At 45.8% G+C, this 116,159-nt stretch overlaps 1 protein-coding gene and 1 long non-coding RNA gene across 5 annotated transcripts; one reads left to right on the top strand and one right to left on the bottom strand.

Moving 5' to 3' along the window:
* Positions 1-34,960: 34,960 nt before the first annotated feature.
* LOC309400206 lies at positions 34,961-101,014 on the top strand. Its single transcript, XR_014176629.1, has 4 exons — positions 34,961-35,165; positions 47,907-47,996; positions 70,580-70,700; positions 100,719-101,014. It is a non-coding gene; the product is annotated as an uncharacterized lncRNA (long non-coding RNA).
* RASGRP2 (RAS guanyl releasing protein 2) lies at positions 48,004-109,105 on the bottom strand. Of its 4 annotated transcripts, none has more exons than XM_081968533.1 (17): positions 109,002-109,105; positions 86,024-86,167; positions 85,650-85,752; positions 83,243-83,305; positions 81,689-81,820; positions 79,614-79,764; positions 77,420-77,593; positions 73,661-73,777; positions 71,565-71,846; positions 70,508-70,585; positions 68,998-69,120; positions 68,032-68,147; positions 61,526-61,667; positions 58,875-58,911; positions 57,244-57,402; positions 49,886-49,986; positions 48,004-48,264 (listed from the first exon to the last, which is right to left on the bottom strand). In XM_081968533.1, the coding sequence occupies exons 2-16, from the start codon at positions 86,094-86,096 to the stop codon at positions 49,928-49,930; spliced, it is 1,809 nt and encodes a 602-aa protein (XP_081824659.1). In that variant the 5' UTR covers positions 86,097-86,167; positions 109,002-109,105; the 3' UTR covers positions 48,004-48,264; positions 49,886-49,927. The 4 variants fall into 4 exon arrangements, with proteins under 4 accessions (XP_081824659.1, XP_081824660.1, XP_081824658.1 ...); XM_081968534.1 differs by lacking the exon at positions 109,002-109,105 and adding an exon at positions 107,863-108,096; XM_081968532.1 differs by lacking the exon at positions 109,002-109,105 and adding an exon at positions 102,659-102,964.
* Between the last annotated feature and the right edge of the window lie 7,054 nt (positions 109,106-116,159).

The following is a 116,159-nucleotide window of genomic DNA, read 5'->3' as shown; positions in this document are numbered from 1 at the left end:
AAATTGTAGCGTGTGCACGTTTGAAGGGGAAAAGATAAGAAAACACAATGGGATCCCTAAGAGGCTTTGGGACTTTTTATAAAACCGAAGATGATAACACATCCTCCAGCAAAACTGGTTCAGATGAAATGCTTTGTAAATTATACAGTAGCAAATACAAGTCTGTGTGCACTATTATCCACACATCAAAAAAACGGGAAAAAAGGGAAGAAAAAGAAACTCCTTTTAGGATCCTTTTCCCCTGTGTTATTAGCCTACCTGCAAGTGGGATTAGGGGTCATTCTGGAACTGTGCCAAGCAGGGCTGGGCTAGATGACCTTGGAGACCCGATAACCCAATTCCATGGTCCTAAAGAGGTAGTCCTTGACTTACGACCACAATTGAGCCCATCATTTCCTGCTGCTAAAGCAAGGCTGAGTTTTGCCCCATTTTACCACCTTTTTTATGACACCGCAAAGTTGTTAAGTGAATCACACGGTCGTTAATTGAACCTGGCTTCCCCCATTGGCTTGGCTCGTCGGAAGCCAGCTGAGGAAAGTCGCAAATGGTGATCACCATGGGGATGCTGCAACGGTCGTAAGTGTGAAAAATGGTCATAAGTCGCTTTTTTCAGTGCCGTTGTAACTCCGAACAGTCACTGGTCGTAGGTTGAAGGCTACCTGTACAAGATCCTAAAGGTGTTTCTTTCTTGCTTTCTGACTTCTGGTTATTGCAACCTTCCTAAATACAGGTAGTCCTCGACGTACGGCGACAACTGAGCCCCAAATTTCTGTTGCTAAGTGAGACAGTTGTTAAGTACGTTTTTTCCCCCTTTTACGACTCTTCTTGCCACAGGGAATCACTCTAGTGATTGAGTCAGTAACACGGTTGTTAAGTGAATCTGGCTTCCCCATGGACATGGCTTGTCAGAAGGTCGCAAAAGGGGATTACGGGACCCCCAGGGCACTGCGACCATCATAAATACGAGTCAGTTGCCAAGCGTCTGAATTTTGACCAAGTGACCATGGAGATGCTGCAACAGTCGCAAGTGTGAAAAATGGTCGTGAGTCCCTTTTCTCTTTGTGCCATTCTAATTTCAAATAGTTATTAAATGAATGTTGTAAATCTCGGACCACCTGTACCCAGTTGCTGCTATCAATTTTAAAGGACCTCAATCCAAATAAAACTCATCCCTAAATTACAAGGTGCAGGAGCCGAAAACTCAGGTTAGTCAATAACCACATCAAGAATTACAGTCTGAGAAATGATATCCTTGTTCCCACAACCCATGCGGAGAGGGCTGCAGCCTCATGCTGAACCACAAACTTCACCACCTCATTGTGCATTTCATGAGAATCCACTCACAATTTTGCCTCTGATGTTCTCCCTTCTGCATAGCAAGTTCCTTGATGTTAATTATCATTAATTAATTAACCTCCCCTTTTAAAGAATGCTAATCACCTTCCTTTAGCACCATTTTGAGAGGCCTGCTAGTCAAAATGCACAAGAGAGTGCTCAGTCTCTACTGCGGTGTTTCTCAACCTTCATAACGTTAGGAGTTGTGGATGTCAACTCCCAGAATCCCCCAGCCAGCATGCTTTAAGATGGGTGGACTTCAACTCCCAGAATCCCCCAGCCAGCATGCTTTAAGATGGGTGGACTTCAACTCCCAGAATCCCCCAGCCAGCTTGCTTTAAGACAAGTGGACTTCAACTCCCAGAATCCCCCAGCCGACATTATTTAAGATAGGTGGACTTCAACTCCCAGAATCCCCCAGCCAGCTTGCTTTAAGATAGGTGGACTTCAACTCCCAGAATCCCCCAGCCGACATTATTTAAGATAGGTGGACTTCAACTCCCAGAATCCCCCAGCCGGCATTCTTTAAGATGGGTGGACTTCAACTCCCAGAATTCCCCAGCCAGCATGCTTTAAGAGGGGTGGACTTCCATTCCCAGAATCCCCCAGCCAGTTTGTTTTAAGATGGGTGTACTTCAACTCCCAGAATTCCTCAGCCTGCATGCTTTAAGATGGGTTGCTGGCTGGGGAATTCTGGGAGTTGAAGTCCACCCATCTTCAAAGTCGCGAAGGCTGAGAAATGTTACTCTTCTGCCTTTTTGGCTCAAACCTGGACCCGCCTGGAAATCTTTTAACTCCAAGTTCCAATGTTGTCAGCAATCCTTGCTGGGGAACATAGGTCCTGTAATGCGAGCAACCCTCTGGGAAGCTCCAAGTTGGCAAGGCCAGGCGAGCTGCGGCTTCATTTTCCTCCTTTTATAGGACTACTGAGGCTGACGGTTATTTTGTTCTGAACAAAATTGTTCTCCAATTAAAGGTCATAATGAGTAGGGTTGCTTGTTTGGGTCTGGCGAAATTAAAATCTGTAGTAACTGACTAAGTGTGGAAGAATAATTCTGGACATTTGTCACTTTTAACTAGGCTTCTCAGCCTCCCGAGGAGGTTTTCCTCCTCCCGATCTCGCCCCAAAGGACAGTCAGACAAGAGGAGCGAGCATCTTGTGAGAATCTCACCCCGAAGGTCGGAGCCGATCCTTTACAGCAGGGTCTCCAAACTTGACACATTTAAGACTTATGGACTTCAACTCCCAGAATCCCCCAGCCAGCTGGGGATTCTGGGCGTTGAAATCAAAAAAAGCCTTTAAAGTTTCTTGTTGGGGCGCAATGACTCTAAACTGATGGTGTATTTGATACCACCAGCAGCCCTCGGTCTGCTCATCTCCTGCATCAGGATAGAAATGGGAGATTGGGAGTTCCAGTCCCATCTTACGTACAAAGCCAGCTGGGTGACCTTGGGCCAGTCAACCCCTCTCAGCCCTAGGAAGGAGGCAATGGCAAACCACTTTTGAAGTCTTGCCAAGAAAATTTCAGGGACTTGTCCAACATCTACCAGGAGTCGATACTAACACAAAGGCACAAACAACAACATTATGGTCCAACTTGTAGATAATAGTTAAAGAGAAGATGAATTAGTTCTTCTCTGGGTTTGCATGATTGCCACAAGTTGGGAGACCCTCCCCACTAGAGAATCTGCAATTCTGATTTTGGGGGTGCTGCTGAGCCCCCAAGAATGGCGCTGCTGGTGAGTACAGATAGTCCTCAACTTACAAACCACAACTGTGATCAGAATTTCCATGGCCAAGCAAAGCGGTTTTAAGTGGGCTCCATTTTTACAAACTTTAATGCCACGGTTTTAACAGATAGCAGCAGTTGTTAAGTGAATCAGAGGTCGTTATGAGAATCCAGTTGTTCCCCCCCCCCACTCCCCATTGAATTTGCTTGTCAGGAGCCGCAAAGGCGATCACACATGATGCTGCAACTGTCATAAATACCTGCCAATCATCTGAATTTTGATCACACGACTGTGAGGATGCTACGTCCGCCGGTCTTTCCCCCCCCCCCCGGTTTGTAACTTCAAACGGTCGCTAAACGAACAGCTGTAATTCGAGGACTACCTGTTGCAGAGCAACAAATTGGCCGTGATGTTGGCTTTCTCGAAGATGAACAATGGAAATTTTGGGGACACCCTCAAAAAAAATAAAGGCCTTACACACTTAATAACTTAATCCTCTGCTCTTTTTGTGGGAAAGTTGGAGGGAGGGAGGGAGGGAGGGAGGTTTTGCATCATCCAACTGACCAGATCTGCATCTTGCTGCCTTTCCCTATAATATTATTTATCTTGCAATATTTGCAGGCTGCCTGGGGAATTCTGGGAGTTGAAGTCCACTTATCCTAAAATTGCTGAGGTTGGAAAGGCTGCATTAAAGACTCAGCAATTTCTTTTGTCCAACCAGTTAAGAATATCTAAAGCAGGGATTCTGACCTTGACAATTTTAAATACTTGTGGACTTCAACTCCCTGGCTGGCTGGGGAATTCTGGGAGTTGAAGGGGTTGAGATGGGCAACCACTGTGCTATAAGGATGGATTCCTTTACTGAGAACAGGGTTGGACTAAATAGATGATCTCCCAAATTTTTCTAACCCTGCCGATTTCATTTTCTTTAAGCATTATCAAAAACCCCAATTTATACCATGTTTCCCCGAAAACAAGACTGGGTCTTATATTAATTTTTGCTCCAAAAGATGCATTGGGGCTTACTTTTTGGTTAGATCTTATTTTGGGGGAAACACAGTACTAAATGCATCCATCTGGCGGACAAGCTTAACTGGGTCTTATTTGGGGGGTAGGGCTTATATTACAAGCATCCTGAAAAATCATGCTAGGACCTATTTTCCAGTTGGGTCTTATTTTTGGGGAAACAGGGTAGGAATTTTTGGAAAATTTAGTTTTTCTGAGATAAATCCTAAAATATCTGCACAGCAAACAGCTTTCTTCTTTTAGACATCGGATCTACTCCCTTCGAAATCCAGCGCTTACAATGTAGAATCACAGGGGGGGGGGGCTGGAGATCATCTAGTCCACGTGCATGGATTCCAACACCTAGAATTCTCAACAATGGTCATGCAGGCTGGGGGATTCGGGGAGTCCACGGATCTTAAATTTGCCAAGGTTGAGAAGCGCACACTCACCGAACCAGTTGTTAAACCTGGTTGCATCCCACCACTGGCATATCTCCTGACAACAGTCGCTATTTTCTATCAATAAACGATTAATTGTTAACATGACATTTGATGACCTACCAGCCGCTGGTGTCCTGCCAGCAGCTTCCCAAAAGATGGGTTATGCAAGTGGTCTTAACAAATGGTTTTTTATCCTAATGGTTTTATAACTCTGTTATTTCCTAACACTTACACAACTCTTTGTGAATGTTCTCACCAGAGTATTTAAGGTTATACAGGGGATAAATATGGCGTCACTATTGCTCTTTTCTTTACAGGAATAATTCTTATTTCTCTCCCTTCCTTCTTTATTTTCTTCCCTCCCTCCCTCTTTCCTTCCTTCCTCCCTTCTGCCAGTGTTTCTCAACAGTGACAATTTAGGATGTGCGGACTTCAACTCCCAGAATTCTCCAACCAGCCATGCTGGCTGGGGAATTCTGGGATTTGAAGTCCACACATTTTAAAGGTTCGAATCCCTAGCGCCGCGTAAGAGAGTGAGCTCCCGTTCCTTGTCCCAGCTTCTGCCAACCTAGTAGTTCGAAAGCACATAAAAAATGCCAGTAGAAAAATAGGGACTACCTTTGGTGGGAAGGGAACAGCATTCCATGCGCCTTCAGCGTTGAGTCATGCCAGCCACATGACCATGGAGACATCTCCGGACAGCGCTGGCTCTTTGCCTTTGAAATGGGGATGAGCACCGCCCTCTAGAGTCGGGAATGACTAGCACATATGTGCGAGGGGAACCTTTACCTTTACCTTAAGATTGAGAAATACTGTTCTAAGCACTCTAAGTAGCAAACCTAGTTTCTCCCCATGCCAATTCCTATTTTCCTTCTCAAAACAGATTGGATTGAAAGCCACACAGCAAACTTCATTACCTAACTCAAACCCCCAAATTTCTTACATCTGTCTCAATAACCAGAGATGACTACCCCATCCTGATTCTAAATTAATGACCCCTCTGCAAATGGAGAGGGGTAGAATTAGCAATAGGAACCCAACTCCTGTCGCAGTTCTGTCCTTAAACCAGGATGGTCACCTACCCCTAAGCCATTCCCACAGATTGGCTGTGTTCTCACAACCTGTTTACGTTGAATCTTGAATTAAGCCGTTTTCTGGGTTTGCACAATACCGGGGCTGCGTTCACACAACTTGTTACACAAGGGGGGAGGGGGGAGAATTCGGGTTTAAACAGAACCCAACTCAAGCCGTTGTGTGAATGCAGCCATTCGATTCTTCCTTGAGCTGGGGGCCTGGAAGGGCTGAGAATAGCTTGAAACACAGCCCTGGGTGAGATGACTCTGGGCCAGTCCCTCTCGCCGCGACCAAACTATCTGGCAGGGTTGATGTCTGCAGGATCAGATGGGAGGCAACCGACAATGCCTGCCACCTTGCCCTCCTGGGGGAGAGGTGAGATATAACTCTCTAACGCATAAACAATGTTTAAAAGCATGACTTGAGCATGGAGAAGGCTTCTCCTCTGGCTTCACCCGCACACGTCTCACCGCAATCAGAGGCAGCAGCCCCTGTGGTGAAGCAAAGCAAGGCCCCGGGAGTGGGGGGGGGGGGGGCACAAAACCCATCTCTGGAAATAGGAACACCGTTATGCTTAATCCAGGAGCCAAAATCTGGCCTGGAAACCAGTTTCACTGGAACCAAAATACCACAGCTGCAGCAGTTGTGCTGAAAGGAAAGCTTTCCTTTCCCTTCCTTCCCTCCCTCCCTCCTTTCCTTTCTCTCCCTTCTTCCTTTCCTTTCCTTTCTTCCTTCCCTCCCTCTTCCTTTCCTTCCTTCCCTCCCTTCCTCCTTTCCTTTCCCTCCATTCTTCCTTTTCCTTCACTCCCTCCCTCCCTCCCTTCCTCCTTTCCTTTCCCTTCCCTTCCATTCTCTCTCTTTCCCTTCCCTTCCTTTCATTCTCCTTCCCTTCCTTCTCTTTCTTTTCTTTCCTTCTCCTTCCCTTCCCTCCAAAGCATTATTTGTCACACTCCCTTCTTTTTCCTTCCCTGCCTGCTTCCTAGGGCCATTGCAACCCTGAGTTCTTTCTCTAGGCCAACCGAGATCCCTTCGGCTTGCTAAAATTAATTAGCGCAAATGAATCGGACGGCTTTCCCCTTCGGAGAGGCAGCGGTTTGTTGTCATGTTTTTGTGTTGTTGGGGTTTTTTTTTCGCAGAGAGAAAGAGAGAGAGAGAGAGAGAGAGTCACCCAGAGGTTTTATTTGCAAGCAGGGAGAGCAACAAATGAGGATTTTTGTAATTTCCTGTCTTTATTTTTGGGCTGCTTCCCTCGCCCTCTCTCTCTCTCTCTCCTTGCAGGAAAAGGCCCTTGTTTTTATTTTACATATATATTATTTTGTTCAAGACAAGGTTAAAGTACCAAATCTAAAAGAAGGCAGAAAAGAAAAAAATATGGGGGGGGGACCAAAGATACGAAACAAAACATGAAAAAGGTGCATCAAAACCCCTTACCATCACCACATATGCACATATGCACATATTATTATCCCCTCTAGTTGAATACTGATTCATACATTACTACATTAGTTTTCACCCCTTGCAAAACAGGCCTTCTTTTAACTACTAAATCCATCTGCGAAATTATTGACCTGTCTCTTATATGTTATATTAGTAACAAAGTAGTTAACAGGAATAATAATAATAATAATAATAATAATAATAATAATAATAATAATAATAATAATAATAATAAAAAGGAAAGGGCCCTTGTGATCCACACTGGTAAAACAATGCTGGCTGGCTTTTATTTATAAATATTATACATGAGTAGAAAAAGCCATCCCTTGGGGGGGCGGTGTTTAAGGGGGAAAAAATTAAATACTGATATTATACGGCCATCAGTGCAATGGGGAAAAGCGTGGACAGGAAGGGGAGACTAAAATGTCAGGCTGGAGTAACCCACCCACCCCCCAAATTAATAATATAAATGCCTGCAAAGACACCAGGCAGGAGAACTATACTACCCGACCATATTTTCTTCCGGGGACACAGCACAAGGCTGGATCGCAACCCAGGTTCCCCACCGCCTACCCAATTCTTGCCAGTTTTTTTTTTCTTTGCAAACGACCCCCTCCTCCCTCTCCAAACCCCTCTTTTTAAAGACCGACTATGACTTCACGCCGCATGATACGGAAGACCCTTTGCAGAGATCTGCTGTTAGGTTGAGGATCCAGAGGGGGGAGGCAGCTTTTCCTTGGAAATACACCACCAACCCCTTCCCAAATTAAAACCCACACCCATTCGCCTCCTCCCATTCCCCCAAAACCACATAGGTTGCCAAGCCACAAAAAAAAAGAGGAGGGGGGGAGGAGGGAAGGCGGCGGAAAAAAGGCAAAATGAAAAAAACAACAACCCCCAATTCCAGACAGCAGAGACCTTAACTCTCCTTATTAAGGCAAATAGGGGAGGGAGCGCGGAGACCCTTCCGAGCACACACATCGGAGTATCTGGTTTTATTTAAAAAAAAAACGCCAGCCCCAAGGCTTTTTCTCCTGTAAGCACGGACATCCTAAGGGGGAAAATCCCTGCTTCCCCCCCCCTCTACAACAATTTGCTATTTAAAAAAAAGGGGGGGGGACGCACGCAGGCATCGCATCCCTCTGGCTTCAAAGGGGGCAAGGAGGGGAGGCTTCAAAATCCTCCCCACCCACCCACCGATCTTCGTACTTCCTAACAAACCCCCGATCTGTCAAGGCTGGGGAATCGTAGCTGGGCAGGAGTAAATAAGTGGAAATTGGCTTGCGGTGCTGCCCTCCCAAGAACAGACTGGCTTTCCTCCCCCCCCTCTCCCCTCCCCATCTTTGGATGTGGAGTTTGGGAGGCGGAGGAGGAAGAGGAGGAGGGGGCGGCTGCAGAAAATGGGGAATTCTTCTGGCATTTTATTATTTCTGTTATTTTCGAAAAATCGGGCGATTAAGAAGCCAGCCTGTTCTTGGGGAAAAGAGGGGGAGGGGGTCGCCGAGAAAAACACGACCATTGCAAGGATGCTGAGATCGAAACGTGCGGGAGGAGAGCCGCCCGCGCCCGCTCACACACCTTCCAAGGTGAGGTTATCTCTCGCGCGTGGAAATGGCGCGGAGGGGTGGATGGGGATGAAGGATGGATGGAGAAGGAAAGGGGAAAGGCTCCTCCGCCTCCCTCCTCCCTCCCCAAATTACCCTCCGCCTAGGACCCTCCAACGCCCCCACCCTTTCCTTAGCGCACCCCCCCATCCGCCTTTCCAAAAAAGGAGGCGCGCAAGTCGAGACCCCCTTCACCCCCACCTTTCCTTCCCCAGAGGGAACCGCAGCGCCCCCTCCCCAAGCTTGGCCCTGCCGACCTCCCGAAGAGAGGGGGGGCTCTGCTCAAGCCCACCACCCACCCAAGTCCTCCCCGAGATGCCCGGGGACGCAGCGGAACCCCACCCACCCACCCGCCCGCCACCGCTCGGCGCGCAAGGGCGCAGCAGCCGCCGCCGGGTACCTGCGCGGAGCCAAATGGGCGGCGGGTGGGAGCTGCGCTGGGCGAGGATGCTCCGGCGCGGGGATTTGGGGAGAGGGGCGGCCGTCGTCTCCCCTTTCGGTGGTCGCCCTCCTCCTCCTCCTCCTCCTCCTGCTGGTGGTCGCGGTCGCCCGGGATGCTTGGGAAGCGAGGAGGAGGAGGCGATCGCGGCTCCCGCTGCAAACCGGGGCGGCCAGCGGACTCCTCCTCTGCCTGTGCCGCCGCCGCCGATGCCAAAGCGTCGCCCCGCCCCGGCTCGCCCCTCCTCTCGCTTCCTCGCCCCGGCTGTCCTCCAGCGGGCGCAGAAGACTTCGGCCGGGCGGCGGGCGGCGGGCGGGATTCCCTCCCCCGCTCTTCTCCCCAATCCGCCGCTTGCAAATAGCCCCCGGGCGCGCGCTGGGATGCGCGCGCCCCCTGCCGTCTCCCCCACCTGCTGCCCCCGCCCCTCCGGACTCCGCCTATCTCCCCCCCACCTCCGGAGAAGTAGCAGTTTGGGAAGGGGGGGGGGAGAAGCCGCCCAGCCCGGGGGTCTCCGGCCAGCGCGGATAGGCACAGCTTTTCACCTTCCAGGTGTGCTTTCCTTGCACACACACACACCCCAACGACGGCTGGTCCTCGACTTGCGACCGCACACATAATACTTTTATTTTCCCCACAACAACCCTGTGAGGTACAATGGGCCGAGAGAGAGAGAGAGAGAGAGAAAGAGAGAGAGAGAGAGAGAGAGAGAGAGAGAGAGAGAGAGAGAGAGAGAGAGAGAGAGAGAGAGAGAGAGAGAGAGAGAGAGGTGGGGGGACTGGCTCAAAGTCATCCATGAAGAGATGGCTTCATCTCTTAAGGGAGAACTGGAACTCGGTTTTCTAGCCCAACACCTTCCCTATTGCATAAAATATTAATGCAAATCCAGATTTGATCAGCACATTATTAAAAAAAAACACATGTGGAGACTCTGGAAAGAGTGCAGAGAAGAGCAACAAAGAGGATTAGGGGACTGGAGACTTAAACATATGAAGAACGGTTGCAGGAATTGGGTATGTTTAATTTAATGAAAAGAAGGACTAGGGGGGACATGATAGCAGTCTTCCAATATCTCAGGGGCTGCCCCAAAGAAGAGGCAGTCAAGCTATTTTCCAAAGCACCTGAGAGCAGGACAAGAAGCAATGGGTGGAAACTAATCAAGGAGAGAAGCCACGAACAGCAAGAACAATCCAGCAGAACAACTTCCCTCCAGTAGTTGTGGGAGGTCCATCACTGGAGGCTTTTAAAAAGAGACTGGGCAGCCATTTGTCTGGAATGGTAGAGGGCCTCCTGCTTGAGCACAGGTTGGACTAGAAGACCTCTAGGGCCCTTTCCAACTCTGTCATTTTGTTATCCTGAGATCCCGGCTGAACACCAGGATAGACGTCTTGACCGGACAAATTATCAGCCTGTGGGAGAGACTGCCACTGGAACTAATACGCTCTTGGTTTTAGAAGTCTTGGGTTGGAGGGAGGCTCTTCGGGATCCTTCCCGGAGCAAACAATTGGACTAGATGACCTTTAAGTCCCCCTCCACCCTAGTTTTGTATGATGATCTCAGGCCTGAAGGAGAGGAGATCCAGAAACTTCAGATGCTTGAACTACAACTCCCAGCAACCTTGCCCTGATGAGAAAAGGAGGAGGATGCTGGGTGCTGTAGTACTACAGTTAATGGGCTATTATTGGGATGAGTTTGGCTTTCACTCAAAATGTTAGACTGGGCCAGGGGTCGGCAACCTTAAACTCTCAAAAGAGCCACAAAGGTCCTAACCGGAAGCCCCCCGTTCAGTTCTGGAGCCGACTGGAATTCCAGTTCTCCTCCGAGCGCAACGTCCTTTTCCCTCTACCTGTGCTGACCGAAAACCCTATCAATGGTGGAGCTGCAGCAGAGGGGTGAAATAGCCACATGCGGCTTCAGAGCGACAGGTTGCCGACCCCTCCACTGGGCTAAACCGAGCCTTGTGCCAGCTTACAAACCAAGACGATTGCCAGAGTACAGCTTTCTCGTTTTTTTTCATGGTGGGAGGTGAACCAAACAAGCTATCCCGGTGCATGGGATGTGAGCACAACCATAGAATCGGATACAGGTAGTCCTCGGCTTATGACAGTTCGTTTAGTGACCGTTCAAAGTTACAACGGCACTGGAAAAAGTGGCTCACTTTTTTTCAGACTTACAACCTTTACAGCATCCCCATGGTGATGTGATCAGAATTCAGATCCTTGGCTACTGGCTCGTATTTATGACGGTTGCAGTGTTCTGGGGGACAGGTATTCCCCCTTTGGCGACCTCCTGACGAGCAAAGTCAATGGGAAAGCCAGATTCACTCAACAACCATCGTTACTGACCTAAATTCAGTGATTCACTTAACAGCTGTGACAAGAAAGGTCGCAAAATGGGGCAAAACTCACTTATCCAATGTCTCACTTGACAGTTGTGGTCCTAAATTGAGGACTACTGGTATAAACCCAGTCTAACCTGGTTTATGAAGCTGGGCCAATGGGGTTACTACTACTACTTCCTCAGCTCAGGAGTGGGGTTGCAAAGCTTTTGTTCAACCTAGAAAACGGGGCATTCTGGGAGTCCCCCAAATAAACATGCAAATTTGCCCCAATAACTTGCCCTAACTTGCTCTCTTTCACCATTTCCGATCTCACATATAGTCTCACATATTCCTCACTTAGATACAGATTAACAGAGTTGGAAGGGACCTTGTAGGTCATCTAGTCCAACCCCCAGCCCAAGCAGGAGACCCTCCACCATTTCTGACAGAGGGCAGAACAGTCTCTTCTTGAAGGCCTCCAGGGATGAAGCTCCCACAACTTCTGAAGGCAACTTCTGTTCCATGGGTTGATTGTTCTCCCTGTCAGGAAATTTCTCCTTGTTTCCAGATTGAATCTCTCCTCGGTCAGTTTCCATCCGTTATTCCTTGGTTGACCTTTGGAAAATAGCTTGACCCTGTAGGAAGTTAGCACCCACCCCTCTCTTAGGAAAATGAGATATTTTAGGAAATGTTAAAAGAGCAGAATATTTCACCTAAACGGGAAGCAGAAACTCAGTCTCCTCCCCCCACACCTTTGTCAACGGCCATTAAGGCCTGACCCAGTCTATTCTACATAACAAAGATCTACCTCCTTCAGGCAGAGCCATAATAGGAACCCCAAAGCCCTTTCATTACATCATCACCCAGCAAGAATCAACCAAGCTTGGGACTCAGGACAGCCTACAGAGTTGGTCCTGCGTGGCCCCATGGCAGTCTGACAACCAATCAGAATACAAGCTCAAATTCAAAACCCCAGAGAGGGCATAAAAGCAGGGACTTTCAGCATCTCTGCCCCTTTTCCCCCCAGGACCTTAAAACCATGGGATCCTGTCCGCCATTAAAACCATCTTTCCAATCAGCCTCCATGTTTCCAGTGTCTTTTTCCCCCACTTGAAACTGAATCCAGTTGGACATTTCTTCCAACAACCCCTTCCTCTCTTTGGCAGCCCCTCAAATATTGGAAGATGCTCTCATGTCTCCTATCTGGCTGCTTTAAGAGGGACTCAGAACCGGATTGGCAAAGAGAGAGGGTGGCTAACTTGCCCCCTCCTTCCAGTTCTTGAAGCCCATCCAATTTTCCTCCAAGGACACCTCCGCCACCCCCATAGGCCAAGCCTCCCCACTGTCAGCTGCCTGCCTGGATAACCAGCCCAGCTCCATTCTTCCCACCAACTGGAGCGCTAATGCAGTATTGATCCGCGGTGGCTCAGCCAAAGGCTGACAGTTGCACGAGATGAAATGAGAGGGAGAAACCAGCGAGGAGAGGGGGCTGGGGGAAAGGGAAATGGGGACTAGCAACTTGGCCCAAAAGAGAAAGTTTTGTTTTCAGTTCATGTCGGAACAATTACAACCTTTTCATTTAGTGACTGTTTTGAAGTTGCAGCATCACTGGAAAAATGTGATTTACGATCGTTTTTCACACTTACTGCTGCTGTGAACAAAATTTGGATGCTTGGCAACTGGCTCGTATTTATGATGGTTTCAGGGTCTCCCCGAGTCGTGTGGTCACATTTTGAGACCTTCTGATCAGCAAAGTCAGTGGGGGAAGCCAGATTCACTTAACAACTTTGTTACTAGCTTAACAACTGCAGCGATTCACTTAACAACGGTGGCAAAAAAGGTCATAAAATGGGGCAAAACTCATAACAACTGTCTCACTTAGCAACAAAACCTTTGGGCTGAATTGTGGTCTTAAGTCAAGGAAAACCTGTACTAACTTAACAGCCGCAGCGATTCACTTAACAACGGTGGCAAGAAAGGTCGCAAAGTGGGGCAAAACTCACTTAACAACTGTCTCGTGAGATGAGAAATTTTGGGCTGAACTGGGTGTCGTAACTCGAGGACAGCCTGTGCTGAGATTCTGATCCTCAGCTTTGTTATGCTGGTAAGGAAACTTGAGATGATTCAAGATGATTGCGAATCTGTTATGTTTGCCAAGGATGTTTTGATCCGTGGCCAAATTGCTCGGTTGGTCTGGGCTAAGAAAGAAAGCGAAATACCAAAGGGGGGGAACCTGTGATTGGGTCGGCTACCCTGGGAAAGACGCAAACGGCTTGAAATGTCAACCTGGGCATTCACACGACACGCTTAACCAAGTAAGACCACTCTGGATCTTATTGGAGGCAATATCTTAGGTGGCAACGACAGCGTGGCTTTTAACCTCGGCGAGCTTTTCACGCAGATGCTTAATGGGATCCGTGAACTGAGCTACTGGCTTAGTTTCGTTTAGCATCTTCTGCCAATCCAGAAAATTACAGATCTACAACCGTTCGTTTAGTGACCAAAGTTACAGCGGAGAAAAGTGACTGCGGCAACGGTGGCAAACAAGGACTTAATTAATTAACAGAGTCCGAAGGCAACTTCCATGGGTTGATTCCATGGGTTGATTGTTCTCACTGTCAGGAAATTCCTCCTTATTTCCAAGTTGAATCTCTTCTTAGAATAGAATAAGAGTTGGAAGGGACCTTGTAGGTCATCTAGTCCAACCCCCCTGCTCAAGCAGGAGACCCTAAGCCTTTTCTGACAGATGGCAATCCAGTCTCTTCTTGAAAGCCTCCAGGGATGAAGCTCCCACAACTTCCGAAGGCAACTTCTGTTCCATGGGTTGATTGTTCTCACTGTCAGGAAATTCCTCCTTATTTCCAGGTTGAATCTCTCCTTAGAATAGAATAAGAGTTGGAAGGGACCTTGTAGGTCATCTAGTCCAACCTCCTGCCCAAGCAGGAGACCCTACACCATTTCTGACAGATGGCAGTCCAGTCTCTTCTTGGAAGCCTCCAGGGATGAAGCTCCCACAACTTCCTAAGGCAACTTCTGTTCCATGAGTTGATTGTTCTCACTGTCAGGAAATTCCTCCTTATTTCCAGGTTGAATCTCTCCTTAGAATAGAATAAGAGTTGGAAGGGACCTTGTAGGTCATCTAGTCCAACCTCCTGCCCAAGCAGGAGACCCTACACCATTTCTGACAGATGGCAGTCCAGTCTCTTCTTGGAAGCCTCCAGGGATGAAGCTCCTACAACTTCTGAAGGCAACTTCTGTTCCATGGGTTGATTGTTCTCACTGTCAGGAAATTCCTTCTTATTGCCAGGTTGAATCTCTCCTTAGAATAGAATAAGAGTTGGAAGGGGCCTTGTAGGTCATCTAGTCCAACCCCCCTGCTCAAGCAGGAGACCCTACGGCTTTTCTGACAGAGGGCAGTCCAGTCTCTTCTTGAAAGTCTCCAGGAATGAAGCTCCCACAACTTTTGAAGGCAACTTCTGCTCCATGGGTTGATGGTTCTCCCTGTCAGGAAATTTCTCCTTATTCCCAGATTGAATCTCTCCTTGATCAGTTTCCATCCATTATTCCTTGTCTGGCCTTCAAAGGTGCTTTAGAAAATAGGTTGTTCCCCTCCTCTCTGTAGCAGTCCCTCAAATATTGGAAGACTACTATCATATCTCTCTTGGTCCTTCACTAGACTAGCTATGCCCAGTTCAGATTAACAGATTAACACAGTTGGAAGGGACTCTTCTAAAAAGCCTCCAGGAATGAAGCTCCTACAACTTCTGAAGGCAACTTCTGTTCCATGGGTTGATTTTTCTCACTATCAGAAAATTTCTCCTTATTTCCAGGTTGAATCTCTATTTAAAATTGGGCAGAACTTGCTTAAGATCTGCCTTGCTTAGCAACAGAAATTCTGGTCCCTATTTTGGTTGTTAAATCGAGGTCCTGCAGGTACTAACTAGATTTGGAGAAATTCTTCCCGTTTTTCTTGGGAACAGGTGGGTTAACCCATCCGCAATAAAGCAGCATTTCACGGCTACCTAAAGATCGAGTGTGCGTTGCCTGTTTGGGGTTCACCGCGATGCGCCAACCCATCCAGTTGTGGTTGATTCATGGATAAGGCCCCTTACACTTATTATTATGTCAGTTACGTATCTCTGCTTCCATTGTTTGCAAGCTGCATATTTCAATTGCTGCTTTGTTTGAAATTACGGGGGGGAAATTCACAGTCGCCAAGCAATGTGGGGAAAAATTCTGATGAGAACAATAAACATGTTTTAAAAAGAGAAGGAGCAAAATAAGCCTCCCCTCCCTCTCCTCTCTGTAGCTAAGCTTCCAAACTTTGCAGGGTTTCCCCCCATCTTGGTAACTTCAAGATGGAGGAATCATGAGAGTTAAGTTCTGCTCCACGTTGCCTCTTCATCTTGTCCCTGTGTCTTCTGCAGCACGTGGCTTGGCTCACTTCTTTAAGTGAACTGTTCTGACCGAAGCATGAGAGCGTGAAGCAAACTCCTTGTCCCGACGGAAATCCCTTTTATTAATTTGCTGTGAATTCTGCTCCTTCACATCCAGCAAAGTCTTTCAAGGGAGGATTTACGGTCACAGACCTTCTCTGGCTTGGAGAGCTGCCAGGCCCATCTCTGCAGAACTCTCTGAGACTCACGAACCAATTAAGCGAACTAATTGTTTCCTGCAAACTCCACTCCCCTTTCGCTCCTCTTTTATTTCTTCTGGGAGGGGCCCTTCATCGTCCACCTGTGGCCTTACTCCCAAGTCAACCCCCGTTCTTTCGCTGTTCCCTTCTCCTGACAGCTCTGCGCATGCACACACTGGGAACAGGCTCCAGCTGTTCTTCTGCCTCACTAATGTCTGATTCTGAAGGCAGCTGATAACTGTCAGACGGCTCTGGTCCCTTCTCTGCCTTCGACACAGAGCCTGCCTTCCCCAGACTCCAGGACTGGCCCATATTCCTCCCCAACCTCCTCAATGTCCGAATCTGCTGCGGACCACAACAGTAATTCAAAGACTACCTGTATTTAAATATTACTCGGCAAAGCAGGAAACCACAGATTTTTCCACACCTTTGTTCCCAGTGGGGAACGAAGTATTAAAACGTTGTCTCTTTTTATCCTCAAATTCCCCAATTTATTAGAAACAGAGATTGTCTTTTCTTCATTCCCCCCCCCCCCCCCACAGATGAGAATAATTTAAACACAATTCTGCACTGAGCAGCGGGTTTTTTTTTTCTTTGCAGTTCCTGGCTTACCTTCACGCATGGTGCTTAACTCAGATCGAGAAATATTACTTTCCAAAGTCCCCATAATATACACGACACCGTTCCTTCACCGTAGCCCCGATTAAAAAGGAGCCAGCTTGTGAAAAGGCAGTTTATGTTTCTAACTGGGTTCGGCGGGTTGTGGGAATGCATCTTCAAGGGATGGCATGGCAAAACCAGATTGGGATAGGGAATGGAGGTGGTGATGGACCAGGTGGGGAGTGGACCCAGGTTCTAGTCCCCCTTTAGTCACAACTGATTGGCTAAATTTGGGGCAGTCCCTCCCTTTAGCCCAAGAGCCAATCAGGTGTAGCGTGGAAGACATGGGGGAAGGAGAGACCCAGGTTCTAATCCCACCTCATCTATACAAGCTGCTGAGGACTTTGGACCAGCACAACCTACCTTACAGGACTGTTGTAGACCAAAAATATGTGCGCTGCCTTGCTCTCCTGAAGGAGCCTTCAACTCCTAGAATTCACATGTCTTAAAGCATGCTGGCTGGGGAATTCTGGGAGTTGAATCCACCTACTGTATCTTAAAGCACGCTGGCTGGGGAATTCTGGGAGTTCAAGCCCACCTATCTTAAAAGATGCTGGCTCAGGGTTTCTGGGAGTTGAAGTCCACCCATCTTAAAGCACGCTGGCTGGGGAATTCTGGGAGTTCAAGCCCACCTATCTTAAAAGATGCTGGCTCAGGGTTTCTGGGAGTTGAAGTCCACCCATCTTAAAGCACGCTGGCTGGGGAATTCTGGGAGTTCAAGCCCACCTATCTTAAAAGATGCTGGCTCAGGGTTTCTGGGAGTTGAAGTCCACCCATCTTAAAGCATGCTGGCTGGGGGATTCTGGGAGTTGAAGCCCACACATTTTAAAGTAGCCATGTTTGGAGACTCTTGATTTAATAAATCAAGAGGGAAATCCTGCACAATCTTCTCTCCTGCCCTTGGCATGCTTCCCACCTCTTCAAAGCTGTCTTTCTATCCAGAAACTTCTTCTCAGCAGCTGTTTCTGAAAAGGAGATCCTGGCATGGAGAGAAAGGAGGGGGAGAACGGAAAAATAACTCTCCAGCAGACTACATGAAAAATAGGAAACCTGAAGAAGTCCTTTTACCATGAAAGGAAATTCAGCAAAGGGACGTCAACGCTCATTTTAGCCTCGCAGATCCGTCTCACTGAAGTGAAGCCAGTTTTGAGGTTTGCCAATACAGGTGTAGCCCTCAATTGGGACCAGAACTTCCATCACTAAGTAAGGCAGTGAGACACACCTGATTTTATGACCCCTTTTCCTGTGGTCCTTAAGTGAATTACCACCAGTGTTTGACAAATTACATGGGGGGTTAAGAAGCTAATCCAGCTTCTTCCATTTGACTTGTCAAAAGCCAGCTGGGAAGGTCAAACATAGCAATCACATGACCCCAGGACGCTGCAAATGTCGTAAATATATGCCATTGCCAAGCTTCTGAATTTTGATCCCATGATTGCAGGAATGTTGTGACAGTTGTAAATGTGAGGACTAACTCTAAGTCACTTTTTTCAGTATCGTCGTAACTTTGAATGGTTGCTAAACAAATGGTCATGTCGAGGACTATCTGTACCCCAGCAGCTTCTATGGCTGAAGTTCCAGTTTTAAGATGTTCAGACTTCAACTCCCAGAATTCCCCAGCCAGCACGCTTGAAGATGAGTGGACTTCAACTCTTCCATTCACCGATGTTTGATTCTTGAGACTGACAAGATACGCCTCTAAAGGTTTTTTGGGGCACTGTTTTCAGAAGTGGTTTGCCATTGCTTCCTTCCTAGGGCTGAGAGATACTGACCGGCCCAAGGTCACCCAAATGGTTTTGGTCCCCAGCTGGAACGACAACTCACCATTTGCCAATTTCTAGCCTGATGCCTTAACTCCCTGTTTCTCAATCTTGACCACTTGAAGACATGTATGCACTTCAACTCCCAGAATTCCCTAGGGGTGACATGATAGCAGTGTTCCAATATCTCAAGGGCTGCCACAAAGAAGAGGGAGTCAAGCAAAGCACACCTGAGGGTAGAACAAGAAGCAATGGATGGAAACTAATCAAGGAGAGAAGCAACTTAGAACTAAGGAGAAATTTACTGACCGTTTGGACAATTAATCAATGGAACAACTTGCCTCCTGAAGTTGTGAATGCCCCAACACTGGATGTTTTTAAGAAGATGTTGGATATCCATTTGTCTGAAGTGGTGTAGGGTTTCCCGACTGAGCAGGGGGTTGGACTAGAAGACCTCCAAGGTCCCTTCCAACTCTGTTATTCTACATTCTAAATATGGGTAGGCTTGGCAAGTTCTCACCAACTCCATTCCACCAGCACTGGGCGATGGTGGTGAGGGGAGAGAGAGATCTTCCTTGATCACCAACTATAAAACCCATTCTTCCCACTTCCCCGAGGCCATCTTTAACACTTAAAATGAAAAGCAATTGCTGCTCTGAATGGTCTCGCTCGTTTTTCGGTGCCTGTCAGCTGCCTTCCCTGCCTAAGATAACCCAGCTCAATAAAAAGGGAAGCGGCACATGTGATTTATCCCGTAATCCAATCTTAGCCATTTGCAGAAATGAGATTTGTAATCTAGCCTCTGCTAAAATGATTAAAGATCAAACGCTTGTCAACAGGAAAAAATGCAAAACGGCCCCGAGGCCTGGAACGGGGGCTTCTGTGAAGGGCTTCAGACAGCTTTTCTTAATGCCAGCCCCTTTCGGACAGGATTCGGTGTTGGCAGTGGATTCTGGGTGTTGTGGTCCCCAACAATATGAGCATCGCATTGGGAAGAAATTCATGATGGACCATCTACATCAGGGGTGGGGGACTGTGGCCCCTTTACGACTTGTGGACTTCAACTCGTCCACGGGTCGTAAAGGGGCCAGAGTTTAGATTCTAACTCTAGATTAACAGATTTGGAAGGGACCTTGTAGGTCATTTAGTCCAACCTCCCAGTTAAAGCAGGACAAATTTCTGCCAGAGGGCAGTTCAGTCTCTTCTTGAAAGCTTCCAGGGATGAAGCTCCCACAACTTCTGAAGGCAACTCCTGTTCCATGGGTTGATTGTTCTCACTGTCAGAAAAGTCCTCCTTATTTCCAGGCTGAATCTCTCCCTGTTCAGTTTCCATCCATTCTTCCTTGTGTGGCCTTTGGGTGCTTTGGAGAATAGCTTGACCCCCTTCCTCCTCTCTGGGGAAGCCCCTCAAATATTGGAAGATGCTCTCCTGTCTCCCCTGGTCCTTCTCTTCCCTAGACTAGCCAGGCCCAGTTTCTGCAACCATTCATTGTATGTTTTAGTCTCCATTCCCCTCCTCATCCTGGTTGCTCTTCTCTGCACTCTTTCTAGAGTCTCCACATCTTTTTTTTATAGTGTGGTGACCAAAACTGGATGTAGCTGGGGTCTTAACAAGGCATTATAAAGTTCACTTTAACAGATTAACAGAGTTGGAAGGGATCTTGTAGGTCATCTAGTCCAACTCCCTGCCCATGCCCTACACCATTTCTGACAGAGCGAAGTCCTGTCTCTCCTTGAAAGCCTCCAGGGATGAAGCTCCCACAACTTCTGAAGGTAATTTCTGTTCCATGGGTTGATGTTCTTGCTGTCAGAAAAGTCCTCCTTATTTCCAGGCTGAATCTCTCCCTGTTCAGTTTCCATCCATTCTTCCTTGTGTGGCCTTTGGGTGCTTTGGAGAATAGCTTGACCCCCTTCCTCCTCTCTGGGGCAGCCCCTCAAATATGGAAGACTACTATTGTGTCTCCCCTGGCACTTGAGTTCCCCACAACTAAGTCCAAAATTTATATTGCTAACTGAGATATTTGTTAAGTGAGTTGCAGCGTCTACCTCTGGAACGAGGTGTGCCCCCTCCCCGCTGCCCTTCTGCTGAGACGTGAGAGCTTCATGCCAGATTTTGGAAAAGAGTTTGAATTTGTGCAACCGTTCTTCATATGTTTCAGCCTCCAGTCCCCTAATCACCCTTGTTGCTCTTCTCTGCACACTTTCCAGAGTCTCAACAGAGGAAAATGTTTAATCCAGTAGCCACCTTAATTAAATGTGTTGTGTGAAGCTGTCGTAATTTAGGGTTAGGATTCATTTTAATCCAGATTTGAAGCCAGTCGTAAACATTTTTAAAAGCAGTCCCAGTTTAATCCTTCTCCTCATTCATTAAAATAATAATAATAAAGCTCTTTTTAAAAGCTGCTCCGGATTTTTAGTGTACTGTTTTTATTCTTTTATTTTGAGGGCTTTTTTCCCTATTCTTTGTTCTGTTTAGGGCTTGTTGTTTTGGTGGTTCATTAACTGTTTTCAATATTTCATTCCTGGCTTCACTGTTTACCTTTTTGTATTTTTGTAATCTGTTTATATTTTTTCTGTCACCTTACTGTAAAAAGTGATAAAATGGATTTTTGAAAAAAAAAAAACCATTTTAGCATACTGGTAAACACAATCAAATCCTTTATTTCTTTGTCTCAGTGAAATAGATTTTCTGACTCTTCTGTACACTTGCGTGGGTAGGGGAAGATGGTAATTGTAGTCTAACCAACTGGAAAAGTATCAGTTGGCTGAAAGCTGGAGAATTACGTTTCTCTTTCAGATTTAAATTAACGGATACAATTACACCAAAATTGGGACAAGAATTTGTGTTGCTAAGTAAGGCAATTGTTAAATGAGATGCAGCTAATTTTGCGATCCTTTTTTTTTTTTTGCCACTGTTGTTAAGCGAATAGGTACAGTTGTTAAGAGAATCATGTGGTTGTTAAGGGAATCCAGACGGGAGGTTGAACAACTGGCCTTGTGGTGCAACAGGAAACAATGTGGAATTGAACGCACTCAAAACCGTAGAAATGGTGGTAGACTTTAGAATAAAACCTCCTATACTACCACCTCTTACAATACTAGACAATACAGTATCAACAGTAGAGACCTTCGATTTTTAGGTTCTATCATATCTCAAGACCTAAAATGGAAACCTAAAACATCAAAAACGTCATCAAAAAAAGCACAACAAAGAATGTTCTTTCTGTGCCAACTCAGGAAGCTCAAACTGCCCAAAGAGCTGCTGATTCAGTTCTACAGAGGAAGGATTGAGTCTGTCATTTGCACCTCCATAACTGTCTGGTTTGGCTCTGCAACCCAACAAGAGAGACGGAGACTTCAGAGGAGAATCAGAAGGGCAGAAAAAACCATGGCTACCAACCTGCCTCCCATTGAGGACCTGCACACTGCAGGAGTCAAAATGAGGGCTGGGAAAATATCTACAGACCCCTCGCATCCTGGACATCAATTGTTTCAACTCCTACCCTCAAAACGAGACTATAGGGCACTGCACACCACAACAACTAGACACAAGGACACCTTTTTCCCACATGCCATCATTTTGCTAAACAAATAAAATCCTAAACACTGCCAAACTATTTACTAAGTCTGCATTACTTTTTTTTCAGTGCTGTTGTAACTTTGAATGCTCATTAACTGAATGGTTGCAAGTTTTCTGCCTGCAACTGACATACAGGGGACAAATTGTTTCCCTTGAAAAATATTCCTGGTGTATGTGTGCCTGTGTGTCCGAGCCAGAGGGCTACAGAGTACAGACCTTCCAAGAGATGAGATTGTGCAAGGAAACGTACATCCTACATCAGTTGAGCAGTCCATGCATCGGATAGAATGGATGTCTTTTAATAAAACACATTAGTCAGAAAAAATGCTACCGGATTCCTGATTTCGGGCAAAGAAGGGTGGGGCTACTAATAGAGGAGAGAAGCACCCTTAAACTAAGGATAAACTTCCGAACAATGAGAACAATTAATCAGCGGAACAGCTTGCCACCAGAAATTGTGGGTGTTCCATCACTGGAGGTGGCAAACGGAGCCATATTTGCTGGCACGGCAGCCCACAGCTCAGGCGCGCATGAGTGCGCCAGCCAGCTGATTTTCAGTTTTCCAGAGGGCCGGGGGAGGCAGTTTTCGCCAGGCTCCATGTGTGTGTGTGTGTGTGTGTGTTGCATGTTGCTGGGTTTGCGCACGCATGTGCAGGTGGGAAGGGCGTGTGCACTCGCAAGCACAATTTTGGCACACCTTTAGAAAAAGGTTAGCCATCAGTGGTATATAGGGTCTCTTGCTTGAGTAGGAGGTTGGACTAGAAGACCTTCAAGGTCCCTTCCAACTCTGTTATTCTGTATTTTACCTCCTCTGACCCACAGCCTAACCCCTGGCTGACTCCCTGGTCACTGCTAACCTCATTCCTCTCCAACAACAAACCAGATCTCTCCAACATTTTTCTTCTCTGGAAAAAAAAACCCCTGCAAATTGGCTGACTGAAAGGGGGGAGTGTAAGTGTGGAAATGAAGATTAACACACACTTCCTGCTGACGCCTTCTTGAAGGAAAAAGAGCAACCAAGGAAACGCCAGCTTGGTTTCTATTGGAGCCAAGCCCACCCTCTCATCCTGCGAGCAAATATTCCCCTTCCGCCTCAGCCCGCTTGTCCCCTTGCTTGAAATTGAGATGGGGGTTCAAGTCCCATCTCTCCACCCCATCCCACTCCTCCGGCACATGAATCGGCAGTCACAAATGCCAAGACATAAACAACAACCGTGAAAAAAATAAGCGGCAGATTCCTATAGCCCAATTATCCGAGTGCATTTGCTCATCAAAATTCAGAATGTTTCTCTGCACAAGCCCTGGCCCTGGCTTCGGGAGACTGCTTGATGGCAGAAGGCTGCCTTCCCCCACATTTCTGTCTAAGCTCCCCCAAAGGCCACGTGTAAATATAGCAGCTCCAGAAAAGAAGGCGCTCCCATTCACAAGATCGTCTTTTGTCGGGCAGATGGCGGGGAACAGATGGGGAGGGCGTCACGGGTTGGGAAATGCCTGCCTCCCCCACTTCTGCTGCTAGAGCTGGTGCTTCCCACATTGATAAACATTTCTGGGCACCGTCTCGCGTCGATGAGTCAGAAGAGGGCCCTGGAGGTCATCTAACCCCACCCGGCGCTCTGAGCAGGACGCGATTGGCCAGAAGCAGGTCTTGCTTCCTGCGTCAACCCTGCCAAAAAAAGAGCTTGCCTTTCCCTCCACCAGGTCACTTTTTCGAGTGCCACTGTAATTTTGAACGGTGGCCGAACAAATAATTATAAGTCAACGACTACTTGGCTTATTTTTGCTAAAGAATGGGATTCTACCTGATCTCCAACATCTTGGTTAGCCATCATCAACAAATTGGAAGGGATCTCTAGTTCAGCCCCTTGCTTAAGCAGGAGACCTGACATCATTCAGACAAATGTTCTTCAATCTCTTCTTAGAAACCTCCGGTGTAGTCACAACCTCTGGAGGCAAGCTGTTCCACTGGTTAAGTTGTCCTCACTGTTAGGAAGTTTCTCTTCAATTTCAGGTTGCTTCTCTCCTTGATTAGTTTCCATCTGTTGTTTCTTGTCCGGCCTTTAGGTGCTTTGGAGAATAATTTGACCCCCTCTTCTTTGTGGCAGCCCCTCAAATTAATGACAAGAAGGACCAGGGGAGACATGAGAGCATTGTTCCAATATCTCAGGGGTTACAAAGAAAAGGGAGTCAAGCTATACCCCAAAGCACCCGAGGGCAGGACAAGAAGCAATGGGTGGAAACTAATCAAGGAGAAAAGCAACTTAGAACTGAGGAGAAATTTCCTGACAGTTAGAACAATTAATCAGTGGAACAGAAGTTGCCTCCAGAAGTTGTGAATGCCCCAACACTGGAAGTCTTTAAGAAGATGTTGGATAGCCAACATTGTATTGTATTGTATTGTATTGTATTGTATTGTATTGCATTGCACTGTATGGTAAATATTGGAAGACTGCTATCATGTCGCCCCTAATTCTTCTTTTCAGTAGACTTGTTAGTGGCGAAGTCGTGTCTGACCCATCGTGACCCCATGGAGAACGTTCCTCCGGGCCTTCCTGTCCTCTACCATCCTCTGGAGTCCATTGAAGCTCAGGCCGACTGCTTCGGTGACTCCATCCAGCCACCTCCTTCTCTGCCGTCCCCTTCTTCTTCTTTTGCCCTCCATCCTTCCCAGCATGAGGCTCTTCTCCAGGGAGTCCTTCTTCCTTCTCATCAGGTGGCCAAAGTCTTTGAGTTTCCTCTTCAGGATCTGGCCTTCTAAAGAGCAGCCAGGGTGGATCTCCTCTAGGACTGACCGGTTGGATGGCCTTGCAGTCCAAGGGACTCAATGCAGGAGTCTTCTCCAGCCCCAGAGTTCAAATGACTAGACTAGAAATTTCCCAATTCCTGCAACTGTTGATATATATTTAGCCTTCATCATCTTTGTGTGCTCTTCCCTGCACTCTTTCCAAAGTCTCAACATCTTTTTTATAGTGCGGTGACCAAAACTGGATGCAGGATTCTAAGTGTTTTAAGGCCCCATTTAAGCTTTATTTAAGTTTTATGTTTAGCATAGAACCAGATTCCCAGCCTAAAAGCAGAGAGGGAATTTTCCCACCAGATCTGAGTTCCGTTTTGATTGATGATCTCAAGCACCGGTGCCTCCCTTTACTTCCACCAGAAAAATTGCCTCCGCTCTTAAGGACGCCTCGTCCTGTGGCTTTTTTATCTCCTTCTCCCTGAAATCTGCTCTTTTCTAAGCCAACATGTTAAACTTTGCTTCTCTGCAAGGGGGCTGAAGCTCCTGGGTACAATTAGGAGTGGACGATATCTCTGTTCGTTTGGGCAATTTATATCCCATTTTTTTTTGCAACCCCCCCAAAAAAAGTCCCTCTTAGCAACATAAGAAGTGAAAGACAAACCGAAAGCAACGTGTAAAAGCACATAAATTAACCTGGGGAACAAAACGAGCAAAAGAAACAGTGCAATTCCAATGTACTCCTTATCTTACAACTACTCATTTAATGATGGTGTGAAGTTATAACAGGACTGGAAAAAAATGACTTATGGCTGTTTTTCACACTTAAGGACCGTTGCAGCATCTTCATGGTTATGTGATCAAAATTCAAGTGCTTGGCAACTGGCATGTACTTATGACGGCTGCAGTGTGCTGAGCTCATGTGATCTCCTTTTGCGACCTTCTGACAAGCAAAGCCCATGGGGAAGCCAGATTCACTTTACAACTTAACTTTACTAACTTAACAGCTGCAGTGATTCAGTTAACAACTGTGGCGTGAAAGGTTGTAAAATGGGGAAGAACTTACTTAACAACCGTCTTGCTTAGCAGTGGAAATGTGTTGATGTCATTCCCTTTGTTGATTGTGATTCACTTAAGGACTGTGGCAAGAAAGGTTGTAAAATGGGGCAAAACTCACTTAACAACTATCTTGCTCAGCCACGAAAACTTTGGGCTTTGTCGTAAGTCGAGGACTATCTGTAAATGCATCACGCAATGGGAGCCACAGAAGTAACCTTAAAATAAGTGTAGGAAACAGACCTCACAGGAGCACAATAAATAAATGAATGTCTCAGCTATGTAGAAGTTGGCTGGCTTTGGGTTCAATTTGTGCAAATCTATTTCAGTGGTCTTCTAGCGACGTTTCTCAACCTTGAGAATTTTAAGGAGTGTGGACTTCAACTCCCAGAATTCCTCAGGCAACGGGTCTGACAAGCTGCCTGTCTCTTCCTGAAACCATTAAGCATCACAGCCAGGATAGTTCCTAACGTTAATATATCCGACAGGTGGTCCGCATTTAGCAACCACAATTGGAACCAGTAACATTCATTAAGCGAAGCACTCGCTATGCTTATGGTTTGACTTCTGCTTTCCTTTGCTTTACAGACCTGCAAAGATCCCACAATGTGAGGATTGGTTGAAAAGTTAGTTTTTCATCATCATAACTTCCAATTGTTACTCAGTGAAAACTACCTGTATAAATCTCTTCTTCTTCTTCTTCTTCCTCTTCTTCCTCTTCTTCTTCTTCTTCTTCCTCTTCTTCTTCTTCTTCTTCTTCTTCTTCTTCTTCTTCTTCTTCTTCTTCTTCTTCTTCTTCTTCTTCTTCTTTTCCTTCTCCTTCATCATCATCATCTTAGCCATTGTCTATCCAATGTAGAACAAAGGCCTCTTGCCCATAAAATCCATTTTATGACCCACATAATCCCTTAATTCTGGGTGGAGTCCGGGCGACTGAATGGAGCTCAGTATTTACTGGCTGGATGCCCTTCCTGATGCCTACACGGAGTTCACAGCAGATATTTTTCCTTTGCACCCTGAGAGAGAAACATCTGCCAATAAGAGTGAACTCTCAACTCTCTTCCTGTTGAGAGTTCAATCCTAGATGTTTGGCAGATGTACTGGCAGGTGGGAGGCAAGCGTCTTCACCACTAGGCCAACATGCTGCTCAAACACTGCCTGTATATATTCACCTAAGGTGTAAGGTCCATGGATTCAAATCCCAGGTAAAGCTAGTGAAAACAATCAATCAGTGGAACAGTTTGCCTTCAGAAGTTGTGGTGGGTACTCCATCACTGGAAGCTTTAAAGAAGAGAATTGGCAGCCATTTATATGTGTGTGCACATGCGAAATGCTCCCATTTCGGCACTCAGTGCCACCACCGCACGCATGTGCTCCAAGTGCTGAAAAAGTTCACCATCACTGCTATAGGATCTCCTGCTTGAGCAGGGGGGCTGGACTAGAAGACCTCCAAAATCCCTTCCAACTCTGTTGTCCTTTTCCAGAATATCTCTTGCTGGTTGCAGCCAGCTGATTCTCTTACTGTTCTCCGGAAGGTGGTTGATCATTTAAGAGCCGGGATAACAAGGCTGTCAAAGTATTTTTCACCCTCTAACACGATGTTCCCTGTTAGATACTTGTTCTAACTACAGTGGTTTCCACCAAGGACCTCAGTTCCAGCGGGAACAAGGGTTTAATCCTATTGGTCGAAGGGTCTGACAGCTCCCTATAAAAGGGCTGCTGTCAGACTCAACCTTCGCTGGATTGTTCTCACTTGCTATATAAAGAGCTGTTGTTACCATTAAGCCTGTGTTACCCAATCTAACATTCCCCAATTTGCTTGGACTTCAAACCCTATTATTATAATAATGTTATTATTGGGTTTTTTTACAAGCCACTCAGAGCCTTTTTGGAGTCAGGCATCCTCAAAATGGAATAAATAAGCAAAATATTGTTGCTAAAGAAAAGTCTCTTATTGCAAGCTGCCTAAAGTTACAAAGGGCGAGACAGGCAGCTAAGTAAATTGGATAAATAAATAAAACCACACAGTCACATCCACCAAATCACCAGGAGCAGATTTTTGAGGCAAGGATAGCTTTCAGAAAATGACAGAAGTATCTGACAATCCTTGGAAGAAGGCCCATGTTAACATATGCCGTGATTGTGTAAAAAGCAACTCAAAAGCACTAGAAAGAAACGGTACCTTAAAATATTCAGAAAATCCTAAAAATAAAATCAGAACGGAAAAACCACACATGTTTTTTGTTAAGTTTATCCCTGGAAAACATACACAAAAATATCACCATTTACTAAGAGAGGCGCTGATAGTAGGAAAACAAAAATGTGGCATGACGTTGGAGAAATGAACCATTTAATTTTTATTGAATTTATAGACCGCCCCCTCTCCCCAAAGGAACCAGTGGATGAAATCACATTGTAAGGCTGAAATTAGCGAATTTTCAGCCATGGCAAAATTTATAATATCCAAAAGAGAAATCTAACCCAACTGAAGCAAAAATGGATCCTTTCTAAGACGGCAAGTCCTCAACCCGCAACCACAATTGAGCCCAAAATTTCGATTGCTAAGCCAAGAAAATTGGTTGTAAATCGAAAAATACCTGCGAGTTTGGTCCCATTTTATGACCTTCCTTGCCACAGTTATTACGTGAATCACAGCCGTTGTTAAGCTACTAACAAATTGTTCAGCAAATCTGGCTTCCCCATTGACTTTGTTTGTCAGCTTACGGGGGTCACATGACCCCAGGACACTGCAGCCGTCATAAGTATGAATTTTGACCACGTGACCATGCTGATGCTGCAATGATCCTAAGACAGGGGTGTCCAAACTTGGGAACTTTAAGACTTATGGACTTCAACTCCCAGAATTCCCCAGGGAGTTGAAGTCCACAAGTCTTAAAGTTCCCAAGTTTGGACACCCCTGTCCTAAGAGTTGAAAAATGGGGGGGGGGGGGAAACAGTTCAGCTTAAGTGACCATTCGAAATTGCAACGGCACTGAAAAAAATGATCATTTTTCACACAACCGTTATAGTGTCATCACCATGTGACTTTACATTGGGATGCTTGGCACCTGATTCATCTTTATGACAGTCGCAATGTCCCGGAGGTCACACGATCCCCTTTTTGCGACCTTCTCTCAAGCCAAGTCAATGGGGAAGCCAGATTCCCTTAACCACCGTGTGACTTAACAACTGCATTAATTCACTTAACAAATATGGCAAGAAAAGTCGTAAAATGGGGGGAAACTCACTTAAGAAATTTCTCACTTAACAACATAAACTTTGGGCTCAATTGTAGGTCGTAGGTTGAAGACTACTTGTCCCAATACATGAAATTGGAACAGATGGAAACTAATCAAGGAGAGAATCCAATCTAGAATTAAGAAATTTCTTGGCAGTGAGAACAATTAACCAGTGACTCCAGAAGTTGTGAATGTGCCATCAGGGGAAGATTTTAAGAACAGGTTAGACAAACATCTGAAATAATATAGGGTTTTCTGCCCGAGCAGGGGGTTAGACTAGAAGACCTCCAAGGTCCCTTCCAACTCAGATTAACAGAGTTGGAAGGGACCTTGCAGGTCATCTAGTCCAACCCCCTGCCCAAGCAGGAGTCCCTACATCTGCCTCTACCTAGAAACTCTATTATTCTGAGTTTCTCCCCACTCCTGACTGATTAGAATAACCATGGGGCACAGCTATGCCTGGACTTCTGGTTTGAGTGGGTTGAAGCTCAATCAGTGCTGCTTATCAGCCCCCAGGATCCTGAGCTGGGGGGTCGCCAGGGAAGATTCACTGGAATCGCAAACGACATTTTGTGCCCTTGACTGGCAAAAGTAATTAAGATCAAGCACAATTTTGCCAGTCAAAAGGAGGAGCCTCAGTGCCTGTAAGTCAGTGATGCACAGCAGAAGTACACTGAAGGGGGGGGGGAGGAACTGAATATCAGGGGGGAGGGTGTTTCTGATTCAGGCCAAGGGATGGTTGGGTGAGTGGGCAGATTTTACTCTGCAAAGGCCTTTGTATTTAGCATAACTATGTATTTAGTTAACTATGGTTTTTTTTTTCTGAGCAAGCTAGTATCGTGCCAAAGATGGGCTTTTAAAACATCTTGCAAGATGATGAAACTATTGGGGAGGGGGATTCCCAGAGCAAAAAATATGGGGGTCTTGCATTTTATTCAGCGGCACAGCAGCCATGCGAGTGAGTGTGCGAGTTAAGAATCTCTTCTCCAATATTCTGTACCGTTCCTGGCTTCCCACACTTCCAATTAATGAGGAGGAAATATTTCCCAAAGGATTTGCTCCAGCGTGGAAAGCGTTTGTAGCTGGCAAAGTTTGATAGACAGATGTGACATTAAAAAAAAAAACACCACCAATGCTGGGTTCTTAATCATCTCAGGTTAAAAACACCAAGGCGAGAAATTCAAGAAAAAAATTTCAAGCATCTTCAGAATATGGTAGAAAAACAGATGCCACTTTTATGGGTGAATGCACCTTTTGGGGATAGGTCCACAACCATACAAGTTTGGGGAGAGTGCTCCACTGATTAATTGTCCTCATTGTCAGGAAGTTTCTCCTTAATTTCAGGTTTCTTCTCTCCTTGATTATGTTCTGACTTTGGCTTCCCCAAAAAGCAGGAGGCAGAGTCCTGGTCCCGACAAAACCCCTTTTATTAAACGAATGTGAATTCCTCTCGTTCACATTCAGCCAAGGCCTGGCAAACAGTCTTTCAAAGGAGTATTTATGACCACAGACTTTATCTATCTTGGAAAGCGGCCATGTCAATATTTCCCAAATGCAAGGAAAGACTCTGGGCACAGAGTCTCTGAGATTCAGGGACAGATCTTCACACTCCTGAAACGAACGAACGGTTTCCTGCAAAAGCCCCCTCCCCTTTCACTCCTCTTTTATTCCCTCTGGGAGGGGCCACTCACCGTCCACCTGTGACTTTACTCCCAAGTCGACCCTGATTTATTAGCTGTTCTTTTTGTCTAGCAACTCTGCGCATGCGCACACTGGGAACAGGCTCCAGCTATTCCTCTGCCTCAGTGCTATCTAGCTCCGTAGCAGTGGTGGGTTCCGGATCCCGTTGCAACTGGTACGCTGCGATGGGGCCGGGCGTCTACCATGTGCACTCCGCTGTGCAGAGCATTATGCAGGTGTCGTACACTCTGTGAGCATGCGCAAATGGCCTGGTTGGGTCAAATACAGGTAAGGACGGCGGGCAGGTGGGCGGGCCCTCTGGAGCACCGTACCGGAACAGTACCTGGTGCTCCCAGCAGGCACCGGTATGCCCATACCGGGGTGTGCCGGCCGTAACCCACCACTGCTCCATAGGCATCTGATCACTGCCAGACGGTCTCGGCCCTGCCTGTGCCTCCAACGCAGAGCCCTCGTCTGAGCCTTTCCCAGCCTCCAGGACTGGCCCATGCTCCTCCCCAACCTCCTCCCTGTCTGACTCTGCTGCCGTCTCCACTGGCGGGCCACAACAGATTAGTTTCCATTTTTTGTTCCTTATCCTGCCTTCTGGTGCTTTGGGGAATAATTTGACCCCTTCTTCTTTGTGGCAGCCCCTCAAATATTGGAAGACTGCTATTGCATCACCCCTAGTCCTTCTTTTCTTATTCTTTTCCCACAGTTTTTTCTAAATCACGCCAGGCTGAAGAGGCACAGCCTGCTCTACTTCCAGGGAGCAAAGTCAAATTTTTGAGTGATGCCAATTCTTGCCCACAAATGACTCTCAGATGGTTTGAAATCCAGGGAGAGAATTTCTGTTTTGGGCAAGAGACAAGCTGCCACTGCTCATCTTTCATGCCGGATGCAAGTTAAACAGCGCCCCCACATTAAAATGGCAAGTTGGGGAATAGCAGCAAGCAGATAGTTTAGTAAACAGTGAAAGGACTACAGGTAGTTCTTGACTTAGCACCGCAACTGGGATCAGATTTTCTGTTGCTAAGCAAGGCGGTTATTAAGCGAGTCGTGCCCAATTTTATCACCTCTTTTGTCACGATTAAGCGACCCTCTGCAGCTCTTAAGTGAATCACATAGCCGTTAAGCAAATCCAGCTTCTCCCATTGACTGCTGGTCAGAAGTTGACGGGGAAGATCGCAAATGGTGATCACATGACCCCGGGCTGCTGCAATGGTCATAAATTCATGCTTGTTGCCAAGCAACGACATTGTGATCATGTGACCATGGGGATGCGGAAATGGTTGCGTGAGAACTGGTTGTAAATCACTTTCTTTCAGTGCCGTTGTGACTTCGAATGGCCACTAAATGGTTGTAAGTTGAGGACTGCTTTTAAAGGCAGTGTAAAGAGTTGGGAGGGAACTTGGAGGTCTTCTAGTCCAAACAGGAGACCCCATACCATTCTGAACAAACGGCTGTCCAGTCTCTTCTTAAAGGTCTCCAGTGATGGAGCACCTATAACCTCTGGTGGCAAGCAGTTCCATTGATTAATTGTCCTCACTGTCAGGAAATTTCTCCTTATTTCTAGGTTGGTTCACTCCTTGATTAGTTTCCACCCATTGCTTGCAAAACACCTGCTCTGAGGTGCTTTGGGAAATAATTTGACCCCCTCTTCTTTGGGGCAGCCCCTTAAATATTGGAAGACTGCTATCATGTCACCCCTTGTCCTTCTTTTCCCTAGATTAGACATCCCCAATTCCTACAACCGTTCTTCATACGTTTTAGCCTCCCGCCCCCTAATTCTCTTTCTTGCTCTTCTCTGCACTCTGCAGAGATGAGGAGGAAGCGAGGACAATTAGCAAGGACAGAAATGATTGAACATGGTAAACACGAAGCAGCTTAAACACATTTCCTTCTTCTTACCGCAACCAAGAGATTTTCCAGTTTCTCTTCTTTCTCTTTTCTTACCTGCTAGAGAATGCGGCAGAACAGCAACCCCAGAGGGAATGGTGCAATAGCTGTGGATGGCTTGGAGAGGCCCTGCGAATTTCATAAGCCAACTTCCTGGACTTGCGATGAAGGAACGAGGAGGCCAAAGCAGGCAAGGGTCAAGCGATGGATCGGCTCCCAACCACCTGGAGCCTTGAGTGAGCCAAAATCATTTATCATTTTAAAAGTCATTGAATTGCTTTGCCCGGAAGCTGAGAAAAGGTCCTGCAAGGAGATCAGAAGGAAGGACAAAAAGAAAGCACTTATTTTTTTTTTGCTAGTTTAAAAATTAGAAAATTGTATACACCACCCAGGGCCCCAATTCAGACCCCCTACAACACTGAGAATTCCAGTAGTGAATCTACTGTAGGTCTGTTTCCTGTCCTGTCCTACCTTGAAGGGTTGGCATCTCTTCATTGCATCACCTTCTCTCTGGTGTTTTAAGAAGATGTTGGATAACCATCTGTCTGAAGGAGCGTAAGCAGGGGGTTGGACTAGAAGACCTCCAAGGTCCCTTCCAACTCTGTTGTTCTATTCTATTCGGTTTTCCAGCCTCCTTGGCTTCCTATTGTGAAATTCCAGGAGAGAAATAAGGAGGTAGTCCTTAAGGGCCATTAAGAAGGCCAAGCTACTCCACTTTACATAATAAAGAGTTCTCCTCTTCAACTCTTCAAGTGGTGGGATAAGGCAGGATAATATAAGCCTTTATTCAACTGACCACATGGCATCTGAACTCAATCAAACCTGGATTCAAAACAGCCTAGCAAGCCCCTGCATGGGCCCATGTGAGTCTGACAACCAATCAGAATACATTTCTTACACAGGAACAGGAAACAGAGAGGTGGGACTGAACGGGTTATAAAAAGCCTAGCAAGCCCCTTCATTGGCCCTTCTCCTCCCTTCTCTTCTTCTCCACCAACATTGAAGCATGTGATCACCTTTCTGTTCAGGGCTCAAGCCATGTGGTCCTGTCCACCATTAAAACCATCTTTCCAAGCAGCCTCCATGTCTCCAGTGTCTTTTTCCCCACTTGGAGCCGAACCCAGAAGGACATTTCTTCCAACAGTCTGGAGGAGCGTAGGGTTTCCTGCCTAAGCAGGGGGTTGGTCTAGAAGACCTCCAAGGTCCCTTCCAACTCTGTTGTTCTATTCTATTTGGTTTTCCAGCCTCCTTGGCTTCCTATCGTGAAATTCCAGGAGAGAAATAAGGAGGTAGTCCTTAAGGTACAAATGGACCTCAACAACCGTGCATAATGACCATTTAAAGTTACAACGGCACTGAAAAAGTGGACTTAGGACCATTTTTCACACTTATGACCAAAAAGTACAGCTTTGGAATAGAGTTGGAAGGGACTTGGAGGTCTTCTAGTCCAACCCCCTACAGCTAGTCCTCAACTTGCAACCATTTAGGGACCATTTAAAGTTACAACGGCACTGGGAAAAATGAATTGTGGCTGATTTTCATGCATATAACCACATTGCAGCATTCCCCACGCTCACATGATCAAAATTCAGACGCTTGGCCACCGACTCACATTTATGACCGTCGCAGTCATGTCATCCCCTTTTGGCGACCTCCTGACAAGCAAAGTTAATGGGGAAGCCCTATTCACTTAGCCACCGCTGTGACCAACTTAACAATTGCAGCAATTCATTTAACAACGATGGCCAGAAAGGTCATAAAATGGAGCAAGGCTCACGACAACGCTTAGCAACAGAAATTTTGGACTGCGTTGAGGAGTACCTGTAACATGTTTTTCTATTGCTTTATCCCTTTTAACACTGCAATTATAAAATTACAATGTAATTTTACATTTTAAAATTACAAATTTAACCTTGCAAGCGGCCTAGAGTCACCTCGCGTTGAAATGGGGGGTGGGGCTCGAAAAAACCCTACATAAATAAAACAAATAGCTCCTATAAAGGCAGTCCTTGACATACAACCATTCTGAATTGTGGTCATAAGTGGAGGACTAGCTGTACTAATTACCTTAGCCAATGTCTCGCTTAGCAACGGAAACGCTGGGCTCCATTGTGGCCGTAAATCAAGGCCCACCTGTGTTTAATTGAACACCTGGAGCAGCGAAGGGTTGGGCAATGAGTAAGAACCCACCGCTGTAGCTAATTGGTGGAGGAGGGCTGTCCATCAGACAATCGGAACTGTGATTGGTTGCTGTGAGTGAAAAAGGGGCGTTTCCTTTTTTCCCGCCTTTTTCCTCCCGTTTGCACCTTTTGTGCTCTGTAATTTACCTCAGGAAATTCCCCCTGGGTGGATTTACCTTCTCCTGTTGGGCCCTGAACTCTCTAGTTTTGATCTAAAATATATTGATTTGTATAAAACTACAAGTTCGTCTCAGCGCCTCGTGACTCCATTTGGACTACCGGCTGCTCAATTCCCTGACAGTCCTCGACTTACAGGCCACCATTGAGCCACAGTTTCCTTGGCTAAGCGAGACCATGGTTAGGTGAGTTTTGGGGCCTTTATTATCATGGTTATTAATTATGGGAATCACTGCAGTTCTTACGCTGATGATACAGTTGTTGAGTGAATCTGGGCCCGTTTTCGTGAAAAATGGGCTGTTTTTTGCTCGTTTCCCCCCCCCCCAATACTCTGCAAGCCCCCCCAAGGCTATTCGTGCTTTAAAAAAAAAGGCACGAATTGTGAAAAACAGGCCGTTTTGGGGAGTTTTGCAGAGTGCAAAAACTTTTTTCCCCCCTTTTGGAAAGCTCTTTAACTGATTATTTATTTATTATTTTATTTATTTAATTTGACTTCTGAGTCGCCCCCTCTCCCCCCAGGGACTCGGGGCGACGTACAATAACATCAATCACAACAATATAATATGGAGGAGGTAGAAAATAAATAAATAAATTACACTACTTTGAAACAATTAAAATCCCAATGACAGTTAAAATTAAAATTAAAATTAACAATTAAAAATGCCCAAGAGGTGGAGAAGCTCTAAATTTAAGCCAGGCCGGCTAGTCGGAACAGGTGGAACAGGTGTTGATGAGAATTAGATGGATCACCTGCTGGGCCTGCAGAAACAAAGTCTCAGGTGCTGCAGATTGTCAGCGATTTCCTTCTCCAGCACATGGATTAATACACCTGGAAACATCTACCTATTCTCTCTCTCCCTCCCTGCCTATCTTCTGTATTTCTCTTTCTCTCTCTTTCTCTCTCACTGTCTCTATCCCTCTATCTACCTACCTATCTACTTTCTCTCTCTCCCTATCTATCTACTCCATTTCTCTCTCTCTCTCTTTCTATTTCTCTCTCTCTCCCTCTACCTACCTACCTACACACTCACTCTCTCCCCCTACCTACCTACTGTATTTCTCTTTCTATTTCTCTCTCTCTCTCCCTTTATCTACCTATCTAACTACTCTCTCTCTCTCCCTACCTACCTACTGTATTTCTCTCTCTCTCTCTCTATCCCTTTATCTACCTACCTACCTATTCTCTCTCTCTCCCTACCTATCTCCTGCATTTCTCTCTCTCTATTTCTCTCTCGCTCTATCCCTCTACCTACCTACGTACCTACACACTCTCTCCCCCTACCTACCTACTGTATTTCCCTTTCTCTCTATTTCTCTCTCTCCCTTTATCTACCTATCTAACTACTCTCTCTCTCTCTCCCTCCCTACTGTATTTCTCTCTATATATATTTCTCTCTCTCTCTCCCTTTACCTACCTACCAACTACCTACTCTCTCTCCCCCTACCTATCTACTGTATTTCTCTTTCTATCTCTCTCTATTTCTCTCTCTCTCTCTCTCTTTATCTACCTATCTAACTACTCTCTCTCTCTCCCTCCCTACTGTATTTCTCTCTCTTTCTCTTGCTCTCTCTATCCCTTTATCTACATACCTACCTACCTACTCTTTCTCTCCCTACCTATCTACTGTATTTCTCTCTCTCTCTATCCCTCTACCTACCTACCTATCTAACTACTCTCTCTCTCCCTACCTACCTACTGTATTTCTCTCTCTCTCTATTTCTCTCTCTCTCCCTTTATCTACCTATCTAACTACTCTCTCTCTCTCCTTACTCACCTACTGTATTTCTCTTTCTCTCTCTCTATTTCTCTCTCTCTCCCTTTATCTACCTATCTAACTACTCTCTCTCCCTCCCTACTGTATTTCTCTCTCTCCCTCTCTCTCCCTCTATCTATCTACCTACTTTTTTAAACAAAAATGCCTCTTCAAAACATTGGTGCGTCTTATACTCCAAAAAATACAGTAGATACTAGAATAGAATAAATACTGCTAGTACTTCCTTTTAAAAGGCCAGGGAGGCTACAAAAACAACAGAAAAGTCTTAGACTTCAAACAACTTTTATTGTCACTTTGTACGCTAATCGGCATATATTAAAATGAAACTTTGTTGCATACAGCTCTCAAAGTGTCACTACCTCCAATATACACTACATAAACATGACTAAATAAATAAATAAATACAAAATTATGCATCATCATCTTTTAATACCCCCATAATCCCTTGTGGTGTGGAGTCTGGGCAACTGAATGGTGCTTAATGTGTGTTTAATGACCGGATGCCCTTCCTGTTGCCAATGTGGAGTTTTGTTCAGCAGATATATTCACATTGTGTGCATGCAGAGAGAGAAATATCTGCCTCTACCTAGGATCGAACTCACAGCCTTCTGATTGTGAGGTGAGAGCGCCACCTCTAGGCCATTGCACCGCTCCTATATACCCACATATATTATATGACACGGAGGAACAACAGTCTGGTTCAGATGTATACATGTACATGGCGAGAGAAACAAATCTTGCGGGTTTATCGGACAGAAAAATATTTGCACAACTCTGTTGTGAGGGAGAGAGAGAGAATGAGAGAGAGAGAGAGAGAGAGAGAGAGAGAAAGAGAGAGAGAGAAAGAATGAAAGAGAGAGAATGAGAAAGGAAAAGAGAGAGAGAGAGACACACACAGAGACAGAAAGAGAGAGAGACAGACAGAGAGAGAGAGAGATGTAGATGTAGATGTAGATGCTTTGTTTCTTCTACCTCCCTCTATTTCCATTCAATCCCAAAGGGAGACGATGCCGGAGAGAAAATCCTCCCAGGAATAATATCCTGGGAAACCTGGCCAGCCAGGAAAACTTCAGTGTTATAAAAAGAAAAAAAGAAATCAATCTTTTTCAGTGTTTATTGACGTGTGTGTGTGTTTTGATCAAACCAAACACAACCCGTAAGATCTTTCTTGTGGACCGTTCTGATTTCCTCCCCTCTTTCTTCTTAACCTAACAAGGATAGTGACTAAGCAAACATTATGCAGCTCCTGGTTGCAAAACAGACCTCTGGTTCCCTCTTCCTTCAAGAGCTGTTTGCATAAAGCTGGTTTGATCCCTTGACTCTAACAAATAAAAAAAGCTTATTTGAGGTGGGGAATGAGGCACGGCGATAAGCAAGCCATCAATATTCATTGGACTAAAAAGTTACGAGAGGAAAATACGGGAAATTGGGCCTCCGCTTTGATGTTCCAGGTGAACGGCTGAGAGTGTGCCCCCTTCCCAACTGGACTGGAGACCCCCAAACAAACACACACACACGTGTTGCTAAATGAGCAATCCTGGCAGGGTAATATATCGTATCCATTATGACAGTGTTTCTCAACATTGACAGCTTTAAAATAGGTGGATTCAACTCCCAGAATTCCCCAGCCAGCATGCTTTAAGAGGTGTGGATTCAACTCAAGAATTCCCCTGCCTAGCAGGCTTTAAAATAGGTGGACTTCCACTCCCAAAATTCCCCAGCCATCTTCATCCTTTGCACAGTTCTGTTCTTTACAGAAACACCTAGCATGTTACAATGACAATTGGGATTATGTAGAATAGACTGGCTCAGGCCTTAATTGATAAAGGTGGGAGGGCTATTAAATGTGAGTCTCTTTCCTACCTAAAACATGTTTCTCCCTTTCTCATCCAGGGAAGTATAATATTCTGCCTTTTTAATATTTCCTATGATGTTTCATTTTTCTAGTATAGGGGTAGGTGCTAAGTTCCTTCACTATAGAGATACATTTTGCCATAGAATATCTTTTCCACTGCTAAATTCTACTCTGTGGTATATCCCTTGAGTTGACTCCTTGTTCCTTCACTGATGAGGATTGATCCTGAAAGACAAAGTTATTCACCACTTTGAGATCTTCACTGCCAATTCTGGCTTTTCTCTCTTTTGCCCTTAGTTTGCTCTTCTTTAAATTTAATATTAGTCCTATTTTTTTTCCCACTGGGCTCCTTTTATTACTATGGCTTGGAGGTCCTTTGCATTTTTGGCTATCGGGGTAGTGTTATCAGCATCTTGCAGGTTATTGATGTCCTTTCCTCCAGTCCTAAAACCCTGCTTATCTCCTTCCCATCCTGCTTCTTTTAATATCTATTCAGCATAAAGGTTGAATAAATAAGGGGAGGAAATACATCCCTGTCACACTCCTTTGCCAACTTGGAGCCTCTGTGTTTCACAGAGGCTCTGGTTTTCCTGCCTATTTATAAGTTTCTCATGAAGACAATAAGACTTCATTCATTTATTCATTTGTTTGTTAGTTTGTTTATTGGCTCATTCATTCCTTCAATTTCTATAGCTATGTTCAGAGATTCTCATTTTTCTGAGCACACGCCAGAGTTGGATGTGATTGACCCAATCAAAGGCCTTTCTATAAAGTAGTCCTCTAGTTATAACCTTTTGTTTTGTGGCAGTCCAAAGTTACAACAGCACAGAAAAAAAGTGACTTATGATCGTTTTTCACACTTCATGGCCATTGCAGGCATCCCCTTGGTCAGGTGATCAATTCAGGCACTTGGGAATTGCTGAGCTCATAGATCTTTCGAAGGATTTTTCTTGTTTTTCCATGTCTGTTTCCATCCTCCGGGCCTTTACAGGTGTTGGTGTAGTACTGCTTCTTGGCTCTTGACGTTACTCCCCAAACTGCTGGCATCTTTCCTCTTTGCATTGGGTAGACTGGGCCAAAGCTACACTGGCCAGCCCCTTATATTTTCCAGGATGGCCCTGTGGACTCGATCCGACCACATTACGGGCCACATCCAGCCCGTGGGCCTTGAGTTTGACACCCCTGGTATAGGGTTTCCTGCCTGAGAAGGGGGTTGGACTAGAAAACCTCCAAAGCCCCTTCCAACTCTGTTATTTGATTATTCTCTGATCCAGATTCAGCACCTGGCCAGCTCTTTGATCCTATAATTGAACTTCCCCACCTCCTCTGAACAATAATAGACTCAATTTAATTTCTAGGTACTCCATCCGGCGACGTCTATGTATACCACTGTCCTTTTAGTTGTTTGAAGACAGTGTCCGCTATGAATAAATTATTGGGGTGGCAGAAAGAAGTCATCCTCCTGCTTCATTTCAGTTTCTGAATCCATACGATCCAATTACACTTCCCTTCTTCATATTTTCAACGTTGGCATTTCGGCTTCAAATCACAAGCGCCACGTCTTGCTTGCACGTTCTGTCAGTTTTAAGATTTAAGTTCATCGTAAAACTCATGGACTGCCTCTTTCCTTGCTTCAGTGGTTGAAGCGTACATTTGGGCGATTGTCGTATTAAAGAGGGGTCCATGAAGTTTAATTGATATTATTTGGTCATTGATTGCACTGTAGCCAAGCGCTATATCCTTGCTGTATCCTTTGTAATGTGAGTGTTGTGCAGCCTGTGGAGCTAGCAGCAGAGTCCGACAGCGAGGAGATTGGGGAGTAACATGGGCTAGATCTGGAAGGGGCCTTGGAGGTCTTCTAGTCCAACCACCTGCTCAGGCAGGGAACCCTATACCAATTCAATACCACTTCACATCCGGTTCTGTGTCTCTTGCAACCAGAACCAGCTGTTCCCTCAGCCTGCTGGACACACATTCCCCTTCCTGTAATGCAACTTGAACCGTTCTGCCCATGCCTTGTATCTGAGATACAGGAAGTCCTCGACTTATGACCATTCATTTAATGACCATTTCAAGCTTCTGCCAACCTAGCAGTTTGAAAGCACGTAAAAATGCAAGTAGAAAAATAGCAACCACCATTGAGTCATGCTGGCCACATGACCACGGAGACGTCTTTGAACAGCGCTGGCTCTTCGGCTTTGAAACGGAGATGAGCAGTGCCCCCTAGAGTCAGGAACGACTAGCACAGATGTGCATGGGGAACCTTTACCTTAGGCATAACTAGGCTCACAAGCTGCAAATGGGCACCTAAAGGATATGAAATTGCAGGGCACGCAAAGTGTCTTTTTTTTTTAAAGAAAAAAACCCACATATCCCTTTTTAAAAAAGGCATTCAAAGGGCATTTAAATATTTAGCCTTTAATGGTTGCAATTATTGTTCTCAAAATAATAAAAGGCTGTTGAGAGAAAGCAAAGGGGTGGAGGATAGTTTAATGGGTGTTTTATGCCCTTTTATTAAAAATGCAACCAAGCTGAAATTACACTGAGATTATTCAAACTTATAAAATGCACGAGTGGAGTTTTATGCATTAGTTATCAATGAGTAATTATTTGCCCACAAATAAATTATTCTATATAACTGTGGCCTTTTTCTCTTCGATTCCTGGAGGTTTTTTTTTTTCCTTCTGCATTTGTGCCATAAAATTTGAAGCTGCAAGGGAGTGAAAAAAGGACTCGAAGCCTCCCTTAGGCTGAAATATTCATGCAAGATACAGAAAATGGAACGAGCAAATTGCTCGTTTATCATGTGATGGAAACCCAGTTTATGTCTCGTTGGCTCAGTTCACGTGACATGTTAAGCTAAGCCTAAACCTGATCCCTGCATGAGCAAGACTCACACATTAAACCAGAAGTTGACTCATTTGTGGTCTGTTTGTTTTCTGAGCACAGCCACATTTAATTAGATTTTGGGTTTAGTCAAGTGTGCAATCCAGGCAATTAAAATAATCTAATAAACCACGATTGGTTGAATTATGAATTTCAGGAGGGCTTTCAAGATGATTGATGATTGATTCTATGATCTTGGATCACCCAGTGAGGGATTTATGGCTTTTTATTGATTATAGGTAGTCCTCAACTTAGAACCAAAATATGTGAGCCCAAAATTTCTGTTGCTAAAGTGAGACATTTATCTGAATTTTGTCCCATTTCTTGTTATTAACATGATTGTTCAGCGAATCTGGCTTCCCCATTGATTTTGCCTGTCAGAAGGTCGCAAAAGAGAAAATCACGTGACCCCAGGACACGTCAACCATCATAAATATGAGTTAGTTGAATTTTCAGCACGTGACCTTGAGGTTGCTGCAGTGGTCGCAAGTGTGAAAAATGGTCATAAGTCGCTTTTTTCAGAGCTGTTGTAACTTCAAACGGTCACTAAATGAATTGCTGCAGGTCGAGGACTAGCTGTGTATTTTTACTATCCAGATTTATGTTTAACTCTTAGTGGAAGGAAGAACTGTTGGTCAAAAAGAGTTAAACTGCACCTTGCAGGGTTTTTGTTTTTTGTTTTGTTTTTTTGCTCGTGGCTGGGGGTGCTGGGATTTGTAGTCCCGCAATCCAGAGGCGTCAGGTTAGAGACCAAAGAGGAACCCACCAAACTAAACCAGTTTTTAAAACAGGTAGTCCTTGACTTATACCCGTTCACTTAATGATGGCTCAAATTAACAACGGCCTCTGAAAGAGTCAATTACGACCTAAATTCAAACTTACGACCGCCATCATCCTATTCCTGCAGTGAGGCGATCACAATTTGGGCACTTGGCAACTGCAGTTGTTATGTGAATCACAGGGTCATTAAACAAATCCAGCTTCCCTCATTGACTTTGCTTGTTGGAAGCCGGTGAGTTAAGGTTGCAAAGGGCAAATCAGATGATCCAGTACGCTGCAACCATTGTAGATAAACCCTGCTTGCCAAAGCACCTAAATTTTGACCCACTGGCTAGTGGATGCTATGATAGCCGTAAGTGTGAATCACTTTTCTCAATGCTGTTGTGAATTTTAACGGCCACTGAACAAAATGGTTAAAAATCTGGTCTCGAGTGAACGTAGAATAACAGAGCTGGAAGGGACCTTGGAGGTCTTATGGTCAAACTCCATGCTTGAGTAGGAGACCCTAGACCAGTCATGGCAAATCTTTTTGGCACCAAATTGGAATGCACATGCATGTGCGCTGGAAAGCCAAAGACCAGCTGGTTGGTGCACATGTGCGTGCCTGACAGCTGGACTTCCGGTTTCCAGTACGCGCCGGCCATCTGGTCTTCGTGCATGCCAGAGGACCGGAAACCCAAAAGCCTGTAGGCTGGCGCGCGCTGTTTTGGGGGCATTTGGGGCTGTTTTCAGGCTGTATTTTGGGCTGTTTTCCGGTACTCTAGCACCCACAAAGACCAGCTGTCCGGCACACATGTGCAGGCCGGAAACCAGAAGAACAGCTGGCGAGGGTGTGCGTGCCCACAGAGAGAGCTCTGTGTGCCACCTCTGGTGATTCACCATCACGGCCCTAGACCATTCCAGACAAATGTCTATCCAGTCTCTTCTTAAAAGCCTCCAGTGATGAAGCACCCACAACTTCTGGAGGCAAGTTGTTCCACTGATTAATTGTTCTCCCTGTCAGGAAATTTCTCCTTAATTCCAGGTTGCTTCTCTCCTTGATTACCTTCCATCCGTTGCTTCTTGTCCTGCCTTCGGGTGCTTTGGAGAATAAGTTGACCCCCCCCCCTTCTTTTTTGTGGCAGTCCCTCAAATGCTGGAAGACTGCTGTCATTTCCCCCCAAGTCCTTCCTTTCGTTACACTAGACATACCCAATTCCAGCAACAGTTCTTGATATGTTTTAGCCTCCAGCCCCCTTATCCTCTTTTTTGCCCTTCTCTGCACTCTTTCCAAAGTCTCAACATTTTTGGTGTATTGTGGTGACTAAAATTGGACGCAATAATCCAAGTGTGTGGTCTTATTAAGGCTTTGCAAAGCAGTAGTAATACTTCACGTGGTCTTGATTCTCTTTTAATGCAGCCTAGAATTGAGAGTGGATCTCACTGGATTGCCTCTGGGGCTTTGGGCCAGAAGGTTAGGGCCAGGGATCATCTTGGGGGAGGTGGATTTGCCCAGAGACTTCTGCCTCCCAAGCATCAACGACACCCTTAGAAAAAAACATGTCTTATTTCATCTTTCCCTCATCCAGTTAACTTGTAAAGACGGCAACCACAGAGCTCCAGCTGACAGTTGCCTTCCTCTTATCACCGGAGCCATTCAGCAGCCCTAATCAATATTTTTCATAATTCTCTTTCCTGAGCTTTTTATTTTTAAATAGAGCTTTGCCTTCTTGTCTTCTTTCATATTTTCATTAAACGTCTTTAAAGAAGGTAGATAACTGTTAAAGAAGAAACAAAAATTAAAAGCCCGAGAATAGACAAGGGGTTTTGAAAGGTCACACGGATTAGAACTGTCCAGGGTAACCTTAGTTAATTATGATGAACTGAATACATTATCTTAAAAAGGCTGAAAATTGGTTTTAAGCTCTACAGAGAATATTAATCACAAGACCCAAAGTCAATACAGCCGCAAGTTATTATAAAAGGGAGTAAATTCAGTGCATATTACCAAAAGCCTATTCGGATTGAGATAACCTCTAAAATTGAAATATAGCATCTAAAGGTAAAGGTTCCCCTTGCACATATGTGCTAGCCATTCCCGACTCTAGGGGGCAGTGACCATCTCTGTTTCAAAGCCGAAGAGCCAGCGCTGTCCTAAGATGTCTCTGTGATCATATGGTCGGCATGATTCAATGTCTTTCAAAGGAGGATTTACAGTCACAGACCTTATCTGGCTTGGAGAGCTGCCAGGCTGATATCTGCAAAACTTGGCCAGGAGTCTCAGAGAGTCACAAACCAATTAAGAGAACTAATTGTCTCCTGCAAACTCCACTCCCCTTTCGCTCCTCTTTTATTTCCTCTGGGAGGCGCCATTCACTGTCCACCTGTGGCTTTACTCCCAAGTCGACCCCTGTTCTTTAGCTGTTCCCTTCGTCTGGCAGCTCTGCACATGCGCACACTGGGAACAGGCTCCATCTGTTCTTCTGCCTCACTGATGTCTGACTCTGAAGGCAGCTGATAACTGTCGGAGGGCCCTGGCCCTCTCTCTGCCTCTGACACAGAGGCCTCATCAGAGCCTTCCCCAGACTCCAGGACTGGCCCATGTTCCTCCCCAACCTCCTCACTGTCTGAATTTGCTGCCAGCTCCGTTGGCCACTGGCGGGCCACAAGCCATCCTTCTCTTTTCAAAGCAACCCAGGAACGCTGAGGTTGCCGGGATGTTTGTGCGTCTTCTGAGCATAAACAAAGAACTTTGCTGCGGCAAGATTGAAGAAGGCGCAAAAGGGAGAAATGCGGTCTGAGGAGCGTTGCCAGGAGCAGAGGACGGTGTGACATCAGTATTGACATGAGGAATAGCGATTAGGAAGCATATCTGTCAACTTGCAGAAGGAAAATCAATGCCAGCTTAATTTTCAATTCCATCCTCCCATTTCGGCCACCTTGGCTAAACCTGAGCAAAATTACAGGATGAGGGAAGAATCTACAGGAAGTTCTCGACTTACAACCGTTCGTTTACTGACCGCTCCAATTTACGACCCACACCGGAAAAAAAAGTAACTCATGGCCGTTTTTCACACTTATGATTGTTGTAACCTCCACGTGGTCACATGATCAAAATTCAGACCATATTTATGACGGTTGCCGTGTCCCGGGGTCACGTGATCGCTTTTTGTAAACTTCTGACGAACAAACTCAACAGGGTAGCCAGATTCATTGAACAACCATGTTACTAACTTAACATCTGTGGTGATTCACTTAACAACGCATCAGCTCAAAAGCCCGACTGGGCGTATTATCCAGGGAGGTCTTATTTTCGGGAAAACAGGGTGCCTGTACTGCTCTTTTTGTACGTTCTCCAACTTGGCTGAGGATTCCGTGAATAAATGTGTCACCACAATGGTCCCAATCAGGATAAGATTATTATTATTCACAAGTTAAGCTTGATTGGAGTTAACCTGGGTTATTTTTCTTCCGGGCATAGCATGACATGTAAAAAAAAAAACAGCAATCAGAGTCCAAGACAAACCTTTCCTTAAAGTTCCAATTTAATAAGTCAGGCATGTTGGTACATCTGTGGAATCCTAGGTAACTTCCAGAATTGGGATTCCACAGATGTACCAACATGTCTGACTTATTAAATTGGAACTTTAAGGAAAGGTTTTTGACGGCAGTTCAAGAATACACGGGTTAGTTCAGGAACTGGGTTGAAAGTCTTGTGTGAAGGTGACTTTCGGATTTGAGTGACATACTAGGGCAGCGTTTCTCAAACCTACCAACTTTAAAAGAGGTGGGTTCAGGGATGGGATTGAAGCCTCCGGGAGGGCGGAAAGTGGCCTCCCCCGGGCTCTGGAGACTGGAAATGGGCCTGTTCCTGGACTTACGGAACTTCCGGGAGGCCCGTTTTTCGCCCTGCACTTACCTGGCATCCATAACAGGTCGTGTGGAGACTCCTGGGAAGGAAGTGGCAGGATGGTTGGGGCCAGTCAATCGGGTGGGTTCCGGCAGTCACTACTGCCGGTTTGCTTGTGGGCGTACCCTGCACGCTTGATGCGCGCTGCGCACACATGGGCAATAGAATAATTGTTCTGCGCATGCGCGGAAGCAAAAAAAAAAGCCTATGGCACCACCCGGAGAACCAGTTCAGGGGCGTAGCAGGCCTGGGTCGCTGCCGATTCCAGCGACCCAGGCCACCAAACCACCCCTGGTTTAGCCAAACCAGCCTGAACCGGTAGGAATCTACCACTGCAGCCAGTCCTTGCAACTACCGGTTCGGCAAACCAGATGTAAAATTAGTATCCAGTTCGCCCGAACCGGTCAAAACCGGCTGAATCCCACCCCTGGGTGGCCTTCAACTCCCAGAATTCCCCATCCAGACAGCAATTCTGGGAGATAAAGTTCACCCCCCTCTTAAAGTTGCCAAGGTTGAGAAACCCTGTTCAAAATCAGGCCATTCCAGGTTTGTGGGCTTCAACTCCCAGAAATCTCCACTTTGGGAATGCTGGCTGCAGAATTCTGGGAGTTGGAGTCCATCCCTCTTAAAAATGGCTAAGGTTGAGAAATGCCCGTGTTAACCCGTGTCATCTTGCTCCAGGAACTAACTAATGTAGGGAGCCTGTGATTCCCAAATTCCTTGACCCAGTTACAGGTTTTGTGTGCTCTGGAGACTGAACTCGGCTAGTGACTGGCTGAGTTTATAGTGGGAGTCAGGTAATTCCTAAATTAATTTTCCATATTCATTACAGGATGGGGAATGGGGGGGGGGGTTAAATTGTGACCCTGTGTTGGCAGAATCACTGGTCAAGACTTGTCTAGGTTAGCATAATGCAATTCTCTGACCTCAAGAACAATGGACATTTTAAAAACACCATGGAACACCTCGGGGAGAGGGGGCGGTTTATAAATCTAATAAATGAAAATGAAATGAAATGAAAAATAGAATTTTCTGACATATTTTTCAGCAGTCAAGGGTCAGAGACCTCCAGCCTCATGACTAGATAGGGGCAATCCCTTTCCTAATTCAACCCTTCTTTTGCAAAATATGTTTCATGTAGTGCTTTCTGCACTGAGAGGGGTTTGGAATAGATGATCTCTGTTGTCCTGTAGGAAGTTACCCCTCTCCTAGGAAAATGAGATATTTTAGGAAATATTAAAAGGGCAGAATATTTCCCCCTAAAAGGGAGGCAATAATGCAGCCCCCCCCCCCTTTGTCAATGGGCCATTAAGGCCTGGGCCAGTCTATTCTACATAACGAAGATCTACCTCCTTCAGGCAGAGCCATAATAGGAATTGCCCAAGGCCCTTTCATTACATCATCACCCTGCAAGAGTCAACCAAGCTTGGGACTCAAGATAGCCTACAGAGTTGCCCTGCATGGCCCCATGGGAGTCTGACAACCAATCAGAATACAAGCTCAAATTCAAAAGCCCAGAGAGGGCATAAAATGAGGGCACTCTCAACATCTCTGCCCCTTTTCCCCCAGGACCTCAAACCATGTGGTCCTGTCCACCATTAAAACCATCTTTCCGAGCAGCCACCATGTTTCCAGTGTCTTTTTCCCCACTGGGAAGTGAACCCAGAAGGACATTTCTCCCAACAGTCCTTTCCTACTGTATGAATCTATGACGCCTAACGCATTCTTATTTTCTTTTCAGGAGCGAAAACTTCCTTTTGCCAAAAAAAACCTACTAAAATGGGGGAACACAAAGCAGAAAAAAAAACCCAAATTTAAAAAGGAACCTGAGGTATGTAGCAGGTGTCAAATTTATTCTAATTATTATTACATCTTTAAATCCAGTTCTTGGTACAAATATACACACGGTTCTAAAAGGCCTTGGGGTGGGGCAGAAACCTCTCCTGATTTCCCTTGCCAAAGTGCTTTCAAAATGGAGAGGCCCCATCCCCGAAGGACACGCCCCACTTAATTTGGGGGGCGGGGAGGGGGGAACGACGCAGAAGAGCCGAAGATTCACTGGCAGACCGGCTGTGGTCACTGAGAAGGACGAGGTGTTTCTGTGAAAGACAAACCACAAGAAGTTAAGTTGAAGATATGAAATTCAGGATCTCCAATTACAGGTAGTCCTTGACTTACGACAACAGTTGGGACCGCAATGTTGGTTCCTAAGCGACACAGTCTTTAAGTCATGCCTAATTTTACAACCTTTTTGCCATCATTGTGGAAGGAATTCAGCTTCCCCCATTGACTTCCTTGTTGGAACCTGCTGTTCTGACCTAGGCTTCCCAAGAGCATGAAGCCGACTCCTTGTCCCAATAAAACCCCATTTATTTATGTTAAAGGGAATTTCTCTCCAGCAAAGTCCTGGCCAAGAGTCTTTCATGAGATTTCACTTTATCAGGCTTGGAGAGCTGCCAGGCCGATATCTTCTAAACTCCACGCTGTAGCAGCAAATACTTAGCAAGAAGTCAGGAACAGATCTTCACCGTAATGAATTGAACTAATTGTCTCCTGCAAACTCCCCTCCCCTTTCTCTCCTTGAGGTTGACACTTTTATTCCCTCTGGGAGGGGCCATTCACTGTCCCCCTGTGGCCTCACTCCCAAGTCGACCCCTGTTCTTTAGCTGTTCCCTTCATCTGGCAGCTCTGCGCATGCACACACTGGGAACAGGCTCCAGCTGTTCTTCTGCCTCACTGATGTCTGACTCCGAAGGCAGCTGATAACTGTCAGGCGGCCCTGGCCCCATCTCTGCCCTCTGACACAGAGCCCTCCTCAGAGCCTTCCCCAGACTCCAGGACTGGCCTAGGTTCCTCCACAACCTCCTCAATGTCCGAATCTGCTGCCAGCTCCACTGGCCACTGGTGGGCCACAACACCTGCCTGGGAATTTTGCAAATGGCAATCATGTGATCCCGGGACCTAACAACACGTTGTAAATACATCCCAGTTGCCAAATCACTCAAAATTTGATCCTGTGACCATGAGGAGGCCGGACTTCCTTACAGACCACATATTTCACTTAACAACCTGGCGATACGCTCGACAATTGCAACAAAAAGGCCGTAAAGTCTCTGAACCACATTGCTTAGTGACAAACATTGCAGGCTCAGTCGTGGTCATAAGTTGAGGATCATCTGCAGTAGCAGTAATAATTATAATAATAGGATGTAAGGGGTTTGGGAAATAGCCTTGAAGGACAGGAAGAAAAGCTGTAATAGTCAGAGAAGGGGCTTGAGCCAGGCCAGCAAAATACACATAGTCCTCAATTTATAACCATTCATGTAATGACCGTTCAAAGTTACAAGAAAAAAGCAACTTATGTTCATTGTTTTCATTTACAACCAATGCAGCATCTCCATGGTCACATGATCAAAACTCAGATGCTTGGCAACTGACTCATATTTACGACGGTCGCAGTGTCCGAGGGTCACACGATCCCCTTTTGCGACCTTCTGAGAAGCCAGATTCACTTAACAACCCAGTTACTAACTTAACAACGGCAGCGATTCCCTTAGGAACTATGGCAAGGAAGGTGGTGAAATGGGGGGGGGGGGGAAACCTCACTCAACAACTGTCTTGCTTAGCAACGGGGATATTGGGCTCAATTGCGACCTGTAAGTTGAGAAAATATCTTGGGCAGGAGAGGGAAGAAACCCAGGAATTGTTTGCGACTCTAACCTCATGCTTGGATTCCAGGCCATCTGCCGAGCCGGTGCAGTCTCATAGCTTCTCATCAAAAACCCCATCTTCCACAGCCTGTACGTCTTCCTCCTGGATTTCTGAAATAAAAACAGATCTGGGGTAAGTCGAATGCAAACGGAAAGAGATTTTTGTTTCCCTTCCTTCCCCCCCTCAAACACAGCATTCACATGGCACATTTCACCTGGTTTTTAGTTGTAACCCATTTTCTGGCCTCAAATGAAGCCAGAAATGGGCCATGCTGCAGAACAAAAGGACCCAACAGAGATGATACCACCTGAGACTTCTCAGGAAACAACAACTGAGTGGAAAACTGCTGGTAACCTTCTACCGCTGCACCATAGAGAGTATTTTAACTTACTGCCCCTGTGTCTGGATTGCACAGTGGCAGATAGGACAGCACTCCAGAGGGTCAATGCCACTGCCCAGAGGGTCATGGGTTGCCCTCTCCCCTCTTTGGAAGAGCTTTATAGCTCCCGCTGCCTTAAGAAAGTTCAAAACATCTTTAAAGATCCATCTCATCCTGGGCACTCTTTTTTTTTTTTGAACTATTACCATCTGGCAGACGGTACAGGAGAATAAACACAAGGACAAATAGGCCCCAAAACAGCTTTTATCCCAGGGCAATAACTATATTGAATGTTAATGGTATAAAGGTAAAGGTGTCCCTCGCACATATGTGATAGTTGTTCCCGACTCTAGGGGGCAGTGCTCATCTCCGTTTCAAAGCTTAAGAGCCAGTGCTGTCCAAAGAGGTCTCCGTGGTCATGTGGCCGGCATGACTAAGGACACGGAGCGCTGTTCCCTTCCCACCAAAGGTGGTCCCTAGTTTTCTACTTGCAGTTTTTACATGCTTTCAAACTGCTAGGTTGGCAGAAGCTGGGACAAGTAACAGGAGCTCACTCCGTTATGCAGCCCTAGGGATTCGAACTGCTGAACTGCCGACCTTTTGATCGAAAGGCTCAGCGTCTTAGCCACTAATTAATGCAATATCGGGTTTTCAATTTCAATTATATAGCATGTGAAGGATGTGTGTTTGTGTTTTTATTTTGATAGTTATAATGTATACTGAAGAGGGTGTTTAATGTCATCGTACTCTGTGCAATGACAATAAACTAAACTAAACTAAACAATGAACCAAGGTTAACTCTAGCCAGGATGGCCTGCTATGCAAAATGCCTCCACTAACTTTTACTTGGTTGACTGTGTTGAGAGAACATTCTGGCTTGTTCAGTAGAAGAGGTGAGCATAGCCTGGCATGGGGATTGGCACCACAATCCACCTGTGCGAATTCTCCACAATTCTTTTCTCTTACCTGCAAAGAGAACCAACCTCACTGGACCAAATGATGGGAGGGCAGGTTTTCTCAAACCTTGGCAACGTTAAGATGGGTGGACTTCAACTCCCAGAATTCCCCAGAGGGCATGGGAGGTGAAGTCCAGATATCTGGCTGGGGAATTCTGGGAGTCGAAGTCCAGGTAGTCCTCAATTTATGACCACAATTCCACTCAATTGTGTTACTAAGTGAGACAGTTAAGTGAGGTTTGCCCCATTTTACAATCTCTCTTGCCACACTGCAGTTGATAAATGAGTCACAGGGTTGTAAAGTGAACCTTGCTTCCCCGTTGACTTTGTTCGTCAGAAGGTCGCAAAATGGGATCACGTGACCCCGGGACACTGCAGCCGTCATAAACATGAGTCAGTTGCCAAATGTCTCAATTTTGATCTCGTGTGTCCATGAGGGATGGTGCAAGAGTCGGAAGTGTGAAAAAGGATCATAAGTCACTTTTTCCAGGGCTGTTGTAAATTTTGAATGGCCACTAAAGAAACCGTTGTAAGTTGAGGATTATGTGCATGCCTGCTGCGGAATTCTGGGAGTTGAAGTCCACACAACTCAAAAGTTGCCAAGGTTGAGAAACACTTGTGTAGAGGAATACTGCTGGAGAGTTTCTCTGCCCCACCTTTCTCTGAACAGCAGAGGGCGCTGTTTTACTACAATTCAAACATCAAAGACTATCGCTAGGAAATCCTGCTTCTTGACTACTTGTGCTGGCACAAGTAATCGTGGTTAGTTTTATCTGGGTTAGTGACACAATGGCTTGGTGCCTTGCAGGGGCCCACCCTGTTTGGCTATGTATTGATTTGATTTTTCTGGCTGCCCATTTGTCAAGCAATAGCAATCTCAATAGACCTAATTTATTTGTTTCACTTTATTTAGTTTGTCAAACATATACAAGATAGCATCTGAAAGTATAAACATGGACATAGTATAAACAAAGGAAATGAGTACAAGTAAATGGGGACAGTAGGACAGGGACGGTAGGCACGCTGGTGTGCTTTATGGACCTCTTAGGAATGGGGTGAGGTCCACGGTGGACAGTTTGAGGTTGAAGCTGTGAGGTTTGAGGATGTAACAACGGAGTTGGGTAGAGCATTCCAGGCGTTGACCACTCTGTTGCTGAAGTCGTATTTTCTGCAATCGAGTTTGGAGCGGTTTACCTTGAGTTTGTATTGATTGTTTGACCGTGTATTATTGAGGTTGAAGCTGAAGTAGTCGTTGACAGGTAGGACGTTGTAGCAGACAATTTTGTATATTGTGCTTAGGTCCGACCGTAGGCGGCGTAGTTCCAGATTGTCCAAGCCCAAAATTTTGAGCCTGGTGGCGTAAGGGATTCTGTTGTGAACGGAGGACTCTTCTCGTGAAATACCTCTGGACTCTCTCAATTGTATTAATGTCCGAAAGACAGTGTGGATTCCAGGCAGACGAGCTGTATTTGAGGATTGGTCTGGCAAAGGTTTTGTATGCCCTAGTTAGCAATGCAATGTCACTGGAGAAGAAGCTTCGCAATAAACAACTTCATAAACAACTTCAGCATCACAGAGACATTTTAGATCAGGGGTGTCAAACCCAAGGCCCGGGGGCCGAGTCCAGCCTGCAGGGTGCTTAGACCTGACCCACGGGGCTGCCCTGGAAACAGCAAATGACCCACCTGTGGTGCTTATGCCAGCGAAAATGGAGCTTGAGAGGGCCACACACGCTCTCCCCCACAAGCTCTGTTTTCACTGGCAGAGGGTTGCAGGAGGCCGTCGTAACCGAAAACGGAACTCGGGAGCCTGTTTTCGCTAGCAGAGCGCTTGGGCCTCCACGGGTTGGCCACACCCAGCCTGGCCCCAGAGGGTCAACCCAACCCTGATGCGAAATCGAGTTTGACATTTAAGTCTTTTTTTTTTCTGGGTTTGTGGCTTTTATCCAACCCCCAATTTGCAGCCAGAAAAATAGATGTAAATGGGAACTAAGGTTGATCGCATCGGTACTAACCAATCTTCTTTTAGTCTTAAAGAGTTGTATTAGTGTAAATGAATATATTCTTTTATTCTGCTCTTTGGCTCTAATCAAATTGTTAAAGCCGATTGTAACGTTGTATTGTTCAACGGCCAGAATAAATAGTTTGATTTTACTTGATTCAATTATCTAGATCTTGAACGAATCCATTTGTCTATGTTTGCTCAATAAGCCAAAACACACATTCACCGGGCCTAGATGAGTTTTCACAACTTCCTAAAACAATGAGCGAACGGCTTAGCTCACTACCGCATGAACTGTGTGTTGTGTGAAGCAGTGATATAGGTAGTCCTCGACCTATGACCACAACTGAGTCCCAAACTTCTGCTGCTAAGCGAGACATTTGTTAATTGAACTTTGTCCCATTTTGCAGCCTATCTTGCCACCGTTGTTAAATGAATCACAGCTTAGGGACACGGTTGTTAAGTGAATCCGGCTTCCCCATTTACTTTGCTTGTCAGAAGGTCACAGAAGGGGATCACATGACCCCAGGACACTGTCATAAATGTTGAGTCAGTTGCCAGGTGCCCAAACTTTAATCATGTGACAATGCTCACAAGTCGCTTTTTTACAGTGTCCTTGTAACTTTGAACGGTCACAAAATGAACTGTTGTAAGTCGAGGACTACCTGTATTTTGTGGCCACAGTGAGGAACGCAAGGGTTCTCATTATAAATCGAAGGGTATTTTTTTCCCCCCCCCCGGTGACAATTTCTATGCAGTGAACACATCACTTTGTCTTGTTGATGTTAGTTGCGAAGTCGTGTCCGACCCACCGCGACCCCATGGACAATGTTCCTCCAGGTCTTCCTGTCCTCTCCCGTCCTCTGGAGTCCATTGAATCTTTTGCCCTCCATCGTTCCCAGCATGAGGCTCTTCTCCAGGGAGTCCTTCTTCCTTCTCATCAGGTGGCCAAAGTCTTTGAGTTTCCTCTTCAGGATCTGGCCTTCTAAAGAGCAGCCAGGGTGGGTCTCCTCTAGGACTGACCGGTTGGATGGCCTTGCAGTCCAAGGGACTCAATGCAGGAGTCTCCTCCAGCACCTGAGTTCAAAGGCCTCCATTCTTTGGCGCTCAACCTTCCTTGTGGTCCAACCTTCACAGCCATCCATTGCAACTGGGAAAACCATTGCCTTGGCTAGACACACTTTTGATTGGCAGGATGATGTCTCTGCTTTTTAGGATGCTTGATTCGCCATTGCTTTCATCCCCAGGAGCAAGCCTCTTTTAATTTCTAGGCTGCAGTCCCCATCTGCGGTGATCTTGGAGCCTAGGAAAATAAAATCTCTCACTCCCTCCATTTCTTCCCCATCTATTTGCCAGGAATTGAGAGGGCCGGATGCCATGGTCTTAGTTTTCTTAATGTTGCGTTTCAAGCCAACTTTTGCACTCTCTCTCTCTCCACCCGCATCAACTGGCTCTTTAGTTCCGTCTACAGCAGTGTTTCTCAACCTCAGGAATTTTTAAAAGGTACGGACTGGCTGGGGAATTCTGGGAGTTGACCTCCCCGCCTCTTAAAAGTTCCTGAGGTTGAAAAACACTGGTCTGAAGGAAGCAGCTGCCAGGAAACCTGCTGGTACGTTATCAAGGAAGGAAGTTAATTTGACTCACAGGGTGAGGCCACGACAATGCAGTGATGTTGAAAACCACTTGTGGTCTCCTTTTGACCAAAGGACAAGTGTTAAAAATTAAAAAGAAGGCTGCTGCAGGATAGAAACTGGAAAAGGCAGAATCGCCAAAGGCCAACAGACAAGTCCAACGTTACAAAGAAGGAGATGGTCATCAGTGGCGAAAAATATAAAATAATTCAAGGAGGCTGCGAATTAAAGGCAGGCAGCCATTTTATTCAGCCCGGGGAAAAGAGAGCGATTTTGCAAAGAGGAAAGAGCAATTTTCTCTCGAGTTGCCCCAATTCAATTTGGTTCGTTCCTTATTAAGGTCACCGGCCTCTTCGCTCCGGGTGGAATTTTATCTGCTCAGCTCTAGTATGACAAACAATAAAATGCCACGCATGCGAAATTCCCAATTTTTGGCTTCTGATGCTGCTTGTCCCTCCTGGCTGCTGGATCATACAACTCTCGGTCACAGAAAAAAAATTGAAAATGCTGCACAAGTTGCAGAACTGGGTGAAAAGGAAGACGGGGAAGGGGTTTCATTTTAATTCTGCGCAAAGCTTGGTGCCCTGAAACCCCCACCAATTATTTTGTTGCCCTGGTTTGGTTTGGTTTGAGGTTGAACATGTTGTGTGAATCCAGAACACGGATTTAAACAACAGACTAACTCAGTGTTCCGACCTATGCCTCCCAAGATCATGAAGCCGACTTCTCGTCCCGATAAAACCTCTTTTATTTAGGTTAAGGGGAATTCCTCTCCAGCAAAGTTCCAGCCAACAGTCTTTCGAGAGATTTCACAACTACAGACCTTTATCAGGCTTGGAGAGCTGCCAGGCCGATATCTTCTAAATTCCATGCTGTAGCAGCAATTACTTGGCAAGAAGTCAGGAACAGATCTTTACTCTAATGAATTGAACTAATTGTCTCCTATAACCTTCCCTCCCCTTTCTCTCCTCTTTTATTTCCTCTGGGAGGGGCCATTCATCATCCACCTCTGGCTTTACTCCCAAGTCGACCCCTGTTCCTTAGCTGTTCCCTTTGTCTGGCAGCTCTGCGCATGCACACACTAGGAACAGGCTCCAGCTGTTCTTCTGCCTCACTGATGTCTGACTCTGAAGGCAGCTGATAACTGTCAGACGGCCCTGGCCCCCTCTCTGCCTCCGACACAGAGCCCTCATCAGAGCCTTCCTCAGACTCCAGGACTGGCCCATGTTCCTCCCCAACCCTCCTCACTGTCTGAAACTGCCAGCAACTCCGCTAGCGAACCACAACAGACTAACTCAGGAAGGAAGGATGATTAAGCTTAGTACATTGTGTAAATATTTGATGGAAACCTATCAAGGAGAGGTCTAATCTGGAATTGAGGAGACGTTTTCTGACAGTGAGAACAATTAACCAGTGGAACAGCTTCCCTCCAGAGGTCTTGAGTGTTCCATCACTGGAGGTTTTTAAGAGATTGGACAGACTTTTGTCCGGAATTGTAAAGGGTCTCCTGCTTTGGTAGACGGTTGGACTAGAAGACCTCCAAGGTCTCTTCAAACTCTGTTATTCTGTTCTGTTCTGCTCTTCTTATCACTTACCACTTTGTTTCCTACACATACCGCTGTTGGACAAAAGATAAAATGAAGGGGGCAATTGTGAAATCTTGGCTGAAACTGAGATCCCCTCCCCTCCCTGGTTTCCCCAAATCTTGTTCTGACCGAGGCTTCCCAAGAGCATGAAGCAAACTCCTGGTCCCAACAAAAAAAAACCTTTTATTAATTGACTGTGAATTCTGCTCATTCACATCCAGCAAAGTCTTTCAAGGGGGGATTTACAGTCACAGACCTTCTCTGGCTTGGAGAGCTGCCAGGCCCATCTTTGCAGAACTTGGCCAGGAGTCTCGGAGAGTCACGAACCAATGAAGCGAACTAATGGTCTCCTGCAAACTCCACTCCCCTTTCGCTCCTCTTTTATTTCCTCTGGGAGGGGCCATTCATCGTCCACCTGTGGCCTTCCTCCCAAGTCAACCCCTGTTCTTTAGCTGTTCCCTTCGTCTGGCAACTCTGTGCACGCGCACACTAGGAACGGGCTCCAGCTGTTCTTCTGCCTCACTGATGTCTGATTCCAAAGGCAGCTGATAACTGTTAGATGGCCCTGGCCCCCTCTCTGGCTAAATGTGATCCACTGGAGGAAAATGGCAACCACTCCATGTCTTTGCCATGAAAACCCCATGGACATTACCTTCTCCTCCTCCTCCTCAAATCCCACTCCCTTGTAGCACTGATGTTGTTACATAGTTGGGTCACGAAACCTCTGCAAGGAAACAGCCAAGCTCAGAGACCAGCAAGGACCCCACATTTCAACCCTGAGTGATAAATATTCTCTACTATCCGCCAATCATACCTGTATGTCGCAGGGAAGTCCGGCCAGGACGAGGCAGCGAGAAACTAAAAGACCGGGCTGGTAAGGATACTGATCCATCAAGGCTGACGCTCTTGGCTCGTCTGCGGCATTCAACCGAAAGCAGATCCCGGCAATGCTTGTGGCAGTTCACCCCGCAGGCTGGGTAGAAGGAGAGAAAGGAGTTGAACAGAACCAGCATCAAACCTACAGCCCAACAGTTTCAGCCGTGGGGAACTCCAGATGGATAGACCTTCACTCCCAGAATTCTTGGCAATGGGCATGGTCCCTGGGGGGATTCTGGGAACTGTGTGCACAAGTCGCCCTCGACTTACAACCACAACTGGGCCCGAAATTTCTGCTGTTAAACGAGGTGGTTGCTACTTGTTAACTGTTGTGGCCCCATTTTACGGCCTTCCTTTGCCCCCGTTGCTAAGAAGTGAATCACTGCAGTTCTTAACGTTAGCAGCGCGTTTAAGTTAAGTGAGTCTGGCTTCTCCATTGATTGGGCTTGTCAGAAGGTCGCCAAAGATGATCGCATGATTCAGGGACAATGCATTTTTTAGTTTTGATCGCAGGGCCACGGGGATGCTGCAACAGTCACAAGTGTGAAAAAGAGCCATGTCACTTTTTTCCAGCGCCATTGTATTTTAAAGATCAACAGAGTCGGAAGGGACCTTGTAGCTCATCTAGTCCAACCCTCCGACCAAGCAGGAGATCCTCCACCATTTCTGACAGATGGCAATCCAGTCTCTTCTTGAAAGCCTCCAGGGATGAAGCTCCCACAACTTCCGAAGGCGACTTTTGTTCCATGGGTTGATTGTTCTCCCTGTCAGGAAATTCCTCCTTATTGCCAGGTTGAATCTCTCCTTGGCCAGTTTCCATCCATTATTCCAGTGGTGGGTTTCTACTGGTTCGGACCGGTTCAGCCAAACCAGGAGTAGTTTGGTGGCCTGGCAGCGACCCAGGCCTGCCATGCCCTCGAACCGGTTCTCCTACGGGGCCGCCATCTTGATTTTCGGTTGTGCGCATGCGCAGAACAATTCTAATTGCACAAATTTATTTGTTTTAAAACCTTTTGTGCATGCGCAGACCTAATTTATAGGTATTTTTACAGTAATGCCAGGAGCAACCAACCCCTGTATTCTTCCTTGTCAGATGCTTTGGAGAATAGCTTGGCCCCCTAACTCCTCTCTGTGGCAGCCCCCCAAATATTGACCAGTGCTATCATGCCTCCCCTGGTCCTTCTCTTCATTAGACCAGCCATGCCCAGTTCCTGTAACCGTTGTAATTTTGAACAGTCAGTAACTGTTATAAGTCTAGGACTACCTGCATAGCGTAAAATTGCTTCAAATTGCGAGACAGTTGGCTTCTAAATTTAATACATAAAAATGAATACATTTCAAACTCCCAGAACCCTTAGCAAAGCGATGTTAACTAGCTAGGAATTTTTGAAATTCGCACATCATCCAGAGCAGGACTTCAACTCTCAGAGTTCCTCAGTCACCAACGCTGGCTGAGGAACTCAAGAGTTGAAGTCCACAAGTCTTAAAAGTTGCCCAGGTTGGAGACCCCTCATCCAGAGAGTTGCTGCTAAAATGATAGGGAGACTAGTGAAAATTTCTTCAAATTACCTCGACATTTTAGTCCTTGCTTGTAGAGGCCAATGATCTGGAAAGAGAAAGAGAGAGAGGTTAATTGTGGATGCAACGAATTGTGGACTTTTGATTTGTTTATTTATTTTAATGGTGCAAAAGCTTGGCTTCAAATACAGAAAAATCAGTCTTCCTTAATAGTTGCATTTTGAGTCAGTCCCTTATCCATTCCCTTAATGCAGAGTTTCTCACCTGTGGCAACTTTAAGATGTGTGGACTTCAACTCCCAGAATCCCCCCCCCCCAGTTGAAATCCCAACATCTTAAAGTTGCCAAGGTTGAGAAACAACGCTCTTATCCTTTTTTTTTTTAATTGTTCAAATTTTTATTGGTTTTAAAAGTTTTACAAGGAAAAGTGATTATAGGGTTATAAAACATTTTGACAGCTACATCGTGCGGGGGGGGGGGGAGAAGCCCCCCCCAGGTCTTACAACTTTTACCAACGAAAATAGAAAAATATCAACATTTACATAAGTATTAGCAGTTTTGAGTTTAACACAAAATCATCAGTATGTTTCAATCATTTTGTTTTGTATCACTTCCATAAAGGTACATTGTAACAACAATTGCCATAATGTTTCAAGTCACTTTTGTGATCTGAGTCTTCTAATTGTTGCGTCCTCCCCCCCCTCCGTCCACTGGCTGCAGCCCCTCCCTCCTTTGTTTCTTGTGTAGCATCCCCCATTTCACCTAAGAGAGCACTGTGTTTTTTAGTGAAAGCCTCCGCTTCCACTACTGTGTTGATTCTAATTCTACTGCCCTCCCAGAAAATCAACATGCCTTCTGGAAAAGCCAGCTGAACCAAACCCCATTATTGTATAATTTTTTTTGCTAAGAAGGAATATTTCCTTCTGTTATCTCTTACTTTCTTTGGGAAACACTCTTATCCTTTAATACTACTGAAGTTAAGTTAAACTTCCCTTGGTGACTGATTAAAATTCTGCTATCTGTGGTGGTTGAGTGGCTAAGATGCTGAGCTTGTTGACCAGAAAAGTCGGCAGTTCAGCGGTTCAAATCCCTAGCGCTGCGTAATGGAGTGAGCTCCTGCTACTTGTCCCAGCTTCTGCCAACCTAGTAGTTCGAAAGCACATAAAAATGCAAGTAGGCACCACCTTTGGTGGGAAGGTAACAGTGTTCGGTGCGCCTTTGGTGGTTTGGTCATGCCAGCCACATGACCATGGAGACGTCTTCGGACAGCGCTGGCTCTTCGGCTTTGAAACAGAGATGACCACCGCCCCCTAGAGTTGGGAACGACTAGCACATATGTGCAAGGAGAACCTTTACATTTTCTGTGATTTTGGCTGAAGCAAATCTATTGGGGAAGATCTTTGATCCACTTCACTTTGCTAGACAGATTGTCCTCCACCCTGAATTAATGAGGATTTGGTTTTCCTTTGCCAAGTTTCTCTGCGTTGGGCCTTGGTACAATTTTGATTTGAATTTAAGCAGAGGATTTGGGATTTAGAAAACTAATAATTGCTTCAGGGTTTTCTTGTAATTTTAAAAATTATTTCATTACATTGTTGGTCTTTTACTTGTTATTGGTCTTTTAAACCATTAATAAACGTGGATTGATTAGTTGATCGTAAACAGAGTTAGCTGTCCTGGCTAGAGGCAGCTGGCCAGTTATAAACATAGCTGTTAATCTTATATGTTAAAGAATTAAATCAAGGAGTTTAATGATAAAGGTAAAATCTACCATGAGATGAGTTAACTCACAGTAGCTAATGGAAATGTCTGTACAGCATACGTTTCTTGGTAGCCATCACAAAATCACTGAGTTGGAAGAAACCTCAAAGATGAACTAGTCCGGTGTTTTTCAGACTTGACCACTTTAACAAGGATGGACTTCAACTCCCAGAATTCCCCAGCGAGCTTGCTTGAAGTTGGGTGGACTTCAACTCCCAGAATTCCCTTATTAGCATGCTTTAAGATGGGCAGACTTCAACTCCCAGAATTCCTTCACTAGCATGCTTGAATATGTGTGAACTTTAACTCCCAGAATTCCCCAGACAGCATGCTTCAAGATGTGTGGATTAAAGGTAAAGGTTCCCCTCGCACTTATGTGATAGTCTCGTTCCTGACTCTAGGGGGCGGTGCTCATCTCCGTTTCAAAGCCGAAGAGCCGGCGCTGTCCGAAGACGTCTCCATGGTCATGTGGATGGCATGACTCTACGCGGAAGGCGGATGGAATGCTGTTCCCTTCCCACCAAAGGTGGTCCCTATTTTTCTATTTGCTTTTTTTATGTGCTTTCGAACTGCTAGGTAGAAGCTGGAAAAAGTAATGGGAGCTCACTCCATTACGCGGCACTAGGGATTTGAACCGCCGAACTGCCGACCTTTTGATCAACAAGCTCGGTGTCTTAGCCCCTGAGCCCCTTGTGGGACGTCCCATGTGGATGACAGCTCCCAAAAAGCTGGCTGGGTGAATTCTGGGAGTTGACATCCACCCATCTTAGAGCTGCCAAATTTAAAGCAATAAGATGAAATGCTGCCTGGAGAATTCTGGGTGTCAAAGTCCACCGGTCTTAACAGCAGCCAAGTGAATAGAAAGCCTAATGGTTCTTCCTTGCTCCAATCTATGCCAGTCCCAGGCACTGTTGCGATCACAAGTGTAGGAAATCAGCTCACCAGGCCCTTGCAGTGACGGCAGGCAACCGGGCGCAGGAAGGTGGTCTCGTTGAAGTTGTGGACGAAGCCCATCTTCCCGTTCAGCTCCAAGCTGGACTTCATGAAGTAGGACACCATCTCTTCTCGACTGATGCAACCGTCTCTGTTGGTCAAGGAAGGCCATTAACAGACGGGTCGGTCATTTGGAAAAACCACACCTCCCAAAGGGTCCCAAACAGGAGCCTTTAGGTGTGTTGGACTACAACTCCCAATGTGCTATAGGCCAGTGTCTCTGGAGGAAACCCTGTTGTCCAGGATATGACCACCGTTGAGGCACAGCCATTCCAATCCTAAGACTTAGAATAGAATAGAATAGAATAGAATAGAATAGAATAGAATAAGACAGAATAGAAAAGAACAGAATATAGAATCAAATAGAATAGAATAGAATAGAGAATAGAATAGAAAAGAACAGAACAGAATATAGAATCAAATAGAATAGAATATAGAATAGAATAGAATAGCAGGAATGAAGGAGTAGAATAGAATAGAATTAGTAGAATAGAATAGAATAGAATTCTTTATTGGCCAAGTGCGATTGGACACACAAGGTGCATAAGCTCTCAGTGTACTTAAGGAGAATAAAAATACATTCATCAAGAATAAAAAGATACAACACTTTGTGATAGTCATAGGTTACTAATAAGTTTTCAAATCGTATTAGGAAACAATTAAAAACAATATAAATTGAAAGATACAAGCAACATGGTTTCTCATTTTCAGTGAGAAAATGTTGGTGGTCTGCAGAAAAATGCTTTGCATTTTTTATATTCCACTCAATCAGGGGTCCTCAAACTACGGCCCCTGGGATGGATACGTGCAATGAATGCTTGTGTTGCTGCAGAGAGTCTCCCCCTTTGGGGTCTTTTTGTGCGGGTCGGAGGGGGGCAGAAATTCCAACTTGTCTGAAATGATATAGGGCAGTGTTGGTGAACCTTTTCAGCACCAAATGCCAAAACAAGAGTCCGGGCGCGGGGGAGCATCGGAAACCAAAGAGCAGCTCCCCAGTGTGCACCAAGACCAGCTGGCCGACGCACATGTGCACGCTGGAGTCCAGAAGAGCAGCGGGCAATGGCTGGCATGCCTGGATAGATGGCTCTGTGTGCCACTTCCAGCACGCATGTCATAGGTTTGCCATCACGGGTATGGGATCTCCTGCTCAAACGGGGGGTTGGACTAGATGATCTCCAAGGTTACTCTTAGTCTGTGTCCTATGCTAGCTACAATGCAGAGACATCCAACTTCTGGACCATCATATCTCTGTCCAGCCATGCCTCTTTCCTGCCACCGATCTCTTTATCCTATCATTGCAACATCCTGTTCCCATACAACAGACACAACAAACTTCCCCTGCGCCCTTCTCCTGCTATCCTTCCTCGGGATCCTGTGTGAGGTTTTGTTTTCGCTCTTTTCCTGTTTTTTTATCTTTTTGGGTAGCTTTCAGGCAGTCCTCTCTTTTTTTAAGCATTTCTTTCTTGGAGAAACCGCAGGGCAAACAAAGGCATGCCTGCCGACAAATATTTTTAGATGAAAACAAGGTCAGGCAGAGGAAATTTAAAAAAATATAATTAAAAAAAACCACCCTTGGCACCCTTCTCTTTTTGACTGTTGAAGAATCCTACAGAGCTCTAAAGTCTGCACAACTTTTGGAAAACCAGTGCACATTTTAAGTCCTGAGATGGAGGCTTTTCTGACAGGAGCCTGCAGCCCACTGGATTTTGCATTAAAGGGAAAAAAAGAACATTTTTCTCCATACATTTGCTTTAAGATAATTTTAAGCTTGGAAGAAATTATGATGGGGTGAGAGCGGGCACTGTTTCAAGCAAACGTATGGGAAAGAAATTTACTTGTTTTTTTACATGCAAAATCCAGTGGGGTTCTGGCCCCTTTTATAAACACCCCCGTGTCAGGACTAAAATGTGCGCTGCAGAACAGAAAACTGTCATCGCCTTCTTTTGGATAACAGAGTCTCCACGTTCAGCAGCAGTCTATCTTAGGAATATCCTATAACAGGGATGGCAAACCTTTTCGACACCGAATTGCATGGAAACATAGCGTGCGTGCACACTCATCAGGGCCGCGCTCTGGAAAAGCCGAAGTTCCGGCACGCATGCACACCCGTCCATCAGCTGGCCAGCACGCATGCGCACACCGGTTTTCACCACTGCCGCGCGCGCAAAGGACCGCTGATCATCGCACATGTGAAAAACCCAGAAGACAAACAGGCAAGGCTGCGTGTGCTGGCCGATGTGGCTTTGTGTGCTACTTTGGGCACGCATCACGGTCCTTTAATAAATATCAGGGCATAATATTTTCCCTTTTTACAAGGTACCAGTTGAGAAAACCAGTCCAGTAACCATACAGGTAGCGCACAGATGTTGTCAAAAGCCCCACTTATTCCCCCCCCCCCTTTTTTTTTTTCTCACACCCTTCAGAGCTAGTGTGGGGAGCGGGGTGGAGAGGGAACATTCCTCCTGGAAACCCACAAAGACCAACCGAGAGAATGACAGGGCGCCGTAGCCCAGCCGGAGCTGAAGAGTACCAAATAAGGAGCGATGCTTCTGTCTGAGAAGCAAAACTCGCTTTGCTTCTTCCCGGTCTCCCAGTTGAGATCCGAATTCAAAGGCCGAGGCGGCTGAGTGCCTGGGTTCGCTCCCAAGAGATGGAGAGCATTGCCAGAACGTATTTTGGCTCTGGCATCCAAGCCTTTTAAACGGGACACAACCTTCATCCTTGCCCTTTTTCTCCCTCCCCCCTCCTTCCTTAGACACGCAGCAAATCCCTGGGTCCTGTCGTTGGCCCACGCAGAAGGAGAAATAGATGCAGATAAAAAGAACTTTAAAATGCTCCTAAGTTTCATGTCAAAGGTGGCAATGCAATGAATCAAATTAAGGGCCTTTAAAAACACACTTAAATTCGCCCTTTCAAACTAGGAGCATCTTAGAACGTCTTAAATGCAGCCTTTTTGGGAATCAATACAATACAATACAATAGTAGAGTTGGAAGGGACCTTGGAGGTCTTCTAGTCCAACCCCCTGCCTAGGCAGGAAACCCTATACCGTTTCAGACAAATGGATATCCAACATCATCTTAAAGACTTCCAGTGTTGGGGCATTCACAACTTCTGGAGGCAACTTCTGTTCCACTGATTAATTGTTCTCACTGTCAGAAACTTTCTCCTTAGTTCTAAGTTGCTTCTCTCCTTGATTAGTTTCCACCCATTGCTTCTTGTTCTGCCCTCAGGTGCCTTGGAGAATAGTTTGACCTCTCTCTTCTTTGGAGGAACCCCTGAGATATTGGAACAATGCTATCATGTCTCCCCTAGTCCTTCTTTCTCTTAAGCTAAACATACCCAGTTCCGTTCTTCATATATTTTAGTCTCCAGTCCACTAATCATCTTTGTTGCTCTTCTCTGCACTCTTGAAGCATTTGAAGCATCAAACCTGAAGCATTTTAAAACTCCTAAATTCAAGTTTTTTTATTTGAATAAAAAACTTGGGGGAAAACCCTCTTAAATTCACTTTTTTTTAAAGTCAAACTAGCAGCATTTTAAAACACAGGTACTCCTCGACTTACAACAGTTCATTTGGTGACCGTTCAAAGTTACAACGGCACTGAAAAAAAAGTGACTTCTGTTTTTCACAGTCACAAACTTTTTTGCAGCATCCCGATGATCCTGTAGATCGAAATTCATATGCTTGGCAAATAAATATGTGACTGTTGCAGCGTCCTGGGGTCACGTAATCCCCTTTTGCGACCTTCTGACAAGCAAATCATTCGGGAAGCCAGATTCACTTAACAGCCGGGTTACTGACTTATCATTGGCCATCGGGGGCATTCAACTCGCCCCCGTGGAGCGGGCGCACAATTTGGGCGTCCTCCTGGATGCCCGGCTGTCCATGGATGACCATGTGACAGCCGTGGCAAGGGGGGCGTTCCACCAGGTTCGCCTGGTGCGCCAATTGCGCCCCCTACTGGACCGGGACGCCTTACGCACGGTCACTCATGCGCTGGTGACGTCTCGCTTGGACTACTGTAACGCTCTCTACATGGGGCTTCCCTTGAAATGCACCCGGAGGCTACAGTTGGTCCAGAACGCAGCCGCGTGGGTAATTATGGGGAGTACTAGGTACTCCCATGTGACACCGTTCCTGCGCGAGCTGCACTGGCTTCCTGTGGTCTATCGGGTGCGTTTCAAGGTTTTGATAACGATCTTCAAAGCGCTCCATGGCTCAGGACCTAGTTACCTGCGGGATCGTATTCTGCCCCATACATCCCTGCGACCAATCCGCTCGCACAGAGAGGGTCTCCTCCAGGTGCCGTCCACCAGGCAGTGCCGGGGGGCGGCGCCTAGGAGTAGAGCCTTCTCTGTGGCGGGCCCAGCCCTGTGGAATGACCTCCCCCCGGATATTAGGAATACCTCTGACATCCGCTCCTTTCGTGTAAAGCTCAAGACCCACCTATTTCAAGTTGCTGGCCTGGCTCAACTCTGATCCAATCATATCGCTCCTGACGGGTTTTTTATTTGGGATTTTAATTGCATCTAATTTACTTAGGGGTTTTTAAACATTGTGTTTTTACTTGTTTTTATTTACCAGTTCGCCTCCTCCTAGTATATGTTTTGTATATGTCTTGGTATATGTTTTTGGTATATGTATGTTTGTCTATATATTTATTTCCTATGTTTTGTTGTACGCCGCCCCGAGTCCTTCGGGAGAGGGTGCGGCTAAGAAATAAATATTTATTATTATTATTATTATTATCAAGTGCAGTGATTCACTTAACGACTGTGGCAAAAAAATGTCATAATAAGGAGCAAAACGTGACAAATTCTCACTTAACAACATAAATTTTGGGTTCAGTTGTGGTCGTAAGTCAAAGATTACCTGCATCCTAAATGCACCTTTCTTTGGGATCAGACTTGGAGCATTTTTAAAACCTCTTAAGTTCATCTTTCTTTCGAATAAAACTTGGACTACTTTGACCTCTTAAATTCAAAAATAATGAATGGAAACTGACCAAGGAGAGATTCAACCTAGAATAAGGAGGAATTTTCTGACAGGGAGAACTATCAACCCATGGAACAGAATTTGCCTTCGGAAGTTGTGGGAGCTTCATCCCTGGAAGAGACTGGACTGCCATCTGTCAGAAATGATGTAGGGTTAGGGTTAACCCTATAAGGTCCCTTCCAACTCTGTTAATCTGTCTATCTGTCTACCTTTGTAAAAATTCTATTTCTGCCTCCCCACACCCATCTAATAATCACAACAGCTAATATAATGACAGTGTTTTGTGGACCAATGTGTCCTTTATCAATTTCAATCAGTGATAAATCTCAGCTATCCACTTTGTGCATCTGATAAAACAAACTTGGGCTGGCAGGGTTAAATATAGGTTAAATACTATCATTACTATTAAAAATTGTATTTTTATTCAAGCGTGAATGTTTTCCATATCTGTAACACATTATACAGCATGGCCAAAATAAATGCTTTGAAGGGGGCCTAAATTTTTACACTTATACTTAAATATTGCAAACTGGTTGAGGAACAAAAAAGGAAGAAGTTAGAAGCCAACTTTTAAAAAAAAACTTTTCTTTTTGTTGTTTATTCTATTTTTTCTTTTCACATGGACAAACAGTAATTGATTATACAATGGAGATCTTGATGTTACGTATTAAGCTTAAGACAGAAACCTTTACAGTATTTATAAATAATATAATTGGCAGTTGCTTATTAATACCACCTTTAGGTTTGGATGCAAAATTTAATATAAAAATTTAAATAACCCTATTCTTATCAACACTGACACTTTTATTCAGTGAATAGAAGAGAAGAATAGAATGGAATAGAATAGAATAGATTTCAGAATAGAATAGGAATAGAATTTTTATTATGGCCACAGACCAGAGTTATTAATATTAATATAAATGTTCTTTATCTTTAAAGAAAGATTATGTTATCTAAATAAGTTTGTCCCCAAATGCCATCACTCTGCTAAACAAATAATTCCTCCAACACTGTCAAACTATTAATTAAGTCTGCATTACTATTACTATTAGTCCTCTCATCGTTCCTATCACCCATCTCCTCCCACAGGACTGTAACTTCATTGCTTGTATTCTTATGATTTATATTGATATTGATTGTTTCCTGATTGCTTATTTGTACCCTATGACTATCATTAAGTGTTGTACCTTATGATTCTTGACGAATGTATATTGTCTTGTCTTTTATGTACACTGAGAGCATCTGCACCAAAGACAAATTCCTTGTGTGTCCAATCACACTTGGCCAATAAAGAATTCTCTTCTATTCTATTCTATTCTATTCTCTTCTATTTAAGGCTTGTATCTTTTACTCACTAATATCACTAGGAGTTTGCTGAAATTAAGTCACACAGAGATAATATAATATACAAGGTTATGGGATTAAAGGTGGAGAGACTGTGGGACTTTTAGCACTTACTGATTCTCATCCAGATCTCCAAATTTGCAGAGATATGGAAAATTATTCCGGATGATCTGGAATTCTTCTTGGGAAATATTCCCGTCTCCGTCCACGTCAAAGTTCCGGAAAACAGACTAAAAGAAAATAAGGATTTGGGATGAAGCTGGAAATATATAGCTCCAAACTTTAAGACTTGTGGACACATGCTGAACAGTTGCAGGAAATGGATATGCCAGTCTAGAGAAAAGAAGGACCAGGGGGGACAGGATAGCAGTCTTCCAGTATTTGAGGAGCTACCACAAAGAAGAGGGGGTCAACTTATTTTCACCAGAACGCAGGACAAGAAGCAATGGATGGAAACTAATCAAGGAGAGGAACGGCTTGCCTCCAGAAGTTGTGGGTGCTTCATCCCTGGAGGTTTTTAAGAAGAGACTGGAGAGCCAAGCTCCAAGCTCCCTTCCCACTCTATTCTGATTGAAACTTACCAAAGAGAGAAGCAACTTAGAACTAAGGAAAAATTTCCTGACAGTGAGAGCAATTAACTAGTGGAACAGTTTGCCTTCAGAAGTTGTAGGCACTCGACAACTTCTGGGGGTTGGACTAGAAGACCTCCACGGTCCCTTCCAACGCTGTCATTCTGTTATCTGTTAAGACCTGAACTATCATAGAACCCACTGTACTTGTTCTTGGACAAAAATATTTTCCTCTCCTTCCCTATGGCTCCAAATGTGTCCTATCTGTGGAATTCTGGGACTCAGCATCTATGGAAGGTATCCAGCTGGGGGAAGGCTGAGCTGTGTAGAACTATTTAAAATAGAATTATCCAGCAAGCAATTATTCCACAGAACTGACTCATATTTCCCAAGAATCTTACCGACGTGCTAATGGGCCGGGAAGATCTTAAGTGGATAAAGCATGAAATACATCTGTAGATAACACCCCACACAACACCCACTCCCTGTTCCAGGTATCCTGGTTTCCTACCTCCACCATCTTCTCGATGTGTTTGCGCACAACTGCTTGGTCTGGCTTCGGCTTGGGCACCGAGGCCCACTCCTCAATCATAACAGGCTGGGGCGGGGGGCTCGAGAATGTGGGGCTGGAAGGCTGGAGCAGAGAAAATAGAAGGACAGATCAGTTTTGCCCAAATCGACATTGAAGACATCGAGTCTTTATCGATTAGCGCTTGGGCCATATCAAAGTGCGAAGTTCCAGAAAAGAACGATTACTAAAATTTGATCTAAGCGATTTAAAATGAAATTTGATAAAAATGCGATTTAAAATGGAATTGGAATAAAGTACGGTTTAAGATGGAATTGGGATAAAATATAGTCCAAAATGAAATTGGAATAGAATACAATAATTTAAGATATAGATAAAACATGATAAGATTATATTTCGGTGTCACCCCTGCAATTTACCCCAATCGGTCCCGCGTATGCAGATCTCCGAACCTTTTTGTTTTAAGTACTGTACTGGGTTAAATGTTGTTTTCCGGTTCTGGACGCGCAGAAGGTAAGTTGTTTTGATACGGGGATCCCAATGGGTCCTTCGTTTGGTATACAGACCTAAGTACTTGTCTCTCACCCCCTTATACAAGCAACAATCAAATAGGATGTCAGCCAGGTCGTCTACCTCTGCCGTTCCGCAGATGCAGAGATGCTCATTGTAGGGTATAGAATGGAATGTCCCATATCTGACCATTGGGTCAAGCGGTTCGAATCTCACGCGCGTAAATCTCTCCCTAAGATGTTTTGGCAGTTGTGACTTCAAATAGTTGCCTACTTGAAAAGTATGTTTTTCACTCAGCCAGAATTGAAAAGAGTGGAGTGACTCAAAGCAACCTACAGCCACTCGTTTAGTGACCATTCAAAATTGCAACATAAAGTGACCTATGACCGTGTTTCCAATTTATGACTGTTTATCTCCATGGTCGCGGGATCAAAATTTGGATGCTTGGCAACTTGCTCACATTTGCGATGGTTGCAGTGTTCCAGGATCACATGATCCCTTTTTTGTGACCTTCTGACAAGTAAAGTCAAGGGGGAAGCCCGATTCACTTAATGACTGCCTTACTAATTTAATGCAAAGCGAACTGGTACCAACCCACCCCTGATACCCACACCAGGAACAGGCTCCAGCTGTTCTTCTGCCTCACTGATGTCTGACTCCGAAGGCAGCTGATAACTGGCCTACGGCCCTGGCCCCCTCTCTGCCTCCAACACAGAGTCCTCCTCAGAGCCTTCCCCAGACTCCAGGACTGGCCCAGGTTCCTCCTCATTGTCCGAATCTGCTGACAGGCCACAACACATTGATGTGACAGCCCCTCCGTCTTGACCTCCATCTATTTCCCCCATCCAGAGGTGCTCAGCTTCCATTTTGCATTGGGACTCTAAAATCACACCCCACCTCACAAGGCTGAATTGTGGCCCAGCACCCCCTGCCCCACTGATCTGAAGACCCACATCCTAGTTTGCAAGACACCTGCACGTACCGTAGACTTGTTTCGGGGTTCGCGTTGCAAAGAGAGTTGATAAATCTCCTCTTCTGTTTGGTATTGATCCAGGGAGACCTACAGGAAAGATAATCGATTGATCAATCAAATCTTCAGAAACCAGCAGAGAAACACACCGAAGTCAGAATAAGGAGCTATCAACGGATCCCTTCCTACTCCCTTCTCTCCAAAAGTGAGTATTTTTTAAATTATATTTAAAAGTAGTTCCTCAGCTTGACAACCCCAATTGAGCCCAATAATTTCCGTGGCTGAAACATTTGTTAAGTGAGTTTTGCCCCATCTTACACCCTTTCTTGACAAGTTGTTAAGTGAATCACTGCAGCCGTTAAATTAATAAAATGCAGTTTTGTCACAAGTGTTAAGTGAATCCTTGCAATTAGTAAGTTAGCAACACGGTTGCTAAGTGATTCTGACTTCTCCTTTGAGCTTTGCTTGCCAGAACGTCACAAAAGGGGATCTCGTGACCTCTGGGACACTGCGACCGTCATAAATATGAGCCAGTTGCGAAGCAATCGCGTTTTGATCAGGTGACTATGGGAATGCTGCAATGGTTTTAAGTGCGAGAAAAGGTCATGTCACTTTTTTCAGTGCCGTTGTAACTTTGAACAGTCACTAAATGAGCTGTTGTAAGTCGAGGACTACCTGTACAAAAAGAATATATGCTGAGGAGCTCCAGGTTCCTCTCGCACATATGTGCTAGTCGTTCCCGACTCTAGGGGGGCGGTGCTCATCTCCGTTTCAAAGCCGAAGAGCCAGCACTGTCCGAAGACGTCTCCGTGGTCATGTGGCCGGCATGACTCAACGCCGAAGGCGCCCGGAACGCTGTTCCCTTCCCACCAAAGGTGGTTCCTATTTTTCTACTTGCATTTTTTACCTGCTTTCGAATGGCTAGGTTGGCAGAAGCTGGGACAAGGCACGGGAGCTCACGCCGTTACGCGGCACTAGGGATTCGAACTGCCGACTTTTCTGATTGACAAGCTCAGCGTTTTAGCCACTGAGCCACCGTGTCCCAAGGAGCTCCAGGAGGGGATCTTACCATGAGCAGGTTGAGAAGGTCGGGGTTCGCTTCAAACGGAGGACGGATGTTTTGTACCATGGCCAGGTCGCTGAGGATGCTAAACAGCTGCTGCATCTTATTGCCATTCAGGCGGGAGTGCGTCCGGTCCAGCCAGTCGGGAAGGGCCACGTGGACGGCCACCAGGTCTTTGAGGTGGACTCCTAAGATGGGGAACTTGAACCCCACACACTCCGCAAAACACCGCCGGTAGCGGCTGTAATTCCCTGCCGAGGAGAGCAACTCCAGCAGCGACTCCCAGACCTGCAACCAAACAAGGGGGAAGCTGGTCTCTGGGAATGAAGCTTTAAGGAGGGCATTGCCTCTGAGGACTAGTCACTTGATTCCGTTTGTGGGAGAAAATTCAGAACGGCTGGGGGAAAACACAGCCTTGGATTGAAAACTGGTGAAGGGACAAGGCATAAAACACCACAGCAGGTCCTTTTTATTATTTTTTATTTTTTTAATCCCTCCTTTGTTATATTAATTACTAGCTGGATACCCGTGCTTTGCTGCGAAACAATGTGATCAGGCAATGCAGGAGAAATCTGGTTCACTCCGATTCAATCCGTTGGCTCAGTGATGGTCGGTGATTGAAACACATAAGGAAATATCACTCCTGCCACCTTGAATCCAGAAGCAGTTCCATAGGTGGAAGGCATAGACATTTTGATGAGGTACCGACGTTTGGTACCGTAAGGAGCGCCAGGCCACTCCTGAGTGAAGGAATGGAACGTCTGGTAGTTTGAACTGAAGTAACAGAATGTCAGGCAACTGGCAGTTGGAACAGAGTTCTTTTCAGGTGGGGAGGGGGAGTAGAACGCCTTAGCATCAGAACATGTTAATTACTGTATAATAAATATTAATGCTCTGATGGTCATTTTGATAAATCCTTTCTTAGCTAGCACCTAGAAGCCAAGAGGAACATACATGTTGAATTTTAAATTTGTAGGCTTTACAGTTCTGGAGATTTCGTGATGAGTGAGCGGTATTTGCCTTTTATATATATATAGATAACAAATAGAAATCCCACAAATAGAATCAAGTTACTAGACCTCCTTAAAGCTCATTAATGAATTATTCTCCTGACAGAAAGGATAAAACAAGTAGCCGCCATCTTTACAAACAGTTGCTTCTTTTCTTCCTTGCAATTTCTTTCAAACCAGTGGTGGATAGTACTCTGTCTTTATATATCGGTTTTTAAATTGCTTTTTTAACTGGATTGCTCTTTATTTTAATAGTTGGGAGCTGTCATGGTTCTGTAAGGAGCCCACTGCCCAAATTATTCCTCTTGGCCGGCATTCATTGCTGTATCAGAGCTAAGTTGGAAGTGACCCTTGAGGTCATTTAGTCCAGCTCTCACACAGTCTGGCAGGTAGCCCACTGTTGTGGCCCGCCAGCGGCCAGCAGAGCTAGCAGCAGATTCGGACAGTGAGGAGGTTGGAGAGGAACCTGGGCCAGTGCTGGAGTCTGGGGAAGGCTCTGATGGAGGCTCTGTGTTGGAGGCAGAGAGGGGGGCACAGTTATATCTCAGTTATCAGCTGCCTTCAGAGTCAGACATCAGTGAGGCAGATGAACAGCTGGAGCCTGTTCCTGATGTGCACATGTGCAGAGCTGTCAGGAGAAGGAAACAGCTAAAGAACAGGGGTCAATTTGGGAGTAAGGCCACAGGTGGACAATGAATGGCTCCTCCCAAGGGAAATATAAGAGGAACGAAAGGGGAGTGGAGTTTGCAGGAGACCATTAGTTCACTTAATATGTTTGTGACTCTCTGAAACTCCTGGCCAAGTTTTGCAGAGATCGGCCTGGCAGCTCTCCAAGCCAGATGAGTTCTGTGACTGTAAATCCTCCCTTGAAAGATTTGGCTGGATGTGAAGGAGCAGAATTCACAGGAAATTAATAAAAGGGTTTTTTGTCGGGACAAGGAGTTTGCTTCAGTCTCTTGGGAAGCCTCGGTCAGAACACCATGTCTTACCCAGTCACCCCTTCTGACACTAGACCTTGGCCTTCCGGTCTAGGTCCCCCTTGTTGGGTCTCAGCATCTGGTTCTCCCCCTAGACACACATTTGTTCCTTTACCTTTGTTGTTTCTGGACTCACAAAGCTGTGTGTCTCCTTTAGGCGAGAGATGGAACTGTGGCCCAGCCCGCCGATCACGGCCATCAGGGTGTTGAAATTTTGCAGATGGAGAAGCCGCTGCAGAGGGGGGAAGAAGGGGGCAAGAGATTTTAGGGGGGCAACGACAGGGGAAAGCGATGCAATCAGTGGCAGTCCATCATACCCCACACCTTCCTTCGGCCTTCACTGTGGTCTCCCTTCCACTCGGCTCCTGCTCTGGGTTTAGGAGGTCAGCCGTGGTCAGTTAACTGCTACCCTGAGCTGAGCTCTTGGAAGAGTAGAGTAGAGTTGGAATTGGATTGGAACGGAATGGAACAGAACAGAATAGAATAGAGGAATGAAGGAATAGAATAGAATTAGAAAAGAATAGAATTAGAATAGAATAGAATAGAATTCTTTATTGGCCAAGTGTGATTGGACACACAAGGAATTTGTCTTCAGTGCATATGCTCTCAGTGTACATAAAGAAAAATAAAATACATTCATCAAGAATCATAAGATCCAATACTTAGTGATAGTCATAGGATACTAAATAAGCAATCAACACGAATCGTACTAGGGAACAAATATAACAATATAAATTGAAAGATACAAGCAACATGGCTATAGCCATAAGTGGGAAGAGGGAGGTACTAGCAAGGAAGAGAAGAAGAATAGTAATACAGTCTTAGTAAATTGTTTGACAGTGTTGTGGGGATTAGTTGTTAAGCAGAGTGATGGCATTCGGGGGAAAACTGTCCTTGTGTCTAGTTGTTCTGGTGTGCAGTGCCCTATAGCAAAATTCCCCATAGGAAATACAGGTGGTCCTTGACTTACAACCACAATTGAGCCCAACATTTATGTTGCCGAGTGAGACAGTTTTTAAGTGAGTTTTGCCCCCATTTTACGACCTTTCTTGCCACTGTTGTTAGGTGAATCACTGCAGATGTTAAGTTAACAACACAGGTGTTAAGTGAATCTGGCTTCCCCATTGTCAGAATGTCAGAAGAAGGTCGCAAAAGGGATCAAATGACCCCAGGGCACTTCAACCATCTATCTGTCTGTTTGTCTGTCTACCCACCCAACCACCCACCCATCCATCCATATCTGTCTGTCTGTCTGTCTATCTATCTATCTATCTATCTATCATCTATCTATCTATCTATCTATCTATCTATCTATCTATCTATCTATCTATCTATCTATCTATCTATCTAGTCTGTCTATCTGTCTGTTTGTCTGTCTACCCACCCACCCATCCATCCATCCATCCATCCACCCACACACATTCACACAGCCCCTTGTACTGCATGCCACCCTTTTTCCTGATCTTACAAGAATAGACAACTTAATGCAGTTTTTCTCAAGCTTTTAGCAATACTAAAATATGTGGTCTTTAATTCTCAGAATTCCCCAGCCAGCATACCGGTCTTAAAGTGGTTAAGGTTGAAAAAACACTTGGCCAGAAAGAGTGAGAGCCATTTGGGGATTAGAAAAGAGAGAAGCCGAGGAGGAGACATCACTGCTAAAATTATAACAAACTTGGAAAGCAAATACTTTAATTTATGTTTGCCAGGAAAAAAAATGAAAGAAGGGCTTGCAAGCTTTCAACAACAGATCCTGCTGGGTTCAGAAGCAGGGTGAGCAACCCATAATCATCAAAACACACACACACACACACACCAAACCATTTATGGTCCCCAGCCTATTTGTGCAGCAAACTACCGTGCCAAATGTTGATAGCAAAACATGAAGAGACTGTAGCAGCAGATCGTGTGTGTGTGTGTGTGTATGTGAGTGAGTGAGTGAGTGAGTGAGAGAGAGAGAGAGAGAGAGAGAGAGAGAGAGAGAGAAAGATGATGTGTTTTAAGCTTCGGACAAATTAACTAATCATTCTTTTAAAACTAATTTTCTTAAAATTATTAATGTTAAAATTATTCCTTTCAGCTGCCTTGAAATGGGCTTGGCAACTGGGCTGTCCTCACTGCGGGTCTTGAGAACCTAGTAAAAATAATAACAACAACGACAACAATAACACAAAGTTCCCCAGCTAAAAATAAATGTCCCCCCGCCCCACCCTTTCTGTTTTAAAAGAGCTAGAGGAGCACAGCCCAAAATATGAAATCTGGGCACTTGTTCCTGGTCACTTAATTTAGTGATTTGGTATTTATTGGTTTATACTATTTATATTCCAACTGGTGCCATCTCAAATGACAGGAAAATTTCTTTACCCCTGCCAAAAGCCTGTGCTAATCCATTTTTTTATCAAGAACAGATTCAGAATACATCGTCTGAAGGGACCTTGTAGGCCATCTAGTCCAACCCCTGTGTCCAAGCAAGAGACACCATTTCCGAGAGAGGGCAGTACAGTCTCTCCTTGAAAGCCTCCAGGGATGAAGCTCCCACAACCTCCGAAGACAACTTCTGTTCCGTTGGTTGATTGTTCTCCCTGTCAGGAAATTCCTCCTTGTTCCCAGGTTGAATCTCTCCTTGGTCAGTTTCCATCCATTCTTCCTTCTCTGGCCTTCGGGTGAAAAGTAACTTGACCCCTTCCTCCTCTCTATGGCAGCCTCTCAAATATTGGAAGATGCTCTCCTGTCTCCCCTGGTCCTTCTCTTCCCTAGACTTTGTATGTTTTAGCCTTCAGTCTCCTAATCCTCTTTGTTGCTCTTCTCTGCACTCTTTCTAGAGTCTCAATCTCTTTTCTATAGTGTGATGACCAAAACTCGATGCAGGACTCTAGGTGTGGCCTTACTAAGAAAGGACCCAGGTTGCAACTCCAGGAGCCGGCTTCCTACAACATGCTAAGATCATGGAAGGACGATCATGCTACACACCCAAACTTATTTCAGCCTGATCAAGGGTCTTGCGTAAACCGGTTTCTGGCTCAACTTAGGACCTTCTGTTAAAAAGGACCCACAGAATGAGACAGGAAACATTGTTCAAAAAGATGTTGTTTGCTAATTTTTGTAATTACCTTCCAAACAAGCTGGACTACCAGCCCCATCATTCCCTGCCAACCCAGCCCGAGAGAGGGATTCTGGGCTTGCGATCCAAGAGACATCCTGAACCAGTGGAACAGCTTGCCTGGGAAGCTGTGGGTGCCTAATCGCTGGAGGTTTTTAAGAAGAGTCCGGACAATCACTGGCCTGAAATGGTACAGGGTCTCCTGCTTGAGTAGGGGGCTGGAACTAGAAGACCTCCAAGGTCCCCTCCAGTTCTAATCTGATTGATTGATTGAATATAAGTCTGGGGGTGGCTGGAATACAACCTAAGAGCGGAGAATAGTGTCTCTCGGCAACTTTCAGATAGGTGCACGGACTTCAACTCCCAGAGTTCCTCACTGGAAAAAGTGACTTATGACCGGTCTTCTCCCGTAGGATGATTGCAGCATCCCCACGATCACATGATCAAAATTCAGGTGCTTGGCAACCTGGGATGCGTTTACGTTACGGTGTCCGAGGGTCACGCCATCACCATTTGCAACCTTCCCAAACGGCTTCCAACAAGTCAATGGGGAAAGCGAGTCACTTACTGACCGTTTCATTCGCTTAATAACGGCAATGGTTCGCTTAACCACTGTGACAAGAAAGGTCATCAAAGCGGCTGCGATTCACTTAACAGCCGCCTCGTTAAGCAACAGAAACTTTGGGCTCAACTGTCGCTTTTAAGTCCTGCCGTGCAAACAAAGAGGAAAAGAGGGCGGCAGAAGCCGCGTTGCAACGGTGTTGGGAATCTCACCTGGGCCACCATGACGAAGCGGGTGATGACTTGGGCCCGCTGCTGAGCGGTGGGCTTGCTGAGCACCATCAGCTGAATCCACTGGGAGACGCTGTTGAAGAGAGTGATGAACCTCTCCAGGACCGGGTTGTCCACTGTGCAGCCGTGCATCACAAAACTGTGATAATCCTGGAACTGATAAAATGGGGAGAGGGCTTTCATGGCTCAGGAAGCGGGGGGGGGGGGTCACAGTGGTCTCCAAGGTTTGTGCTATTCTCAGAGTGGCAAGTGGTTTAGTTTACTTTGTGGTCATTGCACATCGTAAAACGACATTAAATGTCATCTTCAGCGTACATTATAATTATAAGAATAAAACACAAACACACATCGTTCAGATTCTACACAATTGAAATTGAAAACCCCTGATATCGCATTAATGTTGCACTACACCATAGAATTCAATATAGTTACTTCCCTGGGATAGAAGCTGTTTTTCAGCCTATTGGTCCTGGTTTTTATTATCCTGTACCGTCTGCCAGATGGTAATAGTTAAAAAAAAAAGGATGCCCAGGATGAGATGGAGCTTTAAGGATGTTTTGAACATTCTTAAGGCAGTGGGAGCTATAGAGCTCTTCCAAAAAGGGGAGAGGGCAACCCAGGACCCTCTGGGCAATGACGTTGACCCTCAGGAGTGCTGTCCTATCTGCCCCTGTGCAATTGACAAACCAGACACAGGGGCAGTAAGTTAAAATACTCTCTTTGGTGCAACGGTAGAAGGTCACCAGCAGTTTTCCATTCAGTTGTTGTTTCCTGAGAAGTCTCAAGCAGTATAATCCCTGCTGGGCCCTTTTGACCAGTGCTGCAATGTGAGGCCCCAGGTCAGCTCCTCTTTTATGACAACACCCAGAAACCTAAAACTGGCCACTTCTTCCACTCCATGGATAAGCAAGGGCTGGAGGTCTGATCTATTCTTTCTATAGTCCACTATAAGCTCCTTGGTCTTATTGGGATTAAGGACCAAGTTATGGTCTGCACACCATGAAAGCAAACTTTCCATCTCGATAAGCAGACTCATCCCCCCCGCCCCCCAGAGAGGAGTCCTACCACTGTTGTATCATGTGCAAATTTAGTAATAGTATTACTAGTGGGAATGCAGTCATGCACATAAAGAGTATAGAGTAAGGGACTCTACATGCAACCCTGTGGTGTACGAGTGTTAAGAGTAAGGGTTGAAGAGATAAGATTACCTAATCTGACCCTCTGAGAGCATCCAGACAGGAAATCCATAATCCAAAGGCAGACTGAGTAAAAGGACAGGTAATCCTGGACTTACAACAGCTCATTTATGTAGTACTCGTTCAAAGTTACAACGGGACAGAAAAAGTGACTAATGACTGTTTTTCACAAGTGGCTTATGACCGTAAGGTTTTTCACAGTTACGGCCGTTGCGGCATGCCCATGCTCACACGTCATCAAAATTAGGATGATTGGCAACTGGTTCATATTTATGACGGTCGCACTGTCCTGGGGTCACGTGATCCCCTTTTGCGACCTTCTGACAAGCAAAGCCACTGGGGAAGCCAGATTCACTTAACAACCATGTGACTGAATCAAGGGTGGGATTCAGCCGGCTCGGACCGGTTCGGGCGAACCGGATGTTAATTTTACATCTGGTTCGCTGAACCGCAATGACTGGCTGGCTCCGCCCACCCCTCTCCTCCCAGGAGTCTCCACGCAGCCCGTTTTGGATGGCAGGTAAGTGCAGGGCCCACACGGAGGCTCTGGGAGGGCAAAAAACAGGCCTCCCGGAAGTCCGGATGGCCTCTGGAGCCCGGGGGAGGCCGTTTTCGCCCTCCTGGAGGCTTAAGGAAAGCCTGGGGAGGACAAACACACACACACACACACACACACACACACACACACACTCCGTAGTGCAGGAGGCCGAGTAGGCCACGCCCACCATTGCTGCATTTTTGAATCCCACCCCTGGACCGAATTAATAACTGCAATGATTCCCATAACAACTTTGGCAAGCAAGGTCATAAAATGGGGCAAAACTCACTCCACTGTAGTCATACGTCAAGGACTACCTGCATTTTCTAAGGCTACTGCTCTCCTAGACCTCTTAAGGTGGGACTGTGCGGGAACCTCAGTCAGAGCCTTCCTGGCTAGGGATGATGGGAGCTGAAGTCCTCCTCTCCCACCCTCCACTCACCAGGATTTTGCTGAAGGAGCGGTATTCAAGATGGGTGAGATGTTCTGCCAGCTCTCCTGACTCCAGGTGGTCAAACAGCAGTGACATCTTGCGCTTCTTCTGCGCCACGGGGTGGCGTTGGGTCACTTGTCTCTTCCACTTGTATGTCGGGCTGGATGGGGGAAGCCCAAAAGACAAAAACACCCTGAATTCAACAACTCAAAAACCCAGAATAATAAACAAGAAGGCCAGCCATATTAGCTTACCTGAAGCATCCCTTACCTTAACATCTGCTAGAGTCCAAGCCAACTGCTCAACCTGCTTAAGTTACTTACAGAATTAACCTACTTCCTGAGCTTGTACAGTGTCCCAAATCGTCAACTCTCCAACTGGGATGGGTTCCCCCAACATATCCACCTCCCCCTTCTTCTCTGCTCTCTCTCTCTCTCTCTCTCTCTCCATCCATCATTCTTTTTTGGTAGCATACTAAAAAGCAGAGACATCACCCTGCCAACACAAGTGCGTCTAGCCAAGGCGATGGTTTCCCCAGTTACAATGGATGGCTGTGAAGGTTGGACCATAAGGAAGGCTGAGCGCCAAAGAATGGAGGCCTTTGAACTCTGGTGCTGGAGAAGACTCCTGCATTGAGTCCCTTGGACTGCAAGGCCATCCAACCGGTCAGTCCTAGAGGAGATCCACCCTGGCTGCTCTTTAGAAGGCCAGATCCTGAAGAGGAGACTCAAAGGCTTTGGCCACATCATGAGAAGGAAGAAGGACTCCCTGGAGAAGAGCCCCATGCTGGGAACGATGGAGGGCAAAAGAAGAAGAAGGGAACGGCAGAGAAGGAGGGGGCTGGATGGAGTCACCGAAGCAATTGGCCTGAGCTTCAATGGACTCCAGAGGATGGCAGAGGATAGGAAGGCGTGGAGGAACGTGGTCCATGGGGTCACGATGGGTCGGACACGACTTCTCAATTAACAACAACAAATCAATGTATTCTCATTATGTTCTATTTCAATGTTTATTGCAGAGGTCTCCAAACTTGGCCATTTTAAGACTTGTGGACTTCAACTCACAGAACTCAGGCTGACTGAGGAATTCTGGGATCTCACGCCCACCAGTCTTAAAGTGGCCATGTTTAGACACTCTTGTATCTTCCATTATCTTACTTCTGTTCGTTTCACATCTGTTCTTCCTTTTTATAAGCCGCCTAGAAAAGCCCCACACCAAGATAGGTGGCAAATAAATTTAGCAAACAAATAAATAAATATAGAGCCACTCAAACGCCAACAATCCATCCAATTCTTCTCACAATGAATTACATTTGGTGTTTTGCTGATGCAGCTGCTGGATCCGGAATTCACCCAGGACACCTGTTCTGACCTAGGCTTCCCAAAAAAAGCAGGAGGCAGAGTCCTGGTCCCGACAAAACCCCCTTTATTAAACAAATGTGAATTCCTCTAAAGGCCTGGCAAACAGTCTTTCAAACGAATATTTATGACTATGGAACTTATCTATCTTGGAAAGCTGCCATGTCAATATTTTCCCAATGAGGGGCTGTGCAAGGAAAGGCTGGGCACAGAGTCTCTGAGATTCACGGACAGATCTTCACACTCCTGAAACGAATCTAACGACCGAACGAACAAACTGTTTCCTGCAAAAGCCCCCTCCCCTTTCGTTCCTCTTTTATTTCCTAGGGAGGGGCCATTCACAGTTCATCTGTGACTTTACTCCCAAGTCGACCCTGATTTCTGAGGTGTTCTTTTCTTCTGGCAGCTCTGCGCATGCGCACACTGGGAACAGGCTCCAGCTGTTCCTCTGCCTTGCTGCTGTCTAGCTCTGTAGGCACCTGATCACTGCCAGACAGCCTCGGCCCCGTCTCTACCTCTGACGCAGAGCCCTCGTCTGAGCCTTCCCCAACCTCCAGGACTGGCCCATGCTTCTCCCCAACCTCCTCCCTGTCCGACTCTGTTGCCAGCTCTTCTGGCTGCTGGCAGGCCACAACAATATCCAGCCAGAAGTTGTCCTAAACAAACTGGAAGTGTTGCGGGAGGATCAGAAGGAGACGCACAAGTCCGGTCCTGCCGTTTACCTACACGCTCTCGATATCAATCAGATTGCTGTGTCGTCTGCTCCCTTCCCGTCCAAGAAGTTCCTTCAACGCCTTGATCTGCTCAGCCAGTTCTGGGTTGAGGTCAAACTCTGCAGGGAAGGCTGAGACCCAGTACCTGTCAGGACGAATAAGGAAGACTTAATACCCCCAAAAGTGAAGACTTTCTAGGAAAACGATTTTCTCTCCCCACCCAAAAAAATGCATCCTGGATCTTCAGATGAGTTGGACTGTCTTCTCTCAAACATCTCAGGCACTGGCCAAATTCTGTCTTGCTGGAGGTTTTCAAATCGACATTTATTGATGTACAAAGCCCAATATGGCACCCAGGGCCCTCCAGGATTAGAATAATAGAATTGGAAGGGATCTTGGAAGTCTTCTAGTCCAACCTCCTGCTTGAGCAAGAGACCCTATACCATTCCAGACAAGTGGCTCTCCAGTATCCTCAACTCTAGAAGTTGTGGAGAACCTACAACCTCTGGAGGCAAGTTGTTCCTCTGGTTGATTGTTCTCCCTGTCAGGAAATGTCTCCATAGTTCTAGGTTGGAGTTCTCCTTGATAGGTTTTCACCTGTTACTTCTTGTCCTGCTCTCAGGTACTTTGGAAAATAGGTTGACCTATTCTCCAAAGTAGCTGAGGGCAGGACAAGAAGCAATGGGCGGAAACTAATCAAGGACAGAAGCAACCTAGAACTAAGGAGAAATTTCCTGACAGGGAGAACAATCAACCTTTGCCTGCAGATGTTGTGAATGCTCCAACACTGGAAGTTTTTAAGAAGAGATAGGGCATCCATTTGTCTGAAGTGGTGTAGGGCTTCCTGCCTAAGCAGGGGGTTGGACTAGAAGACCTCCAAGGTCCCTTACAACTCTGCTATTCTAGTCTAGTCTATTCTGAATTCTATTCTATTCCATTATATTCTAATCTCTGTGGCAATCCCTGAGATATTGGAAGACTGCTATCATGTCTCCCCTAGTCCTTCTTTCTATTAAACTAGACCTACCCAGTTCCTGCAACCGTTCTTCATATGTTTTAGCCTCCAGCCCCCTCATCATCTTTCTTGCTCTTCTCTGCACTCTTTCTAGGGTCTCAACATCTTTTTTGAATTGTTGACCGCATGAAAACAATCTTCCTGGGACAACAGTTGCTGGTTCCTTATTTGCATAAGAAAATGGGGAGCTGAGGACAAAAAGGGGTCTCTTTCCACTATGGGGAAACCCAACACCCTAGAATAGGATTCTCCAAACTTTAAGGCTTGTTGACTTCCGCTCCCAGAATTCCCCAGCGAGCCCTGCTGGGAGTGGAAGTCCACAAGTCTTAAAGTTGCCAAGTTTGGAGACCCTTGTTCTAGATTAGAACAGCTTCCCTCAAGAAGTTAAACTGCCCCCCTTGGAAGCAACTTTGGGACAAATGAATGGATCAGCAGCCAAAAAAACCAGCACTCCATCTAAGGTGTATACATAGCTAACTTTCTGATTGTTTACATCCTGCTGCTCACCACAACCACATTCCAACCACCACAACCACATTCCCAACCACTCACCTGACTAGATGGCAAGTCTTAACTGGCAAGGAGCTGTTTTCTGATCCGCGAGACTCTTGATAAGTTCAGGACAGAATTAAGGAGCAAATAAAAGAGATAATAGGCAATATATACGTCTCTGCATCACTTACATGAGCAGATAGTCCTCAACCTACAACCATTTATTTAGTAAGCATTTGAAGTTAACAATGTGACCGGAAAAAGTGACTTGTGACAGTTTTTCACACTTACAAGCTCACAGTCAAAATTCAGATGACTGGCAACTGACTCATATTTATGACAGTTATGATCCCTTTTGTGACCTTCTGACAAGCGAAAAAAAGAAATAAGCTAAATTCTTAACAACTGCGATGAGTCACTTAACTGTGGCAAGAAAGGTTGTAAAATGTGGGCAAAACTCACTTAGCAAATGTCTCACTTCACAACAGAAATTTTGGGCTCAATTGTGGTCGTAATCTGAGGACTACCTGTATTTGGATTTGTTTTCATTCATGCATTCAGGCCCCAAACCACGGGTGAAATTCAGCAGGTTCTGACAGGTTCCGGAGAACCGGTAGCGGGAATTTTGAGTAGTTCAGAGAACCGGCAAATACCACCTCTGGCTGGCCCCAGAATGGGGGGGGAATGAGGATTTTGCAGTATCCTTCCCCTGCCACACCCACCAAGCCATGCCCAAAGGACTGGTAGTAAATGAAAAATGAATTTCACCACTGCCCTAAACCATGTTCCACAAAATACAAGCATCTCCAGCTCAAGCAGGGGGTTGGACTAGAAGACCTTGATTACAGATTAACAGAGTTGGAAGGGATCTTGTAGGTCATCTAGTCCAATCCTCCACCCAAGTAGGAGATTCCACACCGTTTCTGAAAGGTGCCAATCTCTCCTTGAAAGCTTCCAGTGATGAAGCTCCCACAACTTCCGAAAGCAACTTCTGTTCCATGGGTTGATTGTTCTCATTGTCAGGAAATTCCTCCTAATTTCCAGGTTGAATCTCTCCTTGGTTAGTTTCCATCCATTATTCCCTCTCTGGCCTTCGGGTGCCTTGGAAAATAGCTTAACCCCTTCGTCTCTGTGGCAGCTCCTCAAATATTGGGACCTCCAAGGTCCCTCTCAACTCTGTTATTCTCAACCACTGCCCAATCAAATCAGCTGTGCTGTTGAAAGGAAATTGCACAACGTGCAGACAATGGCTGAGGTGTCACAACGCAACAGTCACAAAGCACCCAATTCTAGTCGCTTAATCCAATCCGTTGTGCGAACATAACCTCTGTGCATTGCTCAGGCATCGTAGGTCTTGTCACCTTGCAGGGAAGATGTAAAATATATTTTAAAAGTTTAAATAATAAATTAAACTGGACAGTGTCTGATCCGGGAGTACAGCTTTAGTATTCCAGAGATGTTCACGCTACCCAGTTTGAGAATGCTGATCTCTCTTTCCATTTAATTCATACAGCAAATTATATTACTGTAATATCGCTAGCTCACAGCTTTGGGATTTAATAGACCAACGTTAAAAAAAAATTCAATTTTTTTTCTTTGCTAAAGAGCGGGAGAGTTCATTCTGCTACGGTCAGTGAAAAACAGATATCTTTTTTAAAAACCATAATCATCATTTAAATTTAAATTGGAATACATACATCATTTTAAAAACAATCATAGCCATTTGACTGTTGCAAAAACAAGGGACAGCTACAAAGCAATAGGATGTAGACTAGTTCACTACCCTCCACTTACAACAGGGGTGTCCAAACTTGGGAACTTTAAGACTTGTGGACTTCAACTCCCAGAATTCCCCAGCCAGCATGGCTGGCTGGGGAATTCTGGGAGTTGAAGTCCACAAGTCTTAAAGTTCCCAAGTTTGGACACCCCTGACTTACAACCATTACCGTAATTTGTGACTGTTTCAAAGTTACAACAGCAGTGAAAAAGCGACTTACCACCACTACCAGCATAAGCTTTCCAAGCAGAGGGAAGATCTGTGGGATTGCAAGGCCAGGTGCCAGTGCCCGGAGGCTCAGCGGGCTGAGATGGTCAGACCATGATGCAGTCCCACTGGAACTGGTTCTTTGCCACCAGCGGCGCTTCCCTCCAGCATTTGCCCAAAGCCCCCCACCAAGAGGCTGAAGCAGACCCCAAGTTGGAATATCTTCCCCCCTCCGACCCACACAAAAAGACCCCCAAGGGGGAGAATCTCTGCAGCAACACAAGCGTTCATTGCACGTATCCATCCCAGGGGCTGTAGTTCGAGGACCCCTGATTGAGTGCAATATAAAAAATGCAAATCGTTTTTCTGCACACCACCAAACTTTTCTCACGGACCCCCAGTTAGTGACCGCTGGACTAGAGGGGTCAAGGTTGAGAAACTAAGCTAAGTTCACTTAAGAAACAGTAGAAACTGGAAGGATATATTTGAAGCAGTTTCGCAGCCAGCTCAGAAGATGGTATGTACCACGGATGCATCATGAGAAACATGCGGACCAGCTGGGGGTCTCGGACCTTGCCCTCATTGTCTGCAAAAGAAGAAGAAAAGGGGGGGGGGGGAAGCATAAGCCCAGATAAATGTAGGCCCATCAGATTTAAAACATAGCCTATCTCTCCTGCACTCTCTTCCACCAATTTGTTTAAATCTTCTTCTGAGAAGGTTTCAAACTTACAGGTTGTCGTCGACTTACAACCATTCTTTTACTGACCGTCAGAAGACACCACGGCACTGAAAAAATAGGGATTTATGATGATCATTTCTCACTTGCAGTGACATCATTTGAGAACTGTCATCCTTACCAAAGGCTTCGATGCATCCATGGAGCACTTCATCCACCGTGCATCCTTTTTCCAAGTCTAGTGTTGCCGACATTTTGGCTATGGGATCTTGTCACTCAAAAATCAACCCCAGGCTGCAACCTCTGTCGGCAAATCGAGCGACACCTAGGGGAGATGGAACATTTAAAAGTCATATCTGATTCAAGAGGACTAGAAGTATCAGTACGGGTAGTCCCAAAGGTGCTTTTTTCAAGAGGCAACTGGACTTCCTAGTTTTTCTTTGAAGAAAACCTCCAAGTGGCCTCAACGACCCTCTAAAAGGATGCAAATGACCAGCTGTTTGCAAGGAGTATAAATCCTTCCATTCCCCACCATCCAGCCAGAGCTGAAGAAGCTTCTTAGATGAGAAGCGAAACGCCTTCAAAGAAAAAACAAAGTCCAGTTGCCTCCTGAAAAAAAGGCACTTTTGGGACATCCAGGACCTTGGATGACGGAGAATCTCTACAGACATTTAGCTATACAATTTGGGATGAACAGCCTTGGAATGGTGTGGGAATAAGGAACGGATTTCCAGAGGGTAAAAAATTGCAGACTACAGGAACCATTTGCACCACTCAGGACACAGACAAACCTCCAAGTGGCCTCCACGGCTCTCTTAATGGCCTGAAATGAGCCTGAAAACGGCCCAAAAACTGGCCTCAAAACGCCCAAAAAACAGGCATGCTTATATCAAAGAAACTTCAGGAGATCTCCCATATTCTCAAATTGTTTGAGGATTTCTTTTTCTCTGGCTGCTTTTTTTTTAAAAGTCCTCCATTTATTGTTAAAATATTGCAATACGATAGAAACTAGGGAGTGGGGAGGGAGAAAGATAAAGCAAGCAAACAAATAGACCACTCTGTTTCCATCTTAAAAGACCACAGTGAAAAAAAGGAAAAACAAATTGCATTTACACGATAGATTTTCCATTTCTCCATTTCCACCTGTATCCTGAACGGCTGGGCATCGTTTAGATAGTCGACCTTTGCATCGTGCATTAGAAAGAGATGCTACTTCCTAGCTGAGCCCTCAAAACGATATTCCAGGTGTCTACATCTGCCTTCCCAGTGATCTATTGCCTGTGAGGGAGCCATTCCTGCTTGAGTTGAGTTAAACGTCCATTATCGAAATATATATATATCCCCAGTTTTGACACCGCAGCATATTCTCCAATTTCAGTCTCACGCTCTGCTATCTGAGGCAAAGTTTTCCAATTTTTTTCCAATTTTGTGCTAAGTTTATTCTGCTACGGCGAGCAGGCACCTCGGTAAACGGTTGGCATTATTTTTCCCCCCCATAATTTTATTCCCCTGGAATTAGGTTAAATAGAAATGTATGGGGTTTCAGTTTAAATCTTTCTTGTGGGTTTTTTTTTGGGGGGATGCATTTCCAATACAGGTAGTCCTCAACTTACAACCGCAATCGAGCCCACAATGTATGTTGTTCAGTGAGACATTTGGAAAGCGAGCTATTCCCCCCCCCCCATTTTATGACCTTTCTTGCCACGGTTGTTAAGTGAATCAATGCAGTTGATAAAAAGTAGTAATGCGGTTGTTAAGTGGATCTGGCTCCCCCATTGACTTCGCTCCTCAGAAGGTCGCAGAAAGGGATCACGTGACCCCGGGGACACTGCGACCGTCATAAATATGAGTCAATTCCCAAGCGTCTGAATTTTGATCACATGACCATGGGGATGCTGCAAAGGTCATAATTCTGAAGAAGAGTCAATTACCCTGGGACTGAATATCAGATAGATAATAGACAATGGATGGATGGATGGATGGATGGATGGATGGATGGATGGATGGATGGATAATAGAGATAGAGAGGTGATTAAGAAATGAGAGGGAGAGAGAAACAGACAGACAGATATATGACATATGATAGACAATGGATGGATGGATGGACCGATAATAGAGATAGAGAGATCATAAATGAGAGAGTGAAAATGACCCATGATGGCGAACTTATGGCGGACGTGCCAGAGGTGGCATGCAGCAGCCTCTCTCTGGGCACGCAAGGTGGCACAGGCGCATGTGCCTCCCCTCGACCAGTTGGTTTTTGGGTCTCTGCCGTACATGCACAGGGTGGCGAAGTTGTAGACTACCAAAAACTTATTGCCAAATGAAGAATAAGTCCAGCTACAAAGCTTCCTCTGATTTCACCCAATTCCTTCATGAACTAGAATGAAAACCAGCACGAACGGACAACGGAACGGCTTTTCCCTTTCTGCCATTGATTGAGGCATGCAGGAGAATTAAATCTTCGCTGACAGTTTGCCAGTCACCCTTAGCGCAAAAACTACAGATGTATAAACTGCAACACCAATTGATTAAAACCTAATTTTTAACGCTGCCCTCTAAACTCCTCTCTCGGGACCACCATCAAACCATAAGCAGCACAGGTCAGGGTTTTTTTCCATCATGGGCCTAAGCCTGTGGAACTCTCTGCCACTGGAAACAATCCAGACTTCTCATTCTCATCTTTTAAAGGTCTGGTGGGGGTGGGGGGGAAGCATGAAATTCTAACTCGGCTCTATCAAGAACATGTTTCGGGTTTTTATTTTAAGCTGCGGCTGCCTTTTATTTTATTTTTTCTGCAGGACTCCGATCTATTTTAAATGCTGGATGATCATTTGGCCATTAGGCAAGCCAACGAGAGATTTCTTGGAAAAAGCATCTCTAAGCCGTATTCCTTGCAATTTTTGACCATTTCTGGTCAATTTCTGTCTGCCTTCAAGTTCTTCAGTTCACTGTGTCCTAGCTATCAAAATGAAATTCAATGTAGAGAAAAGCAAGGCAAGATATAGGCAAGAAAAACCAATGTTATAGATACAGGCTACGTGAAACTTGACTTAATGCCAGTAACTGAGAGGGAATTCAATGGACAATCATTTAAACACAGTTCTAGGCTGTATAAACAGAGGGATAGAATCAAGATCACGTTAAAGGTTAATACCACTTTATAAGGCCTTGGTAAGGCCACACTTGGAATACTGCATTCAGTTTTGGTTGCCATGATATAAAAAAAGATGTTGAGACTCCGGAAAGAGTGCAGAGAAGAGCAACAAAGAGGATTAGGGGACTGGAGGCTAAAACATATGACAAAACAGTTGCAGGAACTAGGCATGTCTAGTTTGATGAAAAGAAGGACCAGGGGAGACAGGATAGCAGAGTTCCAATATGTCAGGGGCTGCCCCAAAGAAGAGGGAGTCAATCTATTCTCCAAAGCACTTGAGAGCAGGACAAGAAACAATGGGTGGAAACTAATCAAGGAGAGAAGCAACTTAGAACTAAGGAGAGAGTTTCTAACAGAACAATTAATCAGTGGAACAACTTGCCTCCAGAAGTTGTGAATGCTCCAAGACTGGAAGTCTTTAAAAAGATGTTGGATATCTGTTTGTCTGAAGTGGTGTAGGGTTTCCTGCCTAAGCAGGGGGTTGGATTAGAAGACCTCCAAGGTCCCTTCCAACTCTGTTATTCTATATTCTAAATATGAGGCAACAATGTTCAGCAGCAGCCAAAAAAGCCAACACACTCCTAGGCTGCCTTAAGGGAGGGATAGAATCAAGATCACGTGAAGTGTTAATACCACTTTACAAAACCTTGGTGATACTGCGTCCAAGTTTTGATCACCACATCATAAAAAAAGACATTGAGACTGCAGAGAAGAGCAACACAGATGATTGGGGGTGAGGGGGGAGGCTGAAGGCTAAAGCATATGAAGAACGGGTGCAGGAATTGAGTGTGTCTACTCTAATGAAAAGAAGGACTAGGGGGGACATGATAGCAGCCTTCCAATATTTGAGGGGCTGCCACAAAGAAGGGGGGATCCACCTATTTTCCAAAGCACGTCACGATTTTGGCCCGGGTCTTCTCTAATCCATTGGGTGAACATCCCATCCCCTTAAAGCAGAAAAAAATGTTTATTTGCACATCGGGTTTCTTAACACAGGTTTAACCTGTTGCATGAATGCAAAAATTGACACTGAGGACGTGATGCAATTGAGCCCCTGAGTAATAAACTTTTAACAAATTAACTGAGTTGGATGGGACCTTATAGGTCATCTAGTCCAACCATCTGCTCAAGCACGAGACCCTACACCATTTCTGACAAATGGCAGTCCAATCTCTTCTTGAGCCTCCAGGGATGAAGCCCCCACAACTTCTGGTCCATGGGTTGATTGTTCCCACTGTCAGAAAATTCCTCCTTATTTCCAGGTTGAACCTCTCCTTGGTCAGTTTCCATCCATTATTCCATGTCTGGTCTTCAGGTGCTTTGGAGAATACCTTGACCCCCTAACTCCTCTCTGTGGCAGCCCCTCAAATATTGGAAGATGCTCTCCTGTCTCCCCTGGTCCTTCTCTTCCCTAGACTAGCCAGGCCCAGTTCCTGCAACCGTCCATCATCTGTTTGAGCCTCCAGTCCCCTCATCATCTTGGTTGCTCTTCTCTGCCCTCTTTCTAGAGTCTCAACATCTTTTTATAGTGTGGTGATCAAAACTGGATACAGTACTCTAGGTGTGGTCTTACTAGGGCTTTATAGAGTAAGTATTACTACCTCACTTGCTCTTCATTGTATCCCTCTATTAATGTAACTTGGGATTGCATTGGCTTTTTTGGCTGTTGGCTCATACTTAGCTGGTTGTCCACTAAGACTCCAAGATCCCTCTTATAGTTATTGCTATTAAGAAGCCTGCTTTCATCCAGTTTATGTGTACTTTTGGTGTTTTTTTTTACCTAAGTGTAGGTCTTTACTTTTCTCAACATTGAATTTCATTTTGTTAGATAAGGCCCAGTGTTCAAGTCTGCCATTATCCATCCGGATCTTAAGCCTATCTATTCCTGCCAGCTTAGTATCATCTACAAATTTGGTAAGTTCCCCTTCTATTCTCTGAAGATATTGAAGAGTACTGGTCCTAAGAAGGAACTTTGTGGTTACCCCACTGCTTACTTCTCTCCATGTAGACTTGGACCCATTAAGGACTACTTGTCAGCCAGTTGCGAATCCATCTGGTGGTGGAGCTGTCTATCCCACTTTTTTCCTAGCTTTTCTAGAGGAAAGATTCCCAATAGGTTCCTTCTCTGCTCCAGAGCCCTTAGTATTCCCTTGAGTGCAGGACTTAAAGGAGATTTAAAAGTCACAGTGACTTCACTTGCTATCTTGCGCGGAGATGCTGTTTAAAAGGAAAGCAGCTGCTTCACACATGGTGAACGCTTTGTGCCAACGCAATCAGCGTGAGGGTAACACTAGACGGCTACAGTTTATTGACATTTTCTCTGAAGGATACAGCCATCCAAATTACAGGGGAGTCCTCAGCTTCCTGGCCGTTCCTGACTTTTGAAATGTTTAAAAGTACAGGCAGTCCTTGACTTACCACAGTTCATTTAGTGACCGTTTAAAGTTACAATGGCACTTGTTGTAATAGCACGTAAAAAAAGCAGCTAAGATTGTATGGGCACAACACTGGGAAAGTGAAGAGATTCCTACGGATGAGAATGTGATTAGGAAAATATTAGAATGGGCAGAAATGGATAGGTTAACACTTGCAATTAAAGAGAAGGAACAAACTGAATATTATATTACATGGGAACTAGTCTACCCATGGTTAGAGAACAAATATGAAACTTAGAAAAGAAAGTAGATTAGTGAAATATAGAAAATATTTTAATGGAATCAAATGAGTTAAGAAGAGGATTGTTATAGTATCAGATATATCAGTATTAAGTCATGAAGGGACACAGTCTCTCAATGGCTAAGTCACAGCTTGTCGATCAGAAAGGTTGGCAGTTCGGCGGTTCGAATCCCTAGCACCGCATAACGGAGTGAGCTCCCGTGACTTGTCCCAGCTTCTGCCAACCTAGCAGTTCGAAAGCAGGTAAAAAATGCAAGTAGTAAAATAGGGACCACCTTTGGTGGGAAGGGAACAGCGTTCCGGGCGCCTTCGGCATTTAGTCGTGCTGGTCACATGACCACGGACAGTGCTGGCTCTCCGGCTTTGAAACGGAGATGAGCACCGCTCCCTAGAGTCGGGAACAACTAGCAGATATGTACGAGGGGAACATTTACCTTATTAAGTCATGAGCAGATAAATAATGAATATGGTTGTAATTGTTATTGCACAAGATAGTTGTACCCAGAGGACACACTGTTTAATGGAAGATAGATACTTTGTATTAAAATAAAAATTTAAAAATATATGTATGTATGTATGTATGTATGTATGTATTTGTGTTACAACCCCCGGTATGCCCAAATATGGGAGGGAGCTCACTACTCCCCCTTTCTGTCCCTCGGCTCATTACAGAAGACCATCCAGGCAGAAAACCATATTTTTATTTTTAATGTTGCCTTTGCTCTGTTTGTGTTGTATTTGTGCTGATAAATAAAGGGAGACTAGTATAGATCTATTTCAAGCTATTTAGCTCTCATCAGCTAGCCATACCCTTACTGGGATTTGATATATATATATAAAGTTACAACAGCACTGAAAAAAGGGACAGGGCCATTTTTCACACTTATGACCCTTTCAGTATACCCACAATCACATGATCAAAAGTCAGATGCTTGGCAGCTGGTTCATATTTATGACCGTTGCTGTGTCCCAAGGTCACGTGATCCCCTTTTGCAACCTTCGGACAGGCAAACTCAATGGGGAAAGCTACATTCACTTAACATCCAGGTTACTCACTTATCAACTGCAGCAATTCAGTTCACAACTGATGCAAGAAAGGTCTCAACGTATTCTCAAACCTAACAGCAGAGATTGGCCTGGCAGCTTTCCAAGCCAGAGAAGGTCTGTGACCGTAAATCCTCCCTTGAAAGACTTTTCTGGATGTGAATGAGCAGAATTCACAGGAAATTAATCAAAGGGGTTTTTGTCAGGCGTTTGCTTCAGGCTGCAGAGCACCAGGCATTCTACCTTGCAAACATCCTGCTGCTCCCTCTTAGAACTGTCTTCTCCTAAGACAATGTGCTGGGGATGATGGGAGATGAAGTCCATCACTGGCTGGGGGAAAGGAGCACCCACCCCTCTATGCTTTAAAAAAAGAAGACAAAGCTTGAATTAAAAATTTGCCCTTTTGGTGGCCAAGCGTCCACCCTCGCCGTCAATTTTCTCCATCAACCCCGACTTCTCGCTGCCCGCCAACTGCGAAAGGGCCTTTGAAGCTGAATTAATTATGGAAAGCCTGATTAGCCATCCATTAATGGGTGATCTTTGGGCAAACGCCAGAGGATAAACGCAGAACCCTTAGGAGAGAGATGTAATTTGGGGGTTATGTGTTGGGATCTTTCGGGGTGGGCGTGCCCTTGGGTGTCATTTTTGGAGTGAAACCTCTCCTGGTTGCACCCGTGTTGCTTCAGGGTGTGGGGCCCTCCAGAGTGCAAGAAGATTGTTGTGCAAAAACAAATTGCAATTGTTCACAAACAATTGCAGCACTTGCTTAGGAAAGAAAGGAGGGGAGGAAGAAACATTTCCTGTGTGCAGCAACTCACTGCAATGGACACACTTCCATTGCACAAAGTTCAACAACGACAACAACACTTGGAGCCTTCGTTCCCTCCTCTGGCCGAGGCTGCCATCCCCAGTGTGCTCCTTTCCCAACTGACTGGACTACCATTCCCAGCATTCCTTCTGCCAGGAATTAGCCAAATGGATGGGAGACCACTAAGAAATCCTGGGGAATGGAAAGCTACTTGTGAAATGAAAAAAAAAATGTCCCCGAAAAGGGCAATACAGATAGTCCTTGACTTACAACCATAATTAGGCCAGGAATTACAGTCGGAAGCGGATCAACACCTGACCAGATCCAATTTTATTATTGTTTTTGCAGTGAGTGAACACTTGATCATTAAACAAATCAATTTTATCCACTGGGTGGTTTTGTTTTTTGTTTTTGCTGGAAATCGAAAGTAAACGGCAAAAAAAGGTGGGGAAACGTGGTCATGTGACTGTGGGATGCTGCAAATGGCTGTACTGGTTGAGCTGGTTACCCAAGCACCCAAAATGAATAGAATAGAAATAGTTTCAGAATAGAACAGAATAGGTTTCAGAATAGAATTAGAATAGAATAGAATTAGAATAGAACAGAACAGAATAGAATAGGTTTCAGAATAGAACAGAATAGCATTCGGAATAGAATTAGAATAGAATAGAATTAGAATAGAACAGAACAGAATAGAATAGAAAAGAATAGAATAGAAGAGTTGGAAGGGACCTTGGAGGTCTTCTAGTCCAACCCCCTGCTTAGGCAGGAAACTATGCCATGTTAGACAAATGGTTAGTCAATCTCTTCTTAACAACTTCGTTGGAGAGATTTGGCTGTCATAACTTCGAAATTGGGTCCTAAGTAGATTTTGGGGGGGTCTGTTGTAACTTTGAACAGTCGAAGGGATCGTAGGTCAAGGCTTATCTGTCTCTCTTGCCAAGGGTCCAGCTTAGCTCATGGGAAACTTTGTTATTAATACATAATAATTCTCGACTTACAACAATTAGTGACTGTTCAAAGTTATGACGGCACTGAAAAAAAGTGACTTATGACCGCTTTTCCCACTTATGGCCACTGCAGCATTCCCATGGTCACATGATCAAAATTTGGACCCTTGGCAACTGGCATGTAATTATGACCCTTGCAGTGTCCTGGGATTCCGTGATCCGCTTCTGCGATCTTCTGACAAGGAAAGTCCATGGGGTAGTAGCCGGATTCACTTAACAACCGGGTTACTAAACTTATCAACTGCAGTGATTCACATAACCACAGCGGCAAGAAAGGTTGTAAAGTGGGGCAAAATTCACTTAACAACTGTCTCACTTAGCTAGAGAAATGTTGGGGCTCAATTGTATAAGTCAAGGGGGTTAGATTAGAAGACCTCTAAGGTCCCTTCCATCCCTTCCATTATTACTTCCTACAAAAATAAAAATACCTTTTTAAAAAAGTAATTTTTGCAAGGTCTGACCTGGCTATTCAATTTTTATTTTTTCCCTGATTGCTCAAAAGTGGAGATTTTGCATTTCCCCAAAAAATGCTTACGCAGAACTCACCACAAACAAACCCCACCCAAAATACATTTGTAAATGAAATGGAAAAAAAATGATTCAGATGCCTATTTCTCTTTGGGAGTTAAAGAAAAGATTTCTTTGAGAGGAAAACATATTTCCTGCTATCTCTCAATTCAGTCCCAATCCACCTGGATATTTAGAAGAAGAAGAAAAAGCATCTTCCAGATTGCTAATAGAAAGACCGCATGAAAAACAGATTACTGGAGCAGAATTGCATAAATCAGGAATAAATTAGACACCATTTCTGGTTTAATTTGAAGCAAAAAAAAAATTAGGGACAGCCTCCGTAAGCAAAGCGAGGCAGCGTTAGCAGATTTAAATTCCTTCCTTGCTGACATCGACATAATTTTTAAAACATTAAAAAGAAAGAAACTGAATAAATGATTGCAGCATCAAAGCCAAGTGGATTCACACAGTGATTTGGGACTTATCCTGAAAAATAGTAGCTCTAGACTTACAAACATTTGTTTAGTGACCGTTCAAGGTTAAGTAACATGACCGTTTTTCACACTTACAACCATTACAGCAACCCCGTGGTCATCTGATCCTAATTCAAATGCTTGTCAGTGGATTCATATTTAGGACGGTTGCCGTGTCCTGGGGACATGGGATCCCATTTTGCAAACGTCTATCAAACAATCAGACTCACTTAACACCCTGTGTCCAACTTAACAACTGGAGTGATTCACTTAAACACTGTGTCAAGAAAGGTCGTAAAATGGGGTAAAACTCACTTAACTGACTTGATTAGCAGTGGAACTTTTTTGGCTCAATTGGGGTCGTACGTCGAGGACTTGTTTGTCCTTCTGTGTTCAAGTTGTCATTTTCTGTTCCTTTCAAACAATTTGTGTGTTTCCTTTTCACCAACGTTGTTGTTGCAAAGTCGTGTCTGACCCATCGCGACCCCATGGAGAACGTTCCTCCAGGCCTTCCTGTCCTCCACCATCCTCTGGAGTCCATTGAAGCTCAGGCCGACTGCTTCGGTGACTCTATCCAGCCCCCTCCTTCTCTGCCGTCCCCTTCTTCTTCTTTTGCCCTCCATCGTTCCCAGCATGAGGCTCTTCTCCAGGGAGTCCTTCTTCCTTCTCATTAGTTGGCCAAAGCATTTGAGTTTCCTCTTCAGGATCTGGCCTTCTAAAGAGCAGCCAGGGTGGATCTCCTCTAGGACTGACCGGTTGGATGGCCTTGCAGTCCAAGGGACTCAATGCAGGAGTCTTCTCCAGCCCCAGAGTTCAAAGGCCTCCATCCTTTGGCGCTCAGCCTTCCTTATGGTCCAACCTTCACAGCCATCCGTTGCAACTGGGGAAACCAGAGCCTTGAGTAGATGCACTTTTGATTGGCAGGGTGATGTCTCTGCTTTTTAGGATGCTGTCTAGATTCGCCATCACTTTCCTCCCCAGGAGCAAGCCTCTTTTCATTTCTTGGCTGCCGTCCCCATCTGCGGTGATCTTGGAGCCCAGGCAAATAAAATCTCTCACTCCCTCCATTTCTTCCACATTTATTTGCCAGGAATTGAGAGGGTCGGATGCCATGGTCTTAGTTTTCTTAATGTGGAGTTTCAAGCCAACTTTTGCACTCTCTCTTCACCCGCATCAAGAGGCTCTTTCGTTCCTCTTCCTCACCAACATAAGTATAAGTTAATAGTTCACACAGTTCACAGGCTGTTGGGAATTCGGACAGCTTTGCTGTTTTGCTAAACTGTGTTTAAAATTTGCTACCAGGTGTAAAACCGACCAGCCAACCAGTCTTAAGAGATGTCTGTATAAGTAGTCCCCGACTTACAACCATTCATTTAGTGACCAATAGAAGTTACAACGGCACTGAAAAAAGTGACTTATGACAGATCCTCGCATTTACAACTGTTGCAGCGTCAGGTGATCAAAATTTGTGTGCTTGGAAACTGGCATGAACTTACGACGGTTGCAGCATCCGGTGGTCACATGATCACCATTCGCAACCTTCCTAGCTGGCTTCTAACATGCAGACTCAATGGGAGAAGCCAGACTCACTTAATGACCACATGATTATTTACGTAACATCTGCATGGATTCGCTTAACAATCATGGCCCTCCCACCAAGATTTACAGAAAGACGGCAGCTCCGTTCCCATTTAAGACCAAGCCTGAAGATGGCAAGTGAGATCTTGCCGAAACGTTGCCAAGACAATCTCAATCCTACACGGGAAAAGACCCGAATACAACAAAACCAGCATATATATGTGTGTGTGTGTGTGTGTGTATTTGTGTTACAACCCCTGGTATGCCCAAATATGGGAGGGAGCTCACTACTCCCCCTTTCTGTCCTTCGGCTCATTACAGAAGACCATCCAGGCAGAAAACCATATTTTTATTTTTAATGTTGCCTTTGCTATTTATCCCTTTATTTATTTATCAGCACAAATATAACACACACACACACACATATACATACATACATATACATACACACACACACACACACACACACACATTTACCAAAATAGCTGCAGTTTCAGGCCTTGTTTTGCAAGCTTCCCCAGATGATCCCTGGTCACTCTGGGAAGCGGAGGCCGGACAGTGAATCCCCAGAAAGTTTCCTGTTGCATCTGTGCAGCTGTGAATCTCAAAAACAACAGCAGCTTCTCCCAAGTCACGAGGGACCAATGCTCCGCATTTTTTAATGAGCGGATGTAAGAAATGCGTGGGGTGTGGGGGGAGGTTGTGACAGGATATTGGCCTAAGAGGACATCTGCAATTTTGCAAGCTTTGGGAAATCAGGCCTTCCTTCTGGAAACATCCTCTGCTAAAATTCAGGAGCCAGCGAGCGGTCACTGAGCACGTACAGAGAGCCTTTGTCTTCCTTAAGAGGTAGCAGACAGAGCATGCGCCTCTGGAAAGTTTTGGACTGGGCTCAAACTTAGCGCCTCTTGTTACTGGGTTTTCCAACTTGGTGCCTTTTCTGGGCTTCCCAAGAGCCTGGTCCCGACAAAAAAACACTTTTATTAATTGACTGTGAATTCTGCTCCTTCACATCCAAGTCTTTCAAGGGAGGATTTACGGTCACAGACCTTCTCTGGCTTGGAGAGCTGCCAGGCCGATCTCTGCAAAACCTTTGCAAGGAGCCTCAGAGAGTCACAAACCAATTAAGTGAACTAATTTGTCTCCTGCAAACTCCACTCCTCTTTTGCTCCTCTTTTATTTCCTCTGGGAGGGGCCATTCATAGTCTACCTGTGGCCTTACTCCCAAGTCGACCCCTGTTCTTTAGCTCTTCCCTTCATGCCTGGCAGCTCTGCGCATGCGCACACTAGGAACAGGCCCCAGCTGTTCTTCTGCCTCACTGATGTCTGACTCCGAAGGCAGCTGATAACTGTCAGACGGCCTTGACCCCCTCTCTGCCTCCGACACAGAGCCCTCCTCAGAGCCTTCCCCAGACTCCAGGACTGGCCCATCTTCCTCCCTAACCTCCTCACTGTCCGAATCGGCTGCCAGCTCCACTGGTTGGTGGCGGGCCACAACCGGGTAAGGTGGAACTACAATGACCATCATGCCCCGCTGGTGGCTTGGGGATTCTAGAAACAGGCGTGCTGGTGCTTCTAGAAATGGTTGAGTTGTTAAAGTGCTAAGGAATGGGAAAGTGATGGCTCTCTCCCAAAATCCTCCCCTCTGCTCAGAATTCCATGTGCTGGTAGTCCTTGACTTACGGCCACAATTGAGCACCGAATTGCTGTTGTTAAGCAAGACATTTGCTACGTGAGTTTTGCACCCGTTTTCCGACCTTTCCTGCCGCAGTTGTTAAATGAATCCCTGCAGTTGATACAGGTTGTTAAGTGAATATGGCTCCCCTATTGACTTTGCTTGTCGCCAAAGGGGATCACCTGACCCTGGGAGACTGCAACGGTCGTAAGTCTGAGTCAGTGGCCAAGCGTCTGAATTTTGATGGATGCTGCAAAGGTCGTAACTGTGAAAAACGTCCGTGAGTCCCTTTTTTCAGTGCCGTTGTCACCTTGAATGGTCCCTAAACCGTTGTAAGCCGAGCCTGCCTGTAGTCTGGGACCATGGGCTTTGTAGTTAAGCGGGACGGAAGTGACAGTCTTGCTTTGTGCACTTGCCTGGGCCAACGCAGCAAATACTGCTGCATTTTCTTCCAGCTCCAAGTCAAAACGCCGAAGGACCAGACTCCAAGCATTAATAATGCAGTAGGCAATGTAAATTATTCCTGCTTTTTTTCCCCCCCCAGAAAATGTGTTTTTGGGTCACCAGACTGGCTGCCTCAGCATCCTCTCCGGTTGGCAACTGGGCTGCCTAGGAGCCTGAGGACGGCCAGGGATTCCTGTCCTTCTTTGGTATAAACATGATTAGCATCACAATACAGCCGGGACTTGCTAGAACGGCCATCGAATAAATAAAAGAATAAAAATAAAACAACGCCGGAGCATTTCTCCAACCCTTGGAAGGTTGCCGCCCACCAAGTCTAGCTAAGATTGGGGAAACATCTTTTTGAAACCTTGTCATTCGTCCCCAGATAAATGTCCTTCCCCCCCCCCCGCCCCATCTGACCCCCTTTCTTAAAAGGGGCAACTGTGCTGCACCTTTTCAAATCCCCCCCACACACACACACACTGTAAAGGTGAACGGACCGTCTTCCACGCCCAGCGGCATTGCATCCCCTCCTGCAAGATGCAGGGTGAAATTCCCGTCTATGGGAACAAAGAGCTGCAAACGGCAAAGCCGGAGCAGCAGGTTTTTTTTTTTTTCCCTGGCCTTGTGCCAGCCAGCTCACGCCTCCTCCTCCTCCTCCTACATATAAGGCTGCTCCTGTGTCCTTGGAGAACCCTGGTGCAAAGTCACACACTCACACACACGCGGGGGTGTGCACGCATCCCCCCCTGGCCTGCCGGGGGGGGGGATAAGCTTTGCTCCCTCTTCCCTGCGCGCCCGTCCCGTTGTGGAATGCCGAAAGGCGCACCAAGATCTGGGGCTTGGCCAGCGCATGACGCAGGACTGACTGATGGGACATGTCCAGCCCGTCTCGGGGGCCTCACATACGTCCAGATCTCCAAGCCAAAACTGTCTCCTTCTTCACAGGAGGAAATTTGGCCAAAGAGGTTCAGCTCCTAGAAGGAAACAGCAGCACAGGGGACGCCCGAACCTCGTGGTGGAAATTAAAGGGAATCAACATTTATGTCAAACTGGGAACCTGGGAGCTGCTGCATTCACACAAGATGCAGGGTATAATATCTTTGCACTGTGTGGGTTTTTTTTTTTTTTTGCTGGAGTCACCCCTTGAGCCAACCTGGAAAGAGGGGAGATGGGGACTTGTGTAAACAGAATAACAGAGGGAAGGGATCTTGGAGGTCTTCTAGTCTAGCCCTCTGCTCATGCAGGAGACAAATGGTTGTCCAATCTCTTCTTATAAACCTCTAGGGATAGAGCACCCACAACTTCTGGTGGCAAGCTGTTCCACTGATTAATCCTTCTCACCGTTTAGGACATTTCTCCTTATTTCCAGGTTGCTTCTCCCCTTGATTAGTTTCCATCTGTTGCGTCTTGCCTTGCCTTGTGGTGCTTTGGAGAATAAGTTGAACCTCCCCTCTTCTTCGGGGCAGCCCCCTCAAATGTCACGTCCTTCTTTTCACAGGATTGACACCCTGGCTGAATCCAGGAAGCCGAGGGAATTCAGAAAGTGGATTAAACACGTTGTGGGAATGCAGCTATTCCATTGCTGAGGTGGCTGAAGGCAGGTGAGCACGAAAGGCTGTGTCTGAATTATGGCAGGGCGTTATCTGAGGACTCAGATTGTTGGGGGCAATATGCTGACTGTGTAAACAACTTGGAGGGGGCTGTAAAACCCCAACCTTTTGGACCGCAGGGACCACTAAATTCATAATTTTAAATTATGCGGACCGCTAATATGAGCTGTGTAATGCCTGGCTGGGTGGGCGTGGCAAGGTGGTCATGTGACTGGGTGGGCGTGGCGAACTCAATGTCACTCACTTCAAGGGGCGCCTCGCCAGGCTCTACTCGCCCCACCCCTCCCAGCCCTTCCTCGCTTGCCTGCCTGGGCTCCTTAGGGCCCCAACAGGAAGCAGTTGCTGGAGCTAAGCAGCCACCCAGAGAAAGAGTTGGCAAAACAGCTCAGTTCATATTGGATTCGACCGAGAAGGAGGCTCAGCAGAAGCACCTCACTGAGGACTAGGAGCATGGGCTTTCCAAGCAGAGGGAAGACCTGCGGGAGTGCGAGGCCAGGTGCTGGCACCTGGAGGCTCACTGGGCTGAGATGGTCAGCCAGTTCCAGGCCGTGATGCAGTCCCACTGGAACGAGGCCCCCCGGCTCTTCGCCACCAGCAGTGCTTCCCTCCAGCCTTTGCCCAAAGTCCCTCACCAGGAGGCTGAAGCAGACCCCAAGTGGGAATTTCTGCCCCCCTCCGACCCTCCCCAAAAGACCCCAAAGTGGGAGACTCTCTGCAGCAACACAAGCGTTCATTTCACGTATCCGTCCCAGGGGGCCGTAGTTTGAAGACCCCTGATTGAGTGCAATATAAAAAATGCAAATAATGTTTCTGCGGACCACCAAAATTTTCTCGTGGACCATCAGTTGGTGACCGCTGCTGTAAAGCATTGTGAAGCGGGATGTAAGTCTAAGTGCCATTGCTATTCCTTTCTCAGTGGCAGGTTTGAGGCACAGACAAACCCCCAGCCCCTTTTCTGAGAGACCATAAGGGGCCTGGGCCACTCGTAGCCTGTCAGCTTCTTTGTCACTTTGCACCCATCAAACTTTGGAAGTGCACCATCCAACGGTCACAGTTTTAAAGAGAAACCAAGGAGTAAAAGTAAAAACACCCCGGAACTCCCCTCCCCTCCTGGAGAGTGAGTTTTGCATCTGGCTCCCACTCAAGGATGAATTAAGGCCACTCTGCACAGCTTCTAAGCCCAAATACAGGTAGTTCTTGAACCCAACTTTTTCATCGCTAAGCAAGGCAGTCGCTAAGTGGGTTTTGCCCCATCTTATGACTTTTCTCACCACCACCGTTGTTAAGGGAATCCCTGCAGTTGTTCAGTACATCGCACGCTTGTTAGATGAATTCTGGGTTGGCTGGTCAGAAGGTCTCAAAAGGGGATCCCATGACCCCTGGGCACCGCAACCGTCGTAAGTACGAACTCGTTGCCGAGCATTCAAATTGTGAATCGCGTGGCCATGGGGGATGCTTCGACAGATGTGTGAAAAACGGCCGTAAGTCACTGTTTTAAAATCCTGACTAGGTGGCTCAGTGGCTAGGACACTGAGCTTGTCGATCAGAAAGGTCGGCAGTTTGGCAGTTCGAATCCCTAGTACAGGTTTCCTGCCTGAGCAGCGGGTTGGACTAGACGACCTCCAAGGTCCCTTCCAAGCCTGTAACTTTTTTTTACTGTTTTCAGCACCATTGCAATTACGAATGGTCCCTAAATAAAACTGTTGTAAATTGAGGACTATCTGTAAGGTCGCAGAGGTCCTGCTGCATGTTACAACGAGAAAAAGGGCACACAAATACGTTGGAGAATCCTAAGAAATCCCACCAAAGCTTTACAAAGTTTTCTTACCCAAATCTTTGCTTGCTTCTGGAAATCCCCCTCCTCCCCGCTGAATCACACCAAATGCTTTGGACTACACCGTCAAGCATCCCCTGCAGGGCTTCTGTTATGGAAGTCGCAATCCAGACATCTGGGTCTCCACTGTACAAGTTGGGGAACGAGATCCAGGTGTTCCAGAGGTATTTCACGGGAAGAGTCCTCCACTCCTCTGTTCGCAACAGAATCCCTTACGCCACCAGGCTGGAAATTTTGGGCTTAGATAACTTAGAACTACGCCGCCTACAGTCTGACCTAAGCGTAGTACACAAAATTATCTGCTACAACGTCTTACTTGTCAATGACTACTTCAGCATCAACCACAATAACACACGGGCGAACAGTCGATGCAAACGCAAGGTAAACCGCTACAAACTCGATTGCAGAAAATACGAATTCAGCAATAGAGTGGTCAACGCCTGGAATCCTCTACCTGACTCTGTTGTTACATCCTCAAACCCTCCACAGCTTCAACCTCAAACTGTCTCCCGTGGACCTCACCCCTTTCCTAAGAGGTCCGTTAAGGGGGCGTGCATAAGCGTGCCTAATATTCCTGCTCTACTGTCCCTATTTATTTGTAGTCATTTCCTTTGTTTATGTCCATGTTTATACTTATGCCTGTTATCTAGTACATGTTCAACTAACTAACTAGCTAGCTAGCTAACTAAATAAATAAATAAAAAACAAACCCATTGGCTTCACTCAGCACCTACCAAATGTCGGCGTTCTCCCGAAACCCTAAACTAATCCAACTCACTGGGTTTACTTGGCATTCAGACAACACAACAAACGAAACGACAAAACCGAGATCAAAATCAAGTTTCATGTGTTGCAGGAGTGTAGTTCTTTAAGTCCCTAACTGCAGTCAGGTCATCCTCAGCGAGTGTCACCGAACTACAGAGAGGGTAACAACTGTGTGGATGTCGACAAAGGTCTCCCGGAAAAGGTGATAAATTAGAATGCAGCTTTGCAGAGCAGCAGATTGAAATAGTCTTAAAGGAGGAAGGAAAGAAGGAAGGAAGAAGGGAGAGAAGGAAGGAAGGATTGGGGAAAAGGGAAGGAAGGAAGGAAGGAAGGAAGGAAGGAGAGAGGGAAGGAAGGATTAGGGAAAAGGGAAGGAAGGAAGGAGAAGGTTGGGAGGAGAAGGTTGGGAGGGAGGGAGGAGAAAGGTGGGTAGAAAGAAAGAAAGGGGAAGAAAGGAAGGAGAAGGAAGGAAGGGGAAGGGTGGAGGGAAGAAAGGAAGGAGAAGGAAGGAAGGGGAAGGGTGGAGGGAAGAAAGGAAGGAGAAGGAAGGAAGCAGAGAGATAAGGAAAGATGGAGAAAAAGGGAAGGAAGGAAGGAAGGAGAGAGGGAAGGAAGGATTAGGGAAAAGGGAAGGAAGGAAGGAGAAGGTTGGGAGGAGAAGGTTGGGAGGGAGGAAGAAGAAGGGAGGGAGGGAGGAGAAAGGTGGGTGGGAAAAAAGAAAGAAAGAAAGGAAGGAGAAGGAAGGAAGGAAGGGGAAGGGTGGAGGGAAGAAAGGAAGGAGAAGGAAGGAAGCAGAGAGATAAGGAAAGATGGAGAAAAAGGGAAGGAAGGAAGGAAGGAAGGAAGGAAGGAGAGGGGTGGGAGGAAGGAAGAGAGTTGGTGGGAAGAAAGGAAGGAAGGAAGGAAGGGGTGAAAGCAAAAGGGAAAAGAAGAAAGCTGCCCCCCAAAAGGGACGAACCTTACAGAGATCAATGTATGGAAATCAAATGCGCAGAAGGCACCTCATGCGTGGCACTGAGTACAGCAACAGCCCAGTGCCCAAGAAACGTTTGCCAAACAGGAAGGCAAATTTTGCCATTTCCTTTGCAATGTTGCTTGGGCACTCTCTTCTAAATACAGATACTCTCGACTTACAACCATTCGTTTAGTGACCGTTCAAAGTTACAACGGCACTGGGAAAGAGCAACCATTCTGACCACATTTCACACTTTACAACTGTCCGTCCGTCTGTCCCCCGCAGCCACATGATCAAAATTGGGACCCTTGGCTGCCGATTCACATTTACGATGGTCGCAGTGTCCCTCGGCTAGGTTTTGTAAACCTCCTGACGAGGAAAGTCAAGCCAGATTCACTTAACAACCGCGTGACTGACTTTAAAACTGCAGCGATTCACTTAATACCTGTGGTAAGAAAAGCCGTAAAATGGGGCAAAACTCACTTAACAACTTGAGGAGCTTAGCAACCGAAATTGTGGGCTCAGCTGTGGTCGTAACCCGAAGACTACCTGTACTACTTACAGGAACATGTGAGAATCGCTGTCCGAACCTGTATCTCCAACCAGCCTGGAGAAGGCTGTGAAGGTCTTACTCCTCTTTAGCCATGGGGCTATGCTGTCTGGCCTACCCTACAGGGTTGTTGTGAGGATCAAGCAGGTAGAGAGAAGCATCATTTAGTTCATCCAGTTAGACGCAAATTAACCTAGTTATTCCAGTTAGTCGTAAGTAGAGGACTATCTCTCATTTTGCATTTGGGAGTCGCACGAACCATTCATTTATCAGCCCCAACAGCAAATGTGTCTTTGGAACTGCCTGCTACAGGACCCCACCACACCACTCGCTTCGGCAAAGACTCGGAGGGTGTTGTGGACCGTCAGTGGCCAGCAAAGCTGGCAGCAGAGTCGGACAATGAGGAGGCTGGGGAGGAACCTGGGCCAGTCCTGGAGTCTGGGGAAGGCTCGGAGGAGGGCTCTGTGTCGGAGGCAGAGAGGGGGCCAGGGCCGTCTGACAGTTATCAGCTGCCTTCAGAGTCAGACATCAGTGAGGCAGAAGAACAGCTGGAGCCTGTTCCCAGTGGGCGCATGCGCAGAGTTGCCAGACGAAGGGAACAGCTGAAGAACAGGGGTCGACTTGGGAGTAAGGCCACATGTGGACGATGAATGTCCCCTCCCAGGGGGAATAAAAGAGGAGCGAAAGGGGAGTGGAGCTTGCAGGAGTCCATTAGTTCGCTTCATTGGTTCGTGACTCTCTGAAACTCCTGGCCAAGTTCTGCAGATCTCGGCCTGGCAGCTCTCCAAGCCAGAGAAGGCCTGTGACTGTAAATCCTCCCTTGAAAGACTTTGCTGGATGTGAAGGATCAGAATTCACAGGAAATTCATAAAAAGGGGTGGTTTTTTTTGTCGGGACCAAGCGTTTGCTTTAGGCTCTCGGGAAGCCTCGGTCAGAACAGAGGGTTTTGGGTGTCGTGAGAACCCACCCCTGGCAAGACAGGAAAGCGATCCAGGCCAAGCGTGTGGGTTTGTTCCAACCTGATCTGCCCCACGCAAGACTTGCCGCGTCTTTGTATGGCAGAGAAAGATTATTATTATTAATCTTTTAAAGCAGGCCTTTTGTGCTCGGAAATGGTGGGTTAGCGCAGAGTTATTTTTAGGCGTGCGTGTCTCGCTTTGGGGGCTCACAACTGCGAGCAGAGAAGCCGATAACATCCAGGACTCCTGCTCCGAGGTCCTGCAAAGCACCCTCCCTTCGCACAAACTCACGCACACTGCCCCCCCCTTGCCCACCAACACTCAGTCTGTTTTTGTCCGCCTTGCACTTTCAACGCTCAATCTTTTTTTCCTTCCCTCTTTTTGTTATTATTCCGAGAGGCCTGGTTGCAAAAGAGCAGCCACATTGCCAAGCTGGACTTCCCCACAACCTGTGTGTGTGTGTGTGTGTGTCACACACACACGCCGAGTTGTCGACAGATTGTGTGGCATCAACACTTATCAACCCAGGCAGCTGCTCCCTGCCCCAAAGCCCCAAGAGAACGCATGGAAGGCATGCGTTTCACCTGAGAGAGAGAGGCGCTCTTCATTGCCCAATGTATTTATTTTTTTAAAAGAAAGAAAGAAGCCAGCAATCTTGGCTTGTCTGCCTCTTCAAGCCACCTTTCCCACTGGGGCACACCAGGGCTCCCTTGAGACGCATTCTCCTTCCAGGCGCATGGCGAGAGATGCAGTCATTTTATACACCGGGCTCCACGCTGCATTGCACACGGTCTGGTCGCGCACACACACACATCACACACACACACAATTACACACACACACACCCTCCTCAAGACCCACGCTACCATCCCAGAAGCACACAAATCTTCCCCTTCTCACAATCGGCACACACAGCCCCAGGAAGGGGGAGAAAAACGCAAACGCCCCAATCAGGTTGGGTGTCTTCCTGTTTCCCCACATCTGGATAGAACGCACATCAGGAACACAACCTGACAGGTAAATGGTTTCTCTTTTCACAAAAGCCCCGTTTTCCTTTCACACACACACACACACCTGGCGAGGGAAAAGGTGCTGCTGCTGCTGAGATCTTTTTGTATTTAAAAGGGGCACAAAAGCTCAGAGGAAAAAGGAGGGTAATTCTCAAGATCCAATTTTTTAATATCCATTTTTTAAAAACCCATTTTGCAACGTCGCGAGGCGCTCAGTCCAGCTTCGCTTCTTTTTGGGGGCTTGGGGTTATATTTTAGGTCGCCAGCCCCTTGCATTGAGTTCCCAAGCCGGAAGGATGCCCGCAAAGGCTGGGTTCGCACGACCACGACCCCCCCCCTCCCCAACCCAGGTCAGCGAAAGGCCAGCCGGCGCACAGCAGCGGCTGCCGATCCTTGGAAAGCTCCGTTAAGCTGAACCCGGGACCCGCAGAGGTCCTGGGAAGCCTAAACGGGCAAACGGGGAAAGAAGCGAGAAAGCGGGAAGCCGGGCTGGGTCGGGCAAAGGCGCAAGAGGGATCCCGAAACCCTCCCGGACGTTGCGCGGGGCAAAGCGTCATCCTGATAGCCGAAGTTAAGTTTCTTGCTCCGATCCCAGGAAGCGCCGGATCCGCCGGCCCAAAGAAGCGGAGGGGGGGATCCAATCGATCCCCTTCCCCTACTAAAAGCCCCGCGGGCGGGCTGCGCTTTAAACGGTGGAGCTTGCATTCGCCCACCCGGGAGCGCAAGAAGGGGCAGCAGCACTCTGTGCGTGCCCAGAGGCTTGCTTCCCCGGTGGGATTCCTTCCCTTTCTCTCCCGTTTGCTGCCCAGCCCTCCTCGCGATCCCCTCCTTGCGCTTCGAAGCGGCCAGGGGGTCCGATCCCTCCATCCTATCCTCGTCGCCCTCGGGCACTCTGTTCACGCCCAGAGGTACCCTCGTTTCCCCCCCCCCCCTCCTCTCCCTCTTCCCGGCTCACTCACCGGCTCCGGGCGGCTTGCTTTGCGCGCCCAGACTGCTCTTTTCGCCCGGTTTGCAGCGGAGCCCGGGGGGACGCGCAGCCTCGGCTCGCCCGCGGACGCTGGAGTGGGGGGGGGCGAGAGGAGGGGGCGATCCCTAGGCACGTCCCCGCCTCGCCTCCCTCGCCCGCCCCCGGCTTGGCCTTGAGTCGCCGCCCGTCGCCCAAGCCGGTCGGAGGAGCGGAGCGGAGAGGAGCGCAGTGCGCAAGGAAGGGAGGCGGGACCCCCGTAGAGGAGGGAGGGGGAGAGGAGGGGGCTCGGGGGTGGGGGAGAGCAGCACCGTCACACACACACCACTTCTCTGCCTCCGAAAAGAGCAAGAGTGCCTCTGGGCGTACGCAGAGCGCTCTCTCGTCGGCGCAGGGAGCAGGTAGGTAGATGGTAGATAGGATAGATAGATAGATAGATAGATAGATAGATAGATAGATAGATAGATAGATAGATAGATAGATAGATAGATCAAGAGAGGGGAAGAGGGAGGGAGGGGGACCGCTCCGCGTCCCCACCAGGCGTCGTCCCCACGCGTGGAAGGCATCCCACCCAGCAGCAGTTTGGGAAGCTGGGTGTGTTGTGTTCAAGTTGTGCAACGTGGCTCAGCGGGTAGACGAACCCCGGTTAAGGAAAGGGAGGCGCGCCCCATAAACCCGACAATCAGGCTACCGAAGGAGATGCGCGGAGTTGAGCGCAGTGTGTAAACACACACACAGACACAGAGAGAGAGAGTGCCCGTGTTGCGTTGGCAGAGCGTGACCTACTTCACACCGCTGTGCCAAAACAAAGCCACGTCCAACCCACGAAGATCCCGGACTTTCGTTTTGCCTAAACGGGACCTCCTGCAAACTTGCTCTTATTTCTCAGCTGTTTCCTCCGAAGTTCAGGGCGCGAGAGTTGGGTTCGTGAAAACTTGGGTTGATGACTTCACCCGTTTGCACCAAGGGGTCCTGAAAGGGTTAGGGTTAGGCTGGATTTCTCCCCCAAAAAGCACCCTTAACAGCCAGGGAAAAGCTGACCTCAGACAAGCGTGTGTGAATGCAGCTGCAAGGTTGTTTTTTTTAAAAAAAAAAACCTGACCTGGTTAGCCATGTTGGATGAAAGCTAGAAACCTGGAGATGTTGGAGGCGGAAACAAGAGTCACGCCTCTCCATAAAAAGCAAAACAAGGCGCCATTCCTCATGGTTCCAAACACCCTGCTGTGGAGGAAAACCTTAACGCCCATCGTATCCTTGTCTGCAGATGGTGCAACAAGGGCTTTGCTCTCCCAGAGCAGGGTTGTGCAACGCACTCTCCTTGCCTCCCCTCCGTTGTGGGAGCTTACGCACCTGGATGCTCCTATAGTCTCAGGAGGTCAGGTTGCCTCCTGTCTCAAATCCTTTTTTGTTCTGGGGAAATGTTCTACATATTTGTCACCTAGACCACCAGCTCCATTCATCATACCTGAATCTCTCCCCCACCTCAAAAAACCTTAATCTTAATTTCTAATTTCTTTCCTGCTCTGCAAATCTTCAATGAGTCTCTCTCTATATCTATCTATCTATTTATCTATCTATCATCCATCATCTCTCTATCATCTATCAATCATCACTCTCTCTGATCTCTCTCTATCAATTATCTATATCCATCATCTATCTATCTATCTATCTATCTATCTGAATCATCTCTCTCTCTATCAATCTATATATCCATCCATCTATCTATCTATCTATCTATCTATCTATCTATCTATCTGTATCATCTCTCTCTCTATCAATCTATCTATATCCATCATCTATCTATCTATCTATATCATCTCTCTCTATCAATTATCTATATCCATCATCTATCTATCTATCTATCTATCTATCTATCTATCTATCTGTATCATCTCTCTCTCTATCAATCTATCTATATCCATCATCTATCTATCTATCTATCTATCTATCTATCTATCTATCTATCTATCTATCTATATCATCTCTCTCTCTATCAGTTATCTATATCCATCATCTATCTATCTATCGATCTATCTATCTATCTATCTATCTGTATCATCTCTCTCTCTCTCTATCAATCTATCTATATCCATCATCTATCTATCTATCTATCTATCTATCTATCTATCTATCTATCTATCTATCTATCTATATCATCTCTCTCTCTATCAGTTATCTATATCCATCATCTATCTATCTATCTATCTATCTATCTATCTATCTATCTATCTATATATCGATATCATCTCTCTCTCCCTATCAATTATCTATATCCATCGTCTATCTATCTATCCATCCATCCATCCATCCATCCATCCATCTAGATATTCTAGACTAGAGGATAGAATGGAATGGGATATTGAACAGAATAGAATAAAACAGAATAGAAAATATGGAATAGAATGGAATGCAAGACAAGTAGAATAAGAACTTTATTTCCACTTTAAATGTACATTATTCAGCATACATTAAAATGAAATTTTGTTGCATTCAGTTCTCAAAAGATAACCATTATGCAAAAACCAACATACACACACAAACACACGACACAGAAATATCAGAGAGAGGGGCAGGGAGGGAGGGAGAGACAGGAACTCATCAAGGAGGTTCAGAGGGCAGGAAAGAAATTAAGATTAAGGTGGGGGGGGGAGGAAGAGAGATTCAGGTATGATGAATGGAATCCGTGGGGTGTTATAGCCCCCCTCCCCAGTTGGCAACCCGGCATAATGCCGATCCCCGGGGGTCCCATGCGTGCCTTACAATTTGGCATTGCAGGCTGCTCCGGTTGCCATGGCAACTGGCTCAGTGCTGGGAAAGGTGGGGGGGGGGTCTAGAGGGCCGGGTCCTAATTCAGCAGCATCTTCCTTCCTGCCAGTCCCAAACTGCCATCATCGTCTCCGTCATGACGCAGGTGGAGGTGTGCCCTTTTTGTGCCCGAGTTTGGGCTCCAAATTCAAGGAAGCAGCAATCAAGCCTCAAACAGCAAACCGAGGCTTATCCCTAACTGAGATCAGCTGTTTGAGGAAAATGCAGCTGCCGAATATATGAGGCTTGCTAAGGTGTGGTACACAACCTCTGCTAACTTCAGCCTGAACAGCCAGCTGAGCTCATAACTCCCACAAACGCCTTAAAATCCCCAAAGACTCCAATTCTAGCTTGTCTTGGGGGTTTAAACCCAGTCACGGTATGCCCCCTTCTGTCAGTAGCTGGTGTTCCCAGGCTAAATGCAGGCTTGCCTCTGAGCATCCGCAGAGGGCTTTTTCTATCTGTTCTGACCTAGGGTTCCTGTAAAAAAAGCACATGCTTAGTTTCCAAAACCCTCTTTTTATTTCAACGGCTGTGAATCATCTTCATTCACAGCCTGTAATGAGTCTCAAATAGTTGCAAAGAGTCCTACAATAGGCTTCCAAAGTCCTTCCGGGATAAGGCTGATAAGTACCCACCTTTATCTTCCTGGAAACGCTGCCAAAGACTTAATTGGCAATTAGCTTGGCAAGACAAACAGAGCAAAGAGTCAAAACGGAGCTTCAGAAGGTAAACTGACCAGCATGAACCAAGTTGCTTCCTGCAAAGGCTCCTGTGCCTTTGGTCCTCCTTTACGTTGGAGGGGCCAATTGGAAAGAAAGCAGAGAAGAGCAACGAAGATGATTAAAGGTAAAGGTTCCCCTTGCACATATATGCTAGTCGTTCCTGATTCTAGGGGGCGATGCTCATCTCCGTTTCAAAGCCAAAGAGCCAGCGCTTTCCGAAGACGTCTCTGTGGTCATGTGACCAGCAGGACTAAATGCCGAAGGCCCACAGAACGCTGTTCCCTTCCCACCAAAGGTGGTTCCTATTTTTCTACTTGCATTTTTTACCTGCTTTCGAACTGCTAGGTTGACTGGGACATAGGTGGATGGGTGGATGGATGTAGGTATAGCTATATAAATATATTGTTTTGCAAAACTTATTTTGAACCCAAAGACATGATTCCATGGCACATTAGAAAATAATATCCTGCTAATTAAGCTACGTATTAAAAATGACTAAGGGCTAAGACGCTGAGCTTGTCGATCAGAAAGGTCGGCAGTTCAGCAGTACGAATCCCTAGCGCCGCGTAACAGAGTGAGCTCCCGTGACTTGTCCCAGCTTCTGCCAACCTAGCAGTTGGAAAGCAGGTAAAAAACGCAAGTAGGAAAATAGGAACCCCCTTTGGTGGGAAGGGAACAGCGTTCCTTGCGCCTTTGCATCCTTTGCAGGACCACGGAGACGTCTTCGGACAGCGCTGGCTCTTCGGCTTTGAAACGGAGATGACCAGCGCCCCCTAGGGTTGGGAACGACTAGCACATATGTACGAGGGAAACCTTTACCTTTAGTGTAACAAAGATAGCAGTCTTCCAATAGTTGAGGTGCTGTCACAGAGAAGAGGGGGTCAACCTATTCTCCAAAGTATTAGAAGGCAAGACAAAAAAAAAAGATGGAAACCAATCAAGGAAAGAAGCTTACCTGGCATTAAGGAGAAATGTCTGACAGTGAAAACAATTAACCAGTGGAACAGCTTGCCACCAGAAGTTGTGGGTGCTTTAACACTGGAGGTTTTTATGAAGAAACTGGACATCCACTTGCCTAAAATGATATTGGGTCTTCTGCTTGAGTAAGGGGTTGGACTAGAAAACCTCCAAGGTCCCTTCCAAGTTTGGTATTCTGTATAAATTGAGCTGGGACTGTTTGTGAACTGTGAGGTTGCCTACTATTGGATGGGCAAGAAAAAGGTGTATAAAGCAAGGATTTGTGTATTTCAGCTGATGTTCTATCCTAAGGCTTCCCCAGCATCACGAAGCCAAGTCCTCGTCCCGATAAACCCCTTTTATTTAATTGATAATGAATTCCTCTCCAGGGAAGTCTTTCCTCTCCCACAGTCTTTCAAGAGAGTTCACAATTACTAACCTTGATCAGATGTGGAGAGTGGCCAGGCCGATATCTTTCAGATGCCACAATTCTTGGCAAGACTGCAGGAATGATCTAATTGTCTCCTGCAAACTCCACTCCCCTTTCGCTCCTCTTTTATTTCCTCTGGGAGGGGCCCTTCATCCTCCACCTGTGGCCTTCCTCCCAAGTCGACCCTTGTTCTTTAGCTGTTCCCTTCGTCTGACAACTCTGCGCATGCGCACACTGGGAACAGGCTCCAGCTGTTCTTCTGCCTCACTGATGTCTGACTCCGAAGGCAGCTGGTAACTGTCAGACGGCTCTGGCTCCCTCTCTGCCTCCAACACAGAGCCTTCCCCAGACTCCGGGACTGGCCCAGGTTCCTCCCCAACCCTCCTCACTGTCCGAATCTGCTGCCAGCTCTGCTGGTGGGCCGCAAACAGCTGATGCATTAATGGTGGACGCCTACAACCAAGTCCCTATGTGTCATGCCAGCCTATAATGAAATGGCAGCACATGTGGCCATAGATGGCCGCATCCCCGACCAATTAAGCTCTTTCAAATCCTGCCAACTACAGATCCCATTACCACCGTAAAAGTCTTAGTGGATCCATGCCAAAATCCCGGGGAGGACACTGAGATCACACCCAGACACAGACAGATACACAAAGGGTGGCCGGTGGCACTAATTGGAGAATCCCACTAATTTATTGTTTTTAAGTCCTCGCGAGCTTCTCTCTTCTCTTTGAACCTTGGATGTCTCGGGAACAAAAACTATCAGAAGCAGAGGGTACCTCTGAGCATGTGCAGGATGCCTCTTCTCCCTCCCCCTCGCCCCGGAAGATTTGAAGTGGGTAGGCGGCACTCAGTAGGCGTTTAACGGGATTCAGATATTTTCAGTTTCCTCAATAATGAATTTATAACCTGCTTTTGCTTCCTGGTTGTTTGCATGCTCACATTGGCAAGCATAAAACAAGGAAAATAGTAATAATCTTATTGTCCTATACTAGCTGAATACCTGTGCTCCACTACTAAACTATGTGATGGGGCTTGATAAATAAATCGACACTCAACAGCTTAAAAATAAATGTGTAGTTACAATCGGCCTTTCTCCTTCTCTCCCTCAGGCTTGACCCACAGAGGCCTCTCCTATCTTATCTCCTTCTCTCCCTCAGGCTGGCCTCATTGATCCTCTCCTATCCCTTTATCTCCCTCAGGCTAACTCCTTAGCATCAGAGCGTTTTTTCAGGTGGGAAGGGGGAGTAGAAACTCCCAGCCCGCAGGCTCGATGAGTCACGCGCTGGTCACATCCAAGCCCAAGTGGCAGTTGGAACAGAGTTCTTTTCAGGTGGGGAGGGGTAGTAGAACGTCTTAACTCCTTAGCAACTCCTGAGCCTCTTAATAATACTATAAGAAATTGTAATGATCCGATGGTCATTTCGAAAAATCCTTTCTTAGCAAGTACCTAGACGCCAAGAGTAACATATGTGCCAAATATCAAGTTTGTAGGCTTTACAGTTCTGGAGATTCCGTGAGGATGCATGAGTGGTATTCACAGGTAGATAGATGATAGATAGATAGATAGATAGATGATAGATAGATAGATAGATAGATAGATAGATAGATAGATAGATAGATAGATAGATAGATGATAGATTGATTGATAGATAGATGATAGATAGATAGATAGATAGATAGATAGATAGATAGATAGATAGATAGATGATAGATAGATAGATGATAGATAGATGATAGATAGATAGATAGATAGATAGATAGATAGATAGATAAATGATAGATAGATGATAGATAGATGATAGATTGATAGATAGATAGATGATAGATAGATAGATAGATGATTGATTGATTGATAGATAGATAGATAGATAGATTGATTGATTGATAGATAGATGGATAGATGATAGATAGATAGATAGATAAATGATAGATAGATGATAGATAGATAGATAGATAGATAGATAAATGATAGATAGATGATAGATAGATAGATGATAGATTGATAGATAGATAGATAGATGATTGATTGATAGATAGATGATAGATAGATAGATAGATAGATAGATAGATAGATAGATAGATGATAGATAGATAGATAGATAGATGATAGATAGATAGATGATAGATAGATGATAGATAGATAGATAGATAGATAGATAGATAGATAGATAGATAGATAGATAGATAAATGATAGATAGATGATAGATAGATGATAGATAGATAGATAGATAGATAGATAGATAGATAGATAGATGATTGATTGATTGATAGATAGATTGATTGATTGATTGATAGATAGATAGATAGATAGATAGATAGATGATAGATAGATGATAGATAGATAGATAGATGATAGATTGATAGATAGATAGATAGTTAGATGATAGATAGATAGATAGATAGATAGATAGATAGATAGATAGATAGATGATAGATAGATGATAGATAGATAGATGATAGATTGATAGATAGATAGATAGATAGATAGATAGATAGATAGATAGATGATAGATTGATAGATAGATAGATGATTGATTGATAGATAGATAGATAGATAGATAGATAGATAGATAGATAGATAGATAGATGATAGATTGATTCACTGGATCATGTTGCTATCTGAAACTTAAGATTTGGATCTTGTCTTTCCATCTTGTAGAAAAGGGTTCCTCAATTTTGGCTACTTAAAGACTTCAACACCCACAATCGGGGAACTCTGGGAGGTGAATTCCACCCCGTCTTAAAAAGGGTCCAAAGTTGAGAAATGCTAGTCTAAAAAACGGATGGACAGGCCCAGCCTCTGCATACGACTCCTGCCATTTAACGCAAAGCCTGGGTAGCTTTTCCATCGGCTAAGGAAAAATTGTGAGAGCGCTCACGAGGAGGGGGGGGCCTATTTTTAGCTTCCTTTCTCCCAAATGCAAAAGAACAGCTGTTGTGGCCTGTTTGGTGGAGGAGGGGGGGGTTAATGAGGGCGAGATTATCCACTCCCTGCCAATTTTTTTTTTTTCATTTTCTTTTTCAAGGGCCCAGCTTGACCACTTCACCAGGCCCTTGGGAAGGACCAGGGGCACCTCAGATCCACGTTATTATTTGGCACCGTCCAGATGTGTCTTGATTCCAAATCTCAGCATTCCCCAATCAGGGCCGGTTGGAACACTTAAAAGTCTTCAAAAAGGCGACGTTTATTTATCTAGCCTTTCCCAGCCACTGGAAATCGTAGCAAACAAAATAAGGACAAGCAATCAGAGATATCTTTGGCATTTTATTTCCTCCTTTGCAAACTCTTTTTGATTTTTTAGGAGTGGAGTTTTAGAGAAAGAGGAAAGTGGTCCCAGGCTGAATCATTTTCTTTGTGTGTTTTTGCA

This window comes from Natrix helvetica (genome assembly GCF_964273705.1).
Source record: "Natrix helvetica genome assembly, chromosome: 16".
Classification (NCBI taxonomy): domain Eukaryota; kingdom Metazoa; phylum Chordata; class Lepidosauria; order Squamata; family Natricidae; genus Natrix; species Natrix helvetica.
Note: the sequence above shows the minus strand (reverse complement) of the source record. Positions and strands in the feature narration are given on the sequence as shown.

Excerpts from the sequence above, each read along its gene's own strand:
- RASGRP2 (XM_081968533.1), bottom strand. The coding sequence starts at position 86,096 with ATGTCGGCAACACTAGACTTGGAAAAAGGATGCACGGTGGATGAAGTG. Across the intron at positions 77,594-79,613 it reads GCTCCTTCAGCAAAATCCTG|TTCCAGGATTATCACAGTTT; the intron begins GTGAGTGGAGGG and ends CCATTTTATCAG. Across the intron at positions 73,778-77,419 it reads GCTTCGTCATGGTGGCCCAG|CGGCTTCTCCATCTGCAAAA; the intron begins GTGAGATTCCCA and ends CCCCCTCTGCAG.